Here is a 144,179-nt window from a genome sequence, read left to right on the forward strand (position 1 = left end):
TATTTGAGCATAAGCTTTCATGAGCTACAGCTCACTTCATCGGAAGCATGCTGTAGAAAATAGTGGGGAAATTTTAAATACACAGAGAACATGAAACAATGGGTGTTAACATACACACTGTAACGAGAGTGATCAGGTAAAGCATCTGATGAAGTGAGCTGTAGCTCACGAAAGCTTATGCTCAAATAAATTTGTTAGTCTCTAAGGTGCCACAAGTACTCCTTTTTGCAAATACAGACTAACACGGCTGCTACTCTGAAACCTAAATAATGCAGGTTCAATGTTGACAACTATCTGAACGTAGGGTTTCCTAAAGGTTCTCATAGCATCCTTTTGTCAAGCAATTAAAACATGTGTCAGTCCTGCAAATGCTTATTCACAAGCTTAACATAAAGTATCCGAGTAATACCATTTACTTCCGTGGGACAACTTGTGCTCAGAGTTAAGAGCAAATTCATGTGTGTTTGTAGGATTGGGGCCTCAGCCATTCACAGTTTGAAGGGGTGCTGTCAGGTCAAGTTTGGTCCCAAATTTAGATTTTTTTAAACAAGCTTTTCCAAACTTAAGACTGACAGGAAAATGCTTCCATTAATGTAAAAAACTAAAAAATACCAAACCTTCACTTGCAGTATTCATAACCAAAGCAAATCTGACTACTCTATTTTCCTTGTCTGAGCCAAGAATCAAAGAACCATAGAATATTAGGGTTGGAAGAGACCTCAGGAGGTTATCTAGTCCAACCCCCTGCTCAAAGCAGGACCAGCACCAACTAAATCATCCCAGCCAAGGCTTTGTCAACCCGAACCTTAAAAACCTCTAAGGATGGAGATTCCACCACCTCCCTAGGTAACCCATTCCAGTGCTTCACCACCCTCCTAGTGAAATAGTGTTTCCTAATATCCAACCTAGACCTCCCCCACTGCAACTTGAGACCATTGCTCCTTGTTCTGTCATCTGCCACCACTGAGAACAGCTGAGCTCCATCCTCTTTGGAACCCCCCTTCAGGTAGTTGAAGGCTGCTATCAAATCCCCCCTCACTCTTTTCTTCTGCAGACAAAATAACCGCAGTTCCCTCAGCCTCTCCTTGTAAGTCATGTGACCCAGCCCCCTAATCATTTTCGTTGCCCTCTGCTGGGCTCTCTCCAATTTGTCCACATCCCTTCTGTAGTGGGGGGGACCAAAACTGGATGCAATACTTCAGGTGTGGCCTCACCAGTGCCAAACAGAGGGGAATAATCACGCCCCTCGATCTGCTGACAATGCTCCTACTAATACAGCCCAATATGCCGTTGGCCTTCTTGGCAATGAGGGCACATTGCTGACTCATCCAGCTTCTCGTCCACTGTAATCCCCAAATCCTTTTCTACAGAACTGCTGCTTAGCCAGTCAGTCCCTAGTCTGTTGCGGTGCATGGGATTCTTCCTTCCTAAGTGCAGGACTCTGCACTTGTCCTTGTTGAACCTCATCAGATTTCTTTTGGCCCAATCCTCCAATTTGTCTAGGTCTCTCTGGACCCTATCCTTACCCTCCAGCGTATCTACCTCTCCTCCCAGTTTAGTGTCATCTGTGAACATGCTGAGGGTGCAATTAATTCCATCATTCAGATTGAGAAAGATGTTGAACAAAACCAGCCCCAGGACTGACCCCTGGGGCACTCCACTTGATACTGGATGCCAACTAGACATCGAGCCGTTGATCACTACCTGTTGAGCCTGACAATCTAGCCAGCTTTCTATCCACCTTATAGTCCATTCATCCAATCCATACTTTTTTAACTTGCTGGCAAGAATACTGTGGGAGACCGTATCAAAAGCTTTGCTAAAGTCAAGATATATCGCATCCACTGCTTTCCCCATATCCACAGAGCCAATTATCTCATCATAGAAGGCAATCAGGTTGCTCAGGCATGATTTGCCCTTGGTGAATCTATGTTGACTGTTTCTGGTCACTTTCTTCTCCTCCAAGTGCTTCAAAATGGATTCATTGAAGACCTGCTCCATGATTTTGCTGAGGACTGAAGTGAGGCTGACCGGTCTGTAGTTCCCCGGGTTCTCTTTCTTCCCTTTTTTAAATATGGGCACTATATTTGCCTTTTTCCAATCGTCCGGGACTGCCCCCGCTCGCCACGAATTTTCAAAGATAATGGCCAATGGCTCTGCAATCACATCAGCCAACACCCTCAGCACCCTTAGATGCATTAGATCGGGACCCATGGACTTGTGCACATCCAGCTTTTCTAAATAGTCCTTAACTTGTTCTTTCATCACCTAGGGCTGCTCACCTCCTCCCCACACTGTGTTGCCCAGTGCAGCAGTCTGGGAACTGACCTTGTCTGTGAAGACCAAGGCAAAAAAGCATTGAGTACTTCAGCTTTTTCCACATCATCAGTCACTATGTTGCCTCCCCCATTCAGTAAGGGTCCCACACTTGCCATGACCTTCTTCTCGTTGCTAACATACCTGTAGAAACCCTTCTTGTTACTCTTCACATCCCTTGCTAGCTGCAACCCCAATTGTGCCTTGGCCTTCCTGATTACACCCCTGAATGCTCTAGCAATATTTTTATACTCCTCCCTAGTCTTCTGTCCAAATTTCCACTTCTTGTAAGCTTCGTTTTTGAGCTTAAGCTCACCGAAGATTTCACTGTTAAGCCAAGCTGGTCGCCTGCCATATTTGCTATTCTTTCTGCACTTTGGGATGTTGTACAAAAAAGAGAAATGCAAAAAATAAACAGCATAAACAGTTAAAAGTAAATTCAGTGTTAACAGTTCTTTTTAAAAATAATCTAACGGTGTCACCACCAACAGCTTAGAAAAAAACAAAGTGATGTTTAACCTGACCATGTCCTTAGCTAACACGGCCATACACTGTAGTCTGATACCATGGGCTCTGCTGCCATCTAGTGGTACCATATAATTATTTATATAAATGAATAATTAGCATATACTTCTGTTTTCTGCATGGGTGACAATTTTCTCATGACAAGTATTTGTTGCCACCTTACATGCTCATTTAAATCTAGAAAATAAATGAATGTTAGAAAGAAATACTATCTGAAACCACAGAAGGGTGCACAACAGAAGGAGGCATGGCTGGAACAATCTGTGCTCTGTTTATTCTAGGCTACTGGGCAATTACTTGCCTCTGGGACAAAACCGGCCCCCAGCTGCCCAGAATCCAGGAGGTTCAAAGGTGGCATAAAAATACCATCTCTACCCTTAGGGATAAACCAAGGTCAATTCTGCCACAACCCAAAATCAGGGCCTTAAATCTGAAAATTTATTAGGCTTCAAAGTGATTGGTGTATTGTTTAGACACAGGATGAAATGGGAAAACCAAACAAAAGAAGTCAAAAAACTTTTAATCAAAATTTTGCAAGTTCATAACACCACTTTAAGTGTCAATGAAGAACAGGGGCAAATTCTCAGAAAATAAGAAATAAGTTTTATTAAAATAATTTTTTTTAAATAAAAATGTATCACCAGCACCGATGGATATCACTTTTAAAATTCAAATTTCAAAATGAAACAAATTGCTTTCTTAAGACAATTAAAGTGAAATATGCAAGGAAATTAACATTGGTATAAAAGACAGTAAACTTCCCATAGGTCTAAAAAGTAACATCGTAACACAAAGAATACATCTCATAAGGAAACATCTGCAAACTCTCCTGTTTTCAAACTCGTCTACATATACAGCTTTGATCCTACTTCAAGAGCTTTGAGTCACTCTTCACAGCTTCTGTAGTCATAGTCTGAATCATACAATAGTAAAACAAGTATTTAGATATGTAAACAAGTAAAATATTTAAATAAACAAGTAAAACAGTTTAATATCTCCATAAATAAGTGAACAAGTAAAATATTTAAATAAGTTAAAGGACAGAAACTGACCCCTCCATTTTCAATACTAACGGCACAAATGGATGCCCTGTTCCTGAGAGTAAGTTTGTGCAAGTGGACTGCTGTGCCTGAATGGAGTCATCTCCAGATTGGGAGCCTAACGTTAACCCAACAGAATCCTTCCTATGAAAGCCTGTCATTGGGAGGATTATTCTCTGCTGCAAATGTAAGCCTTACAGTGTGCAAAGCTATTTAACACAGCCCTTAGTGCAAGAACACTTTTGGTACTAACTCCTATGTGGAGCATGCCTTATATGATCCTAAGCACAAATGCATATTTATAGGACAAATGCCTATGTTAGTAACCCTTGAGATGTGAGACAATGAAGTGCAACCAGTGGACGCAATCCAGCTCTCCTTGAAGTCGACTGAAAAACTCCTACAGATTTCAATGACAGCAGGAGAGGGCATATTCTTTTCAACAAGTGTTGAGGTATTACAGACCTCCCACTCTGAAACAGGAAAGACAAATTTCAGTGTAAATCACACAAAGAAACCACAGTATTAAAGCATATGTAGCTGTTAAGTTTCTCCTAGATAATACGAGCTTTAATGGGAGCAACTGGCTAGAGGGAAACCAGTGTCTTCCTTAAAATCAAAATCTCAAATGAAAAAGGGTTTAGATTCAGTTCAGAGCTGGAAATCATTTGGACACTGTAATAGGTAGGTGTCTACTGTTAAATATTTTTGTTTTGCTCTATGTCAGCTATTGGAACATTCTGCCCACAGTCACTGTAGCATTCTACACATTTGGAACATCTTCCTCTCTTTGAACTGCAACTCGCAATGAAGAAGAGAAGTGGGCTAATGAATCAGTTATTTTTGTAGAGAAAGACATGCTAAAAAGTAGTCAAAGTTCATCTACCCCTTAAGAAAAAGATTATCTGGCATGCTTTTAACAGCCATTTCACACCAATACTGTCTGTACTCCAAAAAGTGGGAAAAGTTGATCCATTAAGTACTAACATATTTTCTCTATGTACATCTCCTCCTTATTTAAAAAGAAAAAGAAAAAAAAGATTAAGGTCATACAATGTTTTAAACTGCATGTGAAATTCACTTTTATCTCTGCGATGCAGTCTTTTCATAATCCCTACAGGAAAATATTTAAAGGTTACTTCTAACTTTCTTACAGGTCTTTGAAACAAATTTAAAGGTACCCAGTTTGTTTCACAACTAAAAATCTATTTGGAGTCTCCTGCAAATAGTTCAAACTATTAATCTCATATGAGCGAAGATTCAAGTACATATGAAATTGTCTAGTTGTTCAATTCTTAAAAATATACATTTTGTAGGAGGCATTTGCATGGATAGTTTTTAATGCTAGACTTCGCTAAAGATTTAATTTTTCATCTACATTTTGTGCTTTTTTGTTGTTGATATATCAGATTTTTCTTTTCCTTCTTCTATAACTCTCTGCAGAGGTGTCTTTTAAATGAATCCTCTTTTACTCTTCATCCCAAGAGACAGTTTTTAGAAAGTCAGAAGGGATAAGTCCTCTCTGTCCGTTTAACTCCCCATAGTAGAGTCCATCATCATCCACAGACCCAAATACTGTGATGATGTCTCCAGCACTAAATGTCAGCTCACTTTCCACATCTACATTTAATGAGTTCTCCCTTGGATTATAGTCAAAGACAGCCACCATTGTCTTAGAAGTAAGCTGTTCAGCCTTGCTATCCTGCCAGCTATGTTCTGTGCGAGACTTATTGTTATTCTGTGTATCCACCTCAACTAAGTTAATCACAGATTTTTCATCAGTAATGGAACCTTGTTTTAACAGGTGCTGTTTCGTTTCATTACTCTCCACCTGCACTTCAGACACCATATTATAGGGAATATACCCTACCCTTCCTGCATATTCACCTCTGTAAAAGCCATCAGCATCTTTATCACCAACCACCTTTAGAATCTGCCCCTTTTTAAATGGGAGCTCCTCTTCAGCTGCATCAAGATTAGGTGACATCAATATGGGATCATAGTCAAAAAGGGCCACAAATATCCTTACTGAATCATCATTAACTATTTCCTCTGAGACGAAGCTTCTCAGAGGGCCTGTTTTGGAAAATGAAGATGTCCCTGCTTGGCCTATTCTTAAAGCCTTGCTCATTTTTCTGTTTTGAGCCCACTGCATGGGAAACTCTGGAAGCTCCGGTAGCCTGGAATCATTACCAACCACCTTTATTCTATTCTCTTCCTGCGTGTCTAAATCCAGGTCCTCTTCTTCCTCTTCCAAAATATCTGAAAGATCAGAACTGTGGCTGTGGTCACCAACAGGATTCAATTGCCAGTTTTCTGTTCTTGATATTTGGTCTTCCTGTATTTCACCTCTAGACATCGCTAGGCTGGGGACTTCTTTGAATAATCCTTTCATCTGTTTCTTCTCAGTGGAAATATCTGGGACTTCCTGAACACAGATATCATGTATACCTATGTCTCTGTAACTGTCCTCCTCCAATTCAAGCTGACTAGAACACAGCTCAGGCACAGAACTCAAGCAGCTCTCATCATATCCCTCAATATCTCCAGTGGTTGAATCTTTCACAGATTTGTCGTCAGAGTGCACATAGTGGGTGATCATAGACATTTTCATGTCGCTAGTGTCTGTTTGATTTTCAAGCACAGCTTTTTTAGTAACAAAGAGCTTTTTTATCCTCTTTCTCTGGCTGTCTTCAGCAAGTTCTTTTAACGGTGACATCCTGGAATTGACTGATTCTTCACACCATCTAGTTGGAAAGACAAGGCCTGAATGTTGCACACTGACTGCTGTCTGCTGATAAGACTTTAAACATTTATCGTCTTTATCTCTTGCTACATTATCACCAATGTTGCACATTGCAAGCTCATGTATCAAGGAAGAACTCTGAGAGGAGAACAACTGGGGTGGAGGGATGCTTGCTGGCAGAGAAGCTACTGAGTCTCTGCAGTTGGAGGTGAAGTGAATGGTGAATTTGTTATCTTGACTGGCCATGAACATCTCTGAAGAGGGTGAAGATATGCAATGTGTCAAAGGGATTTTCACATGTTGAGAGTCTATGAATTCCCCATAGGGTAGTCCAGAGGTCAGGCTGGTAGACATAGACTTTGATGATGAAGAACAACTGGGAACATTTAACATGGCTGAGGGAATCAGAGCTGGCACAGAATCAACTGACTCTCCACTGGGGGAGACAGTTCTCACAGAAACCTTCTGAGACCCTTGTAGCATGTCTAACTGGGACAGTTCTACTATGGCACTGCCAGCTGTTGGAGATATAACTTCTGTTACTCTTTGTCCATTGACATACACAGCATAACCAGTAACACGTACCCCATTGGATGATCCTGCTGCATCAATTGTCACTGGTAGCCAGCTGATAACTAGAATGTCCGCTGAGGGATCAGGCTGTACTTGGACATCAAGTGGAGCATCAGGTGGTCCTGCTGATGGAGTTATGAACTTAATCATTGCTGATTTCTGTTCCCATTTCTCTTGAGGCAAATCCCATACTGTCCTCTGAAGCTGTGTTTCCACTTTTGCATTGTATTGAGTGCTGGGTTGCAGGTTATGGAAAGTGTACCAGTAGATCCCTGCCTTTGTCACATCACACTCCTTCTCATTAAGGTACACTGCATGAGTGTAGTTGCTACTGCTTGGTAACCAGGTGACCTCCGCTGAAGTGGCAGTGATGCTCCTAAGTTTCAGAAGTGCTGGTGCTATATGGAAACCTTGCCCTACAAGGAAGGTACATTGCATCTTATCTGAGTTTCCCTTCTCTGTCACACTTTGTACTGAGATCCGAAAAGCCTTAATCTTTAAATCCAGATTCTCAATTGCTGTTTGAGTCTGACAACCAGACCTCACATTTTGGCAAAGTTCTGTATCTACATAAATGTTATAGCTCTGCACATCTCCCCAGCCAGCTGGCATGAGTGGTGACTCCCAGCCTATAACAACACTTCTTGCAAACTGTTTGATTAGAGTCAAATTTCTTGGATAAGGCACCGCTGTATGATCAGGCATTTCCATGTCTCCTTCTAGTCTACTGGGCAATAGATTGACACTGATTTCTTCATCATGGCAATCACTCTTTTCTCCACTACTAGCACTTCTGCTGAGGAAACTCATTTCATGATCTGAAGTATGGGAGAGGTCACTTGTCTTTGGAGGCACAAAGGTCATGAGGTCATCATCTGAAACTTCTTCTATCAAATTAGAGGGAACCAGCCCTCTTCTGCCATCCATCAGCTCTCCTTCAAAGAAGCCATCCTCATCCATCTCTCCATAGATGTAAATGTATTCTCCAGCTGTCAGTGGAAGCTCTGCCTCAGGGTTCTTATTAGGACCATCAAAAGGGTCATAGCTGTATCGAGCTAAAAACACTTGAAGTTTTGCGGGACCTTGTCTCTCAGACTCCAAGATTAGGGAAAATTTGTCTGTCTCCAATTCATCCACCTCACTTGCACTATCCCCCTCTGGAGTGGGGCACGACTTAGGACTGTACTGTGTGGATTCTGATTTTGAGGAGTTTGACTGGAACTCCAGTTTCTTGGTTTGCTTCTTAGAAGCAGCAGGAGTGGATACAAAGTCTATGTCACTAATATTTTTACTGCACTGAAGAGCATGGCAATCTTCTGAGGAACAGCACGTAGCATGTGGCAAGTTTGAAGTCACAAGGTCAGAATTTTTTATTTGTAATTGTTCGAGTTCCTGAGACAGAAGATTAAAATGTTCAGTTTGACTGTGATACTGATTCTCCAATTCCCTCACCTGGTCTTCTAATAGCTGTACTACCTCTTCATGTTCCCTTTTTGCTTCTACCTGGGCCTGCTGCAAATATTTGACCTCCTCTTCTTTCTTCTGCAGTGCTAACAGTGTTTCCTCATGGTCAACCTCCAGCTGTTGCCTTCTCTCTGCCATTTCTTTCATGTCCTTCAGTACATGCTCTAGATCCTCCACCTTGGTTTGAAGTCCTTTGGTCAACTGGACAGCAGAATTCCGCTCCTCTGTCACTCCCATTAGTTTCACCTTCAGGTCAGCATTTTCAGATTCAACCTTTTCTGTCCATTTAGTTTTCCCACTGAGTTGAGCGTTTTCCTCAGCCACTTTGGCATTTTCAGTCAGCACCTCCTGAAGCTGCATTTCCAACTCTTCACATTTTTTCTGCTTTTTCTCCATTTCTTGTTCAAGGTTTTCACACTGCTTACTTTTCTTACTAAGCTCTACTTCCAAATGCTGTATTTGATTTTTGCTGTCTGGGTCTGTTTTCAAAGGGATGTTTTCATATTCCTCAGACACATTTCCCGAAGGTAATACTACTGGCTTAATATCCTTTGCCAAAGTGATTGATCCTGGTGGTGTCTGTTTTGGCAAAGATGAACCATCTAAGCTTGCATCAATGTTTGGTGCAAGTGTTTCCTGTATTAGGCACATGGTAACAGCTGGAGAAGAACTGTCTGGACCCATTTTGGAGGACTGTAGAGACTCTTTCAAGTTCTTCAACGTGATCTGTCTCTGTAATCGTAACACTTCTTTCTGAGACTCCCGCAACAAACGATCAAAGTCACTTAAATTGAGCCAGCATGAGCCCTCCTTGCCTGTGACCAGTTTGGCCTGCAGCTCCCAACACTCTCTCTGCAAGGCTTCTATTTGTTTATCTTTGGCTAGAAGGATGCTAGCTTGTTCACTCAGGTCTTTAGCCCGCTGCCGGGCAAATGCTTTCTTGCACAGTTCCACACTGGAGCCTTTGAGGGAAAGTGGTATTGGGGCATTGACCACCTTGAGGTTGGACTCCTGGAGTTTCCTGGCTCTCTCTTCCAATCGCTTGGCAATGATGGCCAGATCTGCATTTTTCTTCTTGAGCCGCTTCACCTTCTCCTGCATCTCGGGGAAACTGCTCCTCCTCAGAAGGCCGTTCTCTTCCTTAAGGGCCGTGCATCGCCGCTCTAGATCCTCCAGGGCACTTAGCAGGTCGGTGTTCTGCTTCACCAGCTGGCTGTAATTGTTGCCAGACAGCCACTCCTGCTGCTGCCCCACTGCCAGGGTGCCACCCTCTCCTGCAGACCCCCAGCTGCCCATCTTCCCTTCAGGAGGCGAGTCCAAGCACTCCAGGGGCTGCTCCTGGCTGGTGGGCTTCAGAGGGAGCTCCTTGGCAGCTCCTTCCTGGGGGTTGGCAGCTTGTTCTAAGGCCTTTTGGGCCGGCTGCTGCCCCCGACAGGGGCTCTGCGGGGGGCTCCCCTCCAGCGGGGCCTGGTGCGCTGCGTGCGAAGACTCGGGTTTGGCTAGGCTGCTGTCCAGCGAGCGCGACCTGGAGGCTCCCCCATCCGGGGAGACGGCGGCGATGAGGCTTTCCAAGGAGCGGGGCCTCGGCCCTTCCAGGAGGCTCCTGCTGAGGCGGGGCTGCGGGCCGTGCCTGGGCCTGTGCGGGGAGCCGGCGGGCTGCTGCTCGCCCTCGAAGCGCTCCAGAATGTACTTGAGGAAGAGGCTCCGCTCCAGCTCCAGCTCGGCCCTGAGGTGGCGGATGCGGGCGGCCTGGTCGCCATCGGTCTCCCAGCGCAGCTTGCCCAGCACCTCCTGCAGTTTGCCGCGGCATTCGCTGCTCAGCCCCGCGGGGCCGCCCCGGGTGCTGCCGTAGCCCCGGCTCACCAGCTCCTCGGCCAGCTGCCGCTGCAGGTCCCGGGCCTGCCGCACGGCGGCGTCCCGCTCCCGCTGGAGCAGCTCCTGGGCCTGGCGCAGCTCGGCGTCCTTCCAGCGGAGGAGCTGGCGGATCTCGGCCTCCCGCTCCCGCAGGCTCAGCTCCCGCAGCTGGTGCAGCTCTCGGGCCCGCTGCTGCTCCCACTTGGAGCGGAGCTGGTCGGCCAGCAGCTGCCGGTCGCGCTCGGCCGTCTCCCGCAGCTCGCGGGCCTCGGCGGCGAAGCGGCGCCGGCTCTCCTGCGAGCGCAGCCGCTCCCCGTCCAGCTCGGCCCGCAGCGCCTCCAGCTCCCGCTTGTGCTCGTCGTGCTGGGCCTGGCTGCCGGCGGGCGGCGCCGGGGCCTTGCGGGGAGACAGCCGGCCCCCCGGGGGCGGGCCCCCGCCCGGGCTGTCTCGGGTCATGGCCCAGGGGAGGCGCGGCGGCGAAGCGAGGAGCGCGGGCTGGCGGGGAACGGCCGCCAACCGCCGCCGGCACGCGCGCGCGCGCGGGGCCCCTTCAGCGCTGGGCTCGGGCCCCTCGGGCAAGGCCCTAACTCCCCGCTTCCCTAGCGGGGCAGCCGCCTCCTCGCGGCCCCCTCCCTCCCGCTGACCCGGCCTTGCCCCAGCCCCTGGAGCCGGTGTGAACAGTCAGCGTCTTGGCAGTCCTCAGAGGTCGCCTGGGTGTGCGCTGGGTAAGCCCGCTCCCCATATCCCCAGCCCGTGCCTGGATTTCTCCTGTGTCGGATTAACCCGGACTGCATGCACAAAGAAGCATAAAGCATTCTTCACCAAATCAAGATTATCTTCCAAACGTGAGAGGCTGCTCTTCTTCCCACTTATGCAACAACCCCCCCCCCCCCCCCCCACTGCCAAAACAGAGCAAGTCAAAGGTGCCATCTGCTAAAACTCCAGAGGAGTTGTTGCGTTGCATTCAGAGCAGGGGTTGTCAAAAGTTTTAATGGCATGGCCCACTTGGTAACACAAGAAGTATCTCCTTGGCAGCCTTCCTGTTCCTTATAGGAATCACCTTTTCTCCCATTTACCATCACGGCCATGTTTTGTCACCAAAACTGCCATTTGTTGATCCAAACAGTGAGTGTGTACACACTGCGAGGCAACTTTTATTGGGGAAAATGCCTGGTTTTGGAGACAAAATACATCCACCCTCATGAGAGATTTACATCTTTTTCCTCTATTTTTTTGTCAACAAAGTGCAAGTGTAGACCCCACGCTTCATTTCATCACTTTAATTGGTCTCCAGGAGGTGTCCCACAATGCCCATCCTGACCACTCTGGTCAGCTGTTTGAACTCCACTGTCTTGTAGTCAGGTAAACAACCATCCGCACCTCCCCTTTAGAAGCCCTGGGAATTTTTGAAATTCCATTTCTTGTTTGCTCGGGGTGGAGAGGTCTCATTGCAGCTTCCCAGATGACCATGGCAGGATATCGCAGCAAACGCTCTCCCGCTTGTACCACTGCAGAGCTGTTGGATCTGCTCAGTATATGGGGAGAGGAGGCTATGCAGTCCCAGCTGCGCTTGAGCCATAGGAATTGGGATACCTATGGGCAGATTTCACGAGGCTTGTGTGAAAAGGCTATGATCGGGACACGCTGCAGTGAAGCATGAAGATAAAGGAGCTGAAGCAGGCGTACCATAACACAACGGAGGCAAACCTTCCCTCAGGTGCTTCACTTAAGACCCGCTGGTTCTATAAGGAGCTGGATGCCATCCTTGGTGATGACCCCACCTCCATCACCAAGAGTCCCATGGATACTTCAGAGGGCACAGAGGTGGCGGAAAGAGGACCTAACCCCGAGGACAAAGTTAGCTTCTTGTGCAATAAAAGCAAACTTTTATAATGGTAAATCATCTTTATTTTTTTTCTTCAAGGTGAGATTGCAGGCACTGCCAATACATGCACAGGCATTTAAATCACTTTATTACAGGAATATAAGGCCCCAAATGTCACCATTGCCCCATAGAAAAACTGCATGTAAGGTAACATTGAAGCAACTCAGACAGAAATATGTTACTGGTGGTCATTGCCTCAAAGCCTCCCTGATTTGAATAGCTCTCCTCTGGGCTCCTCTGACAGCCCTGGTTTCTGGCTGCTCAAAATCAGCAGTCAAGCGGTTTGTCTCAGCACTCCACGTCTGAGCAAACCTTTCACCCTTAGCTTCACAGAGATTATGCAACGTACAGCATGCAGATATGATCATAGAAATATTATCCTCAGTGAGGTCCAACCTGCCATAAAGGCATCGCCAGCGTGCCTTTAATCTGCCAAAGGCACATTCAACTGCCATCTGGCACCTACTGAGCCTGTTGTTGAACTGCTCCTTACTGCTGTCCAGGTGTCCCATATAAGGTTTCATGAGCCACAGCTGTAAGGGGTATGCAGGGTCCCCCAGGATCACTATGAGCATTTCAACACCCCCCCACACACTGTAATCTTCCAGTTAGGAAAGAAAATCCCCACTTGCAGCTTTCTGTACAGGCTGTTGTTCCTGAACATGTGTGTGTCATGCACCTTCCCAGACCACCCCGCGTTGATGTCAGTGAAATGCCCACGGTGATCCACAAGTGCCTGCAACATCATGGAGAAGTACCCCTTCCTACTGATGTACTCCATCGCAAGGTGATCTGGTGCCAAAATTGGAATATGTGTGCCATCTATTGCCGTTCCACGGTTAGGGAAACCCATTTCTGCAAAGCCGTCCACTATTTCACGCACATTTCCCAGAGTCACAGTCCTTCGTAGCAGGATGCGATTTATTGCCCTGCACACTTGCGGTCAACTTCCCCACTCTAAATTGATTGGTAGCAGTCTGGAGTTGCTAGCTTCCACACAGTTGCTAGCTTCTCTGCCGAGAGGGCAGTTCTCAATCTGGTGTCCTTGCGCTGCAGGTCCAGGGCGAGCTCCGCACACAGTTCCAGGAAGGTGGCTTTCTGCATCCGAAAGTCCTGTAGCCACTGCTCGCTATCTCACATCTACATGATGATACGATCCTACCATTCAGTGCTTGTTTTACAAGCCCCAAAGCGACGGCTTACCCTATGCACCTGCTCTGTGAATGCCAAAAGCAATCTAAAGTTGCTCCTATCCATATCACGCAACATGTCGGGCACCTGCAAGTCTTCTTCAGGTAGGAACTTCATGATTAACTGCACTGCCATCTGCGATGTCTTCATGACAGTTAACAGAGCATAGGACAGCAGTGTGAGATCCATCCCTTCTCACAAAGATGCCAGGGTGCACAGCAAAGAAGGGCTGTTGAAAAAATGCTGCAAAAGAAAGCCGGAAGCCCATGGAGTACTGGGTCAGAAAGCAGTGCATCATGGGACATTTAGCACTGTCCCCAGATGCACCACGTTCCACTCTGTCATCCCACAATATCTAGCGACAGAAGGACTGTGGGATAGATACCCACAGGGCATTGCTCACACCTTCGATGATGGTGCCCCCACTGTGGATGCGGTCTGCCGACAGAGGGAATAAGTGTGAACACAAAATTGAGATTTTTATTATGTCGACTTACGGGTGTGGACGTCACTTTTGTCGACACAAATTGGTAGTGTAGACATGGCCTTAAATTCCCTGTTGCAAATGCAGCAATTTTGTTCGGAAAATATTTGTGTACTTTTTTTGCTGTCTTTATGCCAGGCATCTGGAAGTATTACAGATTTCCACTCTTTTGCACTGAAGGATCTGAATTCATGTACAGGCAGTTGGAAACAAGGACAAGAGCAACTATGTCACCAGCCAGTGAAAACTCCTCAGAGCAACAGTGCTCAGAGGACCACATTTGGGAACTGCTGTTTAAAAATGCCCCATTCTTTGTCCCCTCATTAATCAGGATGTATTGCTTTTGAGAAAGTCATTCACACACGCCATCATTGTTCAAAACAAGGTAATGGCAGCAGCTACGAGAACTTCCTCTGCATTAGCAAAGTGATCGTGGCTGACAATGTTTATCAATAGGTCACTGAACTAGTACTGAAAATGGTTTAAGCGCTCATATAGTAGGGACACTTGGTTCTGAAAGTCTCTGTCAGTTTTTGTAATGATGCTGAAAACAGTCAAACCATTTGTAACATTGGTTCAGGAGGACTCATTATTGACAGTGACCCTGATCTTGCCAAGACTTATGGATGGGTTTAAGCGTACGAGTGGTCCAATGAGCTCAATGAGAATACTCACAAGTGTAAAGTTAAGCATATGGGTAAATCTGTGACTGATCAGGGCCTTAGATGGTTGGTAATGGGTTGCTTTCGTAGTGCAAATAAACTTTTAAAGTAAGGTGTAGCAATAGAAGAGAGACAGTAAGATGAGTGACCCTTCTCATTCCCAGCAGAACACAAGGAAGGGAACAGTGGGGATCCATGTTTCAGATCTGTAGCTACCCTTTAGGGTCCATCTGGGTGGGGAACCATATTGCTTGAACGGTTTGGCCTGATTCAGACAAACTCAGTTGAAATACAGTTTGTCTAAGCTACTGTGGATGGAGTTGGCAAAGACATTTTTAAAAATAGATCCTTGGCTACAACTGAAAAATGCACAGCACAGCTCAGGGAAGAAGAGTGCTAAGGTGACATTAAGCCACACTCTCATTCTTGGGATGTCTGTGCATCAGTCCAATCTCCTGTCATAAGTTTATGCTGCCTGCAGATGGCTCCAAATAGTCACCACAGCAGCTAGCGCAGAAATGCCCCAGCTACAGGGAGAGTGAAGAAATGCTTCTACCAGCTCTGTGCCACCATTCAGCTGATTCTCCTGAAGCAGCCTGAAATTGGGAGAATGTGGGCCTGAAGATCTGAGCCTAGCTCTCTAGAATACAGTCTGTGCTATGCTAGATCATGTTTTCAAATAGTCTGGTTGGCTAAACCATGTTAAAATATTTTGCTTAATTTACTTTAAATAAAGTTTAAATATGATTTCTATCAAATGTAAAATCCCACTGTAGATGGGGCCAAATGATGATGTCAACTTCATGTGAGTTAGAGTCAGAGAAAAGAGAGTAGAAGGAACTGATGGAGGTTGACATGGGTCTAGCCAGTGGGATTCCTTTCAATTGACTGATAAAAATGAAAAAATTATGGGACATTTGTTGATTGGGTTTTCTTTCTGTTTCCCATTTTTTGTAGTTTATTATTAATATTTCTTGTTCATCTACTTTGTAATTTTATTATCTTACGTGTAAGAGTTTCTTTTGATTTATTGTTTATATTCTTATCTTATGATTGATGGTGGACCAAATTCAGATTTGGCACAACATGCTGCTTTTGGAATAGGTTCTGTTGTGTATAAATCTTAGTTTTGGAAAGAAAAATAAATATTAAATAGCAAAAGACAAACATAAAACCTCCAATAGAGGGCACTGGTACACATAGTCACAAACTAGTTGCTCACAAAATAGATGGCACCTGTAGCATATGCTCAAATTAGGCCTCATCTCCAGAATATAAAGCAATTGCTAGAATTGAGATTATGTATACACCTGCTATGGCATACTGCATTCATATGATTAGAACTAAAGTATAATCAAACTTCCATCAGAGAGGAACAGGAACTAAAGAACATGCACAATATGTAGAGAATAACATTAGCTATAAATGTCAAGTATCGGGGGTAGCTGTGTTAGCCTGTATCCACAAAAACAACAAGGAGTCCGGTGGCACCTTAAAGACTAACAGACTTATTTGAGCATAGGCTTTCGTGGGTAAAAACCTCACTTCTTCAGATGCATGGAGTGAAAGTTACAGATGCAGACATAAATATACTGACACATGAAGAGAGGGGAGTTACCTCACAAGTGGAGAACCAGTGTTGACAGGGCCAATTTGATCAGGGTGGATGTAGTTCACTCCCAACAACAGATGAGGAGGTGTCAATTCCAGGAGAGGCAAAGCTGCTTCTGTAATGAGCCAGCCACTCCCAGTCCCTATTCAAGCCCAAATTAATGGTGTTAAATTTGCAAATGAATTTTAGTTCTGATGTTTCTCTTTGAAGTCTGTTTCTGAAGTTTTTTTGTTCAAGTACAGTTACTTTCAAATCTGTTATAGAAGGTCCAGGAAGACTGAAGTGTTCTCCCACTGGCTTTTTGTATTACCATTCCTGATGTCCGATTTGTGTCTATTTATTCTTTTATGTAGGGACTGTCCAGTTTGGCCAGTGTACACGGCAGAGGGGCATTGCTGGCACATGATGGCATATATGACATTAGTAGACATGCAGGTGAATGGGCCTCTGATGGTGTGGCTGATGTGGTTGGGTCCTCTGATGGTGTCACTAGAGTAGATATGGGGACAGAGTAGGCAACAAGGTTTGCTACAGGGATTGGTTCCTGGGTTAGTGTTTCTGTGGTGTGCTGTGTAGTTGCTGGTGAGTATTTGCTTCAGGTTGGGGGGCTGTCTGTTAGCCATAAAGTTATCTATTTTAAGATATAATTAAATAGCTTGCAAGAAATGTCATGCTACTTTTTAGAACCATCAAACCCCATAGCTTATTCAGATATGGATGTACTCTTGGCCTCTGTTCAGTTCAGTAGATCCTGTTGTTTCATTATATCTACGTATCGTGCCTACCACAATAGACCCCAATCCCTGATTGGGGCAACTAGACACTGATGCAATACAAATTTAAAAATTTATTTTTATATATATCTATATCTATATAAAGTAAAGCTTCATAGCACATTGATTTTAATACTTTGTACAAGTTTGCATCACCAAAGCTTTGTATTCTGTACACTAGTTTTCTGTGTCAGCCAACAATTTTTAAACATGGTTTCTGCAAAAAATGTCATGTCAGCCAGTGTAAATTGAGTATATCTTTGTTAAATCTCTCTCACTTTCTCTCTATATATATATTTGAAAATGTCCTCAAAACCTAGTCTTGTGAATTGTACATATATGTATATATATATACACAAAACAATTCACAAGACTAGGTTTTGAGGACATTTTTCAAAAATGTTTTCAACAAAGTTACGCTTCATTCACCTTATCCAACATAACAGTATTTGAAGAAATGGTGTTTTAACTTGTTTCCTAGCTTTGGGGAAACTCTGTATATGTGGATCCCAAGTAATGTATTAGCTGAAATCTTGCTAGCTCTTAGAGCAACAGTACTCAATCTTCGACTGCTGGTCTGTGAAGAACAGGCTGGTCACCTGGTGCTGGCTTTCCTTGTTTCCAGCTGGTAAATCACATTAAAAGGAAGCTAAAAATATATTTCATATTTTCAAATATTGTTTTTCCATGGAAGCAATGACTGCAGTTGTGACACGGGTGTTATGTGACCATGAATGGAAGGGGAGGCGACTGCTGTGAATGGGAGGAATAGTGGTCCGTGAGTCAATCTCTCCATTAAGACATGGCCCATATTATCTAAAAGCGTGAGAAACCTCTGTATTAGGGGTTTTGTGCATCTGTTCATGTTAGTGTTATGCACACAATAATACCAATTAAGTCAACACATCCAGCTTTTTTCTCAGGATGGAGAGCTTTGTGAACTTTTTTTTCTGGAGGGAGTGGGGCTGGGAGGCTGTATTTACTTTTTTCATGAATGTTTTAAGAAATGTTCCATAATGTAGAAAGCATCTGCCTAAAACAGAATTAATATGACAATGTACATTACCCAAATCACAGAAGGCAAGACAGAGGGAGAAAAAACAAGTTTATAAATTTGTATTAAATCCTCAAATGAGAGAGTAAGAGTCACAATAACCACCTCAATACATAATTCATTGCTTAAAAATGCTTACTATTAGAAAACAACTCAAGAGATAAGGCAACACATATAAAAACAGCATTTGTCAGCAAATTTATGGGAATGTAGGGTGAAGAATTTCAAATGAAAAAAGTTAAAGTTTGTCTTCATTCTTTTATCCATTTTATTCTTTTAACAGTTGCAATTGAGAGGCATATAAAATGGTTTGGGACATGGAAAATGGATTTTTGTAAATGTTTTATCCTATTATTAGTCGTTATTGGAAGTGAATGTCACAGTACTAGATTAGAGATAGACCCTTTAACTGAATTTCTATCTAAGCATATACAAATTCTACAAGTAAACATAATAAAGGATTTCTTTCTCTCTGCTCCACCTGCCTACCCTCACCCTGGGTCAGCATGGGTTTTTGTGGGTTTTTTTGTTATTATGAGAAAGCTTAATCAAAGATATGGGTTTTACATTTGTCTAATGAGTCTGTGAGATATGTCTAATATCATATCCTCTGGGACTGAGTTGCTATTGTGGGCTAGTGGCTGAGAAAACTTTATTTCCTCTCAAGGATGAGTTATCTATCCTATCATCTCCCCATGATTTTTGAGCGCAAAGAGGCCGTTAAGGTAGTTTTGGGCAGGCCCTTTGAGGATTTGGAAGATAAGGATTGAAACCTGTGCTCTGGACAGTATTCATTGTCAAGTAAACTCAATCATACATTTGAATTTCTTGGAGGTGTTTTCTCTTGTTTTTGTTTAAGTCATAAGTTTCATTCTTGGGTATAGCGTATTGCAGTAGTCAAGTCTGAAGGTCACAAAAGCAGGGATCACATTAGCCAAATGCAGAACATGCTGCGAATTCAGTACAGTTGGGGGTCCTGGTCTTGTTGGATCATATTAAAGAAGTTCTGTATTAAAATCACAAATGAGTTTGATTCCCCAGAGTTTAAATTCCAGGGTATTACTAATTAAGAGGTCTCTTGGTTTTTGGTACTGTTTCTCTCCCTCTATGTGTGAAACTTGCAAGCTGCTAATTGTGTTAGTACATTCTAAGACAGAGTCTGTTCTCAAAGCAATTCACAGAGAGAGAGACTCAAAGCAATACTCTAACAACAGAAACAGCACCCAGAGACTCCCCGCCCTTTTGTTGTATTAACAATTGTGATTAAAATAGAGATAGAGGATGCATGTGGATGGATGCTTGGTGTGGATAATAACTGAATGATCAGGGAGGTGCCAGCCTAAGAATCCAGTGTCCATCGGCTGAAGAAGGCGTCAATTGGAAATAACCAGAGGACCCCCCCCGGAGGGCAGACTGGAATCCACCCAACAGCCTCAAGGATGGGAGAACCAAAGAACAAGATAACATCTTGGAGCCGTCAGGAATGTGCTATCTGCTGATTGATTCAGCAACAGCATGATGAAGCAATTCCCATAGACTGGCATAGGAAGAAATTCCTATAAAAATAGACTCTAAAAAGTGAGAACTTTGGGGTCTGATTCTGCAAACCAACTTCCAGGAGCATCAGATGAGCATCTGACAAGGCCCTGCTCCCTCCTCATGTCCAGGCCACCTGGCCAGTGGCTTGGCATGAGCAACTCTAAGGCTGGTAACTATGATAACAACCTTGCAGAACCTGCGTGTGTGGGTGTGTATGTGTGTGTGTGTGTGTTTGTATGAAAATGTGTGAATAAATATGAGATTGAATGGAATGTTATAGCTATAACTAACTGCTTACTATGATTCTTTCTGTATTCACAATAAATGTGGTATTTTGCCTTTTTCCCTTTAATAAGATCCTGCTGGTTTTTATTTTATTGGTATAACAGTCTCACTCCATGTGGAAGAATGGTGGTACAGGCTCTGGAGGTAAAGGAGCAGTTCCCTGGTGGACGAAACCCCTGCCACATCGTTGAGATGATACAGCAGCATTTCATGACTGACAATAACAAATGTCATAGAGAGATGCAGCAGCATGGTCACTGTTACATAGCCCTTGTCCATGGACAAGAGATCATCCACCAGTGTGATCACCACTGTATCTGTTGTGTTCAGTCTGAAACCTGATTTGAGGGGTATGCAGGATATTGGTAGTTGGTAGGTGGAATGTACACAGTTCTTTGCAAGCTTCTCAATCATCTGGCTAGAAAAGGGATTTAGGGATTCAGGTGGTTATTTGGGAAGTCAACTGCAATGAACAATGGTTTCTTAAGAATGGATGGACTATAGCTTTTCCTCTACAAAAGAAGTGTTGACTATCTCCATTAGTAAGGGTCACAGATACTGTTTGGACTCTATTTTACCAGCCATGGAGGGCATGGATCAGAATTGCAGATGATGGCTTAGTTTTCATGTAGTGCTTTTAGGACTTCATGTTGAAGAAGAAGATGGTGGATTTCTTTTTCCAGCAACAGGTGGGGACCTGAGCATCTATATGTTGGAAAAACTGAAGTTTAAAGAATAGGGATTTATGGTGTCTTTGAAGGACTATAGCTCTGGTGTGATTAAGAGTTTTGGCAGAGAAGAAATGAAGATAATGTTTGAAACAGTTCATGTGTCACATATTTACAGGACTGGAAGACACATAAGTGCTATTCTCCCCAGTCAGTATGGTATCAGATTTGGATATTTCAGGTTTCAGTACAGTAAGACTTCAACTAGTCCTTGTTAATCAAATATCAATGTTCTTAAACCTTTAGTACAAACATCCAACTTCAGTAGTACACCAGGATCTTTTATCAGAGAGACTCTGCAGCTTTTCCATCTCATCTGCCTTTTCTCCTTTCTTTCCTGAGCAATAGTCAGCTTTCTCCCACTGTGTACCTGCTAGGCACAGCTGCAACTGCTCTATGCATACAGTTACCTCTCTGAGTCACCCTGCTCCTTTTGCTTAACCTCTCTGTGTGCTTCATTTTCCCCATCAGCAAAATGGATATAATAATCCCTAAATGCCTAATATTAGAATAAAGTAATCATAACACTTAACATTTATATAGCATTTTAACCGTCAAAGCATTTTACAAACTAATTATTTCTCACAACACCCCGATGAGGTAGGTATTAAATTAGTTGCCAGGGGTTGTAGCATGATTTAACTCATTACCTAATGTTAGTAAAGTTCTTTGAGTTCTTGGAACAAAAAGCACCACAGAAAGGCAAAATATTTGATTAAATAATAATTATTATTTGATGGATTCATTCTATGCCACTCAAAGGAATTTATTATGTATGTTTTAATGAGACTTTAAAAATCTCTCATAACAGTTTGAAATTTCACCCTTTCAAATTACCTGAGTTTGACAGGACTCTACAAGTTTGTTGTAAGACTTAAAGCTTTTCAGGAAAGAGGAACAGCATTTCCTAAAGAGTCAGATTTGCCAAGTCTCAGTCACTTGGGGACATGTCCAATGCAGAGAGGAACTAAGGGGCACAAATACAAACAGAATGGAGTTGGGTAGTACTCCCAGAGACGATTGTGCCAACAATGTGCATTAGAAAGTCTACTGAAAATTGAGAAGCCAGCCAGGGAGAGATGAAGTTGGGGAGCAACCATGTTTGGAGACCTGGGAAAAGGCTATAAAGCACATCACATTGTTGTGTTGGTTAGTATTAGCTATACTATTCCACAGATTTCATTCTTTCTGGAGAAAGTAGGAATGCACAGCTTCAGCGGGGAAGCCAGCGGGATGATGGCACCTGAACTAGCTGTACTAGTGTATTTTGTGGTGGGGCTACTCAGCGCATCTTGTCTGATATCAGTGGGGCATATGATAGTTTCAAATGACTTCCTGGTCTATGCTGGAACTGCAGGCCCCCCACTCCTGTAAGGGTTCCTCCAAAGAGGGAGTATTAGTGGCTCAGAGAATCAGGTGGATTTATTCAGTAACATTTCCTCTTTCCACAGATGCTTCCATGGAAGATGGTGCACAGTAAATAAAATACAACCCAGCAGCAGTAGTAATTGTAAAAAACGGATAATACTAAACCGCCCAACCCAAACAACATAAAGGGAAGGGGCTTTTAAAACTGTCTTAAAGCTAGTGCCAAAGAAAGGTGTGTACAGCGCCCTCCCCAGTTTTCCCTCCCTTCAGGCCAGAAGTGTGAATGCTGGGCTCTTCCTCTGCCCCACCTCAGGGCTTTCCAAGAGGGCTGGACGAAGGGTCCCCTCCCCTCTTTCGCCCTGTGCCCCAAGAGCGCTGTGTGTGCAGATCTCTGCTCGTACACACACGCACACAGGGGCCCCCAGGAGCATTGAGAGGGAGCCCCCCAAAGGGGTCCAGGGGTCCCTCTCTCAGAAGGGTGGCCTGTGCAGTCCCTGTGCCCCCCCTCCCAAGAGTGTGCAGCTCGCACTCGTAGCGTGTGCCTGGGAGGGGGGGTTCACATTTCCCTGCGGGCCTCCGGGGAGGGGGGACCCCTCGCTCCTGCCCCCGGGGTACAGGCCCCCTAGGAGGGGACGGGGTGTGTTCCCCCCCCTTGCCCAGAGCTGCAGGCTCTCCACGGGAGAGGCGCGGGGAGCCTCGAGCATCCCCTTGCCCCTGGGCGGGGTCTGGTCTCCTGCCCCCCGAGGTGGGGGGAGTGAGGGAGGGGGCCCCCCCGGCGCGGAGACAGGGGCCGCTCCCCCCCTCCCTCCGTTCCAGGAAGCGCCGGGCTTTAGCCGCCCAGCCCGCAGCCGCTATGCATTGTGGGGCAGCAGAAGCAGATCCAAGATGGCGGCCAGCAGGAGGCTGATGAAGGTAACATCCAGCCCCGCGCCGGGGAAGGACCGAGTGGGGGGCGGCTTGGGGAAGGTGCGCTTCCGCCCCGGGCCCCTTCCGTGCCGGGGGGGGCAGGCAGCGACCCCCCCCCAACTCGGGGCGCGCGGGGAACTCTCCCCTCCCCCCCGCGGCAGCCCGCGGGACGAGGAGACCGGAACGGGAACAGCCGGCATCTAGGCCGCGCCTCGGCGGGGCCTCGCTCCACCCGCTCTGCCCGGGGCCGGGCTCCAGGGCGCCCCACAGCCCCCGCGGCTGCCTGGCCCCGTGTGGGGAGCCAGCGAAGGGCGCTCGAGGGGCCCGGGCCGGGCCCCTCCCTGAGGGGGCTCCTGCCGTGACTAAGCAAAGAGGAAGGGCGGGGGCTTTCTCCCCCCGGGCTCCCCGGGATGGCGGCGATTCGCCCGAGCTGGCTGCAGTGCTGCCCGAGCGCCCCGCAGCCCCCGGCGGGCAGGAGCCCCGGCCTGCCGGGACCACGAGGATAGGACGGGGTGGGACGGACGGACGGAGGGTTCCCCCCCTCCCAGGCTTATTTTAAGTTGAGTTTTGTCCGGCATTTGTGTGCTTTTAACGTTAATCTGCCCCGCGCGTGAGGGAGACGTGGCTGGTTTATCCCGTTGACATTATAGGCCTGGGTTCAGAAGTCACTTCGCTCAGTTTGCCTTAAACACAAACGCATTTGCGTTTCCAAACCTCTGTTCCTTCTGACGTATGTATAATAGTGTAAAGCGCGGCCGCCGCCTGTGGTGGCTGGTTTTTACTTAAGACTGGTTTTATTTAGTAGTTTTATTCTATTCAGTTGTTCAGTTTTGTATCTTTATTATTTGTTCTCTTGCAATAGCTCTCACAATGTGTAAGATGCTTTTCCGATGCCTAGGAAGACAGTCACTGCCCCCAGAAGTTTACAGTCTTATGTCGTGGATGACATCGTTATCATCAATTCAGATTGCATACTACTCAGGGCAGGGATCTGCCACACTTTCTGTTTAGCACCTAGTGGGACTGCAACAACTATAATTATCTCTGTACGTGGTATTAATACAAACACACCTTGATCTTTGCACTTAGGTGTTCATAACCTGAGTTAGATAGATGATATAGTTTAACCACATGATACATAGATGCAAGGACTAAACTGAATGTTGTTCAATGTTCTTCATTTTTCCCATATCTTGTACTTGATGGAAGAGAAGTTTGGTTCCACTTCCATTAGTTTTGTTCTTTTAAGTCTGGATCCTGAAACTGGCTTCAGGCCGGTGGAGCCCTGCCCAGAGCCTCACTGAGGTCAATGGGGTTCCACCCGGACATAGGGTTCTATCCTTGTCGAGCCGGATGCTGGATTGGGGTGTGAAACTTGAGTTATACATTCAAAAATGCCCACGGATTATAAGGACAAAGAGAATTGTGATAGTTTAATATTGATTTCATTTAAGATTAGCTTTGCTATTTAAATTTGTTCTGAGTGTAGATTGTAATTTAAACAGTAGAACACCTTCGATGCAGAGTCATGCACACAAGATAACATCCATGTCAGCGAGGAACATAAACTGCTCCTGAGGAGCTTGATGAGGCTGAACTAACTTAGGTTTTTGTTTATTTTTTAATATATTTTATTTTTAATAATATATCTTAACTGCTACCACATATGAAGCTGTTGTTGCAAATATGTCAGAATAAGAACTCGCTCCATTTCACATGGTGAACAAGAGTAGTTATTTTATGTTTTAATAACCTTAGCTCTTCTGTTTTATTTGAAATTGAATTTCATATTCAGTCATATATACCTTCTTAAAATTTGTGAAAAGTAAAAAATGTGCATAAATACTCCTAGTACGTTTCTAAACAGGAGCAAAAATAATATAATCTTAAAAGTCTGGAGGGCTGCAGAGGCAATAGTTAATATTGCTAAGTATCTACCAAAGCTAGTTATCATTCTGCTACGTTTTATGGTGTTATTGCTGCAGTATGTTTACAGAGACAGTATATAGGTGATAGTTTTTTGAAGCATTTGATTCTTCTGTCTGCACTTAGACATATCTCTTCTAGAAAAAATTTGTGGCCAGACCTTGATTGATTTTGAGAGCGTGGAGAATCTATTACTTGATTTTACTTTCATTTTTGTTTCGTGTTCATGAATCGTGGTAATCAGAAACTTTTCCCCATGAGTTCAGCAGCTGCAAAATGCCCTTAACAGTTCAGAAATTTCCTTCTTATACACCACAATTAGTAGATATTATTACCCACTCCCATCACCCCACCCCCAGTTTCAGGATTTTGGACTGTAGTACAGTTCCACAGTACCACAAACTGCATCCGTAAGTGTTCCATTGCTGAACAGATTCTGTTTTTTGTTTTTTCTTTTTAAATAGTGATGATAATTGGATGTTTTCTCAGTTATTTAAATTATACTTTTTTAAAAAGCTTAGGGTCATAAAATGTAATGAATGCTCAAAACCTCAAAGGAAATCCAATTTTAGCTCTGTATTTTCACACTTGTTAATAATAATAATAATTAATAATAATTTTAAAATCTCTTAACTTTCTTACAGATCTTTGAACTAAATATAGTTTGTTTTATAACTGAAAATAAATTTGGAACCTCCTGCAGATTGTTCAAAATATAACATTCATGTGAACAGGGATGTAAATGAATTAAAATAAAACAATTTCTGAAGTATGGAGTTGTTTGGAACCATTGACATGGATCATGGTTATTTATTTATATTACACCAACAACAAGAGGCTGCACTTGAGATCAGAGTCCTGTTGTGGTAGGTGATAGTGCTTGCTGTGAAGAGAGACAAGACAAAGTGTGGGAGATCGTAGTATCATCCCCACTTTACGGGTGAAAACTGATCTCTCTCTTTAAATTGAGAGAGCCATTCTTTATATTTAGTCTTGGCAGAATTCAATTTTTATTTTTTGTAATTTCAATGGATAATATTGATGTTTATTTTTGAGCGTTTTTTAGATTTTTATCAATTAATTTTTTTACGTTTTTGTGAAATTATGGGTCATAAGCACTTTTCTCTATCATTTTAAATGTTCAGTTGCAGGAAGCTATGGGGAATCAGAAGATTATTTAATGACAGTAGACACTGAGATTCAAAAAATTCAAGCTTTATAACTTAAAATACAAATTGTCAATATGTCAAAATATACAAAGTAAATATCCTTAAGTCAACAAATCATAGCTGTTTTTACTAGTCCTCTCGTTAGTCCATTCGTAACAAGTCTAATTCAAAAATCTAAATCCCTGGGTTTTGACTCTGTTCTCAAGTAGCATTTTTCTTTCTTTGCCTGGCTATACATTTTAGTTATTATTGATTGAAGTATGTTTTGTTTTGTGACAGTGAAATTGATATTTACCAATAAAAATCAAATATTTCTAAAATTATATTTAATAACTTTCGAATCTTAATATGACATACTAAAATTTACACAAATGCAATTGTATGGTTACAATCATAAACATTCAAAACAGGGAGGGGGCGTTGTGGTGGTGTCTAGGGGCCTGAGCCCCGTTGTGCTAGGCCCTGTACAAACAGCAAATAGTGGCGTTTCGTCACAAACTCTCATTCATCTGAATAGTCTAATTGAAGTCATTGGGGGCTACTTGCATGAGCATTTTACAGGATCAGGCCCCAAGTTTATCATAACAAACGCAGTTAGTGGATTAAGCCCCGAGTACATCAAAGACCCAGTTTTAATCTATAAGCCACTGTGACAGCTGAGCTCTTCTAGGACAGTGCAGATCTCAAAGCATGTGAGAGCTGGTGACAAAGCATTCTCTGTCGAAAGGATCCAGCTATGGAACAGTCTTTCAGAAGGGAAGTGGTGAATCTGGAGTCTGTCTTAGGAAACCCTGTAAGGACTTCCCTTCTGAGAGAGCTTTTACACCGTAGCTGACACTCACAATTCAAAGACCCTGTTTATTTCCAAACTGTTACTAACCCTTATTCACCAACACCACAAAAACCCTACCCCAAGCAGAGTTTTGATCCCAGAAAGGGAGGAGTGCCAGAGACTCCATGGTGTCCATAATAAAGGATTTTGTTGATGCTATTGATTTTATGCGGAAGTCACTTGGATACCACAGTGATAGGCAACAGTATAAAATCCTACGGTAGGTGGATGGAGAGATGACACTAGCTGGTGGTACAGTTAAAGATGAGAGGGAGGCTTATATGAGAAAGGTGGTGAAGTTACTTGTCTTTGTAGGTATACATCATGTTAATATAAAATACCATGTATGGAACTTGTACTTTTATTAAATTGGGTTGGGACTACTGTATATAGAGATATATATTTAAAAACATAATTAGTAGTCCAGAAGACACTCTTGGACAGTATCTGACACTCCTTCCTCAGGTAAAGCTCCTGTTGAAGTCCCAACTATAATATGACCAAGTAAAGGTTTCTATTAGGTCTATAATATTTCCACTTCTGGGGGTTTTTAGTTTTTAAAAAAGTATAATTAATAGTCTGTTAATGTAAGCTTTTGTTTTTATGTTTTAAGGAAGTGAGGAATGGCAAAGGAAGATTATTTTAATCTTTTCTTTGTGTACTCCCATATTTGCATAGCAAACATTTATGAAGCAATGAACTCCACGGTGAAATAAATCTCAGAACCACACCCATGTAATTAATGTTGATGGCATGTATTTACATTATGCCTTAGTGTTGTAAACAGTATAATAACGCCAAATTTATTGAGAATTTTGTATTTTTAATCAGATTTTTTTCAGTTTATAGCTTTCATACTTTGTATGTGTAGGTTTTTAATTGTTCTGGCCTTTACTCCTCAGTAACAACTAGTCAGGAGAAACATAAACTTTATCTGTTTTCGTGTTGGTGTTTTTTAAAAAAAGCGTACACATTTTACAGCAGGAGTGAGAACAGTACGGTTTTATAACTCAAAAATGGGTGACGATATTTTACTCAAAATTCACTTTTGAGCAGAGATCAAACGTAGAAACTTTCTGCTGGAAAGAAGAATTATTCAGAAAATAAAGAATATGTGAAAACACAAAATTGTAATGTTTCAATGGAACCTTAACTACAGCTTTTATGAAAACTAAATATTCTCATGATTTTTTTTATTTAAATTTAAAGTTTTTTTAAAAAAAACAAACACTGCCCTGCAGTACCAGAGAACCAGAAATTGAAATAGATCAACTTCTTACCACTGGCTAAGAGACATATTCATCATAAAAACACTTATGTTTAGAAATTGTTTACCTACTCTTGTTCATAAATAAAAGATTACAGAATATTTTTTCTCTATTCGGTTTATTTACTTTGTGCCTGATGCAAAGCTTATTGGAGTCAATGAGAGTCTTTCCACCGATTTCAATGGGCTTTGGGTTTAAACCCTTTGCGTATAGTCAGTTTCCCTGTTTTCCCTGTGTAGACAATCATTGAGGCAGGCCCCAGTCTTGGGATGGTTCATATGCGCAAGAGTTTGCAGGATTGGGACCAAAGTTGGTTTTCCTTGTTTGTGTGGCTTTTTCAGAAAGCAGCAGGAACATTTTTTTTTTTTTTTTTTTAGCCTGTTTATAAAATCACAAACTGGCAGAGGGACTCGGGTGCAAGTGCAGTACTTGAAATTACTTTTAACTCTTTTTTAACTGACTAGATTTCAAGTTATTTTTCTTTTCTTTTACTTTTTGCTTGATTTTTAATTTTTAATTTATGCTTTCAAACAGCATAAATGGTGAAAAGTACTTTTTTCATTTTCAGTACTGTAACATACGTAAGGAAAAATACTAAATGCTTTTTGTGATCTGGTCCCTTCAGTGCTGTACCTGAAGATTAAATATTACCTATCAAACAGTATATTCTCCATGTTATATACTGTACTGTGTTTTTTATCTGAACTTGTCGAAACACTTTACTTACTTGAAGTCCCAACACATCCCTTTAAAATAAGTAGATGTCTCCATGTTATAAAAGGGAAACCTAGTTCAGCAATGTCACACGCAGGGTCAGTGGCAGAACTGGAATTAGGAGTGTGCACTCCCACTTCTGTGTTCTAGCTATTAGTACACTCTCTCAGAGGCAATAATTTACATTATTTAAAACAACATTAAAGGGGGTGGGAGAGAATGGGAATTGAGCTATTCGCTACATTTCTAACCTTAAGGTTTCTTTTTGAAAAAAATGCATGTTTGGTCTCAGTCTCTCACTTCCAAAAGACCTTTTTGTCCTGTCAGAGTCAGTGTGATCTTAAGGTGAAATTAGTCATTTTTCTGTCTCTGAACATGGTACTACTACCTTTTACCAGCCTGTTGCCTGTGGACATTCAGCAGAATCATATTTTCTTTCTTTCTTTGACAAAAGTATGTTTTTATTCATTAGCTATGTTGCCTTTGCTGTGCTAATATTTTATTATGAATTGTGTATCCCCAACAAAAGTAACTAAATTTCTGTTACAAAATCTTTATTCCTGGCATTGCATCATCCAGAAAGAACACAATTTGATTTGCAGCTTCCTGGTTGAATTTGCAGGGGGGGCAGTAAGCAAAAAGCCACTTCTAAACTGAATAAGTTTAATATGGAAGTTACTGATTTGCAATAAATATGGAACCTCACAGTGCTACTTTCAGACAGTCATTTTTGAGTATAAAGTGAAACTTGAAGCAGCCACACAAGGGACTAACAAAAAATGTTTGTCTAATGGAGATGATGATCTAGTAAAGGCAGAGTAGGATTGTACTCAAGGACTTGATTCTCCACAGTCTTGCACCTTGTGTAGTCATGCCTGTTTAAAATATATGTATTATATTCTAGTCTGAGATGGCAACTTTTTATACCTACTTTGTACTTCCTTTGCATAAGTAGAAATTGCTACAGTAGGTGAAAGGTGGTGGAGAATCAGGCTCAGATATTTGGAGATACTTGATGGGCTGGGAGTCTCTTGAATGGGTTTCACTATTATATGTCATTTCAAATGGAAGCGTTGCAGAGCCAGTAGGGTTACTGGAGAAAAACTTAATTCTGTCAACTTTGAATGAAGGATTTTAAGGGAACCAGAGAGAGGCTTGCTGGTTCATTTGAAACTTTCTTTGGTTACATACAAACCTTAATAATTTTGTGGTGATCACAGTTAACTTCTGCACTGTATTTATTGTATTTCTTAAATCAACCACATTACAGACATGTCAAGTTTTTAAAACAAACGTGAGAGTTTACCTCTTTAAATTAACATCTTTTTTTTTTTCATTTTTTCAAAGCTTACCACATTTAAATGCGTTAATTATTTAGAGGGAGACAGACACTGATCAATTGATAGTTAACTTGTCTTTATATAACTACTTCATCCTTCATCTGCTTTTATATGTATTAGATTGTAAGCTCTCTGGTCAGGGACCATATCTTCCTGTTTTTTTTGTATAACACCTAGTACAGTGTGACCGTGATCTTAAATGGGGGGCCATTTGAGAGAAACTAATATAAATTATACATATTATATAAACATCTATCAAGAGTTAGATAATGTCTAAAATAACCAATTTTTCTATCCATCTGTGTTTTGTGGGAGAAGGCATCAGTCATGAATATGTTCTGTTTTAATGTGTGATGGTTGATCTGTATCTGTAACTTGCCCGTTTCATGATATCCCATAAGTTATTTTTGGTTTAGAATGGGCTTCATTGTTTAAAATTGTGGGTTATGAAAAAGGGTAGTTCAATGTGACTGCACAACAGTGCTATATGCAAAAAAAAGAAATGAACCAGTTGAAAACGCAACTGAATTAGTTACGTACCTTCCTGAGTTTCTCAGAAAAACACCACAATCTTCTGTGCTTTTGAACTGAGACCTTTTGTACTTTCAGTGTCCAAAACCAAATACCTAGCATAGTACTAGATTCATAGTTAAAATGGACATATGATGCCTCCTTATTGCTGCTGCTAATAAAGGTTATCTTCCACTGAACAGCATGGTTTAGGTTTAGCATATCCCTATGAATGGCAATCCATGGGACTCTTGATGTGTGTGTCTTCATGCTCTAAAGCATAATCTAATCACAAAAACCCCTATTTCTGTAATATTGAAAAAGTTGGGGCATATTTAATGGCACTGGAGCCAGGGGACCAGACTAATTAGTCATTTCTAGTGTCTCGAAAACAAGTCTGAACCTTATGTTCTGGACATGCTCCTTAGCTGTGCTTATGTCTATTCTGACATACAACATACACAATAGAAAATGAACCTTTAAGTATGTGAGTTTGGACTTTGGTCTTCCGGTTGAACTTACATTTAATCATGCCATAGTAACACTCTAGTTCTAAAAGAATAAGAGAGTAGTTTTTTTGTTTCACTGCGAGTGCCCTTTGCAAACTACTGATGTATTTATTAATAAAGGAAATAGACGTAGTGTTTGTTCTCCTTGACCTAAACTCTCTCAAAATATTGTGTACACTTGTATGTAATTGGCTTTTTTTTTTCACTGAAAACTAGTTAATAACATTTTGGCTCACAAGGCTTGTCATTCCCTCAGAAATAATTTCTGAAGGAAGGGATAATATAGTTTCTTAGCTCATGCAGTTAGTTAACTATATTGCAATTCCTGAAGGTAGGTAAGTAAGTACCCAAATGGCTGTAATATTGCTGTTAACTTTTTGTTTTTCAGCCTTAACTTGGATCTTTGTCTGCATGATGGAGGTGCACTGGATTGGTTTTAAAACCAATCTAATTAGACTGGTACATACCTCTGTGTGGATACTTATTTTGGTTTAAAGTGGGCATATTTCAGTTTAGTTTAAATCTTAAACCGAAATAAGTGTCCACACGGTAGTTTGTATAAGTTTAATTAGTTTGGTTTAAAATAATACCTTTAAACGAGCGTAGCTTTCTCCCATAGACAAGTCCTAACACATCTGTTACTTGTATTTGTAGCTGACAAGTTGATACAATATTCTCAATCCACAAATTCTTTGAGAATAAGCTTTTTAAACAAATGAATCTGATATACAGGTGAGTGTAACAAAAGTGTAAATAAAATATATAGCTATGATGCAATATTATTAACCATGCTTTTGTTGTAGCTCCATGGCATATCCCTTAATTCAGCAAATAAAGATTTTGATTCCCTGCCTTAGATAACCCCGATTCTTTATAGGTGTAGGAATTCCATTTGTTTTATTAATTATGTGGCTTGTCACTTCTGAAACCACAAACTCATTTAATATAAAACAAAGGAACCCATTTTCATTTCTAAGTTTCTTGAAAAAAAATAAATGAACATGCTGCTTATTACTGTTATTAATGTATACTTACACTCTGCTTGCTTTTCAGGAGCTTGAAGAAATCCGCAAATGTGGAATGAAAAACTTCCGTAATATCCAGGTTGATGAAGCTAATTTATTGACTTGGCAAGGGCTTATTGTTCCTGTGAGTATAGAACACTTATATTGTGCTTAAAAGCAATCCACAGACCATTTGTACCTGGTGATGACTTGTGCTGAGGGGGGGGAAAAAACTCTTGCAAATCGATAGTTTATTAGTACTGTAGGTGGCCATTACATAATTGTTGCACCCTGACAAATGAGTGATTATTTGCTATTATAAAACATTACTTTGGTTATTCTGGTTATGTTTGAAGAAGAAAAGATCCAGTGAATGGTTGAATGAAAATATACCTGTTATTTACTGGTTATAAAAATAACTAGGCTTTGCAGGATTCAGTTTTAATTTATAACTTGGTAAATGCTGATTTCAGATGACACACTGAAATTGACAAAAAAGAAAATAAATTGGTAACAGTCACTTTGCCTGCAGCAATCAAGTGTCACTGGCCCTCCGGCAATTCAGGGAGTACTCTGGAGTCCTGTTGTCAGGGGAGTGAGTGGATCCAGCTGCAGAGGGCTCCCTGCGCTTCACCTGATACCACAGTGGGGATGGAGTCGAGGCCCCTGGCTGGGACTGCAAGGGGAAGGACGATGAGCCTCCAGCTGTGGGGGAGGCCAACCCACTGCTGAATGGCTCCTGCAACAGTTCAGGGAGCTCTCTGCATCCTCACTAGCACGGACCTGCATTCTCTCTCACCAGCTGAGAATACCAGGAGACTGCAACCTTCCCTGCACCTTGCACCTGTAGGGATTAGGTACCACCAGTGCTGTAGCCATGTAGGGAGCCCACTGAAACTTTGCTGTCACAGCCCCACTCCCTTACTTGTGTGTCAGCAGAGTTGCGGAGGGCTCTCTAGACAGCTGCAGCACCAGTGAAACCCAATCCTTGCAGGCATTAGGGTGCGGGGGAGGCTGCGATTATCCTGGCCCATTGGAGCAGAGATCCCTGGCCAGGACTGCAAAGAAGGACCACAAGTCTCTGGCTGTGCCAGACACCACCCTGTAGTTGAAGAGTTCCTGTCTGGGGATGGCTCACACATTCCTGGCTGGAGACGCCTAATCACTGCAGGCACGAGATGCAGGGAAAGCTGTGGTCCTGGCCCGGCAGACTCGAGACCCTTGGCCAGGACTGTGAGGAGAAGTCAGTATTGTCCCCAGCCGTGGAGGAGGCTACTCCACTGCTGAATGGCTCCATCATTGGGCAAGAGCCATTTAGCAGTGGGGTGGCCTCCCCCACAGCCAGGGACTCATCTTTGTCCTCCTCCTTCCTCCTCACAGTCCTGGATGGGGATCTCTCCTGTGCCCCGCCAGGACCCCAGCCTTCCCTGCACCTTGTGCTTGCAGGGATCCAGTGTCACCGGCCCTGCAGCTCCATGGTTACAGCCCCACTTGTTCATTCACCAGCCCAGAACATGGGAGCCATCCCCAAGCAGGAGCAGTTCAGCAGTGGGGTGGCCAGCTTCATGACCCAGGGCTAATCCTTACCCCTGGCCAGGTCTGAAGGAGATCTCTACTGGGCCAGGATGACTGCAGCATCCCCTGTACCTGGTGTCTTGGGCCCCTCAGCTGCACAGGAAACCCCCTGCAACCCTGCTGTTAGTGCTGCCCTAACCCCAGCCCTACCCCCACCCCACCCCCAACAGCAAAAATCACAATAGTTCAAAATAGGAAAAAAACAATTTTTTTTTTTTAAAAAGGTTTTCAACAGTAAAAATTAGAAAAAATTGAATTCTGACTGCACTAAATGTAACCTAGGTTTGTACGTGATACATAATGAAATTTTTAGAAGTCTGTAGGAAGGATGGAGCTTTTGAGATAAAGCTGCGTAGACTATAAAACAAACACTGTTGTAAGGTGATTTGAGCATTTAAGTTGCTTAACAATCACTTATTGTCAACTTAGTTGCGGGTGGGGAGAGAGAGAGATGTAGGCACGCTACTATTTTCCGGGTATCTGTTTATGTGGAGGTAGCCCATAATTCACAGCTCACGCAGTAACATGTAAAGAATCTTGTGCTTTGAAACAGCTAGACTAAGCAAATACAAAAGCTTTGTGTATGTTGGCACTTAGATCATGTTAGTGAATCCATTTTTACTATTTTTAAATGGTTCCTGCTAATTTGGTGTAAACATAGTTTGCCTGGCCATTAAGACTTGGTGATAAGAGTATTAAAACAGTTATGGTTGTATCATAGTAGCCAGGCAAACCGTATTTACCCTCATTTTAGCAGGAATAATTTTGAAATTGTTTTAAAACAGCTCTGCTAGAATACTTTGTTTATGCCAGAGAAGGTGGGCCTAAACCAACAGGTCTTAAACTGGTGCAGGCAGTACAAAAATAACTGGAGTCCAAGGTGTGCTGTGGTATCATAGCTGACTATCCACATGGTTTAAAACTGTTGACTCAAGATAATGGAGAAAAGGATGGAAATACATAGGAAAACATGTGCAATTAATTCCATTTGATAGCCTTTCCAAAAAAATTTAGTCTCACTACTTGAAAATGCTCAGTGCGAAAGAATTTGGCCTGGATTTTCAGGATTGGGTATTTAAGTTAGGCTCAAATTGCTAGGTTTTTAAAATCTAAGCACCCCTTGGAAAACAGGTCACTTATGTATGCACTTAAGTACCTAAATCCTTGCCTAACTTTAGGCATCCATTTTTAAAAACCTTGCCCGTGGTTTTGTATTTTTGAAAGAGGAGTGTTAATAGGCAACTTTGGGGCTTGTCTACATGGTGGGGAAATGTATTATATGGGCGTATGATTTCTAAAATGCACTAAGGTGCTGTGCACTAATTGGTCTGTGTAGAACCTGCTGGTGTGCTTTAACAGCATGCTGTTTATATTATGTGAAAACTCACTAGGGAACCTGTAGTATGCACCAGCAGGATCCACGGGGTATATTGATACGTTAGAGCGCTTTAGAAATCACACCTCTGTAGACTGTATTACCCCACTGTTTAGACAAACCCTAAAAGTAAATTACTACTATACTAGTCAAATAGAGAGGGATTTGTTGGAAAGGGGAAGGGAGGAATCCAATGTATTGGATTGTCTGGTTGAAGTCATATGGATTTTCACCTTCTTTATTTTGGGCATTTTCCACTACCAAGTTCCGTGCTCACTTTCCTGAATGAACAGCTGCATCTAGTCTGTGGAAAGGAGAGTTGGGCTACTTGGACATCAATACTGCCTTTTGGTTGGATGCAGTAGAAAGCTGGAGAGAAATATAATCTGCATGTGATCTTAAAGACTTTCAACATCAGCTCTGCAGCGCTTCTGGCTTTGTTAGTTGAAAGCCACTCCTGAACGTGGATCATGCGTGCTACATCAAGATTCTTGCTGATCCTTTGGATTTGAAACACTGTAGAACGACTGATGCAAATAATCCCTTTGAGTCTTTAGTGCCTCTTTTGTGAATAAAGTGAGCAGGATTTGACCGTTAGAGGAGATTTCTATTAAGTAATATATTTTTAATAAAACACTGTTTATGGTTCTTGTACAGCATTTTACTGCTTTGGCATTCTTCCAAAAGCTGAGAGTGTACTTTTCTTTTTAAAGAAAAACATTTTATGGTGATCTATTTCTTAAAAAATAAATCAAAAAAAAAAAAACCCAAAACCCTCAAAATGTTTGATCTTAAAAAAATTAACAGAAAATATGTAGCTTTAAAAATGAGGTGTTCGTTTAAAACAAAGATTTCTGCTCATCAACACTTGAACTTTGCCGAGAAAAGTATTCCAAATTCATGACATCACAAACACCAAAAACAGCATTGGGAGCTGCATCCCAAGGACCGCTTTAGGTTTTTGTTATGTGCTTTTGCAGGAGAAACGGAACTTTGAGCTCCTGTTTTGGCATTATTATGAGGAAATTATTTTAAAATAACGTTTTGTCGCTGAATCTACATGTATTAAGGATCTTATGTTTTTGTACATATTTAAAAAGCACCTTGGGTCATTATTTAAAGGGAGGACTTAATACAAATAATAATCCTCTCCTTTCTTTGCTTCACTGGTCTAGAATTGTCTGATATTCAGCTGTCACATTGAGTAAACTTTTTTTTTTAAATCAGCAGACATAATCTGGGTACAGATGAAAGCTTTTTGATGTTAAATTTGCTTTTGAAGTACCAGGTATATGTATTTTTTAAAAGTGCTGACAAGGATTTTTTAAAAACAACAAATTATCAGTATTTCAACTAGCTTTGGCTAGTTATTGATTGTCCAGTTCTATATTTTTAATCTCCCTTCTGGCCAACCCCTCTCCACAGCTTTTGTAAAAGTGATGCTTGATGTACAATTGAGAAATTATCTGGCATATGCGGTAGGCAGGCTTATTGAGTGATATTTTGTGTAGTGCTCAGTTAAGGTTGTTGTGGAGGATACAGTTCTAGAAGTAGCTCAGCCTGCTATATTTGTCTCTAAAACATTGTTTAAAGGAATAAGCAGTCACCCGGTTATGAAACAAGTCAAAGACAGCTTGTTATCTTGGGTTTTTCCTCTACAGATTTGTGTCAGATTTTTTGTATATTGCTTATTTTACATGATTTATAACAGGTCATTAATTTAAAAAAAAACCTTGCAGGATAAGGTGGTTTCGTATTCTATACATTGAAACAAATTTATGCATGTCATTGAATTTCTATACTATATTTGTTTCAGTTTCAAAATATGAAATATAAAAGAACATCAGACTCCTTGTGCCCTTGTAAAATACATTTATTGATTTATCATAAACTGAATCTTCCTTTTAAATACTGGTCACAATGGATGGCCTTTTGGGGAGTGAAAGGTGTAGCGCAAACATTCAAAGTGAGCATTACAGTCATTCATGTTCAAGTATAAGTGATGAACAACCCTTTGCATGTAATCTTGTAATTCAGCTTCTTGAGTCAGATCCTTACCTCTGCTCTGACCTCTTGTGCTGGGAATAAGGGTTATAGCTGTATAAAGTAGCTGTAAAAGCCCAGGATCTGGCCAGCACAGGATCTGTGAAAGATTTGTAAGCCCTGACTCGACAGTGTATCTGGGCCAGGGTGAAGCCTCAGTATGAAGTGTTGCAGAGATTCCAGGCAGCAGTACGGCTCATAGGGCACGCTGTTGTAAGTTAAACAGGCTTCCAAGGCTGACTAAATTATGCCAGGGTCACTTGAGAAAACTGGATGGATGTAAAGTGGTTTAAAGGCATCTTCACCACCCCACATCCTAGCTTTTGAGTTCTTTTCTGTCTTCGAGGACAACACAGAATCTCTCCCCATAGGTTTAATACTATTTTCCTTTCCCTGTAGAGTGTTGTTCTTTCCCTAAAGATGCTAATACTGGAGAGCTCATTTTTAATTTCTAAAATGGTTTTGATTAAAGGGATTGGACTGACTGGCTGCTAGGTGGGGGAAGTTAAACCGTACACTAAGTAAAAACTCACTTCCAGCTATTCTGAATCTCCCTTTCCCCAATATCCTGAGTAGTTTTTCATGCTGGAATTATTGTTTGCAGTATAAAATGTTATATTTTGATAAACTCTAAAAATATCAATAGTTGATTTTTCTTCTGGGTTTCTCAAAATAATTTTTGAAACTAGGACTACTGTGTCTAGCTGCAGTTGCTGTCAGTTTCTGAGCATTGTCTTGTTCAGTTTCACTCTCCCTACTTTCATAGTCCTCTTATTGTACTCCTCCCAATATGATCTGATGAAAAGCACCTGAAACTGCACATGAATTCAGTGTTCTCATCAGCAGATGCAGTAAAAAAATGAATGATCAGCAGATTTTATGCAGTCAGCTAAAGCAAAAAGGTTCTCTCAGAACATAGAGGGAAACCTGACAAGTCAGATTGCTCTGTTTGTACCACCATGTTGGGAGAAATGAAATAACTAGGTTTAGAGACAGAAACTGAAAACTTGAGGAAGAAAATGGGTATCTAAGAAAGGACTCGAAAACCTTTGTGAAATTGGGAATAACTAACAGTTGTGAGATTGGAGGCCTCTTTATCAATGTCACAAAGTTCTGCTTTCACCAAGTAGAAATGTCAGCCACCCCTCAGTGCTGCCATAACATGCATGGCTTTTTTTCTCCTTTCAAGGTAAATACAAATACTGACAAAACACTATTACCCCTTTGCAAAAGAATATTATGCTTTTGATATTTTCTGGCACATAAACCTAAATCTAGACATGTAAATGGACTTGAAGGCCTATACAGACAACAGGTGTATCTTAAACATGGACCATTCAAAAGACTGAGCACACAGTCCCTTCCCGTGTATCTCTTCTGATGTCTTAAATCCCGTAATGTTCTGTCTTTTCATTTGCAGGACAATCCTCCATATGATAAGGGAGCCTTCAGAATCGAAATCAACTTTCCAGCAGAGTATCCATTCAAACCTCCTAAGATTACATTTAAAACAAAGATCTATCACCCTAACATCGATGAAAAGGGGCAGGTTTGTCTGCCAGTAATTAGTGCTGAAAACTGGAAGCCAGCAACCAAAACTGACCAAGGTAAGACACTGTGTATGGTGAACTTAATCTCAAGTAACTGTGTTGGTTAAAGCCAAGGGATGCTTGGTATTATCCCAAGGTATCTGTTGTCTGTAGGTTTGTGCAATGGAGTACCACCTCTGGGAATGTAGTGAATCAGTGGTGGTTGATCTTCAGTGATATGTTAGGATAATGCCATGACTTAGCATGTGTTGCTGTGGAGCTCCATCACTGATGATCAGAGCGTCAGGTTTGAAATACCTGGAAACCATAGAACGACAGATTCAAATCCTAACAAAGATGGCTCCTCTCTTAGTTCTTAAAAGATGATAAATTGAGTACTCTGAGACTTAGGTGGAGGTCTCTTGGATAAGACCTTAAACATTTTAGGGTACGGTTGGGTTTGAGGGACTTTTCTATTTCCATTTATTGTCAGGCTGAGAATTTGTCTCCGTTTGATGCTGGCTGGCTGAGCTAATTGGTTTATATATTGGTATTGAATGCTGCTGGGTGACTATTGTAAGTATAACTATTGTTAGGGAGCTCCTTTTTTGTATGGGCTTTTTTTAGTGTTATAAACCCAAATTAATAATAGAGAGATTCTATATTTCATCAGAGCTTTAGTGACCACGAAGAGCTTTTTTTTATGTAGGAGGCAGAGTCTGTGCAGGTATCCTTGACCAAAAATTTCCCTTCTCCTAGTCCCCATCTGTCAGTTTCTTGCCGTGAACTATGTGTTGACAATAAACAAATACTATAGTTAATATGGATGTCCATGAAAACCCTTACATCTCTGACCTCCCCTTTTCACTTCCATATACTCATAACTTCCTAATACTATGTCTGATCTCAGCCCAGAGAAGGATTTAGGAAACTAATTGAAGTATTTTTGCCCACCAGTAACTTAAATAGCCAAATAAAAACCACCAAATCTATCACATGGTGAGTCCTCCAGGAGGAATAGCCCTTTAGCCAAATTTGGGGGAAAATTTAAGTTGGGACTGTGCATCTGCTAAAAACTTAAAATGGTGCTTCAGAGTGTGTCTGGTACAGAAGAGTAAAAGGAGAACTATATAGTCTCTCTACTTGGCCTAACACCTGGGCTTTGCTTAGCAGCTTCAGCTGATACTAATAATTGAAAATAGCAAAATCCTCTTTTTAAAATAAACAAGGGGAAAAATAAAACTGCCTTAAAATCAGGAATCTGGAGAAATCCTGGGTGAAAAAACATTGCTGATTTTTGCTGCATTTTGCAAGTTTATGCTGTGTTTAAAAATTCAGTTTCTCTCTTGCAATGGCAGAGTCTTCACAATGTGAATTCACTGCTTGTTGCCCCAGCCTTGCATAAAACTGTCTGCAACCAAATATTGCCAGTCTGGCTGACATGCACATTCCTCTTACCGTAAGACTAGAAGGGACCTCGATCATCTAGTCCAGTCCCCTGCACTCTTCCTCATCCCCATGCTGTGCTGCAAGATATGACTTTTAAAGTCTGCAGGAACCAAAGGGAAAAATGCAGCGTCACTCAATGCAGTATCATGATAGCTTTAAACACACAAATGTCAGGAAAAAGGAAAGTTTAGGGGTCTCAACTCATCACACCTTTCATATACCAAATGCACCTCTTAAGGCTATACTACATTTTAAGGTTACAGCCACTTAATATTAAAAAGATACATGTGCATTGTGATTGCATTACTGTTAACTCATCTTAATACTATTTTAGGGCCTGACTTGTGTGTGTTAAATATTGCTGTAATATTTTTTTCATTTAATTATGTAATGTCTGTGAAAGAGGAGCTGTGGCATACTCTAGTGTTGATATTTGGCTTAGTATGGTGGCAGCTCTCAGATGCAGCTGTCTCATAAGTCAATTGTGTTGATATTGGCTGATTTCACTACTTTATTTAAACAACTCTAGTTTAAGATAAGCACATGTAAGCCAGCCCCTACCTTAGAAGTAGAGGAATAGGTTATCCTACTGGGATCCAAGTTTTGGTCTCGAGCTATGTTCCTCGCTCCCAGATGGGTGAGTAATGTGAATGCAATACATTAGACCCTCTGGCAGAAGCACCTGAATGTAGTATTCTAGTTACCATTTTGGTGAACTCTGAAATGATGTGATAAATGCCCAAGTGATGAACAGAGTCCAAATCCTCATCTGCTGAGACACTGTTGTGGAGTTGAGCATGGGGAAATATGAGTGCATTTAAAGTTGGGAAGTATGGAGAAGGAAGATGATATGCCTGCAGGAGAACAGTAATTTGTAGCCTGATTTGAGGCCATTCCAAACTCTCAAAAACATGTCCAAACAGTTATCCTCCCACAAGATTATAATATGGTTCATCTTTATAGCATTAATGAGACTGAACTGTGTGTTAACCATGCCCCTTGAATTTTGCTACAGACTTTGCAACATGTTACAAAAGTCTGTAGCGCATTTCAGTGCTGTAGTAGAGACTATAGTAGAGACTTCCCTCTTCTACAAGTACTATATTTATCAAGCAACTGTGGTGTTGAGGGAGGGAAACTTCCTTCAAATGATTTTTATACCCGAACATTCCAGAGAGCTGCTTTCCATTCCATATGACAGCTGGTTACCAGTGTGGAAAATATTAAGTTAATAAAGTTTTGGCATAGTTGCCTGAAAAGCAGGGGAGCAATGCTGTATATTGTTTGAGACCCTGAAATCTGACTGGATTGGGGTATGATGAATGAACGTCAGACAGTGAACTCCTGTTTTTTTCTACACACCTATTTTCTGTAGATCTAAGATACTTATCGCAGATAACCTAGCTTCCATTTGTGCATATTCCTTTCAATGACTGCACACCGTGTAGTACAGTATGAGAATTTGTGATTGCTGCAGCCTGTCAATTTAGCTAATTAGTTCCTAATGGCCAAAGGAACATAAAAAACAAAGTAGCTTTAGATTTCACAGCAGTTTGCCAAGTCCATAATTTGAGTGCTGAGTCTAGTTTAGGTTAATGTGGTTAAGACAGACATTTCTCATGAAGAACATTGACGTTTTTAGAGCATGGTCATGAATATTGGGGTGAGAATCACTCTGAAGTATTACCAGTTTGTTCATCCAGTATATCTTCACCAGCAGGTATATTTGGCAATTCATGTTGGAGTAATGGTAGAAATTGTTTCAGGAAATGAGAGAATATCCAATTTATTGTATTCATTTTAGACCAGGTTGTTTGTAACAATGGTAGTTTCTTCCATATACAGCTAAATAAAATATGTTTCATCAGTCGCGCCAGTTACTTGCCAGAAAATCTGGAATGCAGTTTGAGCTGTATGGGATTTGTCTATTAGTTTTCTAGTGTCAACTTCCAGTTTTTCCCTTCTTGAGATGAATTATGAATTCAGAATCACTACCAACCTAAAATTTTGAACTGCGTGCGGTTGCTATGTACTTGTTCGTACAATGTATTGGTCTGTCTTTGGAAAGCATACAGATTTATAGGGACATTCTTTAACACCATTTAAACTCTTATTTTTAGTGCATCACTCTTACATTTTGGCTATTTAAAAATTAAATGTTCAAGTCACTGACAGTACTTGTGCTTCTTTTGACAGTAATCCAGTCCCTCATAGCACTGGTGAATGACCCACAGCCCGAGCACCCCCTTCGGGCTGACCTAGCTGAAGAATACTCTAAGGACCGTAAAAAATTCTGTAAGAACGCTGAAGAGTTTACAAAGAAATATGGTGAAAAGCGACCAGTGGACTAAAATCTGACACAATTGATGTCAGCAACGTGTGTTAGAAGATCCGGAGCAGTGCATTTCAGACACACCACAAAGCAGGACTCTATGGAAAATTGACAAGTGCCACCTTTTGGTGTTAACTTGTGGCTGTTACTAACTTTCTACAGTTTTCTTAATCAAAAGTGGTCTAGGTAACCTGTAAAGAAAGGATTAAACATTTAAGATGTTCTAGTTCTGCTTTCTTTGTTTAAAAATCACTGCTTCAGTATACTTTAAAGGATGCTGTTTCTTTTTCTTGTCAGAATTTATCAAAAATATCTTAGACTTATATTCTGCCCTTAAAATTCAAAAGGTTGTGGCTATTTCTTATTTTCCCTTGCAGTTCCCACTATCTTGCGTTCATTTAATTTTTCATTTAATTTTCTTCCCCCAAACTGATGTCTTAGAAAACATATATTCCTGTCCTGACAGAAAATGGTTGAATGTTTGGTAGTTCTGTTTACTTTTCTCTTTAGATGTTGCACTGTTCTTTGTGGAACTTAGGTTGCAAGTTCCCCTTAACTTCAGTTTGTAACATAATAAACAAAAACAACCCCCCCACAAAAACAATCAGAAACAAAGCCTAGGTCTTATGTAAATCTGGCTGATGTTACCACAATAATGTTTATTAAATGGGGAAACCCAAGTTTTGTGTGCGTGATTGAATTAAAATATGACTTATGTGCTGGTTTTGGAAAACTGAAAAAAAAAATTCTCTAGCAAATGAATAGTGGAATGTGATTATGAAGTTCTTTCACTTTAATTCTTAATATCTATGCAGACTAGCTAGGAAAAAATTGCACAGAACAGCATTTCAACCACTTTAGAAGAGTTTCAGAAATTGGGGACCAATAGGTACCAAAGTAACAAACTGTGTTTGAATTAAAAATCAATACTTTTTGGAAATGTTAATTTTGAAATTAAAAGCTAAATCTGATACCACGGCTAATCATTTGAGTACATCTTTCCATCAAAATGTATTATGAAACCATCTGTATTTTTTGGGATGGCAAACCCCTCCCCCCCAATTATTGTATGATTCTTTTTTTGAAAATGATATGAGAATAGCATTAAGCAATAAACTAATAACTAGAATACATTTCACTAGTACTGTTCATAAATATCTGTAAGAAATAATATACTATGCTTGAGTTAGATGATTCAATGAGTATTTAAAGTAACACTCCTTCCTATCTTATTTTTACCTGAATAAGTTATTTTCCCTTCAATCCAAGGCATGCCTGCTCAGAAAAAAGGACTGTTCAGGACTCAGTACCCTTTATAATCTGTTTTTCATATTTTTTAACTGCCTGTTTTTCCCCCCTAAATCTAAAGTGAGGTCATAGCCACACAAACCGCCTTCTCTTCCCAATCATTAGAATTTTGATATCTTATTGAACAAGCAGGTTGATTTCCAGAAATTAGGAGTGCATATCATTTTGATGTGCAGGAAGCTGTATTAGTAAATTCTTCACACCCAGATGGTTATTTGTACTCCTACGATCAGCATTAGTACAGCCTCTGTCTTTGCAATGTTTCAGGACTTTTGTGTGTGTAGGGAGCAGTAGAGACCCTTTAGGTTTTAATGTCTTGTATGTTTCCGGTCTTTTCTGCCCAGCCCTTTTTATCTAGATCCAGCTTTGATTCAGAATTTAGCATAAAGAATGACAGCCCAGTACCTTTGTTGAAAAGTAAAACATTTTAAAAGTGAGGGACCTTAAGAACTTTCATGTTTAAGTATTCTTAGACAGATTCTTTGGCAGGTAAATAAAGTTAAACCGTGGTCACCTTATTTAAGGAAACTTGCATTTCCTAAGTGTTTTCAGGCTTGGTGAGAGCACTGTCTATTACCAGATTTTCTCATCTTTGTGTCTTCATTTGCAGAAAGTTCGTACTGATTTTGTTTCATTCACGCTCACTGATTCATAATAAAAAAAAAAAAAGCCAAATTATCTGTCAAACTGAAGTGTGTGTAACTTCTGCAACAGATACCTAAATGGCCCACTGTTTTTTCTCTCCTCTTGATCACGTCTGTTAGCATGGAAATTTGCCATTGCCCAAATTATCCTTTCATATTTATAAAAACTGTAGCACCTGTTTGTCACTCTTGTTTCTATATAAAAGTGAATATACCTTCTGATTGTAAACCTCTCAGGATAAATGCTGCATACATGTGAATTGGTGCCATTAGATACCACTGAAAGGGAACTGAAGAGGTTGGATAATTCCAGGAACTGCAGTTCAAATTCACATCAGCCTAGAGCAAGGTCGTGCCTATTATCTAATTTTATGTGTAGGGGTTAGGTGGAAAAAAATATTAATCTCAGTTCTCTTCTTGCTTTCTTTATAGTCCAGTACCCAAACCACAAGATGTGAAACACAAGTAGTAGCTTTTACTTATAGGTGACTCTCTTTGCAAAAGATACAGACCAAATAAGTATGTGTACTGTATGGTTGAAGTGGGAGTAGACAAATGAAGAGTACTAAGCCAGTCCTGTGTTAACTCAGGAATTCAAGCTCTTGTCCTATCTGGTTCTCTAAGCCATGCTCAGTTCTAAACATCCAGTTTAAAACCCCAAACTACAGCATCCTGGTGAAACGATACACCCAAGAGTATTGGTGTAGGCTTTCTGCAATTCCATTCTGCTATCTGTAATAAAAAGGCTCTCAAAGGCTTTGTGGCATGATTTATTTTTAGAGGGACTGAATTTTGAAAATATCTGTATACAAGGAAAGCTTATCGTTGGTTTGTTGAGTATTCTTCTTGTGAACTTCATATCTCTCAAGACTTTCTCAGAGCACTTTATCATTTCCCTATTTACATAAAAATAGTTCAGCTAAAAGTCCATGTACTTAAAATGAGGAGTTCTTTACTCACACTTCCACCTGAAAGTGCTTTCAATTCATTTGACTGTTAAAATCCTGTTTTTGTCCTATGTATTTAAAAAGATGGACATTTACAAAATTATCTAATATTCACAGTACAGAACTGAATCGGTTAAGGCCACTCATGCTGATTTCACAGTGTTCAGTGCAGGTGAAGGCAGCAGAAAATGAGCACAAACAGTAGAAAAGAGAAGATGTTCTGATGATTGTGTGATCAAAGAAAATTCATAGTAAGTACTCATGAGAATAAATCAAAGGTTAAAAATTATGTAATAAAACAAGGTAATGTGTAAAAATCTGCGATCCAGTATTAGATAATCCACAGTCCCTCCAGGCATATTACTGCACATGAAAAACATATAATCAAACACTAGATGGCACTCATACTTCTAACAGCACTTTTACAATCTCATTCTTTCATGGCTGAGTGCAACGCTTCCAGTCCTTGTTCTTTTATTCTACTTTATCACAATCAGTAACCTGGAAACTTTACCACTAAATGTAAAGACTGGTATTAATGTAAAGTTGTTTGACATATCAAGCACTTCCAGAAATTGGTTTCTTTTGTAATTTTGCCTCACCCACATTGTACACCATGTACATATTACAATACAGATTGTAAATCGGGAATTAATATTGTGGTATAATCTAAATTTATGGAATTGCCCTGAAAGGTGCTTGATATAGCAATCTTAATAGTGCATTAATGTTAGTTTTGTTTGGGTTTTTTCCCCTTACCCAAAGAAAGTTCCTAGTTGGTTAGGAACCCGAGGCCAACTAGGTCCTGTTAATCATGGGAAAAAATTATGGCCTCTGAGCACACAGCCCTGGTATGACTGGGCAGTTGTAGACTTTGATTTTTCTACAGTTTATGCTTCAAACAGTTAAGACTTTATAAAAATAAACACATTGTGCTAAAATGAGGTTTGCGTTGTCTAAAAGGGGAAAAATTCTGGTCAGGCTGGGATGAAGTGCATTTTTCCATCTCTTTATAAATCCAAGATGGCGGAACAACACTGACACATTAAACTACACTTTGGATTCACTAAGCTTAGAAAAATCTCATACCTCAAGGAGAAAAGGAGTACTTGTGGCACCAGAGACTAACCAATTTATTTGAGCATAAGCTTTCGTGAGCTACTGCTCACTTCGTCGGATGCATGTAGCTCATGAAAGCTCATGCTCAAATAAATTTGTTAGACTCTAAGGTGCCACAAGTCCTCCTTTTCTTTTTGTGAATACAGACTAACACGGCTGTTACTCTGAAACATACCTCAAGGAGGATTTTTCAGAAAGTACTAGATGAATGAAAACTGACCTGTAGTAGACTGTAGCAAATGGTGCCAGGAACTGGAGAAATTAGAAAGCACTGATGATAATCAGAGTTTTGTTTTGCCCTTCTCATTGTCATTACTCCCTCTAGACCTTAGACTATCTTCATGTTTACAGTAAGTGGCCATCACAGGAACTAGCTCATGAAAGGGAAGAGTATGTTGTATTGACAGGCGATGGTAGGATTTTTACAGGTAACATTCTTCATGAACTATCAATGGTTGCTGTTCTTGTAAAGTCATCTAAAAAGCCTGTCTGGAAGTGCTGTCATTAAAATGACTTTCTTTCGACTGCGTAATGCCTAGAGCCTACTTAAATAGAACAGTAACTCTGCATCCAGCTACTTGTGTGGAGTATGATTGAAGGCAGCAGAAGGCTAATAGCATGAGTTGATTACTTTTAGTGAAAAAAAAATAAAAGGCCTGCAGTGACCATTCCTTTTCTGTAGGCATGAGTAAAGCTGCAACAGTAAAAAAATGAAAGAAAAATACAGTAATTTCTGACTATTTAACTACTTTAAAAAGGGGAATGCTCAAAGCTACTAGGCTGACAAAAAATCAGCCTCCCCGGGCCAGCTAAGTCTGGGCTATGTATCTTTTTGCAACTAATCGCTGCCACCTCATACACACAAAATCTTCCAAAAGTTGATGTGTGATTGTCAGCCGTGTGTGGATCTGCTATTGCAGCATCTGCAGGAACTGACTAATTGTTAGTCTGTCAGTTGGGCCTTGGCTTTCAAGTTAAATTTTGGGGTGGAGCGTGAATATGTTACACACAGGAAATCCATCGCTTTCCAATCAGCTGGGGTGTTTTACAACTCTGATGACAATGAGAGAGATACAGGCTGGGATATTGCCGCTAGGTGCTTTGGAGAGTCCAGGTATTTCAAATTACTGTAAATATAGGCTGCTGCCAGTCCATTCACAGTTCCCTTCTGCGTTAACGAGAGGTATATGATCAGCGACATATCCCCCACCCACCCCCCGCCACAAGCTATATTTAGCTTCTCTTGCTTAAAGATCTTTAAATGCACAAAGTTGAATGTTCCTTGTTTTGTAATAGCTTTGCAACTCTGGATTCATTAATGTTTGGAGTTCATGCAAGCGTTCCCATGACTGTGAAAAATCATCCGGTCCTTCTCCACAGCCGCCAACAGGTGGAATAGTGGGGTACCCTGGATGTACCATCAGTTCAATTGTGACTGTTCTGCTTTGCTGATGTTGAGGTGAAAATTGAGTCATCAGAGAGTTTTCCTTGGTGGCAGAAGCCGCCACGGCAGTATCAATGGCGCTCTGAATGTTGCTGACAGACATGCTTTTGCCCATGGTGCTCAAACCGATATAAATGTCAGCCCACCTGTTGGGGGGAGGATACAAAAATTAATATGAACAAAAGGCATGAAACTTAGCTGTAGCCTTAGACTCTCAAAAAAAAAGTTACTTTCACATGATCTTTTGTTAGTGTAAATATTTAACACAAAATAAAATCAAATACAACTACCACTGAACAGGATAACTCCTCCTTTCATTATTAGCATACGCCAACACAGAGCACCGGCATTTTACACATCAGTTTTTGAACAAAGGCTCCATTCCTGCAGGCTGTTCGGTGTGGGAGGACCCTGCTCCCACAGACAGCCCCGATGAAGTCAACCCTAGTCCCACTGTTTTAGTTGGAGAATGTTTAAATATGTCATGGTACGGCTCTTGCTGGGGCCCTGTGGCTGTAGACCCACCTTAGAATGTGGGGAGGAAGGGTGGTGACCGTGCAGGATATTGTTTACTACTAGACATGAAAATAGTGTGTTTTTATTGAAAGTTTCATTTTTTTAAAATGAGTAAATCACAGTTTCAGGTTATAGTTACCTCTAATAGCTTAAATTTGACTCTAAAATGGGAAACCTTGCTAACAGATCTGCCCCCCTGTGCATAGCAGAGACATGCTTGCTTACTTTAGGGACAAAATTACAGGGTTTTACTACAGTTAGTACTGAAGAGCCAACAAACCCAAGAGGCAGGGAGCCAGAGGCAATGCATTCTTATGCATTCGCAACAGAATTGTTGACTATGTTCCAGCTGCAGGGCCAAACTCTTGTTTCACTTGTGCAATCCCCAATGGGTTCGATGTGTGTAAGGGAGTGCAGAATTAGAACACAATGAAGTTCCCAGGTATAACTGAGGACAGAACTTGGCCTAGGAAGGCCACTTGTCTGGTGTTAAACTGGACAGTCCTCTTTTTCAAAGGTTTGTCCCCTGTCTGGTACTGGGACAAAACTGGATGTGGTTTTGTTCGGTATTGGCTGAGGGATTCTGCTCCGCCCCCTCCAGCTCTTAAAAATAGCACCCCTGTGTGGCATGACCTTGAATGCACCATTTGTACAAGATTATGCTGATGGGGCCAGGGCAGCAAGCTCTTAAAGATGGAGCCTCCTCTGTGTGGTGTGACCTCACGCACTGGACACATGAGGTCATGCCAGCAGGGGTGGGCCCATGCTGCTCCCGGAAGCACCAGAATGTCGTGTGAGTGGCTGCTTTAATCTGTATTACTGCGAATGGTGCATAAGCAGGCAAGACCCCAATGTGACTTTCAGATTTCAGGCTGAGTTTGCAGGACTGACAGCAACTCAGTCTTTTTAATTGTAAACTGATGAAATTTGACAAAACCACCATTACTACACAATAAACATAGGGTCATACCAATTATACAAAGTCATGGCTGGAGCACTTTAAGAAGTCTGGTTTGAACGGCCTGCACAGATGCTAGAGATCAGTTTCATGGGTCTCGCTCTGCTTCCCTTTGGCTTCAGCCATTTTGTCTCCCTCCACCTCTCTGCTATAGTTTTTTTTGCATGTGTTTGTTGTATCACAGTTTGTCCCTTTGGCCAACAGGAGCCTAGATGGAGAAGTGGAAGTAAAACAGACATGAACAAACAGAAGTCAGAGAGACAAGGGGGGTGAGGTCATATCTTTTATTGGATCAACCTCTGTTGGTGAGAGAGAGGTCACACAGAGCTCTTCTTCAGGTCCTGAAGCTGAAAGCGTGTTTCTCTCATCAACAGGGGGCTAGTCCAATGAAAGATATGACCTCACCCACCTTGTCTCTCTCCTATCCTAGGACTGACATGGCTATAGCACTGCAAACAGAAGTTGGTATTTACACTTTCCCTCATGACAGGTTTCAGAGGAACAGCCGTGTTAGTCTGTATTCGCAAAAAGAAAAGGAGGACTTGTGGCACCTTAGAGACTAACCAATTTATTTGAGCATGAGCTTTCGTGAGCTACAGCTCACTTCATCAGAACACTTTCCCTCATGTCTCAGTAGGAGACTGCAGTGCCGCATGTCTACCACCACTTGGTGCTGTGGGAGGCTATAAATCAGCAGCAGCTGCAGGCCAATTACCTGATTCAAGATGGTATTTCCTATAAGTTAACCTAGTGTTTATCTCTGTGCCCTTGAGTCCAAAGGACACACAAACCATGACAGAAACTGTCCCTTTGAGGTAGGAGAATGCCTGCTCTCTCTTTCTGTAATGTTCTGCGTGGGAAGATGAAGAACATCAAGACCAGGTAAAATCTGAGTTCTTTAATGTATATATGTGATGGGTGTGTCTGTCTTACCTTATTCCATGTCTTGTAAACACATCTACTGTGTCAAGGGAATCTTTTTCCACTCCCAGATAAAAGTCCATTAGAGGTGGCTCTATCCACGCACAGCTGTGAAGGCCTGGTTCTATTGGCACACGTGTATACTTGATCCCATACTCTTCTAACACCTGGGCAAACACACGTCTAACCTCTACAAGAAAAGCCAGAGAGAATTTACAGGTAGAAATTAGGTAACTAGGAAATCGGCTCCCCTTTTCCTTTCAATTGAAAAATATAATTCCACATAGCCTTTCTCCCCCTTAAAGGGTCTTCACCTGTGGGGCGTCCCAAGACCTTCTCCCTTTACCTCCCTCCCACCCACAAAGCACAGGGTCCAAAGAATCCCATCAGCACCTGGTAAAATTACTCCACAGCCGGAGCTCTGCTACTGGCCCTGCACACGGGATGCCAGCTGTAGGCCCTGTGCCAAGGGCTCTGCTCCTGGCCCCATGCCCACTCCCAGACTTTTACCCCTGTCTGGGTCTCCCACTCCCAGAGACATGGCACTGCTCCCGGTCCTAGCTGCAGGGCAGAGGGAGGCCCGGACAGGGGTAAAGGGACTGGCTTTCAGCATCCCCACTATTAAAAGGGTTCCAGTGCACTGGCTGTGCCCCACTGATCCCATTTGTAAAATGGAAACAAAGATACTCCCCCACCTTCATAAAGCGCACTGAGATCTCTGGATCGAAAGTGCTCCACAAATACAAAGCATTATTGGCATTAGGGGCTGTTTGTACTTGAAGACATCATCAGCTTTAATATGATCTGCTAACATGGGATTTTGCAGTGGAGGCTCTTCAGGATGGATACATCCTGAGCTACTGTGACTCACATACATCCTGACCCTGGTAATAGAAGCTGGCTCTGAGTGCACCTTTATGCGTCAATTTCACCGAGTTGCTCTAAAATCACCAGCTTCCAGTGAAGTTTTCTTTTGCTGCAATGAGCTGATTGACCTAGAATGAGGCTCTGTCTCTATCTGAGGCTCTGTCTCTATCTGAATCTCTGCTGACGGGTGAAAGGTGACTCCAGTCAGGCCCTGTGATTCTGAGACTTGCTGGAAGAGTGGGGCCTGAACTGCTCTGAAGCTGGGGCTTCAAATTCCTCATCCTAGAAATAGCAGCTCTGTGGCCCACTGCCAGATCTCCCAATGTACACCTTAAAGTGAGGCTCAGCTGATCAATTACTGTTGTCCTGGGAGACTGTCAGAAGCGGAAACCTCTCCAGTCTTGTCAGCAGCTATACTCCATTTACTGCTCCCTGAAGCCAGCACCACAGCTATGGTGGATAAACAGCTTGGCTGAAACCTCCCAAAGTGCATGATATACTTCTGGGTGTTTGCATGCGAAGCTCGGGTGTTAGCACTTCAGGAGCTTTGGCACCTCCTACTGCTGCACAAAATCTAGTGTGATCAGTACAACCACTTCTCTCACCAGGCCTGGGCCGCTTGGAAGCGTAATTTGATCAGTTCTTCCTATTATAATTAAATCTTATCTTTATTGCTCTTTGTTATTATAATTAAGTATTAACAGGCAGCATTTGAGTTGTTCTGTTGGAAGGGAAGCCAGGGAAATCTCCACCCTCCGCTCAGAAGCTTGAATTTCCCTGGGTGTTTTCAGCATCTATTATCCAGACGTGTCTGGGAAACATGCAGCATAAAATGTCTTCCCGACTCCTCTCTGACTGGACTGACCACCTGCCTCTTTGAACACAGACCTCTGCACTGCATGTATGTGACAGGAAGGGGCATAGGATGGTATAGCACAGCTTCCTTCCTCCCACCCACAAATCTCTCCCCGATCCTTCTCCACCCGCTTGCTCCCCTCTGTGCCCAGCAGAGAGGGAGAAACGTAGGAGCCCTAAATGTATTGTGTGCAATTCCTGCTACTTAATTATAAGAAATGTGCTGCGGAGATCAGAAAGCTGCAGTGAATGGCAGCAAAACAACTGCTGGTTTGGGCAGGGAGTCAGAATGATTCATAGATTCAGAGCATTTAAGGCCAGAAGGGACCCTCATGATCAGCTAGTCAGATCTCCTGCATAGCAGAGGCCAGAGAGCCTTGCCATTTAAGGAGAGCCCAGCACAGATATCCGGGGGGAGAAGGGAACATGTTCAAAGGCACAAAATGTAGTCAGTCACCTAACTGCCATTTGTATTTCTGTACATCCTGCCCCATCCCTCCCCCCAAAGGATTAAAGGGTCTCTTCTTCTCATGTCATGATGCCTTTAAGCACAATCATCTCAAATGTCTGACGCTAATAAAATGCGGGGGAAAGAAACACCCAGTTATTGACAAAATTAAAACAATTTTAAGAACAAAAACCTCCCCCAACAGCATTTTAACACTCTGACTTTCAGAATGGCCAGTCAGCTGCCCGTCCCCCGCTTGACTCCAACTGTGACAGGGGCAGGGAATTAGTAGAGGAAAACCCTGCTCTGAACTGTCAGCCCTGGAAGGGAAGCTGCCATTCTAGGACCGTGAAGATCCTCAATGTTAGAGGCAGTGAAAGGGAAGTTAAATGGCAGCTGATTCAGGCACAGGAAGGATAATTTCCTCTCGTGCTGGCTGGTGACATTTCATGCTATAGTTCCTGACCAAATACCTTTGTGTGAAGGATCATTCAGCAAATCGAGAGTGGGGGTGGCGTGGGGGGTGTTCCCTCAAAGCAGAATTATCCTTAATTCTGGGGGGCTGGGAGGAATATCACCACCGCCCTACCTGGGAGAACATGAACATGCTGGTGTCCGTCCATGTGATGAGGGACATGACCTGTCAATTCACGAAAGAGGTCAACTTGTGCCGTTAGCTCCTGTTTCACCTAAATAATGAAGACAGCAGGCAGTGGGAGGGGGGGGGGAGAGGGAGAGTTGTCACTAGTGCAGAGAATAGGAGATGTCTGGTACAAGGTATTCACTGGAGTACACCCCGCCCCATCCACGACACCGTCCATTATTACTCTTGTAGGGCCTGCTCCTCGGAGGTGCTGAGCACCCTCAACTGTCAGCAAAGCCAACCCTGGACTCTACTCTGTAATTGCCAAAGGCCCTGGGTTCCCATTAGCTTTCTAGGATCAGGCCCCTAGAGCATGGTCTGTGTGCACGGGGCTATACATGGAGAGTGAGATTGTCAAAGCCACCTAAGGGAGCTGGATTTCCAGTTCCCATTAAAGTGAATGGGAAATAGGCATTCAGCTCTGACAATCTGAGCCCAACATCCCTGTATGCTCTTTGAAGCAGGCACTGCCGACTTTTCAGTCTGTGCAACGGGGCTGTCCTGGCCAGGGCCTTCAGGCACCACTGCCAGGTTCGCAGGGAAGCCTCTCCTTGAATGTGGTTATCCGTGGCTGAATGCGCAGCTCTTCACAAACAACAGGGAAGTGAAGGCTCTTGGCTTTCGCCAGCCCTTGTGTGGGTGATTCCTACCCTGACCCACCTATACACCTTAGCACAAGTTACTATGCTCCTGGGCCTCTCCTGAAGATCCACCCAGAGATGTTAAATTGTGTGGTGGCTTTGTGTTCTAGAAGAGTCACTGGGGACAAGATTGAAGCCACAAAACTTCTCTGACTTGCTACCAAAATCCTGTTGGAACACAGATGAAAACCTCTTGCACCAACCCAATGGGTTTAACATACTCTGAATCTTCAAGTTGATAACTATCAGAAGCAAACGGTTTTTCTTCAGGCAAATTAATCCTAATAAGTGCTTCTATTGCATTTCCCATGCAATGATTTCAGGACACCTTATAAACAATAATTCCTGTAAAACCCCATCCACTTAGGTAAGCGGTTATAACATAGCCGCATGTGGGGAAACCGAGGCACAGAAAAGCACTGTGACTTGCCTATAGTCACAAGGCAGATCTAGGAGTAGAACCCAGAGCGCCTGCCTGCCAGGCTCCTGCTCCAACTACAAGACAATAGTCTCCAACACAGGCCATGTTAATTCTGGAGCTCACCCTGAGCTCTGACCTCGAGAAGCTTTCCACATGATCTATGGATGAGTAATAAAGCAAAATGATTCTAGGGAAAGTTATGTCAATAGAAAGTGTTTGGGTAGCGTCAGCTGCTTTTTCTCCCACCTCTGACATTTTCAGGAGACCTTTTGCTAGAACTGTCCTGAATCCCATCTTTCCGTGGAAGAATCCGTCTTTGTTCAGCAGGGAGGAGTTCTTCTTGAGTGCCTTGCTGACAGGAGAGCCCTCGGACAGGTTGGCGTGCAGACCTATTGGAATGTTATGCCTAGAATATGAACAAAAGGCTGGTTAAGTTTCACCTTCCTGTAGCCAGTGGGCAAAATCCTAGTTAAGGAGCTGGATTTATGTGGAGGGGTTTCAGAGTCTCTTTTCATCATGAAATTTAGAGTTGCTTCTCCTCTGGAAAGCGAGGCAGAGCAAGATGCTGAACAAGAGTAGATCCTCTCCAGGGATCACTCCTGTGTTGTCTGCTGGGAGACAATCTAATAGGTCCCTTCCACCTCAAATGTCTTTGATTCTGTGCGACACAATGGCAGGAACAGAAGCAATGAAACATCATGGGCCAAACTCTGCCCTGCTGTAACTCCATTGTAGTGAATTTGGCCCTCATCACCCTGCTTCTGACAGCAGTTCATTGGTATTTTCATAGACAATGCATCTAGAGATGGAGTTTATTACATTAAAAATATGTTGTTTACGGGATATTCCAGGTTTGCCTGACAGCTTATTTTTAAGATGCCCTTTGATAAAATCCAGTTATAGACAGCACATAAGACCTATACAGTAGATATTATGGTAACAGTGCAAGCTACGAATGTATGGTAAGAAACCCCAGCGTTTAAGGGCAACTCAGTTCAACAGGCTGAATTTATGATCACAGACAGTGCCCAGGTCTTCTGTTTATGTACAAAAACAATTGCTGACTGAACAACATGGATGGTGTTGTACGAATTAGCACTTCTCTCTATTAGAGAAGGATGGTAACAGCAGAGAGTTGGCAGAGGATAAATGCAAAGCCTACACTTAAATAACAGCAAGGGTCTGTCTTAATAACTGGATTAAAAATTAACAAAAGCCAGCAGATCTCTTAAAATGTAATTTACTGAAATGCTTTGCATAGCAATTACACTTTCTTGCTCAGTGTTTATTATGGTTTCCCCTACAATGAATATAGGAACCACAAGTGCTCAGATATGTTGTTTGTTTCTCTGTTGCCTCTGGAAATGCTTCTGTGTTGGCCTAATTCTGCTTTGAAACGCCTCCCAGAGCTATTCCTGGGTCTCCTGTAGACCCACGAAGGGGCGGAGGACTAATATAGCGCCTTTCTCACTAGCTCTGCTGCAACACGGCTGCCGTGTTCGAGCACTACCAGCCTCTGAGTGGCCGCTTTGAGGGACTTTGCCACTGCACCTTCATACTTTAAAACGGTCGGGTTTGCAACCATTTAAATCCCACCTTTCATGTGACCTTTACACGTAGGTGCTGCAAAGGGCAGTAGGAACTCTCGGGCATGATGGATTCCAGAACAAAGCTGGCAAAAGTTAACTTATTATTTCAAAACTCCACATGCCAGCCAGCCCCACTCCTGGGTTCCCCAGTGTGTCCTGCCTTCCATAAGCCCCACTTTTAAACTACTTGGGGCAGCAGTACTGGTGTCAGCTACATTGGGTGCCCTAGTGTGGACAGGGCTCCGGCTCCAGCAGCTGTTTCCAGCCACATGCTCTGAGCACATTTACCTGACATGGTGCTAAAAACAGCTGCTGGAGCCAGAGAACCTTCTCCACAAGGGCCCCAATTCAGTTAATACCAATGCAGCTGAACCTACCTGGGAACTTCGTTACCATTCCCTGGTGTAGCGATGCGTATGGGGTTTGATCTTTCCCCGTGACAGGGCACTCGATGGGGCTGGAATACTTACAGTGGATATTCTGTATGGTTTGCCATGTGGGAGTTTTCTAGTTGTCGGGGAGGGAAAGCCTGAAGAAAGGCTCTAGAGCAGTGGTCCTCAAAGCTGGTCTGCCGCTTATTCAGGGAAAGCCCCTGGTGCATCAGACCGGTTTGTTTACCTGCCGCATCCACAGGTTCGGCCGATAGCGGCTCCCACTGGCCATGGTTCACTGCTCCAGGCCAATAGGGGCTGTGGGAAGTGGTGCGGGCCAAGGGACATGCTGGCCGCCCTTCCCGCAGCCCCCATTGGCCTGGAGCAGCGAACCGCGGCCAGTGGGAGCCACGATGGGCTGAACCTGCGGACGCGGCAGGTAAACAAACCGGTCTGGCGTGCCAGGGGCTTTCCCTAAACAAGAGGTGGACCAGCTTTGAGAACCACTGCTCTAGAGGCCACAGGATCCATAGGGAATACAAAGGACAGTCCCCTGGATCGTGGGGAATCCATGAGCACATCCTGCTCCCAACTCTGTTGCTTCTTGGCTTCCCTTCCCCTCAGCAGATATGCTGAAGTCACAAGGTTAAGAGAGCTGGGCTTGTTTTCATGGTAAAAGGAGGCTTTGAGGTAACTTCAGAGCATGTTCCAAAACTTTGGCTAAGATCAGTTGAACATCTGGTAAGTCCTCTATTGAGGAGCTAAATTCTGCTCTGGCAAAGGGATTGACCCTCTGCTCTTGTAGATCTCTAACTCTATAGTCCTCTGAGGGGTATGGATAACATGTCCTCTTCCTGTCCTACCTGTGTGTGTTTTCTTTGGGATACCATAAGCCATTTAATGCTGAGTCCCTGCATGTATTCAGCAACAGATGCTCTGCAGTGGATGGTGTTCCTAACAATTCCAACGCTGGGGACAGATACTCTCCCACATTTATTAAACTGGACGCAAAACACAAGCAAAAGTAGCATTTTGGCAGTGATCTGCACTGCCGCAAGGGAGACAGGGTTCTGTTCCTGACCCCAGGCACGCTTCATCCAGGTCAGTGGGGTACAGGTGTATGGAGGGAACAACACCAGGGAGGGAACACTGACCCAGTGGGCACTGAAGTCTATAGGAGCGGCCTCCAATGGGCATTACTTCTACAGGCTGCAGTGCTTCTCAGCACTGAACAGGAACCTCTCCAGCCACTGATGAGCTATACAAACGGAAAAGGATGGTGAAAGCTAAGATATGTGGGGAGGATCCCCAAGACTCACGTCCATTAGGAACAGGGAGGGACAATCGGTTTGAGCATTGGCCTGCTAAACCCAGGGTTGTGAGTTCAATCCTTGAGGGGGCCATTCAGGGATCGGGGCAAAAACTGGGGATTGGTCCTGCTTTGAGCAGGGGGTTGGACTAGATGACCTCCTGAGGTCCCTTCCAACCCTGATACTCTAGGATTCTATGAACCCTGACCCTTCCTTAGAAGAAAGCTTCCAGCCTGAGGCAGATAACGTCTCACACCTACAAAGTAGCAATACTGTACTCTTGCATGGCTCTTTACAAAGGAGGGGAGGGATTGTTATCCTCACTGCACTGATTGACACACAGAGACAATAACTTGTCCAACTAACCCTAACCCACCCACCCCCCGTGTAGACCAGGGCTTGGTCTCTAAATCGATTTTACCCAAGGTGTTAAGCAACAATCACAATTCTATGATCAGTTGACTGAGACCTGCAACTGTATGTTTACAAGATTGTCTTGATAATCTCTGAGTAATAGAGAGAGAGGCAACAGCTGTGCAGCATCAGGGTTTAACTAAATTGTGATAAACAAAGCCAAAAAAACACAATTTCTGTGAACTCAGACACACACCATGACAAATAACCAATGGGGCTATCCACAGGAATCAGGCAAGGAGGATTTAGTAGTTTGATTGTAATCTGCTTGGGGCAGATTTCTAATCTGTTTTGTGTTCTGTACCACACTGAGCATATTGTCAGCACTCAATAATGGGACAGCATCCAGCTTCTCCTGAGTGAAGGGTAACTGTCAAAGCCAGCCCACTGGCTGTGTTCTCAAAAACCACAATCCAAATCAGGAGTAGAGAGAGGAGAATGCACTCTTGTGGGAAATGCAAACAAGGGAGGGGAATAAACCAGGTAAATGAATCATTGGAATAGTTTCCTTTTCAAGGATCTGTTGTTTCTCAGTGTGAGTACTCTAAGCAAATGTTCCTGCTGAAACAATTGACCTACCGCAATCACAGTAAATGCTGAGTTCAGAATATAGTTGAGTATCTCTGGTTACTGGGAGCTTCATGCATAACTGCATTAAACTTGTTGTTAACAGATCCATCAGCTTCCTGAACAGTCCTGACCAGCCATATGCTGGGCCCAGTGCAAAACTTGGGATTCATTCTTTGAGACCAGTATCTTCAGTTGTTTTGAACTCCTAGCTGGGAATCTTGAAGGGATCTTCCTAGGCCCTTACACAGAGCTCTTGCTTTAAGCTGTATGTCATCGAATAGCAGTGCTGCTGGGTGAATTCTATTCTTTTCCTTTATAAGTAAATGGATCTCTGTTTGCATCCTGTTTATATCCCTACCTTGGAAACTACCAGCTGGCTGGGCTTGTCAGCTTGTATTAAAAGTGGTGACATGATGAAGATAGAAATATCTGCATACAGATGTCACGTTCATAAATATCAGTGTCTGACACCAGGGAAAGCAATGCTATGCCATGCAATGCTTACAAGAACTTGTGCCAGCAGAGCACCTCCGGATTTCAGCTTGCCAAATAGATTCATAGATATTAAGGTCAGAAGGGACCATTTTGATCATCTAGTCCGACCTCCTGCACAACGCAGGCCACAGAATCTCTCTCACCAACCCACTCCTGCAAAAAACCTCTCACCTATGTCTGAGCTATTGAAGTCTTCAAATCGTGGTTTAAAGACTTCAAGGAGCAGAGAATCCTCCAGCAAGTGACCCGTGCCCCATGCTACAGAGGAAGGTGAAAAACCTCCAGGGCCTCTTCCAATCTGCCCTGGAGGAAAATTCCTTCCCAACCCCAAATATGGCCATCAGCTAAACCCTGAGCATATGGGCAAGATTCACCAGCCAGATACCCAGGAAAGAATTTTCTGTAGTAACTCAGATCCCACCCCATCTAACACATTTACACAAAAAAGTTTGTTGCATAAGAGTTAGTCACTCTGACAAACACTCCCTCTGACAAACTTCAAGAGCTGGTCAAAGAACACATCTAATTGTCATGCATCTTGTTCTTGTTTTTCTTCCCATTATTTCTGATTCCAAGGCCTTATATACAGAGACAAGGCTTCTTAGGTCTGATCTACATTAAAAACTTTTGTTGGTATAGTAATGTTGGTTAGGGGTATAGTTTTATTAGGACACTTTTATATTGGCAAAAGCCCTCAAGCAGATGCAAAAGAAGTCCTTTTGCCGTATAGGTAACTTCATGTTAGGGGGAGGTTTAGATTGGATATTAGGAAAAACTTTTTCACTAGGAGGGTGGTGAAACACTGGAATGCGTTACCTAGGGAGGTGGTAGAATCTCCTTCCTTAGAGGTTTTTAAGGTCAGGCTTGACAAAGCCCTGGCTGGGATGATTTAACTGGGAATTGGTCCTGCTTTGAGCAGGGGGTTGGACTAGATGACCTTCTGGGGTCCCTTCCAACCCTGATATTCTATGATTCTATGTGGGGCGCTTGTATAAGCTATGCTGGTAAAAGCACTCTTTTGTTGGAGTAATCAGATACCAATTACCTGAATGAAATAAACTACAGCAGTAAAAGTACACTTTTGCTGGTATAAGCTGCGCTTACAGTAGGAGGGTTTGCTGGAATAGCTATCCCAATAAACCCTATCTAGGGGAAGGTCACTGGCGGGCCCTCAAGGCAAGCCAGGCTCAGCCTTCTCTGTCACATGGTAGCTAGCCCCTGGCTGATAGTGATGTGGCCATTTAATGATCATTAGTGATCCCAGCTGCAGGGAATCATGAACTGCTACTTACACAGAGCTAGGAGTTCAGTGGGGAGAGGGTGGATTGCAGAGCAGGGTCCAGCACCTGTGGGGGTAGAAGCTCTGAGCTAGGGCTTAACCAGGGACAAAGATAGGTAGAAGGGCCCCAGGGGGTAGGTTAGGCTCCTGTGTGGGAAGTCCTGAGCTAGGTCTGACAAGAGTAGGGAGATGTCTAGGGGAACCTGCCAGGCAGGCAGTGAGGGAAAACCCTGCTCAGACCAGAAGTAACGAAGGAAGAACTCCGCAGGAGTAGGTCAGGCTCCTGGGAGGGAGACCTGAGGAAGGGCCCATAGAAACACTGCAATGGAGCCTGAGGGCAGAAGAATTATTATTTGGATATTTAGCTTGGACTATCAGTTGGACCTTGTGCTACCCGAGAAGGGGACTGAACTTTATGACTTGGCCAGAGGGCTGAGCCACAAGAGACCTGGTGAGAGGCAGACAGCTTCCAGGAGGCACTGGAGACAAGGGCCCCTTCCAGCATTGCACCCTGATGCAAGAGGGTGCTCCAGAGGCTGAGTACAATAACTCGCAGGCAGACAAGGCCTTATACTGTGCAGCCCCCCCTTCATTCAATGGTTGGGTCATCACAACTCACTGAGGAAGTGAGGGCGATGCAGTTTAGCAGTCAGATGAGAGTGTGGAGGGAGCAGCAGAAATACTTCCAGATTAGGTGAATGTCAAGCAGGAGGATCAGAATGAAGTCACTGTTTACACACACGTTTTGCAATTAGCACTGATGGGAAAGGAAGTGAAAATGGAGGGCAATTACATGTGGTTTGGTTCGAATTTTTCTTCTAAATGTACCCAGATGCGGTAGAGTTTGTGCAACCAACATTCTACATCTGAGCTATAAAAACAAATGAGAGTAGGGAAGACTATCAACTTCCATTTCACAATGTTTCATTTTTTTCATCAAATGTTTTGGTTTAAGCAGCACATAAGAGATAAGGGACACTGATGTTCAGTCACCACTGAACTGACAAAAGAATGAAGAAAATACTGTGGAAAGCATTTAAAAGGCCCTTCTATCTCCAGCAAAGATAAGATGTTGGAATCTATCTATGAAGGGCAATAAAATAACCGTAGCAGGTCTAAGTCTCCATTCCTACGAAATGCTGGTGATACTGGTGCAGTTGCAATTCAGGGTGATCAATAAATCTTTTTACGAGTGTCCCACAACGAGCTAAGGGAAAGAAGATATTAAAGTTGTTTTTTCAAGTCTTGCAACATCCTGGCCTTGTTCTGATCACCCACAAACCTGCTGCAACACACAGCTGGTCCTACTGAATCAGCAGAGGGGGCAGGGAATTCCCCTTAAGTGTACCTCAGTTCCTTAGATATTTTTATGTCTCACTGGGTGATTGATACACTGAAACCTGCACTCAGGGCCGTTTCCAATAAGCAAGCCTTGTCTTCAGAGGTATCTTTAAAACATCCCCAAGCTTTCCAGCGTGAACTAAGTTGACCTTCAGTGAAAGTCCTGTGTACATCAGGCAACCAAGTTTTGTTGGCCCATTGGGTGGCTGTCTTAAGCCAGGCTTCTTTGTGCTTTTTTTAATATAACTTTGCAAGAACACCCAATAACCTACTGTGGCTGTGAAGGTGTCTTCAGCTGGGGCATGATGGAAGGTGCCACATTAGACTGGGAGCCAAGATTCAGAGCAGGATATAATGAGGGGCCTAACAAGGGGAAAAGATGTTTCAAACTTTGTATGTGTTGACTCCCAGGGGCATTCAGGTTATATATTTCTTTTCAGACTACTAGACCAGCATCTTATTTCTTTGAGGTTGTATTTATTCAGCTTTTTAAAACCTGCAAACATGGCTGCAGACTAGTGTCTTGTGAGCTATGGAACAAAGAAGAGCAGTACAAAGTAAGCCAAGCAGCACTGAAAACTGACAAGCTAAGTGTTGTGAGACAAAACCTGAACACAACCCCAACAGTGGTATAAAACCCCACATATGCAAAGGAATTTCCCATGTGCAAACCAAGACTTTAATCAGAAAAATACAAATGAAAATTGGGAATTGTTTAAGAACACTTTACTAGATGCCCCAAAGCCACAATCCCACAATTGAGGAAGAAGGCTATACTGATTAAAAAAAACAACCTGGTTTAGAGGAGATGTGAAAGCAGCTATAAAAATGCAACAACTGGAAGAAAGGGGAAGTTGACAGTAATTAATATAAATCAGAAACTAGGAATTTTAGAAAACTGATAAGGGAAGCAAAGGGACACAAGGAGAGATGTATGGCCAGCAGAGTTAAGGACAATAAGCAGGTTTTTTTTAAGCATATGAGGAACAAAAAGAATCCTAACAATGGTATTGGTCCATTACTAGATAGAAATGATAGAATTATCATTAATAATGCTGAAAATGCAGAAGTGTTCAATAAATATTTGTTCTGTATTTAGGGGAAAAACAGATGACGTAGTCATATCATATGATAACATTATTTCCATTCTACTAGTATGTCAAAGGATGTTAAACAGCAGCTACTAAAGTTAGACATTTTTAAATCAACGAGTTGAAATAAACTTGCATCCAAGAGTTTTAAAGAGCTCGCTCAGGAGCTCACTGGACTGTCCGGGCTGATATTCAATAAGTCTTGGAACACCAGAGAAGTTCCAGAAAACTGGAGGAAAGCTAATGTTGTGCAGTACTTTAAAAGGGTAAATGGGATGACCAGAATAATTGTAGGCCTGTCAGTCTGACCTCAATCCCAGGCAAAATTATGGAGCAGCTGACATGGGACTCAATTAATAAATAAAGGAGGGTAATATAATTAATGCTGATCAACATGGGTTTATAGAAAACAGATCCCGTCTAACTAACATGATCTTTTTCTTTTTTGTAAGACTACAAGTTTTGTTGAGAAAGGTAATAGTGTTGATGTAACAGACTTACAGACTAATATAAGGTATTTGACTTTGATACCATATGACATTCTGATTAAAAAACTAGAAAGATATACATTTAACATGGCACACATTAAATGCATTAAAAGCTGGCTAATTAGTGGGTCTCAAAATGTAATTGTAAATAGGAAATCATCATCATTAAACAGGTGTATTTCTAGTGGGGTCCTGCAAGGATCATGGTTCTTGTACCTACACTAGTTAACATTTTTATTAATGATTTGGAAGAAAACATCAAATCATCACTGATAAAGTTTGCAGATGACACAAAAATTGGGAACGTGGTAAATAATGAAGAGGCCAGGTCACGGATAGAGAGTGATCTGGATCAGTTACTAAAATGTGCACAAGCTAACAGTCTGTGTTTAATTACATCTAAATGTAAATGTATACATCTTGGAACAAAGAATGTAGGCCTTATATACATGATGAGGGACTCAAGCAGTGAATCTGAAAAAGATTTGGGGGATGGCGTAGATAATCAACTGACCATCGGTTCCCAAGGCAACATTGTGGCCAAAACGGCTAATGCAGTCCTTGGATGCACAAACAGGGGAATCTCACATAGGACTAGGGAGGTTATTTTACCTCTGTATTTGGCACTGGGTGACCGCTGTTGGAATACTGTGTCCAGTTCTGGTGTCCCCAGTTCAAGAACAATGTTGAAAAATTGAAGAGGGTTCAGAGTAAAGCCACGAGACTGATTAAGGGATTAGAAAAAATGCCTTATAGTGACAGACTCAAGGAGCTCCATTGATTTAGTTTAACAAAGAGAAGGCGAAGAGGTGATGTGATTACAGTGTATAAGTACCTACATGGGGAATAAATATTTAATAATGGGCTCTTCAGTCTAGCAGAGAAAGACAGAACATGATCTGATGGCTGAAAGTTGAAGCTAGAGAAATTCAGACTGGAAATAAGGTGTACATATTTAACACAGACAATAATTAATCATTGGAACACTTTACCAAGGGTTGTGGTGGACTCTCCATCACTGACAATTTTTAAATCAAGATTGGATGTTTTTCTAAAAGATATCCTATAGGAATTATTTTGGGGAAGTTCCATGGCCTGTGTTAGACAGGAGGTCAGACTAGATGATCACAACAGTCCCTTGTGGCCTTGGAATGGATAATCCCAGCCAGAGATTCAGTGAAAGTGAGGGTAGGATCTGCAAAGCAATGCTGTGAGGGATGGGAAACCTGATATTTGCCAAGTTGTCCATCTCAACACTGCACAATTCTGACTGCAAAGGCGCTGCAAGTTAACATTACCCAGGGCAGCCCTGCCTTGTGCATGGGACTAATTATGTGCTGGCTGTTTGGCTCACAAAGGCTGCAGGTGCTTGGGGGAAAACACAAGTCATCTGTCCCCATTGTGGATGGCCTGGGACAGAGACTGTCTAAATACTTCCATACTCAGAACTACCGATGGCTGAAGCAGCTCCTCTTGTCAAAGTGCAGGGTATAGCAGTTTCCCGGAGACGCCACTGACAGCTCCCGCTTCTCTGCAGCGGGGTTTCACCCATGCTCACTGATCCTTACAACACTAAGGAATGTGTGCAGATCCATGCGCATCTAAGAGCAACACTTCACTACAGACTTTTGCAGATGCTGAATACCTGCACAGAGACTTCCCCCAAAGTTTTCTGAGGCAGGAGGCCATGCAGTACAGCTCCGCAGCAAATAAGGCTGAATGCTGGTATTCCTTGCATGGGGGCTCAGGGACTATATGAGTGGCTGGAGAACAGCCAGACAGGGGACACTGTGGGAAGGCAAAGATCTACATCCGGATGTTGAAAGCTGGCGGGGGAGTTGGTATTTTTATTTTTTTGCTGCTGTTTGCCACACTCTACAGTCTCTTGTTTTGCTTTATAGTAGCTAATTTCTGCTGAGGGGCCCAACCACAGCATAAGGCAACCTATGGTGTTCCAAAGGAGGCCTAGCAAAGTGGTGGTGAAGTGAAGTCTAGGATGACACACACTTCACCATCACCGGGCTTGTCTGAACAAATACTTAGTTTGCAGCAAGCTGGGGTGTGAATCTGCTGTGCGTGAAGTTTCATGTGAACCCTGCTGACGCTCACTAATAGTTCCCTAGTGTACTTTGATCTACTCCTGTGTCAAACCACAATAGATCAAAGTGCACTACGGAGCTCTTATTGCATGGCTGCGGACACACAGTCTGCAGCAGGATACATTCACACCTCAGCTAGCCATGACCTAAGTATTCATTTAGACAAATCCATAGTGTGGCACAAAAAGAAACTAATTCCCATCAGAAGGGTTTTTACTCCTACCATTTCAGTGCAGGATGGGATGCTTAAGAAGTGGCGTCATTCTGAAAGGAGATATCTGAGAGAGAGAAGAGCCCTCATTTATTTGTATTCATAGTTAAGCTTTGCCTGCATCTGATAAATTTGAGGCCAGTTACTTTAAGGCTCCTCTAAATCCAAAGCTAATTTCAAAATGGATAAGTGCCTCACCAATATTGTTGCCCATTCTCAGGCTGAAAACCTCACTATGGAATTCAGGTTGCAAATATTTGCCAGTTACTTCATGGGCTGGGATGGAACCCAGGAAAGAATGTTGTAGTTTTCTCCCCAAAAGCCAGAGCATTGAAAAGCCACAAAATTCATAGTAAAGCTTAAACTTCAAAATCTCCAAACACGAGAGAGTCACTCAGACAATAGGGATTTCCTGCACCTGGCATTGTGGGATGTCAAAATTTTGGTGCAGGATTTACTAAGGACTTTAAGAAGGTCACAGCCTCAAGGTTGTTTAAAATCAGATTTCTGACAGAAAGCTGGCTTGAGCCTTTATATTAGAGCTGCTAGTATCTCAATCGGCAGAGACAGATAAAAGGGTTCATTTACATAATCAGATGCTACATTTATTGTGGCAACAAGCAAAAACGCTACCTGAATTTGGCTCTCCTCTGCGAGTTAACACTTTGGAGCCTTATAAACAATAAGATCCTACAAACATCTATGCATATGAATAACATTGCATTAGATAGGTTTCAGAGTAGCAGCTGTGTTAGTCTGTATCCACAAAAAGAAAAGGAGTACTTGTGGCACCTTAGAGACTAACAAATTTATTTGAGCATAAGCTTTTGTGAGCTACAGCTCACTTTATCTTATGCATTCCTGATAGATTTCCACTCCATACGGCTAAATGCAGTGCCTTGCATAATGACAGGTTTCAGAGTAGCAGCCGTGTTAGTCTGTATTCGCAAAAAGAAAAGGAGGACTTGTGGCACCTTAGAGACTAACAAATTTATTTGAGCATAAGCTTTTGTGAGCTACAGGCATCCGATGAAGTGAGCTGTAGCTCATGAAAGGTTATGCTCAAATAAATTTGTTAGTCTCTAAGGTGCCACAAATCCTCCTTTTCTTATTGCATTAGATGGGACTACCAAAGCTGCTTAAAGTTACTCATATGTGTAAGTGTTTGCAAGACCTGGGCTACAGTTATTCCGTATTAAAATGTTTCCCAGGCCACCCAGCTTGTTTTCCCAGAAGTGATTTAAATCAATTTCACACGTTTAGAATCCAAAACAATCCCTGTTTGTGCTAATAAAATAAGGGAGGGGAAAGGAGGGCTGTAGTTTGTACTGGCAAATGGCCCTCCAACCCTGCTCTAGAACACTTAGTCAGCTGACAGTATAAATGCTGTGACCTGGATTTAGTCATGCCTTTTAAAACTGCACTCACATGGTCTACTTTCTGAATACAGAAGTATAAGTAATCAGAAACTAGGCCAGGTGGAGTCTATATTTAAAAACCTGCCGGAGAGTAGGGCTGGAAAGTACAGTTATATATAGTAGACTATTACCAGAGTGCCAGGGTTTAAAGCTTTTCATGATATAGCTGTATCTTGGGAAAGTGTTCACTTAACCTCACTGTTTTACATGATTTTTTTGATTTACTAATAAGCAGGCCTCTAGGTTACATTTCCCCCTGACACTTCCTTCTGCCTGATCTGCTCTCCTGTCAGCAGTAGCATATAATTTCTAACAACAGACAAACCTACCACTAATAATTGGTCTCTTGTAGGCAGAGAGGCGATGGACTGAAGGGGCCTGGAGGCCTTTCCCTTAGAGAAAGTCCCTAGCTCAGGGTTGATGTATGATAGTGGGAAACCTGCCCTGGTGCCACCTATGATCTGTTGCTAGAAGATCAGTCTGTAGGGCTGCCAATTGGACCCCTTCTCTGATGGCCAAATTCACTGAAGACATTCTTGTCTTTAAAATATGACTACAGTTATACACACCATGCAAAACACACATGCCACACTCCAAGCATATCCAAACCTCTTCCAAAGGCGGCTTTGGATGTGCACTGAGAACTAGCATGAAGTTCCCAATATAAAGTTGTCACCCGTGAACAACTGGAGTTGGGAAATGGGACACAAGGTTTCAGAGTCCCAGCAGAGCCCGCTTTTTAGTCTACACAGTGCTTTCAAGGTCCAGCTCACCGAGTTGCTCACTGTTTCAGGAAGTACTTCTCTTTCCAAGTGCTAACCCAGTCTGGAGCTGCGGTATAAGCTGGCTTTTACCTTCTAAATGAGTTACAAGTAATATTTCATATTAAAGGATTTGCTGGGTTAGTCCAGGAGCCCTGAACATACCGTGTGATGTGATACAGAGCCAAGTGTGACAGCATCTCTTAAAGAGCCCCTGCAGTAATCAGGAATATATAAAATAAGTTAGGTACCTGACACCCCAAACTTCTTTTTGTGTGTGTGTTTTTTATTAATGGTTTTACAAAACCTAATATGAGTAAAATGCTTTCATGACTATTAAAAACTATGGTTTTTTGGTTGGAATTGCACAGGTTTGCAACCCAAACATTGCAAAATTGTACTAGTGTCTGAGAACCAGAGAGAGTGAAACCCGCTAGTTTATTTTCAGTGGCCAAGCTGAGTGAAATGCAAAAAGTAAACAAACAGCATAAATAGTAAAAATAAGTGAGATGTTTAAAATTCATTCAGTTCTAATAATCTAGGGTGTAAGCAGTTCAGTAAGGACATTTGCTTTTTAAAGCGTGGTGGTGTCCCTTGAAGTGCTCTGGAAAGCAAGAGACCAACAAACCCAGACTGTGCCAATGAAAGAAATAACTATCAGTATAATCTCCATTCCACCCCCCATACATGTGAGGGGGGAAAAATGTGCAAAGTAGTGGCTAAGAGAAATCAGAACCATTTAGGATACATCTACACTGCAATTAAAAACAACTCAGGCTTGTGGGGCTCGGGCTACGGGGCTGTTTAATTGCAGTGCAGCTGTTCAAGTTCTGGCTGAAGCCCAGGCTCTGGGATCCCAGGAGAGGGAGGTCATGGAGTTCAAGCTCCAGCCTGAGCCCAAACATCTACACTGCAATGCAACAGTCCCTTAGCATGAGCCTGAGTCAGCTGACCCGGGGCAGCCGCAGGTGTTGAACTGCAGTGTGGACGTACCCTTAGAGTAACGTTTGCAGATGAGTATACTTTGTTTGACTATGTTAATAAAGCAGTGTTGCAGCTGAGTCAGTCCCAGTATATTAGAGACAAGGTGGGTCAGGTTGGTAATATCTCTTATTAGATCAACTTCTGTTGGTGAATGTGCATAACACCTTCAAAAGATGAGCCTGAGAGCTTAAATTCATAACTGTGCTAGACACTAAAAATCATGGACTGGATAGACACTGAATGTATGGCTCATTACAACAATCTGTAATCCACTAACCCTCCCTTGTCCTACAACTGCAGTCAAATTACTGCCCACTTGACCTTGAATGGACTCTTGCAACGTGTTAACTTCTTATGTAACAAGATGTTACAACTAAATAGAAGGTGTGACACTCTGAGTACCTTCCCAGACCTGAAGAACAGCTCTGTGTAAGCTTGAAAACTTCTCTTCACCAACAGAAGTTGGACTAACAATTTATATTACCTCACCCACCTTGTCTCTCTATGCTCTAGCTCTAGTTTTCCTGCCCAAGTCTGGGAAAGTGGAGTTTTTCCATTTGGCTATAAATGTTATGAATTCACTGAACGTCACAGTCTGGGCTCTGCTCGTACGGCCTGCAGAGGCTGCTCGTGAAGGGGACCAAAGTAAGTAGCTTACCTTCTCGCCAGTTGTGCTGCATCTGGTGCAGCGCTGCCATTGACCAGAAGGGAAACATTGGAAACTGCTCCAGCCAGGAAACACTCCACGATTCCTTGGTTCCTCTTTGGGCAGTAGCCAAAGTCATCTCCGGTTACAATTAACTTCACTCTGGCCTGAAGCATCCTTAGGGGTCAGCCCTGACAGGAAATCAAAGGAGACAAAATCAAAGCAATGAACGCTGCAGCACATTAAAAGGCTACAGGAAAAGGCAGGATCAGTATATATGAATGAGAAAGAGAGAGAGAGAGAGAGAGAGAATAGAGAAATGAATCAAAAAGTGACTCCGCCTCCTGCCAGATCTGCTGCTCCACCTTAGCTGTTTACAATGGTAATGACGAATATACTGGCAGGGCTAGTTTCATTTCACTGTAATTGTGGCTCTCACTCACAGTACTCTGCCCCTCCCTCAGTGCCAAGATCAGCCTCCTTCACTTTTCTATTCAGGGAAGGAAGGAATGTCATGCTATATTACCCAGCTGGATTAAGAGTAGTTTTTTCCAGTTTAACAGGTCACTGATTTACCTAATGATTTAAATGACTGATGGTACATCAAGGTTCAGAACCCTCTGGTTTCTGGACTCCATCATATTGAGCAGCTAGCTTACAGTATCTGAAGAGAAGAAACATCAGGAATGCAGAGCTCAGACAATCCTAGAAGAAACTAAACCATTAGTCTATGTTAAAAGATGGACTTCTTCCAATAGCCAAATCTCAATAAAAGTCCAGTACGAAGAAGGTACATGCTGGTTCCTGGTTCTGCATAGGCTGTCTGAATTCTGCAGCTATTCCACAGAAGCAGCTTACATTCTCCCACATCAGGGTTTCAAAAAGGCATCACATTTGGTATTTTTTCAAGTAAAACAGTGGACAAGGGAAAGAGGTTAGAGTCTTAATTTCCTCACACTGCCTCTCCCTTTCCAATTTGCACGCCTCCTCTTTTGAAGAATAAGCAAGATTCCTTCACATCGGTATTTGCACGTTCCTGTCACACAGATCTGAGGCTCATTTAACTGTTGAGCATACGGTGTTTGTTCGGCATTGGACACCCAGGAAGCTAGAGCTTTCCTGCTTCACCAGAAAAAGCTCTGAGAGCACAGCGCCCCTTGGGAAGTCAATCAGACCCTCTTTTTTTTTGCACCCCGGCTATTGTTCTTCCTTTCGTCTTTCCAGTTAGAAGCGGTTCATCGTCTGTCCTTCTTCTTCTGAGCTGGGACTCCAGCAGCAGTAAGGAAGCTGCTGTGCATGCGCTGAGAACAAGCAGGAAGTGTGGCACAGTGCCTCCAACAGAGAGAAGTGAGCTATTTATATACTCCACACAGTGTTTGCTTATGGAGAGGGTAAGAGACCTAGAATTCATAACAGCAGCCCAAAATCAATAGGGCAGAAAGCAACTGGCTGAAGCAAGAGCGTGCTTGTCTCGTTTTCTAAGTGATTTTTCAGTATAATCCATCTGCTTTATTCACAGGGCCATGCTGCCTTTGCTCGTAGATCATATAAAAATATAGCCACAAACCACCCCCAATTGGAGCTAAGATGACCAGAGAGCAAGTGTTAAAAATCGGGATGGGAGTGGGGAGTAATAGGTGCCTATATAAGAAAAAGCCTCAAATATTGGGACTGTCCCTATAAAATCGGGACATCTGCTCACCCTAATTGGAGCACTTAACTCTGTCTGCTACAATATTTCATGACAAGGATTCCTAAAGGCAGGGTCGTTGCGATCCCATTTGTGGAATGACAGCAACTGCCCTGATCCCCCTGAAACAACCAGGAGCAGGGGAGGTCGCCTCCTGGGGCAAGGATGGGACGCCCTGAAGAAGACAGACAGGCACCAAAAAGCCCTTGGTCAATCAGTGATGGGAGGGCTTCTGACCCCTGCAAGCTGCTGTTAGACCCCCTAAGGTCCTGGGGTGAAGGTGTGGCCCTCATGATTTCCTGGCTCGTCCCTGACTTAAGCCGCCTGTTGCCGGAAGGCTCCCCAGCCCCGCGACTCCACGGCACAACCCGGGAGCCGGGCTCTCTGCCAGCTGCCCCAGGGATGCCCCGCACTAAGCAAAGGGGGGCCCCCACCCTGCAGGGGGGCTCCCGCTCCCCGGAGCGCCGCCCCCGGCCCCGGCCCCGGCCCCGGCCCCGACAGCCAGCGCCGGGCCCTTCAGCTAGAGTCCAACACGCTGCGGCGTCCACAGGGGCCAGCCCCGAGCTGCGGCCGCCTCCCTCCCCTTGAACGCCGGAGGCCGGCGGCTGCTCCCTCCCGCTCGCCCCCCGGGCGCGGGGGGGGCCCCCGGACTCACCCATCATGAAGCGCCCGCCCAGCCCCTGGCGGCAGCAGCTGCTGCTGCGGCCTCCACCACACGCTCCCGAGCCAGGCGCCCCGGCCGCGCCGCACAGAGCCGCTGGGGCTCGCGTGGTGAAGGCGGGCGGCGGCTCGGATGTCGAGGGGCCTGCTGCAGCTGGGGCACCCACGGCTCAGCAGGCCGTAAAAAGAGGGATGGACCCGGTGCACTGGAGTGATTGGCAGGCGGCGCTTAATTTGTGCCAGGGCCGAGCCCCGGCACCTCTAGGGCTTGGCAGGTCATAGCCCCCGCACCTCTGGGCTTGCTGAATGGGGGGGGGAATGTTCGAGCCCCATCGCATCTTTCCTTGCAAATTAAGCTTTGGATGCTTGCGGGGCGGGGGGGTCTGATATGGCGCCACTGTTGTATGCGCAGTCGTTGTAGCCCAGTGTGTGCCAGGATATTAGAGTGACAAGGTGGGTGAGGTCATACCTTTTTGTGGACCAACTTCTGTTGGTGAGGGAGACAAGCTGTCAAGCCACAGGCAGAACTCACAGCACAGGTGAAGGGATTGTTTCGCATCAGTAGTTAGCAGAGATTATTAGGGACCATTCCAGGTAGAGGGGCCAGTTAATACCTCCATCCATTTCATCCTCACCCGTAACAGTTTTACAATCAACAGCAAACACTTTATCCAAACCATGGCCATAGACATAGGAACTAAGATGGCTTCCCAATATGCCAGCCTCTTCCCGGGCCACCTTGAAGAAGAATTTCTAAACAAATGCACCATATAACCAGTGATATATCTGAGATACATCAATGATATTTTCATCCTCTGGACAGACAACTTAAACTCCCTCATAGATTTCCACTTCAACAACCAACTCACATCCATTAAACTCTCTCTGGAGCACTCCCACACTAACATCAACTTCCTGGACACCACAATCAGCTTCAACAATGGAACCCTACAGACAACTATATACAAGAAACCCACAGATCACCACACCTACCTTCATAGATGCACTAACTGCCCCGAACACACCAAGAAATCTGTTATCCACAGCCATATCACAAAATATGCTCTGAGGAGAAAGTCCAAGATATACCTTAACACACTTAAAACCACTTTCACCATACAAGGACACTCCACCAGAGAAGTAGATTGCATCATGGAATAGGCCACCCAAATACCCTAAGAAAACCTGCTTCAATACAGAAATAAAACCCCCTCTGCCTACATACCCCTAGTTGTTGCCTACCACCTCACACTGGAACCCCTACAGGATATCATCAAACACCTACAACCCTTACTTGATGGGGACCCCATCCTGAAAGAAATCTTTGCTGAACCCCTGTTTCTGTCCTTGAGACAACCCCCCAATTTCTCCAAGCTCATCATCAGAAGCAAGCTCCCGACAGATCAGGACACAACTCAGAGCAGCACCAGACCCTGGCAGAACAACAGATGCAAAACCTGCAGACATATTGCCACTCCTACAATGATCCACACCCCCAAACAAAACACCTTTCAAGATCCATGGGTCCTAAACATGCCTATCACAACATGTGGTATACCTCTTCCAGTGCACTAAATGCCCCAATAACAACTATGTGGGTGAAACCAGACAATCACTATGCTCTTGAATGAACACACACAGGAAAATGATAAAACACAAAAACACCGTATCACCTGTGCGTGAACATTTTTCACAAAGCGATTTCTGTATATCTGACCTGTCAGTCCTCATCCTCAGAGGAAACTGGCACAACACTTTCAAAAGATGAGCCTGGGAGCTTAATTTCATGACTGTGCCAGACATAAAAAATCATGGACTGAACAGAGACACTGGATTTTATTAAGATGATGTTTAAAAAAAGTGAATAGTACAAAGTTGAAGCATAAAAGTTTCTTGTTATCAGGAAATAACGTACAGATTATCAAGGGGTGCGAAGTTCAGTTTAGGATCGGATGGCGTAAGGAATACATAATCTGTTGTTGGATCATATTAAAGAAGTTCTGTATTAAAATCACAAATGAGTTTGATTCCCCATAGTTTAAATTCCAGGGTATTACTAATTAAGAGGTCTCTTGGTTTTTGGTACTGTTTCTCTCCCTCTATGTGTGAAACTTGCAAGCTGCTAATTGTGTTAGTACATTCTAAGACAGAGTCTATTCTCAAAGCAATTCTTTGTAACAACAACTACTCACACGGAGAGAGACTCAAAGCAATACTCTGTAACAACAGAAACAGCACCCAGAGACTCCCCGACCTTTTGTTGTATTCATCTCGCTTTGTTAACAATTGTGATTAAAATAGAGATAGAGGATGTATGTGGATGGATGCTTGGTGTGGATAATAACTGAATGATCAGTTTGGTGCCAGCCTAAGAATACAGTGTCCATCAGCTGAAGAAGGCGTCAAGTGGAAATAACCAGAGGACCCCCGGAGGGCAGACTGGAATCCACCCAACAGCCTCAAGAATGGGAGAACCAAAGAACAAGATAACATCTGGCAGCACGGAGCCGTCAGGAATGTGCCATCTGCTGATTGATTCAGCAACAGCATGATGAAGCAATTCCCATAGACTGGCATAGGAAGAAATTCCTATAAAAATGGACTCTAGAAAGTGAGAACTTTGGGGTCTGATTCTGCAAACCAACTTCCAGGAGCGTCAGATGAGCATCTGACAAGGCCCTGCTCCCTCCTCATGTCCAGGCCACCTGGCCAGTGGCTTGGCATGAGCAACTCTAAGGCTGGTAACTATGATAACAACCTTGAAGTACCTGTGTGTGTGTGTGTATGAATGAATGTGTGAATAAATATGAGATTGAATGGAATGTTATAGCTATAACTAACTGCTTACTATGATTCTTTCTGTATTCACAATAAATGTGGCATTTTGCCTTTTCCCCTTTAATAAGATCCTGCTGGTTTTTATTTTATTGGTATAACACTGTAATATTCCTGATTGGGGGTAAAAGGTTGATGGGTCAAACTACAGACATTGAGATATGAGGGTATGTTGTTCATATAATGGCTATGTTCAGGTGTGGCATATAATGAGTGGATACAGTGATGAGGATGGATTTACCCCCTCATTTGATGAGATTTAATGTTCAGTGAGTTTATGGTTTCAGTTCATATGGTCCAATGTACAAAGTCTCTCAGTCCCTTTCTCGTAGTCGCAGCACAATGTCGCTCCGGCTCACACCTCCTGGTACTGTCGGTGGCCGGTGACGTGTTTGATGTAGATGTCCCTGGACCATCGGATCATGTCCGAGACCATGAGGTGCCGCATGAGCCGTGCATAGAGTTGACTGATCCTGCAGGTACGCAGCACACGCTTGTTGCAGGGGTCCCAGGCACCCAGGGCTCCAACGATCAGGGCATCTATCTGTACCTCATAGCCCTTCACTCTCAGGATGTCGACTACAACAACATATAACCCACTAACCCCCTCTTTTTGTCCTGTGACAGCAAAGGTATTAACAGGCCACTCTACCTTGAATGGTCTCTTACAATATGTGTGAACTACTTTTCCTTAACAATCTGTTCCACCTTGGATTTTGTTTTGACCTGGGGAGTTCCTTTCCCACACCTGAAGTAGAGCTCTTCATGGCTGGAAAGCTTGTCTCTCTCTCTCACCATTGGAAGTTGGTCCAATAAAAGATATTTTATTTACCTTGTGACTGTTGGTGGGCATTTCCATAGAGCTCATTGCCATAGTACCTGAGAATGCCAGGTGTCCTTATTTATACCAAAAGGGCGGGGTGTTCCTAACCCAGCACCATGGTACGAGAGGGCAAGAAGATGGGATGGTATTATTACCAAACTTTACTCCTGAAACTAGAAAACACAGGCACCTCTCCTGCTTTCCTGCTTTGTTATAAATGCAAAACTCAGTTTACATTTATGCAAAGATGCACTAAAATGCTGGATGTTTCCACGGACCTTGGTCTAATTTTTTTTTCCACAGCTGAACCTAGGGCTGATTTATGGTTTCACATCAGTTTGCATCGTTGTACACTTTGTCACAAAACTAGTTGAAATGCTCTGGTTTCAGCTGAGTTTTGTGTTGCATTCTCAGGTTAATGAGAACCTGAATCCCATCAGTAGAAAATGCATGTTATTCAGAATGAAAGAAAACCCCATTGGATCAACTACTCTGGGCTTCCTAGAGAAAATCCAACTGTCCAAACTGTTCAACAATAAAGCAGGTAGGTCCCCAAATGCTGTGCTGATTGAGGCCTCACTCCTCGCCATCTGCTAAACTCTACAGGTCCACTAAGATCCATGAAACTGAAGCTCTTGTGAGCTAAATCAACCAACCAATTACCAAGAAAACCGGAGTTATCTGAATCCTCACATTTACAAAGGTCTTAGGTGTCCTGTGAGACATTCATAAAACTGAGGTTCTACTGTATTTAATATTTTCTGTATGACCTTGGTGTATATTTCCCCCTGTTGCACCCCAACATGCCCCGATGGATTCAAATACAAAACTATTCCCAAACACAGCCTTACCATGCCTGGGAAGCACTTAGATACTACAGTAATGAGTGGTATAGAAAACCCTGACATAGACAGATAGGTAGAATATCCTTCTCTCCCAGACAAAATGCCCACAACACTCACCATACAAAGAGATGATTCCCTTTCTCAGACCTACTGGTGAGGTTAGATTTGTACCTGCAGCTGTAAATGGCATGACTAGTGCAATCACACAAGATGTTTTCTTTTGTTTCCCCAGTGTAAAATTAATCAAAATCTTTTTTCACTGGCACCATTTGGTTCATGAATTGCCAGGGTAGCTGCTCAGTCCTGTTTTTTACTTACCTTTGTCTGTTTGCAGCTCTGAGTTTAGGTGTTGATCTAGAGCTGAAATCCAATCCAATTGACCTTGACCAGGAAGTGCCTAAGATTCTTATCCTGGGATGAGGAGGGGCATTGGGTGGAATAGATAAGTCGTCTGGGAGGACATAGTTTAGATCACAAGCTTCACAATTTAGTATTGGATTCAGGCCTATCTCTTATGTTGCATGTAAAATCCTGTTTCTCTGGGCTTTTAACTGCTTCTTTTCCTTAATACAGGGAGAAAAAAGGTTTAATAGATTGTGTGAATAGTCCCAAAAATGTATTATCAATGTTCTCAACTATGAAGGTAGAGGACCAAGTTTCATCAATGTTCAGTGAGCCTCATCTCAGTTGTTAGGATTGTCCCTAAATGTTCAGACTACGGCTGTACTCTTCTTGCATAGGCCAGAAGAAGAAGTAGCATGGTTAAGTAGAGTAGCTGGTGTTGGACTAGGGCAGGGATTCTCAAACTGGAGGTCAGGACCCCTTAGGGGGTCGGGAGGTTATTACATGGGTGATTGCGAGCTGTCAGCCTCCACCCCAAACCCTGCTTTGCCTCCAGCATTTAGAATGGTGTTAAATATATTTTAAAAGTGTTTTTAATTTATAAGGGGGGGTCACACTCAGAGGGTTGCTATGTGAAAGGGGTCACCAGTACAAAAGCGTGAGAACCACTGGACTAGAGAGAGGCTAACTGAAGTACTCCATTGTTTTGTGTGGGATCCTGTTAAAATTGCCTGTATTTAGACAAATCCCTTTTGGTAGGTTTCTCCAGGAACCAAAAGCCTTTTCTTGATTCTGTGAAATCCTAGGATAAGAAATCCAAATCTCAGGGAGTTCCTTGCAGATGCTGATGTTGTTTAGAGTCATTAGCCCGACAAAGGAGACTGAATATGTACACAACTCTCAGAGAGAAAGAGATGAGACATGGACACCCCCAGAAAACAGTCATTCATTTTTGGGAGAGGGCAAAAGTTAAACATTAGTCACTGGAAAATGGTTTCCAAAAGGAATGTATTGTCTGAGCGAGCTTCCCACAAAGGAAATGACCATCTTGTCCAGACCCGGAGCACCCATGGAGTCTTATGAGGAAAGTTTTTAAAAACTGGGCATGTTTAATCTTGAGAAAAGAAGACTGCGGGAGGGGGAGGGACTATTTAATGCAGTCTTCAAATATGTAAGGGCTGTTATAAAGAGGAAGGTGATCAATTGTTCTCCATATCCACAGGACGTAGGACAAGAAGTAATGGGCTTAATCTGCTGCAAGGGAGATTTAGGTTAGGTATTAGGAAAATCTTTCTAACTCTAAGGGTAGTTAAGCACTGGAACAGGCTTCCAAGGCAGGCTGTGGAATCGCTGCATTGGAGGTTTTTAAGAACAGGTTGAACAAACACCTGTCAGGGATGGTCTAGGTTTACTTGGTCCAGCCTCAGCACAAAGGGTTGGACTTGATAATCCCTTGAGGTCCCTTCCAGCCCTACATTTCTATGATTCTATCAGATGACCTGAAACAAGTAACTGCTAGCTGTTATATATGGGCACCTTGAGGAGGGGAACTGAGCTCTGATCACAGTGGAGGCAAAGCTAGGATTAGGTAACAGCTCGGGAAAAAGGTTTTAGACAGAAGTTTTCTTCCTCAGTCAGTGCCACAGAAGGGCTAGCAGGAGCCATTATGGACAAAGAAGAGCAAAGAAGGTTACTAGGCATGTTGTACTAACACAGGTTTTATTCTTTTACTAAATTAGGCCCCAATCCTGCAAAGACTTACAGGCAGGCTTAACTGGAATAACTCACATGCTTAAAGCTAAGCACATGTTACACCTTTGCAGAATCAGGGCTGCAGGAGGCAGAGCTACACCTTAAGAGACATTTACAGTTTGCCATTTTGCCCCCTTTTGGCATCTTTTTTTTCTCTCTCTCTCAGCAAATTGAGGACATTTCTGAATCCCTTCCATGCTGCCACACCCCACCCCAAAATCACTTGCTGAGCTGATCCCAAGGCTACTACACTAGCAAGGACTTTTATATATTGCATGTATTTAACCAAGCACAAGTTCTTTACTCCATTGTGCTGGGCACTAGCCTCAAAGAGGCCAGTTCTACTCTAGAAACTTTTGCCAGTATAGCGATGTCAGTTAGGGGTCTGATTTATTTTAGGGCAGTCCTATAGCAGCAAAAGCCCTAGAGTAGACTGAGTTATACTGGCATAGAATTGTTTGTGCTACTATAGTTTATTTCAGTCAAGGAACTGGTATAAGGTATACCAGCAAAAGCATTTTCCCCAATATAAACTGTCTACACTAGGGCTTTGTCTACACTACAGACCATACAGTGGCACTGATTGAGGAAGAAAATTGCTACTATAAGGTTTCCCATGTAGCTGCTCTATGCTGGCGGGAGAGAGCTCTCCCGCCAGCATAATTAAACCACCCCTACTGAGCGGTGGAAGCTATGTCGGCAGAAGAGCATCTCCCACCAACATAGCGCTGTCCACTGGTGTTTTTGTCAGTGAAACTTATGTCGGTCAGGGGGGTTGTTTCTTCACACCCCTGACAAAAGTTTTACAGACAAAAGCTAGTGTAGACAAAGCTTAGGAGAGTTTGCCGATTGTAGCTATACTGGCAAAACTTTCCTAGTGTAGATCTGGCCTGAGCAACTGCATATTAATGTTACCCCTGCCCTTCTTGCCCCATGCTCTTCTTGCTGTCTTGGGATCTGATCCAGATTCCATCAAAGTTATTGGAAAGATTCCTATTGACTTCAGTGGCTTTGGATCAGGTCCTTCTTATCCTCCCTCCCTGCATAGTGTCATGTCTGAAAGTCCGGATCCTTCAAAGACTTATACACGTACCTATCATGAACCCCTTGTGAGTTGTTGCACTGAAGTCAATGGGACTACTCACATGCTTAAAGTTAAGCATGTGTTGAATCTGTGACATGGCTTGTAAGCTCCTTTGTTCTTTTATCTGTATTGGGAGGCACCTGGTACATACCTGAGCACTGTCAAATAATAAATAACCTGTTCAGCTTTAGTGACAGAGAAATTGTGAGTGATGATAGGAAATTGATTGCTATCAGTTTTACTTGGAAGGTGCTCAGACACAACATTGCTAGGCAGTAGATTAAAACCTTAAGATTAGACTGAGAGACCTACATTTTAAAATGCATAAAGAACTGGAGTGACTATAAGCCAAGCATGTGATACAGCTAGAAATATATTTTTTAAAAGCACTTTTACTCCAAGCTGCTCTCAGAGAGCATTCTTTGTATAGTGTAAGTTAGTAGACTATCCATTACGCTTGGTGTATTATTCCTATCACTATTTAATTGTGTGCTGACTAATGATCAACAAGATGGCAATTTGCCATCAATAAGTAATGAAATGTTTAATATGTTTTTATTATTGTGAAAAATTAGTCTTTTAAGTCTTTAATCATGCTGCTGGCTCTAGTATCTATTGGTTTGTCAAAAGATAAACAGGAATATATTACTCCCAAGTACTCTGAGGCTTTTAATTACAAGCAATCAGAGTAAAACAAGCTGCAGCAAGTAGGGGGACTAGGTATTTGTGAGCGAACAGTGACATGGGGCCCAATTTTCAAACTCGGACACGTAAGTTAGGACACCCAGTTTTGCATATGGGTGCACAGATCTGCACTCAAATAGTCATTGGTTAAAGCACAGGATTGGGAATCAGGAAATCTGAGTTCCAATCGCAGCTGTCACAGATTTACTGAGAGACACTGGAGAAGTCACTTAAACTTCTTGTTGCTCAGTTTCTCAATCTGTTGCATGGGGATAGTAATAATCACCTCCCTCACAGGACAGCTGGGAGGCTTATTCCTTAATATTTGTGAAGTGTTTTGAGAGCCTCAGATGGAAGGAACTATAGACATGTTGTTCTTTCAGATGCCAGTGTGAGTGCCCAGATGGAGAACTGAGTCCCCTAACAAAGCCCAAGTTTAAAAATTGGTCTCCTCATTTTAGACACACTCAGAACAGGTATTTCTAGGGACTTTAACTCAGGTCTTTGTGAATGTTAAGTTTTAGAACTTGGAGCACCAGGCTGTCCATCAAAGTGACCATGTCTGAGATATCTTCATTACCAAGCTTCTCGAATTCCAATGTTTTTGGCCTTTGTCTGTGACCTGTCTCTATATGGCAACATGATTGCCATAGTCCGTATCCTAATACCCAGACCATCTATTTGCTGTCTCCATGTGAGTTTCCAAAATAGCAAGTTTTGGAAAAATACCCAATCTTCATTTTCCAGGGTGGATCAAATAGTAGTGAGTCTGGTTTTGTGAGTTAACTCCCTCAAGCGTTTCCTGGCAGGCAGAGTTTCTTGGCTGGGAAGATTATGGCAGAAGCGACAAGTGCCTGGTTGTTTTCTCTCTTGATGTTTGATGGGTGAATCATTTCGGAAGTATAAATGAGTCCTCTCCAGTTCTCCTTTAAGTGCGTAGTAGAGGCCTGTCTCTCCTTCCTCCTCCCCTCATAACCAGCCCTCTGTCTCTGCCCACACCTGCCCCTTGCACACTTCTCCCCTCCCCACAACCACCTGGCTTGGCTGTTCTTCCCTTCCCCACACAGCTGATCCTCTCAAAAACATAATATTCCACATTGCATTTACACTGAAAGGGCTCCCCTAGCCAAGGACAGGACTGGTGGTGGTGGGAATATACAAGCTCTCTGTCCCACACGGGTTGTAAGGACCTAATCTTACATGCAGCCAGGACTATCACGTCTATTGAATACAGAGGCCTCAAGTTCGTCTTTGACTAATAAACTCATTTATGTGGACCAGCTACAAAGCCTTTGGCCCAAATGCAGCAGTGCTGCATAATGTGGTGTAACGTACAGACCCCTTTTCATTCCCTCAGACTGCCTTAGCTCAACTTACACACACTCTGCTGAGGTGGGAAGGAGCAAACTTGGTGAACTTACATGCTGAGGAGGTAGAAGAAAGTGTAAATTTTAGAACCTTCCACTGTACTTTAAATAACAGTAGCTTCTTCTGGCTTCTTCCAGCTTCTCAGCATGTAAATTACGAGTGTCCTCAAACATTGGTAGAGTGGGAGTAAGTAGAGCTAGGGGAAGTGTAGCCTAACTTACACCATCTTACACACTTTTTCTGAATTTGACCCTCTGTGCAAACATCTGCTGATGGAGGGCTGGAAACCTCTCTGCTCTCTCCAACCAAGCTGAGAAATCTCTGTGAGAAAAACTGTATTTCCTGTGAGCTAACATTTTGCATATGGGTGCACAGATCTGCACTCAAATAGTTCAGGAGAGGGAGAATAAAAGCAAGTGATCTGTCTGGTTTGTGGTCAGGACAAACAGGGGTCTCAGAAGCATAAAGGTACAGGGGACAATCAGTAGCTCACAAGACAGGATGGATGGTCCAGTAGTTAGGGCACTAGCCTAGGACTTGGGAGTTCTGGGTCAAGTCCCTGCAGTGCGACAGACTTCCTGTGTGACCTTGGGCAAGTTACTTAGCTTCTCTGTGCCTCATTTCCTGTCTGTAAAATGGGGATCAATAGCACTGCCCTATTGCACATGGGTACTGTGATGCTAAATGATTGTGAGATACTCACATGCTATAGTAATAAGAGCTATAAGTACATGAACTAGATAGGCAGAAGAGCTATATATAGTTTGATTTCCAATTGGAGTCCAAATCTGTCCAAGAAAATCTAATTACACGCGTCCTCCCAACTTTGTTTTGGGGAACGCTCAAAAACATTCATGTCCAGTTTTCTTGTTTATTTGTGCGTTATTGCTGTGAGGTCTGGCTGTTGCTAGCTTACCCTCCAATAACTGTGAATTGTCTGCATCACAATATTGTAACAAATTGCAAGCAATCTGCAAGCTAGCATTAATTTGAAGAAGAAATTTGTGACTGAATGTGAACAACAAATATGCTCAAGAATTTTGTGATGTGTTTGGATGATTCACAAGCGGGGGGGGGGGGAGAAAGGTGAAATTCATTGCATAAATAATTCTATGTGAATTATTTGCCTCTTTCTACCTAACATGCAGCCGAGCAGTTTTAATTTCTTCCAGTAGATGGCAGTAGTGCACATAAATACTAGTCAGTTCAGCACAGGACTATTTTTCTAGAAATAGGTTTCAGAGTAACAGCCCTGTTAGTCTGTATTCACAAAAAGAAAAGGAGTACTTGTGGCACCTTAACTGGTTAGTCTCTAAGGTGCCACAAGTACTCCTTTTCTTTTTTCTAGAAATACTTCAAGGGCACTTACTCAAGAATTCAACTAATTCTCCTATGATATTATGAGACTTGTGGAAATCCAGATGTTTTGGTGTGATCACAGATCAATCATAAACATAGCAATGAATAAAGTTCCTGGGCTTTCAGTTCATTTCTTTAACCAAACTTTTATCAAAGCTTAGTATGCCTATTATTTAGGGCTGTGAATTAATCGCAGTTAACTCACATGATTAATTCAAAAAAATTAATCGCGGTTAAAAAAATTAATCACGATTAATCACAGTTTTAATCGCATTGTTAAACCATAGAAAACCAATTCAAATTTATTAAGTATTTTTGGATGTTTTTCTATATTTTCTAATATATTGATTTCAATTACAATACAGAATACAACTGCTCACTCTATATTATGATTTTTTATTACAAATATTTGCACTGAAAAAATTATAAACAAAAGAAACAGTATTTTTCAATTCACCTCATACAAGTACTGTAGTGCAATCTCTTTATCGTGAGAGTGCAATTTACAAATGTAGATTTTTGTTGTTGTTACATAACTACACTCAAAAACAAAACAATATAAAACTTTAGAGCTTACTAGTCCATTCAGTCCAATTTCTTGTTCAGCCAATCACTAAGATAAACAAGTTTGTTTATATTTATGGGAGATAATGCTGCCCACTTCTTATTTACAATGTCACCAGAAAGTGAGAACAGGTGTTCACATGGGACTTTTATAGCTGGCATTGCAAGGTATTTATGTGCCAGATATGCTAAACATTTGTATGCCCCTTCATGCTTCGGCCACCATTCAAGAGGGCATGCTTCCAGGCTGATGACACTCATTAAAAAAATAATGCGTTAATTAAATTTGTGACTGAACTCCTTGCGGGGAAATTGTATGTCTCTGGCTCTATTTTACCCATATTCTGCCATATATTTCATGTTACAGTAGTCTCAGATGATGACTCTGCACATGTTGTTCATTTTAAGAACACTTTTGCTGCCGATTTGACAAAACACAAAGAAGGTACAAATGTGAGATTTCTAAAGATAGCTATAGCACTTGACCCAAGGTTTAAGAATCTGATTAGCCTTCCAAAATCTGAGAGGGATGAGGTGTGGAGCATGCTTTCAGAAGTCTTAAAAGAGCAACACTCTAATGCGGAAACTACTGAACCCAAACCACCAAAAAAGAAAACCAACTTTCTGCTGGTGGGCATCTGACTCAGATGATGAATATGAACATGCGTCGGTCTACACTTCTTTGGATTGTTATCGAGCAGAACCCAACATCAGCATGGACACATGTCCTCTGGAATGGTGGTTGAAGCATGAAGGGACATATGAAACATTAGCGCACCTGGCACATAAATATCTTGCGTCGCCGGCTACAACAGTGCCATGAGAACACCTGTTCTCACTTTCTGATGACATTGTGAACAAGAAGTGGGCAGCATTATCTCCTGAAAATGTAAACAAACTTGTTTGTCTGAGCGATTGGCTGAACAAGAAATAGGACTGAGTGGACTTGTAGGCTCTAAAGTTTTACATTGTTTTGTTTTTGAATGCAGGGTTTTTTTGTACATAATTCTACATTTGTAAGTCTAACTTTCATGATAAAGAGATTGCACTACAGTACTTAGAATCATAGAATATCAGGATTGGAAGGGACCTCAGGAGGTCATCTAGTCCAACCCCCTGCTTAAAGCAGGACCAATCTCCCATTTTTATTCCAGACCCCTAAACAGCCCTCTCAAGGATTGAACTCACAACCCTGGGTTTAGCAGGCCAATGCTCAAACCACTGAGCTATCCCTCCCCCTTGTATTAAGTGAATTGAAAAATACTATTTCTTGTGGTTTTTACAGTGCAAATATTTGTAATAAATATAAAGTGAGCACTGTACACTTTGTATTCTGTGTTATAGTTGAAATCAATATATTTGAAAATGTAGAAAACATCCAAAAATATTTAAATAAATGGCATTCTATTGTTGTTTAACAGTGCGATTAATTGCGATTAATTTTTTTAAATTATTATTAAATTACCATTATACAAAGATAGTGTTTCTGTAGACTTAGGTTGGAACATTTTTGTAACACAGTCAAAATGCAATAGGGAAGTTGTTTTATTGTTAATAAATAGCACTATTCGTAACAAGTATGTGGTTCATAAAAAGAAAAGCAGTGCTTGTGGCATCTTAGAGACTGACAAATTTATTTGAGCATAAGCTTTCGTGAGCTACAGCTCACTTCATCAGATGCATTCAGTGGAAAATACAGTGGGGAGATTTATATACATAGAGAACATGAAACAATGGGTGTTACCATACACACTGTAAGGAGAGTGATCACTTAAGGTGAGCTATTACCAGCAGGAGAGCGGGGGTGGGAGGGAACCTTTTGTAGTGATAATCAAGGTGGGCCATGTCAACGTTCTTGTCAACAGCCGGAAATGGCCCACCTTGATTATCACTACACCCCCTCCTGCTGGTAATAGCTCACCTTAAGTGATCACTGTCCTTACAGTTTCAGAGTAACAGCCGTGTTAGTCTGTATTCGCAAAAAGAAAAGGAGGACTTGTAGCACCTTAGAGACTAACCAATTTATTTGAGCATGAGCTTTCGTGAGCTACAGCTCACTTCATCGGATGCATACCATGGAAACTGCAGCAGACTTTATACATACACACATATTCTCTGTGTGTATATAAAGTCTGCTGCAGTTTCCACAGTATGCATCTGATGAAGTGAGCTGTAGCTCACAAAAGCTCATGCTCATATAAATTGGTTAGTCTCTAAGGTGCCACAAGTACTCCTTTTCTTTTTGTCCTTACGGTGTGTATGGTAACACCCATTGTTTCATGTTCTCTATGTATATAAATCTCCCCACTGTATTTTCTACTGAATGCATCCGATTAAGTGAGCTGTAGCTCATGAAAGCTTATGCTCAAATAAATTGGTTAGTCTCTAAGGTGCCACAAGTACTCCTTTTCTTTTTGCGAATACAGACTAACAGGGCTGCTACTCTGAAACCTGTCAAGTATGTGGTTGAGGCACATTCTTTCCATAGTTTTGTTTTACATATAACTGAGGAGAGCTGCATAGGCAGGACTTTCAGGTTTGCACGGTCACAGATAAGCGGCTCTGAGACTGATGAGGAATGCAACAATGTTGGTAAGGGAAACTGACAGCTCACGTTCCCATTTCTTAATAACATTGTCACTGCTGATTGCCAATTTGCCTGATAGGTATGGCTACAGACTGGCCAATGGCCTAAGTAGGTAGTATAACTTTTTCAGAAAGCCTCAGGGGTCAAAGGCTTCTGGTGCTTCAAAGGCATCCAGCCCACACTAGTGTTGTAGAGCATGTTTAAGTTGAAGGTATTGTTATTCCTTCTTTGGGGGCTTGGGGCCAGTTGGAACCTCTCTAAAGCGAGGCAAGAACATGAAGGAATCATTTTCAATTATGGAGTGAACGTTCAAAATCCCTTTTTTTAATCCAATGGGGCCACAGAATGGGTCTATGGGCAATTGAAATGTTGTAGTGACCCCAGACTGAAGACTCTGAATATAATAAGGGATGGCTTTTAAATTTAACGCAACCAGATACTAGGCTTACCTATAGCCACAATTGTGACCAATTTCTCCCTAGGGAAATAATAGAAGTCTGAGTTTAGAACTGATTCTAATAGTGGTGGGGCTACAATTTCCTCCCACACACACAGGCAGGGTCCCAGAGCTTGGTCTCCAGCCCATGTCAGGAACTCTACACAGCAATGATCAGCTCCACAGCCCGAGCTCCACGAGCTGGAGTTGAGTGGCAGGGGCCAGCCTTGGGTTTTTCTTTCCTGTGTAGACATACCCTTAGTGTCCCATAAGATTGCTTGGGAGACTGTGGGGTTGTTATTGGTGTCAAAGAAAAAATTTATTTCTTCCTCCACAAACTTCTTAAATTGTAAAAAGAAAAGAAGTACTTGTGGCACCTTAGAGACTAACCAATTTATTTGAGCATGAGCTTTCATGAGCTACAGCTCACTTCATCGGATGCATTCAGTGGAAAATACAGTGGGGAGATTTATATACATAGAGAACATGAAACAATGGGTGTTACCATACACACTGTAACCAGAGTGATCACTTAGGTGAGCTATTACCAGCAGGAGAGCGGGAGGGGAGGGGGGGGACCTTTTGTAGTGATAATCAAGGTGGGCCATTTCCAGCAGTTGACAAGAACATCTGAGGAACAATGGGGGGGGTGGATAAACATGGGGAAATAGTTTTACTTTGTGTAATGACCCATCCACTACCAGTCTCTATTCAAGCCTAAGTTAATTGTATCCAGTTTGCAAATTAATTCCAATTCAGCAGTCTCTCCTTGGAGTATGTTTTTGAAGTTTTTTTGTTGAAGTATTGCCACTTTTAGGTCTGTAATCGAGTGACCAGAGAGATTGAAGTGTTCTCAAACTGGTTTTTGAATGTTATAATTCTTGACATCTGATTTGTGTCTATTTATTCTTTTACGTAGAGACTGTCCGGTTTGGCCAATGTACATGGCAGAGGGGCATTGCTGGCACATGATGGCATATATCACATTGGTGGACGTGCAGGTGAACGAGCCTCTGACAGTGTGGCCGATGTGATTAGGCCCTGTGATGGTGTCCCCTGAACAGATATGTGGGCACAGTTGGCAATGGGCTTTGTTGCGAGGATAGGTTCCTGGGTTAGTGGTTCTGTTGTGTGGTGTGTGGTTGCTGGTGAGTATTTGCTGCAGGTTGGGGGGCTGTCTGTAAGCAAGGACTGGCCTGTCTCCCAAGATCTGTGACAGTGATGGGTCGTCCTTCAGGATAGGTTGTAGATCCTTGATGATGCATTGGAGAGGTTTTAGTTGGGGGCTGATGGTGATGGGGGCTAGTGGCGTTCTGTTATTTTCTTTGTTGGGCCTGTCCTGTATTAGGTGACTTCTGGGTACTCTTCTGGCTCTGTCAATCTGTTTCTTCACTTCAGCAGGTGGGTACTGTAGTTGTAAGAATGCTTGATAGAGATCTTGTAGGTGTTTGTCTCTGTCTGAGGGGTTGGAGCAAATGCGGTTGTATCGTAGAGCTTGGCTGTAGACAATGGATTGTGTGGTGTGGTCTGGATGAAAGCTGGAGGCATGTAGGTAAGTATAGTGGTCAGTAGGTTTCCGGTATAGGGTGGTGTTTATGTGACCATCGCTTATTAGCACCGTAATGTCCAGGAAGTGGATCTCTTGTGTGGACTGGTCCAGGCTGAGGTTGATGGTGGAATGGAAATTGTTGAAATCATGGTGGAATTCCTCAAGGGCTTCTTTTTCATGGGTCCAGATGATGAAGATGTCATCAATATAGCACAAGTAGAGTAGGGGCATTAGGGGACGAGAGCTGAGGAAGCATTGTTCTAAGTCAGCCATAAAAATGTTGGCATATTGTGGGGCCATGCGGGTACCCATAGCAGTGCCGCTGATTTGAAGGTATACATTGTCTCCAAATGTGAAATAGTTATGTGTGAGGACAAAGTCACAAAGTTCAGCCACCAGGTTAGCCATGACATTATTGGGGATACTGTTCCTGATGGCTTGTAGTCCATCTTTGTGTGGAATGTTGGTGTAGAGGGCTTCTACATCCATCGTGGCCAGGATGGTGTTTTCAGGAAGATCACGGATGGATTGTAGTTTCCTCAGGAAGTCAGTGGTGTCTCGAAGATAGCTGGGAGTTCTGGTAGCGTAGGGCCTGAGGAGGGAGTCTACATAGCCAGACAATCCTGCTGTCAGGGTGCCAATGCCTGAGATGATGGGGTGTCCAGGGTTTCCAGGTTTACGGATCTTGGGTAGCAGACAGAATAGCCCAGGTCAGGGTTCCAAGGGTGTGTCTGTGCAGATTTGTTCTGCTTTTTCAGGGAGTTTCTTGAGCAAACGGTGTAGTTTCTTTTGGTAACCCTCAGTGGGATCAGAGGGTAATGGCTTGTAGAAAGTGGTGTTGGAGAGCTGCCTAGCAGCCTGTTGTTCATATTCCGACCTATTCATGATGACGACAGCACCTTCTTTGTCAGCCTTTTTGATTATGATGTCAGAGTTGTTTCTGAGGCTGTGGATGGCATTGTGTTCTGCATGGCTGAGGTTATGGGGCAAGTAATGCTGCTTTTCCACAATTTCAGCCCGTGCACGTCGGCGGAAGCACTCTATGTAGAAGTCCAGTCTGTTGTTTCGACCTTCAGGAGGAGTCCACCCAGAATCCTTCTTTTTGTAGTCTTGGTAGGAAGCTCTCTGTGGGTTAGTATGTTGTTCAGAGGCGTGTTGGAAATAGTCCTTGAGTCGGAGGCGTTGAAAATAGGATTCTAGGTCACCACAGAACCGTATCATATTCGTGGGGGTGGAGGGACAGAAGGAGAGGCTCCGAGATAGGACAGATTCTTCTGCTGGGGCTAAGAGTGTAGTTGGATAGATTAACAATATTGCTGGGTGGGTTAAGGGAACCACTGTTGTGGCCCCTTGTGGCATGTAGTAGTTTAGATAGTTTAGTGTCCTTTTTCTTTTGTAGAGAAGCAAAGTGTGTGTTGTAAGTGGCTTGTCTAGTTTTTGTAAAGTCCAGCCACGAGGAAGTTTGTGTGGAAGGTTGGTTTTTTATGAGAGTATCCAGTTTTGAGAGCTCATTCTTAATCTTTCCCTGTTTGCTGTAGAGGATGTTGATCAGATGGTTCCGCAGTTTCTTTGAGAGTGTGTGGCACAAGCTGTCAGCATAGTCTGTGTGGTATGTAGATTGTAATGGATTTTTTACCTTCAGTCCTTTCGGTACGATGTCCATCTGTTTGCATTTGGAAAGGAAGATGATGTCTGTCTGTATCTGTATGAGTTTTTTCATGAAGTGGATAGATTTCCACTCCATATAGCTAAATTCAGTGCCTTGCATAATGACAGGTTTCAGAGTAGCAGCCGTGTTAGTCTGTATTCGCATAAAGAACAGGACTACTTGTGGCACCTTAGAGACTAACCAATTTATTTGAGCATAAGCTTTCATGAGCTGCAGTTCACTTTATCGGATGCATTCAGTGGAAAATACATTCTTAAATTGTGTGTCTAGTAGTAAAGAGGAATTAAACCTCCATCTTCTGGTAGCCCTTTGTTTTATAGGAGCTGAGAGCTGCAACACCACAGGTGTGTGATCAGAGATCATAATCACTTTTATTTCGTTGTTAATAACAAAGCACACCAAGCCACCCATTACCAAAAAACCATGAGCATGTGAAAGCGTGGAGGGGAAAAAAGGTGTCGTATCTACCTATATCGTGCTGCAGACTTAAAATCCAATTCCTCCATCTGGGCAATAATGGTCTGCATAGCAGATGATTGGGATCTTTGAGGTCTGCTTGATCCGTCCAAAAGCAGGTTTAATAATTTGTTGAAGCCCCATGCTACGAATCAAATTTTGTAGGGAGGAGACGATTAGTCTTGAAAACAATAGATTGAAAAAGGAAGGCTCCTCTTTGCTGGGGGCAAGAGGGTTACAAGAGTGCATATAACATTGGAGATACAAACTTTAATCATTAAGAATTGTCCCTTCATATGTTTATCAGTTGATAGGATTTGTGTGGTCAGTTTTGTATTGAATGGACACTCCACTGGACTTGGCTGAGTAATTACTAAAAACGCCATCACCAATCCAGACTTTTTTAGAGCTTGTCAGTCTCTGATTCAAGGAAGGGGGATTTCTGGGAGGAGTATTATATCAGCTTTCAACTTTCTTAACTGAGACCATTTTTCTTCCTCTTTAAAATGTTACCAATTTCTTTTATGTTCCAAGTGTTATGGGCTTGGTGAAACCTTGTTATGATTTGAGTTAAAACCCTATTGAGATTGGTTGGGGTGAACTCATCCTTCAATTACTGTAACTGGAAGCAGAAGCCCCCACATAAAACAAAAGATATGTGTAAACCCACCCAGCAGCTTTTGGCTTAGTATTGTTTTGCGTTGGTGCTGGGGAAGAAAAATGTACAGAAACTGGGAATGGACAAGAATACAGAGAGCAAATGGCATGAGAGCCAAGCAGGAGTCTGCACGCACAGTGTTACTCTGGAAAAAGCTAGAGAGAGCGCTTTTGGGTCTGTTCGTGGCTAACAGGCTTGGGGTTGTAAGCTAAGAAACTGCCCCTTTTGGTTCCTCCAACATTCAGAGGAAGACTTTATACATTCCTTGTAAATAAGTAAGATTGCATCCAAGACAATACCAAACTCCATCAATCTGAAGGAGCTAAGGAATTGGCAATCCCACTAGATCTTAAAAATAGCTGGGAAGGCTATAAAATAGGTCAGTCCCTTCTCCTTGGCCAGCTTCCTTGAGGTATTGAACAGGGCTCCTTTTTTCAACTACGGCCCACTGTAGCTGGAAACTATCATTATTTTATGCCTCATCCAATCCAGGTTTCCTTTTTCTCAGGCTTTTTAAAGGATGGATTCTTTCACATGGTATTTTAGGAATTTTAATATAAATGCCTTGGACTTGGCATGAGCTGTAGGTTTAGGAGCTAGGGAGCAGTGGGCTCTTTCTACGTCTGCCTCTGTATCCAGGCATGTATATAAAGAAAGGATCTCAAGATGTATGTGTAAAGAAAGGATCTCATCTCTGTATGTGTAAAGAAAGGATCTCAAGAGGGTCTTACACAAAAATTCCACTGGCCTCCCTTTCTCTACATCCTCAGAGAACCCAACCACCTTCAAATGATTTATTCTGGCCTGGCCTTCCACGTCGTTGATTTTAACTTGTAGCTTTCAGATCAGACATCGTTGTCAGTCTGGAGTGATCCTGATAGAGCCCATATTGGCTTCTAAGGTGGAGCTTCTAGTTTCTGCCTCTTCAGTCCTGGAGGATTGCCCCTGCAAACTTTCTTAGTGTGCTGCAGTTGTAGCTTTAATTACAAAAGAGAGATCCTCTGATATTTTCCTTAGCAGGATCTGTTCCCTGGATATCTGCTTCAGCATTTTGTAGATTTGATCCAGGCCTGTTGGGACCTCCTCTTCAAGCTCTGCCAGACTGCCTGGTACAGAGCTGTCAGAGAACCTCTGCTTCTTCACACTTTGTGGGGAGTCCAAGTAGAGAGAGGGGTTTAAAATGGATCTGTTTGCTACTATGATGTTAAAAAGCAGGATGAACCATCCAGAAATAAAAGCTGTGGCCTTACTATAGCGGATGACGGCAGATGTTAGTGGGGCCAAGCAAGAGCTCCAAATCTAGGCAGACATTTTTCCCTGCTAGGTCCCAGAAGTCCCCAGTGTGTCATCTTTAATAAAGACCTCACAATTGGAATGTTAGCTAACACTTGTGTTGAGTATGCATGAGTCAGAAGAGAATTCAGCTCACAGTCTTAGAGCTGGGCTGGCTCTGCAGGGATGACAGAAACAAAAAGCAGTCACAACTTATTCTAGTCACTATAGTCAGTTGATTTGACTCCAAATACTCAGAAGCAGCAGACCTGTGGAGTAAGAAGATAATTTCAATGGCAGTTAGGCACCTTGATACCTTTAAGGATCTGGGCTTTAGGGTCTGATCCAAAGACGACTGAAGTCAACGGAAAGACTCCCACTGACTCAAAAGGTCTTTCGATCAGGTTTTTAAACATGTGCGTAACTTTAAGCAACCTATTGAGCTCATGGAATTAAGTTGAAGTCACTGAACTCAATAGGATTATTTGCATGCCTAAAGTTGCTCATGAGCGTAAGTGTTTTCCTGGCTCAGGGGCTAGCTCACTTTCCCCAGAGATCAGTTAAACTCCTGATTAACAATAGCACTGTTAAGGGTTTCCTGCATTTTGGAAGGTCATTTGCCCAACCATTAATGCTTCCAGCAAGCTGGGAAATCTCTTTGTCTGTACATGTTAACATTAAAATGCATTTTGTTTTTCTGTTCCCTCAGCTGCTGTCAGTTAATGTTCATTTGAGATGATAGTGGTTGCTAAATGAGACAGGATCTTTTCCCTAGAATAAAATTTACTTGAAATTAGTGTGTTTCATAAAATATGAAAGACATTTTAATGAGATGATACAAGAACTGTTTTTAAAATGATAGAATATATAATTTTCTTTTCTGACCCAGTCTCACCGGTTTACGGAATATATTTAATGACAGTTTAATGGCTTCCATAAGGATGTTGGATTTTAAACCTCTTTATCTCTCTTATTTTTAATTCCAACAGCTTTGGATGCAAAGCCTCTTTTGGCAATGTCAGATCATCTGTCATTATCAAGCGCTGTGATGGAACCCAAATAGAACAGAGTAGAATTATTAAAAAAACATAATTACTCCGGGAACCGAGGGCCAGGTACATTGGGACCATGTTTCATACAATTTGACAGGAAAGGTGAATTGCAATCTTTAGTGCAGCAGTTTTCAACCTGTGGTCTGCGGACCCCTGGAAGTCCACAGAATATGTCTAAGGGGTTCGTGAAAGGTTGTCATTACCCTACAACAGTGGTTTTCAACCTGTGGTCCCCAGACCCCTGGGGCTCCCTAGACTATGTCTAAGATTTCCAAAGGGGTCCGCATCGCCACATGACATTTTTTCGGGGTCCACAAAAAGGTTGAAAACCACTGCTTTAGTGAGCTAGAAGAGCACATTTCCCCATTCCTAGGGAGTGCTTCTTGAAACGAATGCATAAATTAATCACATCAGATAGATCAAAGAATTATGGCATCCCTAGAGCTCCAGCCTGCATGAGATGGTGCCTGGGCCTGAGTTCTGGCCACATGGATCCAGCTTTTGCTGCACTAGCATATACCAGTCTGAGCTCCACAGTCACATGCTGACAGTCCTGTGTGCCCCATGCTGTATATGAGGGTTGTTTTCAAAGGGGTGCTTTTACACATTCAGATGCCCCTTAAAGGGCATGGAAAGTAAAGGGTTCTGGACCTAGGCCCACTACCATTGGAGTAAATGGCAAAACTACTATTAACTTTCATTAAAGCAGGATCGAGTGTTTTACTGGATGAGGGTGATAATTTTGTGCTCACCATACATAAAAGTAACAATCTTAAAGCAACTGTGGTATACAAGCCAGCTTAGCTGGTAGCTTACCCAGGATGGGTGGGTTAGTGGGATTTTGACAGGAGAAGTAGCCCCCAACCACTCCTTTCTTCTTTGCCTTTCCTCATCTTTCCTCCCTCTGCTGCTCTAATCCAGCACTGTCCTTAAGCCTTTCTGCAGATCACTCATAAGTGGAGATAATGCAACCCCAGAGGCAAGTTACACCTTAAAAAGCTTTCTTGTTTCCCCTGCCTGTTCCTCCATTTCTCACTGTGTCACTTTCTTTGGCTGGGAGGGTACTTACATCAGGGGTAGGTCACAGCCCTGACTTCTTCCTTCTCTCCTCTCTTCTGATCCCCCCGCCATCTCCCATCTTGATCTTCTTTTCAGCCTTCACCTGGCCCCTTCCTTTCCCCGACTTTTCTCTTCCCTCTCCCTCTGCTTCCACGCTGGGAATATCCTATCTTGTGATAGGATTGTGACATCAGAGGCAGTTCCCCCCTGTTCCTCTCCTTCTCCATTTCTCTTCCCCCTCTTCCTTGTTTCTCTCTCTCTCTCTCTCTCCTCCTTTTCTAGAATTGTCACAGCAGAGGGAAGTCACAATCTGGAACAGCTCATGGTTGAATTGTGGCATGGTAATTAGAGGCCACCAATTCACCTCCTATGCCCACCCAATCCTTTCTCTTTGGTGGGACTGCTCAAAAGGAGGCCAGTTGTCACACACTGTTTTGTGATAAAGGCAGTTGTCTCCAAGGAACTGGCTTGCAACCATGAAGTCCTTTCACATAGGCCTCCATAACAAACATGTCTTCAAGTCCTTGTGTGGGTCATTATATGGTAATGACTTTTGGTCCCTAACAAATCAAACCTAATTTGAAACAGCATCTGAGAGGTGAAAGGCTCCATGTTCCCTGAGCCATCCACTTTCCTCAGGTTCACTTCCTCGTCTCACATGGTGGGGGCCCCCTAATTTCAACTGGAAAAGGGTCAGGCCCTATATCATTTATCTTTGGGCATATTTACAAACTTTTAATGCACAACTGTGCATCCTTTCATTTTATGCAGAATATTCTTTATGATTTCTGGAGAGTATTAAAGAGAGATGATTGTTAGGATCAGTGAAATGAGAGCTTTGAACTGCTTTTTCACCAGCTAGGTCATGCTATGTAAATGAATGGAATCCTCTATGCAAATGCATGGAATCTTTTGCACAAACAAATAGAATCTCCTGCATAACAATCACTGGGGAAGACTGCTTGGAAGAGAGGCTGGGGCTGTGATGTGCTTAACTCTCTGGCTTCCATCTGAACCTTTCAAGTCAGGTTTTTCCCTCATGGTTGCAAGGTCTCGTCCACTGAAACTCTGCTGACTTCAAAATTAGGCACTTTCCATATTCAGATCTTATGGCATTGGAAGAAATCATAAGAAACCAAAGTCCTGGATTCCACACTCTCTAATTGTCCGGATAGTTCAGCCTTTATTAAAGTAGCTGTAAGTATTAAACACAGTTGGAAGGCTGTTTGCCAGAAGCTGGGAATGGGCAACAAGAGATGGATCTCTTGATGATTATCTGTTCTGTTCATTCCCTCGGAAGTACCTGGCAAAGGCCACTGTCAGAAGACAGGATACTGGGCTAGATGGACCTTTGGTCTGATCCAGTATGGCCATTTTTATGTTCTTATCTGGTTATCTTCTGGTAAGAAATGCCCTAGAAAAATTAGATATTTGATGGCATTTTGATGTTTTTAATATGCTATAAGGGGCTAAATTCTGCCCTCAGTTACACTGGGGTAAATCCAGAATGGCTCCAATTATTCTGACACTGTTTTATTGCCCTTGTGACAAATTCATCTGATCTAGAAATGTGCTTGGATTTTCTTTTAGACTTTCTCCTGAGGTACTTCTAAGGCTTTTGGGTGGGATGAGTGTGCAGAGGGAGATGGCAGGGGGTATTTGACAGATGGTGTGAAATCCTGGCCCCACTGCAGACAATAGCAAACTGACTTAAATAGGGTCAGGATTTCACCAGTGCTGTGTCTCTCTCATCCCTCGAGAGCCCTTCTGTGTGGAAAACTCTTTCCAGAGCCTTGTGCAGCTGCAGCAGGAGGAGGAAGAAGAGGGAGCTGCAGGCAGGAGAGGACGGAGAGTCGCTGTCCTTTCAGCACCATGGTGGGCCGCTACTACTCAGGCTATCTGGCAGATGATGAAGATCTTCAAGGAGCCCAGGTAAGAATCAGAGAAAGAGAAAACATCCCCTTAGCTTGCATTTCTAGGGACACATCCTGCCATCTGTCTACACAATGGGGGTTGTGGGGGCACACTGGAATCAGGATTTCATTATTTAAACTAATAACACTGCAGACAGCAGTGACTCTGGGCCTCCTGGGCCTGCACCATTTGCCTACCTGAAGTCACCCCAATAACCTTTTATTTCCAATCCCACGGGAAAGATTTCTGGTCCCTCCCATCTACCCCGTACATCCATTCCCACCCCACAGATTTCATCTTTGTCCCCCCACCGCCATAATACTCCCAAGTATCCTTCATACACACCCCCTGCTCCCCATACACCTCACCAGCCACTCCCCCCACACATGCACCCTGCCACACCCCAACACACTCACATACACAACATTCTCACCACCCCACATGTGCACGTCATCCTTTCCTGCCAGTTTACACACTCACCCACATCAATCCCCACCACCACTTGCACTGCCCACCCTTGCACACCTTATCCTCAAAAACACACCGCTGATGCCCCCGCCCTCTCACACACCATCCAGACGTACCTCAGTACCTCCCAGCGGACCCCATCTTCACACTTCACACCAGTACCACATACATGCTCCTTGCTCCCTCCCCCTGCCACCCTGCACACACCAGAGACAGCCTGACTTGTCCTTTGGGCCTGGTTCTCAACTCCCTGAGACTGGTGTAGATCAATTGTAACTCCAGTGAAGTGGTGTGAAAAAGGGAGGAGAATCAGGCCTATATTTTGCCCATGATATTTCTGTTCTGCTTGCTGTAGGTAAAACATATGTTTTGGACAGGGGAGCAGTGTGGGAGGAGAGAGACAACAAGTAGCTTTTGTAAAGAACAGGCTGCTTATTACAGCTCATCAGAATGTCTATATTAATGCTTCCTCAGATGAGTGAGATGGTTTCCTCTTCTGGACTTATATAAACTTTCAACAAACCCCATTAATGCATCAGTTTCGACACTTGGCCTTTCTATACCTGCAACCAGTTTCAGGGTCACATTCACAGTTGTTCACCAGAAATAACATTTAACCTTCTTTCCTTGCAAAGTGAATATTAGAATCACAAAAGTTAGAGCTGGCAAAGCAAGGTGTCAAGCACACGACAAGCAATCTGAGTTCTCTGGTCCCAGCTCTGCTACTGACTCACTGTATGAGCTAAGTCACTTAACCACTCTGTGCCTCAGTTTCCTCATTTGTAAAATCGGGGTGATAAAACATTCCTCTTTCATGGGCTATTGTGAGATTACATTCACTAATACTTGTAAAATCTAGAGATCACAGATGGAAAGCACCAGAAAAGTGCAAAGTATTCTTAAATGATTATTCTCTTATTAATCAAAGACTTACTAACTAATCTAGTCCTTCCTCCTGCACATGCAGGCTTATTCCATAATTAGTGTAATTTCTCGGGCTTTACTATTGAGTTACAATAGTGACTTCACAGTTAAGACTGCAAAAGCCAATCTCGTTTTTCACAGTCTCAGGCAATGGGGCTTCAGATCTTTCCAGTCTCCTCATTAATGACACTCCCTGCTTTGCTTAGTTACAGACAGACAAATCATCAAACAAGCCAACTGTCACCCAAGTGAGAAAAACATATGACTGGAAAGCCCTGCTGAGACCGGCTTCTCCCTGTGGATGCCAGAATCCAACCGTATCACCAGATGTTATGGCTTTTAGCGCATTTGAGAGTGACAATAAACTGGAGAAAAAAGGGAAGCAGGATGATCCCTTCTCTAATATCCAGGGGGCTGCACAGGATTTCTCCAACTTTGTGGACTTCTTGATGGACATGGATGCCTTGGACAGCCTCCAGCAAACCATGGAAGAGGCAATCCAGAAAATAAGGGAAGTAATAGTGGAGGATGATTTCAAAGAGGATGTCAGTTCTAGTCCAGAAAGTGAGTCTTGGACTATCTCCTGTCGAAAGCAGTGTGATTGTTTCAGCTCAAGTCATTATCTCTCCACATCCAGCTCAGAGGAAGACTGTAAAGAATGTTTCAAAAGCAAAGCCGGGCATAAGCTGGGCAGTGAAACCAAACTCCAGAATCAGTGCATGCTGGATAAATTTGTAGCTCAAGCCACAAAGAAAGAGACAAGGAGGGGGACGGAGGAAGTGGCTGGGATATTCCACACAAAGGTATTTCTACTCCTCTCTTCTAATTCTCTGGGCACTAGGGCTCTTTCCTGAAAGATTAAAGTAGGAAAGAAAGTACTCCCAATTTTTATTTGACACTGCTTTTATAGACTATCACAGACATACACAAGCAGCAAAATTCTGCCCTTGCCAGGAGGTGCCTCAGTGGCAGGGGAAGAGATAGGGTTCTGTGCCTGCTATTTACTCAGAGCACGAGCCATTCTGCAAGAGTGTGACGAAATGGCTCAGGGCAGGCAGCTTCCAAGCACATACTTTTCCTCCTTTTCATACACACCTGGGGTAGCACATGCCAAAGAGCATGCACACTCACCAGCTGGGGACTTGGCCATGCCACCTACTCACCAGATCATGTCCCAGGAGGCCTGTGCTGCGGGTTGCCCGTGCAGACAAACTCCCCCACCCTAGTGCTCTGCAGCATGCTAGCTGCTTTGTAGAGGTAGGAGGTAAGAGGTTTCTTATGCCCTGTTCCGCCACCCCCAAGCTAGGTTACTCATGCAGCACTGCACTGGATTTGACCCATAATCTATCACATGCCTAATCCATATGTATGCATAACTTTCTGGGTATCTAATTTGCCCTTTGCATGCACCAGTGCCGTGAACACACATGCAACTGCACTCACTGCACATAAAAATTATGGGGGCAAATGCACACATGTTTTTGTGTACACATGCAGTTGTGAATACTTGCCATAAAAGCCAAGCAATTCCAAGTTCCAGCTAAAATTTCATCCTGAACTTCCTCCTTTGGGCTTCATGTTAGTCTACCACAAAGGAATTCAGGGAGTATGTGTCCCCGTGTCTGAAGGGCATTGCATTATCTAGGCACAATATGGTGAGTTAAGAATGGCATAGCCATCTCTAGAATTAAACACAATGTAGAAGAATCCAGCTATTAAAAGAGACATGAATTCTCTGCACCAAAGCTGTGCATTGAAGATACAGGGAAACCACCAAAGGAACTACCAAAAATAATTGCAGACTAGAGATCTAACAAATGAAGGTATAGAATTGTGATAGAAACTTTAGAAATATTTTACTGTCGTTGCTGAAGGGGTGGAGCTGTTTGGAGTGGATGAATTCTGGGTTCTGTTCCAGGTGTTGAGGGGAGTGTATTCTAGTCACCTCAGACCCATCTGCCCCTGTCCCACCAAAACCTGACCACTTTTGACCCTAGTCCCTGCAGCCCCATCTTGTCCCAGTTCCTCCCACACACATCCTTGACTCTTCATGCTTGTCTTCCTCCTCCATGCCACAGTGCCATCTCTCAGTCCCAGCCCACTCTCCCTCAGATCCTCAACACAGTGCCCCCCATCACTATACCAGGCCTGGCTCCTCACCCCTCTGTATTCCAGTCAGGCTATTTCCTCCTCCTTCTCCTTGCTGCCTGGGTGACAGCAGGGGGACCACTGAGACCACAAGAGAGAGAGTCTCCCTGCTCTCAGTTCCTATGCCCAACATTACAGCAGCCCCTGGCTCCCCCGAGGAGCAACTGCCAGGAGAGTCCTGCTCAGCTCCTGCATCCCTGTGCAAATGGATTGTTTGCAAAATTTAGCTGCCAGACTCTTAACAAGTCTCTGCTTCAGTTATGCAAAGTGGGATTTTCAGAGGCTCATAACTTGGCCAAATTTGGGTGTATTTTCACAGAGATGGCAAAAAGCACGTCCCTGACACCAAAGTCCCCCTTCCCTGGCCAAACTTCAAGTTCCTCCTCCAAAGCATGAAGGTGCTATAACTTGTCAATGAAACAGCTGTATTAATTTTCTAATTGGGCAAAATTTTCTAATTTTCTAAAATTTTCTAATGGGCAAAACAGCACGTTTTTTCCTTATCTCATTCTAAGAAACGGCTGAATCTTTTTTGTTGAAATCTTCTAAAAACAACTCATCCTGAGGCAGACACCAACCATGGAAAATTTCAGCCTGAATGGTGAAAGTCTGGCAAAATTATAAACCACTGAAAACAGGATCTTATAACAGAAAACGTTGGGCAATCTTACCCACTTTGCTTTCCAGCTCCCAGCCTCATTAAGCACATTGTGTACTGCCTATTGCACCACAGAAGGCTCCCTCGGCCTGGCCTGTGCTGCACAGTCATGGAAGGGACTGTCATCTGCACTACAGATGTGGGCTGCCGCTCATCTCCTGAGCTGGCTTGGGGACCCTTCCTTTGCTCAAACCTGTTGTGGAACTGCAGAGTTCCCCTGGATGGTTGTTCCACTGCTTTTCCCTTCACCACAGTATGCACTTTGAGTAGTCCCAATGAAGCTAACTGGTGCTATAAACTAGAAAATGGGGACATAAATTGGAAATGGGCCAAGAAAGTGGTGTTTGGGTCTGGATCTGATTTACTCTAAAGGTTCAGGTGTGGGCAGCATTGCTAGCCCAACAGTTCAGAAACCATGAATCATGTACCTAAAAATCACATATAATTAATTTGGGATTCTTTTTATTTGCCTTCTGGTTTCTCTAGAGTGCACTTGGGTCACATGTTCAGGCTTTTTTTCTACAATCATCATGCTACAAAATTACTTATTTAAAAATATGAAATCTCAGCTTCTCCTATATTCACATGACTCCAGAAGCTGGGGCTTCAAGCATAATACCAAATATTGCAAGATTTGTGATAAAATTGCAAAAGGTGGCAACAGAGCATGAGGCCGAATGAAAGCTGCAGTACAGGCTTGGATTTTATTGTACTGCAATCTTGCAATTTTAAACCTAAATGCTGGAAGTCTCATGAGAGCAGCTGTTCTCAGAAGAACAATTCCACCCCTACATGCAGCCAGTTCATGGGAATGTTCTCAGAAGAGTTGTGTTGCATTCAAACAGAAAATAGGTCTCTCTGGTTTTTGATACATCCCAGAACCAATATTTGAAAAGGACAGGTTCAGATACAAGGATTAAACTCCAGTCTTTGCTGAATTTCACAGGGTTTAGATTCAAGGACACAGCTCTCAAATCCGAAATGGGATTTGTCTATTGAAAACTTACCGCTTTTCCTTCCTTTGCTACAATGTCCTAATGCTTCCTTTTGCTTTTATCCATTACATTATTTACTCTTTTCAGATCTTCACCTTCTTTTTGTTCTGTTACAGAGTGTTACAGAAAAAGCATCTGATTATTATTTCCGTCAAGAACACTTTCACATTTGGGCACAACTGGCAGACTCTTCTGTTGGCCTCCATAAACAAAGAGCCACATCAGATTTTTTCTCTAAGATTAAGAAGAAAGATAAGTCTCAGTCTGAAAAAGACTCATCTTTTGATATTAAACACATTGAAAAAGAAATCACAAATGTCCTGAAACAACCCACTCCATCTGATACTGACTATCCTGGTCAGCAGCCATTTGAAACACTTGATTTCTTAGAAGAAAATAAATTAGTCTCTGCTCTTCAAGATATTGTAAATCAAGCCATTCTAGAAATATTGAATGCAACAAAGAAAGATGGATCCCCTTTATTTAACATGGCCGATGACTCTGGCATTACTGGTGATGATTTGAATGTAACAAACCTCTATGAAAAAGGTTCTTCGCCTGGAAATATAGATGAGTCGACTCAAACAGCTTCAGAAAATGCAGAGGAGGGAAAGACAAAGGAAGAAAAGACAGAAGAGGGAAAGGAACCTAAGACAAGAGAGAAGACATTAAAAGAATCTACACAAAAATCAAAACATGGACCACAGTCACTTCATAAGTCCAAGCCAAAATCACCACCCGAGAAACCTCCATCCAAACCAAAATATGTGCCACCCCCACTCCCTAAATCCAAGCCTAGGGCAGCAGATGAGGCACCTCCACCCAAATCAAAATATGTACCTCCCCCACTCCCTAAATCCAAGCCTAGGCCACCAGCTGAGAAACCTCCACCCAAACCAAAATATGTGCCACCCCCACTTCCTAAGCCTAAACCAAAGAAACCAGCAATGGTAGAAGACGAACTTCCATTTTCCCAGGTACCTTTGCTTTTTTAGCTCAACCAGAATTATTTATAATCATATATCTGTGGAATACTTGAGTATTGTTATCATTCCATCGTGCTTGGTGCTATTTCTACCTACTTCATAGTGTATGAGGTCGATTTAAGAATCAGGGATGAATTAACTCATTTTGCCTAATTTCATGCCCACTTGAACAGCATGGACTCAAAACACAGATTCAGTCATTATAGGACTGTGTTCAATTTAGGAGAGCTCACAGTGGTCACTATGCAGCCCTTGTACTTCAGACACGCAGGAGCAGAGCTGTGTGAAAAACGGATTTTTTTTCAGTTTGCTGGCAGTTCTGAAAAATTGAAAAAAACATTATTTGGTGTCAACCCAAAACCAAAACTTGTTGGAATTTTCAGCAAATCAAAAAGTCGAAAACATTTTAATTTGGAATTGAACAAAACTCAACCCCAAACTAAATATTTTGTTTAGATTTCAGGCTTCTTTTTTTTTTTTTTTTAATAAAAGCAAGGGAAATTTGGAAAGAAAGGACTGGATTCTCAATCGGACTTTGGAGCCATTCACAAAATTGAGGAAATGGTGTTAGTGGTGGCCTCCGCCCCTTTAACCTTATAACCCAGTGCTCAGAGCACTCACTTGAGATGTGGGAGAGTGAGTTTCTAATTCCCATTCTGGATCAGGGACTTTGGTAAATGAGATCAGAACCTGGTCCAGGGGAAGGGCGAGAGGCTGCATCAGTGTAAATGAAGGGAGGAGTTGGCCTCTGGTGGTGATTGTGGCGACTTTTACTGTCACATAGGGTTTAATATTCAATGGCTAATTTTCCAGTATGAAAATGTTAAACTAGGGCCCTGATTCTGCAAGGAAATGCATGTGGGAAGACTCCTGAGTCTTTGCGGTGACTTTGGTGGGACTCGGTATAGGTGCAGGGTCCACCTGGGTGGAGTATCTTGCAGGATCAGGGCCTAAATATGCATTTAAGGCTAAATCTTAGTCTCAATGAAGTCAACTGGAGTTTTACTCTATATCAGGGATTCCCAAACTGTGGTAGGTGGTCTTTTGGAAGTGGTACACTGTAACAGTGTGATCTGTCCCCCCTAAAAAGTGGTGAGGCTCAGGCCAGACAACCTTTATTCAATCACATGACCCCTTTAAGGAAAAAGGTTTTTAAGGGAGCAGCAGACTAGCTGGGGAACAGAACCAGGTGTTAATCATAGAATACCAGGGTTGAAAGGGACCTCAGGAGGTCATCTAGTCCAACGCCCTGCTCAAAGCAGGACCAATCCCCAATTTTTGCCCCAGATCCCTAAATGGCCCCCTCAAGGATTGAACTCACAACCCTGGGTTTAGCAGGCCAATGCTCAAACCACTGAGCTATCCCTCCCCCCACCTTAATCCTGTAGCTATCACCTTAACATGATAAAACCTAGATGTTAGATGACTCCCAGGAGGAGACAGAGGGCAGGCCACTTGGAGAGGAGCTTTACACAGGAGCATCAAGTCAGAAGACAGATTCCCTGGGATGGGACCTAGAAACAGAAGGGAGACTGGCAGGCTAGGGAAGCCTGCCTTAATCACACCACAGCCTCACAGAGGAGGACTGTGGGGGCCCCAAAGGGAAGAAATGAATGAGACCAAGAGAGGCTTCATGGAATAGGGCTCGAACCTGGATACTGGTGGGATTAGGAAACCTGCTTGAATCACAGCACAACCCCATGGAGGAGGGCTATGGAATCCCTTAACCAAGAGGAAAGAATTGTGAGGACAGGAGGAGGAGACATGTAGGAAAGACAATCCAGACAGAATCCAGGGACTGCGCACACACACAGCACCAGAGCTCCCCTGCTGGAACCACTAACATAAGTCTAACCTCATTAGAGCTAGCCAAGAAATGGTATTCATATCTCATGACATTTTTCGTGGTTTCAAAAAATTTCCTATTCCACCTCAGGACAAAACTGAGATCTTTCAAATTCTCTCTTTCTGTCTCACACAAAGACACTCACTTAAAACTAACAGACGTATTGGAGCATAAGCTTCCATGGGTGAATACCCACTTTATCGAACATGCATTTGACAAAGTGGGTATTCACCACGGAAGCCTATGCTCCAATACGTCTGTTAGTCTATAAGATGCCACAGGACTCTTTGCCGCTTTTACAGATCCAGACTAACACGGCTACCCCTCTGATACTTCACTTAAAACTGTCCCACAACAACAAAGTGAGAAACCCCTACCTTCCCTCAGATTAGACAATAGCCTGTGAACAGGGCATTCACCTATGATGTAGGCTGGTCTGAATCAGCCAGGTTCAAGTACCTGGTCTGAATCAGCCAGACCAGGGATTTATACCTGTATCTTCCACACGCAAGGTGAGTCCCCTGGCCACAGACTATTCAGGGAGTGGGTCTTTCTCAATATCTTCAGGTGGAATTGTTCAACATGGTATAAATCAAATACGCAGTAGAGCAAGGACTTGAACTTGGGCCTTCTACATTTCAAGTGAGCGCCCCTGCCACCAGGTTATCATGGGGTTGGTCTTGCTCTCTCTCTGGTTTTGACCAGAAATTCTATCCTGGATTTGCTAAATCTTTCCCAGCAAGTTTTGTTGAAACTGGTATACTCCCATGAAAAGTTTCAATTTTGACAAACTGGCATTTTCTTATGAATAATGGTTTTGTCAGAAAATTCCCTACCTGCTTTAAATCTGATGGCCTCTAACTCTTCCACCCAGACTCCCTCAGGCAAACTCTCTTCTCTTCTAATTTGCCCCAGACAGATCTCCACCAGCCAAATTCAAAACTTATTTTACTGTGAATCTATAAATACCTATATTAAGCCTATTAAGGCTTCAATATAAGTGCAAAAAAAGGAGACATTTACATGTGGTAGGTACTTCAAACATCAATGTTTTTAAGGAAGTGTACATATACCAATAGAATTTGGGAACCACTGCACTAGAGTTCAACTGGACTAAGATTTGGCTATGATTTAGAATTAATATTCATACACCACCGTTAAGTCAGAATGTCCAAACCTGTCTATATTTTAATTTAATTAATGTTCATTTACAGCTGATTTTACTCCATTCCCCTCCTCTTCCTCATAGTCTCTCCTACATACAATGCAAACCCATTAACATTTGCATCTGAGCTGAACTTGGAGTCCATGATTTTTGAAATTAGGTCAAATAAGTTTGTCTGTCCCTACCACAAACAGCTTTTATATCACATTCTTACAAGAATTAGAAAATATAAAAGGGTTTGTAAAGTCAAAAGAGATTGGGAGGGGGAAGGCAGAAGGAGGGTAATCCCTAACAAACAGTAAAATAATGGGACCAAACATATGAACACTTTGACTAAATGGTAGGAGTAATGGTTTCATCTGGAATCCAAGTGACAGGCTCATCACAATAAAACTACTTCACAACTGCAGATGAAATGACAATGTCTGAAAACAAATTCTTAGTCATTTTCTAATGTAAATATGTGAAGGAAAGTGCCCTAAGAAGGTATGTAGCATATCACATTCATGCAGATCACAACGAGCCAAATTTTTAAAGGTGCCCTCACTCCCATTGAAATCAGCGGGAGGTAGGTGCCTCGGCACTTGTGAAAATCTCACTAGGTGTCCATCTGCATCTTTAGGGGCTTAAATACCTTTAAAAATCTGGCCCAAAATATTGCATTCCCCCACCTTCAAATAACGAAAAGGAAATCAGATAAAAACAGCAATCAAAACCGACATTTGGATGATTCCCTTCACATTGGATCTGCTGCAAAACATGCACAGCTGACAGAACAAATGCTATTTGCAGTTAGGCTGGTGTAAATCCAGGATAACTCTACTGATTTCAATTTACACCTAACAGAGAGTGGAACTTGGCCCAAAGGGCTTGATTCTGCTCTCAAATGGGTATAAATCAAGAATAGCTCCATAGAAATCCTTGGAGATATCCTAGTGAGTGGTTGCAGAGTTGGGACCCATAGCTTTAAAACACTGGTAACTTACTAAATTTTACATTTAAAATGTTGGTATTAAATAGACTTTTTAATGAATAACCTTTTTTCCTGTTTTGCCCACTGAAATTTTGGATAGTCTACTGGTCATTTTCTTTCAAGACATCAGTTTCACAGCCAGATTTTTAATAAAGATCAATCAGGTGGACACTTGAAAGGCAAGCTTTCCAGAAGACAAGAGGAGATTGTTGACTTTCTTGTTGAAAATGCAGCCAAACATGTATTGTACAAGTATAACTATGAAAAGTCACTGTCAGAGAAACTTGGATTTATTTCAGTTCCTGTAACAAAGGTACTCCTTGAGATAATGTTTGGCTTTAAAAAATTAAAGGGCAGCGGCATAAGGCTATCATCACAGATTGATTGGGCTGAGGTATATCAGCAAGTACATGCAAAAAGACCCACTAAACCCCAAAAGCTTCATTCAAAGAGTTGTGACAAAAAAAACGCTCATTCCAAACCAAAAGTAATCACTGGCAAGGTAAAAGTAATTGAGAAGCCCAATGAACAAAACATCTCTGCTCTGCCAGAAATAACTGAAATAGTTCCTCTAAAATTCTCTGATGATATACCACAGAGTGGAGAGGATTTGCAAGGTCTGGATTCTGTTGAAGACTTAAGACAAATGTCATTTTCTAGAAAGTCTATCATTCCCATTGATAGCCAGAGAAAATTATCTGCTGTTTTACTGGACACTGAGGGCCAGAATTCTATAGAATCTTCTAGGCAATCCTTGTCATCTCGAAGGACTAGCATCACCAGTGAGAGCAACAGAAAATCACCAACACTTTTACCAGACACTGAACTCCAGAACTCTGTAGAACCTCTATGGGAAGCCTCATCTTCTAGAAGGACTAGCATCACCAGGGACAGCAGCCGAAAATCGTCAACTGTTTTACTGGACACTGAAGGCCAGAATTCTGTAGAACCTCTAAGGCAAGCCTCATCTTCTCGAAGGACTAGCATCATGGAGGGGAGCAACAGAAAATCATCGACTATTTTACTGGACACTGAAGGCCAGAATTCTGTAGAATCTCTAAGGCAATCCTCATTTTCTCAAAGGACTAGCATCACAGGGGACAGCAGCCGAAAATCATCAACTGTTCTCCCCAAAATTTGAAACCCTACCAGTTTAAAATAAAACAAATATATTTGTATTTTATTGTCAAATTTCTTCTATTTATTGACATGTATTGCTAACACACCTGAATACCTATTATCGGCCCTCACTCCAAAAAAGTTTGTCTGTTGGGGGCAGGGAGCTATACATTTCCAAAAATTCTTTGCAATCTACCGTTTCTTTTCACTACATCTAGCTCTCCTTGGGTGATTGACTGCTATTATGATTATTACTTATTATTTATTATTTGTAGTACTGCAGTGGTTAGAGCCCCAGCTGAGATCAGGGCCCCATTGTGCTAAATGAAGTGAGATAATAAAATTACTCAATCTGGAGAAGCATCATTATAACCAGTTTATCAATGTGGGGGGAAAAGAAGGTGGCAAATAAAAATAGGTGTAGTGAGTCACAGAACAGTTAGGGGGGTAATTTCCTTATCCCCACTGTAATTTCTCTGATTTCAGTGGAATGACTCCTAATTTACACCCACTGACCTCAACAGGCTTTGGATCAGGCCCTAAGTAAAGTCAGAATCAGGCTCTGAATGTCTTGCCTCAGATTAGCAGCAATCTGAGGACTAGAACCCAAGAGTCCTATCACATTCTTCATACCCAAGCACTTGTATATGAAGTGTCACGAGTCCAGCTAAATCGGTAAAATTTGCTGTGTAGATCAAACCTGAGAGCTGCCTGCCATGTTAGCCTCATTGTTAATTAGTGCTTTTGTCATGCACACTAAACAGAAAGCTCAAAGCTTTGTTTCACAACGACCATTAAAATAGAAAGGGAAATCCTCTCATAAAATACAGTGCTTTGTGCCAGAATACTCCTCTCAAGATATACCCCGTATGTCATGGGTCCCAGTCCTGCACTTCTAATCCATGACTGATTTCTACTGCAAAGTCAATTACGGCCTGATTTTCATGGGTGCTCAGTAGCCACAAGTACAGTGGAAAGGAAGTTGTGAGTGCTCAGTATCTCTAAAAATCAAGACTACAACCTTAAGTGTCGTTAAGTGACTAAGGGCCTAAGGCATTCTAGCTGTTTGCTAAATTCTGGTCTGGTCTGTTATACTGGTTCAGTTTCACTGAGTTTTTTGTTTCATATGCATAAAGAGAAATTATAATGTTCCCCTCCAAGAAGCATATATCTCAATCCCAGCCCCATCATATCATTTCAGGGGACAGTTTACCTGCATCTCACAGCAGCCTACTAAAAACAACAACCGCTCCTAAAGCAATAATGTGGCTGTTAATTGCCATAGTTGTTTGGCACTAATGGGGTTCTTTGTTGGCAACCGTTCTAACCCAATTATGTTTCTAAAGTACAACTGAAAAGCATTGTAGGGAGCACCGTGTAAACTGTACTAAATGCACTGGGAGTTAGTGACCTCCCAGAAAGACAAACAGGTGCCAGCTAAAGCCCCATATGATTGATTTTCCATGGCTAAAACGGCAACCACAGACATCTGTTTCGCCCTGTTTAAAAAACAATAACAAAAGTGAGCTGTTGTCTTAGAAGAAGAGGAAAGCCTCTTAGAAGAAACAGAAATAAGGTATTCAAGTGTCAAACAATGCACCATATTCATTTGCATTCTTCTGGATCAGACACAAACACCAAGCAATAGAAAATGATTTTCTGATGAACAGAAATGGACATGGTGTGGGGAGTGGGGGTACAGTTGTGGTTGAGGGAGATTTAGGACTGAAGCTTAATTTAATACAGGCAATTTGAACACACATGAACCAAAAGTCAGAGACACTTCCCTACATATGTAATAGGTTAATATCAACAAGCCAAATAACAAACCTTTGAGTGAGCAAATGAATGAGTTACCTCATGTGGGGAGCAAAGGGCTTGACAGATTCAGCACTGGTGGAAAATTGAGTCAGCTGAATATCTCATAAAGAAAAGGAGGACTTGTGGCACCTTAGAGACTAACCAATTTATTTGAGCATAAGCTTTCCTGAGCTATAGCTCACTTCATCGGATGCATTCAGTGGAAAATACAGTGAGGAGATTTATATACACACAGAACATGAAAAAACGGGTGTTATCATACACACTGTAAGGAGAGTGATCACATTCATAAACCAGTCGGAGAACACTTCAATCTCTCTGGTCACTTGATCTCTGACCTAAAAGTCGCAATATTACAACAAAAAGACTTCAAAAACAGACTCCAATGAGAGACTGCTGAATTGGAATTAATTTGCAAACTGGATACAATTAATTTAGGCTTGAATAGAGACTTTGAGTGGATGAGTCATTACACAAAGTAAAACTGTTTCCCCATGTTTATCCCCCCCCATGTTTATTCCCCCGTTCCTCAGACGTTCTTGTTAACTGCTGGAAATGGCCCACTTTGATTATCACTACAAAAGGTTTTCTTTCCCCGCGGGAACCCCCCCCCCCACTCTCCTGCTGGTAATAGCTCATCTTAAGTGACCACTCTCCTTACAGTGTGTATGATAACACCCATTTTTTCATGTTCTGTGTGTATATAAATCTCCTCACTGTATTTTCCACTGAATGCATCCAATGAAGTGAGCTGTAGCTCACGAAAGCTTATGCTCAAATAAATTGGTTAGTCTCTAAGGTGCCACAAGTACTCCTTTTCTTTTTGCGAATACAGACTAACACGGCTGCCACTCTGAAACCTGAGTATCTCATGACTCTCTCACTAGCGCAAAGCGGTGATGTGCTGCCCAAACTATCCAGGTCAGGATAACTCCGAGCAGAGCTCCACTTCTGTGCTGTTTCACTCATCCAATTCCATTCCTACTTACCTCCTTGGGGCTTGGAGGGTTGGAGACTTTTTGCTCAGTCCCAAGAAAATTATGTTGCCTTCATAGGAGCATTAAATTAGTAGCTTGGCATCCTCACACCATGCAACAATGAACATGGTATGTTGTACAGGCCCTGTATCAACTGTCAGATGCATACCTAAGAAAGCCCACATAATAGTTCCCTCAGTGTCACCTCTTGACCCAGGTGCTCCTGTAGATAAAGTGATGAGAAACTCATTCTTCTTCTATCCAGAACCATGTAAGGAAAGAAAATTTGCTTCAGTCTGCAGAACTGCACTAGGAGGGAAAAAGGATCCATTCATTGTCTCAGTCACTTTCTATACACATATGATTGATTTTCCATGGCTAAAACGGCAACCTTTCTCTTACAGTTTTTATAATTTAATAATTGCTTTATGTTACAATAACTTCATAGTAGCACTTGGGACAAAAAAGTGACCTTTCTGCTCCGAAAGCACAGGCACACAATCACTTGAGCTGAATGAAAGTCATTATTAGCAGTTAGCAATATGTTGGCTATGCCACATGGTTGAGAAGCTGATTTTATCCAGTACAGGGGCAGTGGTACACACGCATACCAACCAATCCATTACGATATTTTGGCTTTTCTTTTCAGCCCTTTGTTAAATGTGGCATAGTGAACGACGAGAGCTATGTGTCAGAGAGGCTCACTGAACTTCTTGGAACCGTTATTTCCAGGATGCCATGTTATTTAATAACCCAGTCTCATTGCCAGGGCATTTGAGGGCCCCTTTTTCGCCTTATCATTTAGGGCTGGTCAAAAACTTTCCATTGACATTTTTGTAACTGAAAATTGGGGTTTCAACTAAACAAATATTTTAGCAGAACCTGCCTGCTGTCCTCAAAAAATCCTCTTTAGTTTTGTGTTGGTTTTTTTGTCTGTAAACTGAAAATTGTCCAGTTTGGGGGGAGAGGTTGTTTTATTTTTTGAAAGGTAGGGATTTTCAGTGGATAAAAAAAGTCAGATCAACTCTACTCATGGTGTTGCATCACAGTATGCTGATGTTCCCATGAACGGGGAGTGATGCTGAGGCGGTGTCACCGCCTTGCCTTGAGGCATGCTGATGCTTTGCGTGATGGGTGGGTGCCAGGGGAAAGTGGCAAGGCACAGGGGTAACACACTGATGTTTCAGGGTGTGTTGGCTGCATGGCACCACAAGGGATGACAATTGGGCCTCTTGTTGCTGCCAATCCCTATAGCAGAGACTGTCCATAAAGTAACCCCACGTATCTAAGGTCCACCCCACCTGCGAGCTCCCACCTCCCCCAGGCAGCCAGGCCCCACTGACTAATTCCCTTCAACTCCAACTTTTAGTTTCCCTCTGGGTCCGTTCCCTGCGAGGTGCCACGCCGCCTCTTCTGATTGGTCGTCTCGGCATCGTCCGTAGCCCAATAGGCTCCTCCTTCGTGGACGCTTTGCGCGGTCCGCAGGTGGCGGCCCAATGCGGAGGCGATGTTGGAAGAGAGGCGGGCGGGGATTGGCAGGCTGCGGTGCTGGCGTCGTATGATTGGCCGGGATGCGGAAGCGGGGTGCCGGTGGCTTGCGGAAGCGGGTTGGTTGGTTGGCTGGCTGGCTGTGTGTGGAGCCGCCGGGCGTCGGGGCCGCCGGGCTGACGAGAGATGCGGCGCCGCTGCCTCCTGCTGCTCCTGGCGCTGCTGTGCGAGCCGGGCCGCGGGAGCGGGCCCGGGCCGGGCGCTGTTACCTGCGGGTCGGTGCTGAAGCTGCTCAACACCCGCCACAACGTGCGGCTGCACTCGCATGAGGTCAAGTACGGATCGGGTGAGGAGCGGGGCCGGAGAGCGGGGGCGGCCTGAGGGGGAGGCGGGGGAGGGGCCCGGCGGGGGAGGGGCCCGGCGCGCCGGGCTGAGGAAGGGGCCGGAGGGTGGGTAGCGCGGGAGAACTCGGAGGCGGGGACTGCAGGAGGGCGATGGGGATGCCGGCGAGGTGTCCGGGGTGGGCTAAGGGCCAGGGCCCCGCCCTGGGACGGGGCGCGACCCAGCGGCCCGGAGTCGGCTGCCCGGGGTGAGAGGGGAGCCCTGGCGGGGCCCTGCCCGCGGGGCTGACGGGCTGGCCCAGGCGCGCCCCGCAGCTGCCGAGGGGCGCGGGTGGAGCCCCGTGGGGAGGAGCTGGCCGAGGCGGCGGGGAGCGGGCGGAGGCGCGCTGCCCTTCGCGGGGCAGGAGATGTGGGGAGGGAGGCTGGCGCCTGAAGAAGTCTGCTGCCAGGCCAGTGCTGCTCAGTGGGCTCGCATAAGAGCGAAGGAAGAGGGTGGAAGGAAGGGCCGCTCCCAGGGTTAAATGCCTCTGGCACAAAGCCCCGGGGGGGCGGGGGGAGAAAATGCAAAAGTCTCCTGTTAGTATCTCACGGGTTTCGTTTTTCGCATGGAGAGGCACATCACCAGCTAAGTGCTCACATGCAGCACACTTACCACGGAGCGTTCCTCTTTCCTCAGCAGCAGTAAGCAAATATCCAGGACTGAGCCACGCAGAACAGTTAGGGGGCATCCACAAGGGGGTCTGGACCCATAGGCAACAGAGGCTTTAATTTAAAAATGCTTAATTTAATGAGCCATATTCTGTTTCTACATCTTCAGAACCTGATCTCCTAAGGCAGGGAGGGGTTCTCAGCCTTTTTCTTTCTGAGGCCCCCTCAACATGCGATTAAAAACTCCACGGCCCACCTGTGCCACTGGCTTTCTGCATATAAAAGCCAGGGTTGGGGTTATGGGATAGAGAGCAGAGCAATTGCCTGCGGCCTCGTGCCATGCCCCTCCCCCCCACCAACCAAAACAAAAAACAATATTGCTCCAGCTTTGGCTTCAACCCCATGCGGTGGGGCTTTGGCTTTCTACCCTGGGCTCCAGCAAGTCTAATGCTGGCCATGCTTGGCAGCCCCCCTGAAACCTCCTTGGGGGCCTGGACCCCTGATTGAGAACCACTGTTCTAAGGTGCAGAGTACCTGTAACTCCCATTGAAGTCAATAGGGGAGCTGTTAGGGCACAACACCTATGAAAATCCTGGCATCCCCTGGTAATATTTGTGTATTAGTGTCTCTTCTGCTTCTCAACAGTTCAGTATATATATTTTTTTCTGGGTTTGCATCACAGGTGAGGATGTTGATCTAGAAGCTGTACTAGTGACAGGAGTGGTGTAAAAATAGGGTGAGAAGGGAAATTAGTCTTGTAACCCTCCTTTGCTCTTCCCCTCCAATTATTAGTCTGAATGGATTGATGCTCTTTAGTAGTAAAGTATTTTTGATTCCCTGAACTGGTGAAAGGTGGGTTAGGTCAACCACCATTTTTAAATTATTTTCAAACAGGAAGTGGACAGCAATCGGTGACTGGAGTTGAAGCTTCAGATGATGCTAACAGTTACTGGCGGATTCGAGGGAAAAATGACGACACTTGCCAACGAGGAACACCAGTGAAGTGTGGGCAAGCAATACGACTTACCCATGTTAACACAGGAAAAAACTTACACACCCATCACTTCCCGTCACCGCTGTCCAATAATCAGGTAAGATGGTGGAGCCCTCAAAGCTTGTGCTTTATAAATTTCTCTTGTATATGGAAAAAGTGTCTAAAATGGCCTAATTTGGAGCAGTCATGGTCCAGGGGTTTGGATGCTAGCCAGCGACTCGTGAGACCTACTCTACCTCAGACTTTTTGCATGAGCTTGGGCAAGTCACTTGGGGTATATCTACACATAGTTGGAAGGGTGCATCCCAGTGCAGGTAGACAGACACACACTCGTTCAGCTCAAGCTAGCAAATTTAAAAATAGCAATGTGGCTGCAGTGGCTTGGGCTACCTGCTTGAGTACGTATCCAGGGGTCAGGCAGAATTTTATTCAGGCAGCTAGCCCAAGCCACCACCTACGCCGCTCTTTAGCCATGCTACTAATTTTAGTGCACTAGCTTGAGTAGAGGTACCACGTGTCTGTCTAATCATGCTGGGAAGCACCCTCCCAACTGCTGTGTAGACATACCCTAAGTCTCTCTCTGTCCTTATTTTGCTCTCTGCCCACCCCATCAAAAGAACCCTTTGCTTCCACAGTCACACTTATACACTTCATCTTTGTATTTCTCTGAAGATCAACGTTTCCCCTTCTTAGTCCTCCCGGCTCCCTCCCTCTTCATTTAGCAAGTACTTCTGCAAAATTTGAAAATACTTTTTAAAGTAAATTTCTTATTTAGCTGTTGTGGGTTTCCATAAGTACTCACTGGAGTCTTCCTTCCTGAGAGGAAGCATCGTATGGTGGATAGGACATTAGATTGGGATACGTGAGACCTGGGTTCTATTTCTGACTTGGTCACAGACCTATTGTGCGATCGTGGCAAGTTACATGGTCTCCCACCATTTGTCTTGTCTGCTTAGCTTCTAAGCTCTTTGAGAAGGGTCTGCCTTTTTACTATGTGTTTGTACAGTGCCTCACACAATGGGGTCTCTAGGCATTACTGCGATATAAGTAGTAATAAAATAAATGACTGAGAGGAAATGTTTCAAACGAATGACTTACCAGTAAATACCTGATGGATACCATACTATCTTGCTGAGAGGAAGGAAGGTGAGCCCTGTATCTGAGGAGTATTTTGTTCTTTAGTTTTCAAGGGTTTTTTTCCTCAAAAGGATTGTCCTCCCGTTTCCCTTGTTTTATTTTTGTTCATAATGCCTTTATTTTTAGCACTTTACCTCTGGACTATAGAGGGGGCAAATTATCCCATCTGGGTTAGATCCATTGCCACAAAAGCAATACAACATCACTTTTTGTTTCCTACCTACCCTTGTCTTTACAATTCCCCCTACTGGCTGAGTGATTGGTGTCTTAAGTATCTTTGGTGTTCCCTTATTTCTAATTCAGGAAGTAAGTGCCTTTGGTGATGATGGTGAAGGAGATGACTTGGATATATGGACCGTACAGTGCAGTGGGACACACTGGGAGCGGGAGGATGCAGTGCGTTTCAAGCACATAGGAACTGACGTATTCCTTTCAATAACGGGAGAACAATATGGCCACCCAATCAGAGGCCAACGGGAAGTTCATGGCATGACTTCTCCTAATCATCACAACTACTGGATGGCAATGGAAGGAGTTTTCATTAAACCCAGCATGGACCCTGCAAAACACGATGAGCTATGAATGGTTAAAGGACTTTAATGTATCTGTTAATCCAGGAGTAGGAGCTGCCAATCCTGGGTCTCTTGTAAATACTGTCTTGTCTGTGTAACTGACTCTCTGTACAACAGAAGGGCATTAGGATATTCTAGGAAAGCAACACTTCTGTGGGGAACTGCAATTTCATGGATCACATATTGAAACTTGTTTGGCAAAGTACTGTTTGAATTTTCTAATTCAATTGGTGGAAAAGGCTTGTGTTTCTATTAGTTTTCACTGTAATTCCCTTTGCTTATTACTTTCTTCCCTTCTACCCAGTCTAAAAGGAAGTGACAGATTTGAACTAAAGCATCTTTCTGATCAATCCCAGATATAATGCAAATTTATATTTTATGTTCCTTTTGCAGTTATAATTAAAATTTTGGAAACTCGTCTCTGCTGTTTAGTGAAAGAACATTACTAAATGACAAGATGGAATAGATCTAGAATGGGGAAAATATTTCTCAAACATGGCATCATGTAGAGGTAATGGAATCAACAAACCAATCTTCCAGAAAAAATTTGCAGTTCACTTGAAAATTGCTTCTAATGTTTGTAATGGGTTTCAACGTGTGCTGTATCTGCATTTAAAGACATCCCACTGGAAAATGTAAATATTGTGTATGGTGGGGTAAGGAGACAGTTAGTTATTTTTCACTCTGGATGTGTGGTGTTTTGTTTTTGTTTTTAAGAATTTGCATTTTTGGTAGTGGTACTGCTACTACTTAAGTGGGTAAGATTGTTCTGAGAACTGTTACAGAAAGTTACTATTTATAGAATTCTGTTCATTAAACAAATTTCTTTATATAGTCTGAAGGAGCAATTGCATTTGAACTTTAATTTTTTCATTTTATTTAGTTTTTGTACTCACACATCACTTTGAAAGATCACTAGAAGAAACCAGATGAATTAAGAATAGGGCTATGTGTTCATGATTGTTCAGATTCAGAAAAAAGAGCAAACCTCAGCTAATGTATTTTTGAGAGACACTAGGGAAACGTGGTCTAGATAAAATTACTATAAGGTGGGTGCACAACTGGTTGAATGACTGTACAAAGAGTAGTTATCAATGATTTGCTATTAGATTGGGCGATGTATCTATTGGGATCCTGCAGGAGTCAGTCCTGGGTCTGGTACTACTAAATATTTTCACTGATAACCTGGATAATGGAGTGGAAAGTATACTTAGAAAATTTGTGGATGACACCAACCTGGAAGGGGTTGCAAGCACTTTGGAGGACAGGATTAGAATTCAAAACAACTTTGACAAATTAAAGAATTAGTCTGAAATCAAAAAGATGAAATTCAGTAAAGATAAAGTGCTAAATACTTCACACAGAATGAAGAAATGGGGAATAACTGGCTAGGTGGTAGTACTGCTGAAAAAGATCTGGAGGTTATAGTGGATCACAAATTGAAGATGAGTCAACAATGTGAAGTTACAAAAATGGCTCATATCATTCTTTGATTTATTAACAGGAGTGTTGTATGTAAGAGACTGGAGCTAATTCTGCTCTGCTGGGCACTGGTGAGGCTTCAGCTGAAGTACTGTGTCCAATTCTGGGTGCCATACTTGAGGAAAGATTTGGACAAACTGGAGAGAGTCCAGAGGAGAGCAACAAAAATGATAAAAAGCTTTGAAAACTTGACCTATGACAAAAGGTTTAAAAAACTGGGCACGTTTAGTCTTGAGAAAAGAAGACTGTGGGGGGCCTGATTACAGTCTTCAGGTATGTTGACTTATAAAGAGGACTGATCAACTGTTCTCCAGGTCACTGAAGGTAGGACAAGTAGTAATGGGCTTAGTCTTCAGCAAGGGAGACTTAGGTTAGATATTAAGAAAAACTTCCTAATGGTAAGGGTAGTTAAGCTCTGAATAGGCTTCCAAGGAAGGTGGAATCCCCATCACAGGAGGTTTTGTAAGAACAGGCTGGACCTGTCAGGGATGGCCTAGGTTTACTTGGCCCTGCCTCTTCAGGGGGTTGGACTTGATGACTTCTTGAGGTCCCTTCAAGCTCTCATGTCTATGATTCTGAGTATTGGTCAGGAACTCTGTGCCCTTGAAAAAGTCATTTAATATCTCTGTGCCTCTTTCTCCCCACCTGTAAAAAGGGAATAACACTCACCTGTCATAATGGGGTCTGAGGAAGGTTAAGTAATGTTTGTAAAGTATTTTTAAGATGCAAATTGCTATAGAAGTTACTTGCTCTATTTGCTTTATACAAAAATTGTCCTCATTTTGCTCAGCACAGCAGGTTGGGCAAAAGGTAACAAAATTAGGAGCACTGGTCTCCCTGAATAGACTGTTAGTTCAGTGACTCCAATTGTAATTAAACAATCAATTACTGAAGCAAGAAATTGGTTTGGGCTATTGCGTTTACTCCCTTTACTGCTACTGTCACAACTGTTACAAATGTGAAGCATGCAGGGACTATACCACTACTTGGCTCAAACACAGCCCATTGCAATTAAATGTGGTGGCAAGTGCTTAATATCATGTGATCATTTATGCAGTTAAGCCTCACAGAGAGGCTTCAGTTTTTCCTTCAAGAGATAGAGTTGTTTGCAATGAGCTAGTTTGCCAGTGCAAGAATTCTACTGTTGCCAAGTCTTTTTGCAGCACTTACTTGTTTTTCCTACTTACAAAAAGAGGTGAGTGAGACTGTTCTCTGTTTCTGTAGAAATTTGCTGAACATTGCAATTCAGAAGTTGCAAGTACTTTAGTTGGAGACTGGGTGCACAGACTTTGTCACTGACTTTTTATTTGAGATGTAATCAGTTAACTAGTAGTCAAACATTTTAGCAAATGTACAAGAACTAGGGGCCAGCTGTCACTAAAGTTAATGAGTCTTTCCACTGAGTTCAGTAGGAATTGGATCAGGCTGAAGGATCAGTGTTTGTATTGTCCATTATAGTACAGCTGAACTCATTTTACTAATACTTAGTTTTAAAATGAAGATCGATAAATGGTAGACACAAATGTATAATTACACAAATATTTCTTCTAAATGCTGTAATACAAGCTGCTTCTTTCCTTCCTTCTTCTATGAAAGACCATTCCCCTGAAGCCAGCATTATAAATAACTTCAAGAGGGGTGGCAGCATGTACTAGATAGTTGGCATTGCACCTTCTTATCTGTACTGTTGCCAGGAGCCAAGGACCTTTATGTACAAAGCCAGAGGCTTTGGTGAAGGGGGTGGGAGGTTAGACATTTGCACTCATTGTCCTGTGGAAGATTTTGAGTTTGCTGGAAAAGAGGGGCAGCGCATTGTGCCTGTGGACGTGAGCAGGCTCGTTCGCCAGTGGATTGACCGACCAACTGTTCGTAACCCTGCAGTCTCTCTTTCGCAGGTAGGGCCTGGACATTTAGCACTCCCATTACCATAACTGAGTAGGAGCTTGCTGGACTTGGCCGTTTTTTCTTGCCCTTATGACTACTGGTACAATGAGTCAAGCTAGACTGGAAGCAGAGATGAAAGAGAGAAAACTGAGAGTAGGGCTATAAGTACTCAAGTACTTTTGTTTCTGTGTATGTAGGTGTAAAAGCCTACCCAAGAACCTAGGGAGATCTACCCTACCACTCCTCATTCCCTACAACATTTGAGTCTTTAGCACAGAGAGTCAATGTATGAAGTACTTATCCCTCAGCAAGTTGATCTTTAATTTTGCAGTACAGCTTGACTTCCACAACAAGCGTATCCTTCCCTGTTCTTGAGATGGCTGTTTCTAGAGCCAAGAAGAACAGGAGATGCTTATTTTGGTTAGGAAGGACACAAGTCATTTTTGTCTTCTGTTGACTTATTTTTCCCTTTCACGTTAACAAAGATTTGAATTAGTTTTAAAACACTTCAGGCCCCAGTCCAGCAAATTTGTGGTCAGTTTAATGAGGCTATTCAGAAATGTAAAACTACTGACATGGGCAAGTGTCTGCAGGATTAGAGCCATATACAATAATGTTAGTTTGCTTTGGATGTTCAGAGATCATTAACAATAGTGAGAAAACACCTGCTAGGTATACTAACCAGGAGACTGACTAGACAATCTATTTTTCTATGTTTATGGTTTCCATGTTTAAAACACCTTAAATACACAAATCATTTCCTTGATAGTGAAACTGGCATATCATGCAATTATTTATTTCCAGTTTGTGGGTTTAACAAAAATCCTTGTGACATTTTTGACAAACAATTGTTTTGTGTGTACGGCAGTCATTCTGCATTTGGATGAGATTCAAAAATCCATACTGCTAAGTACTATTTCTTATATGTAAGAGAAATTGATTTCCAGGTAACCTAGTAAAGTAAGGGGTCTTTAGCCTCCTTTATATTCCATTATTTGTTTTTGAAGATAATACAAATTTAAACTGATTTCATATCTATTAAATCACAGATTTCTGCTGTTGCATTTTAAAGCCCTTCTCCATCATTCTTGTAGTATGCACACTTCTTTCTCTGATGTGATATTGACATTTTCTCAATGCTCCGTGTAGCAAGTTTAACGCTAATGAAGACATCCTCCCCCCGCTCCCCCCCCCCAAATGTCTTGACAAATTAAGAAATAAGACATCTGGAAACTTGAGATTAATTTATTTTCTGATTCTAAATGAATTGATGATGTAATTTAAATGCTTCAATAATCTTTTATCCAACAGGAATATTTGTGTCACGATGGATTTATCCTTCATTTCTTCTCATACCTGCAGTCATACTGCTGAATGTCTTGTAGATCAGTGGCTCTTAATCTTTCCAGACTACTGTACCCCTTTCAGAAGTCTAATTTCTCTTGAGTACCCCCCAAGTTTCACCTCACTTAAACTACTTGCTTACAAAATCAGACATAAAAATACAAAGGTGTCATAGCATTGAAAAAGTGCTTGCTTCCTCATTTTTACCATATAATTATAAAAGAAATCAACTGGAATATAAATATTGTACTTGCATTTCAGTGTATATTATATATAGAGAAGTATAAATAAGTCTCTGAAATTTTAATTTTGTACTGACTTTGCTAGTGCTTTTTATATAGCCATTGTAAAACTAGAAAAATAACTAGATGAGTTAATGTCCCCCTTGGAAGACCTCTGTGTACCACCAGGGGTACAGTCACTTTTGGTTGAGAACCACTGTTATAGATTGTCCTAGCTGTAAAATACAGCCAGGCTTGGATTGTCAAGGTCTAGCGTGGACCCAAATCAATTTAATAAATACCAGTTTCAAAAGCCTTGAATGCATATGGGAAATCATAGAATCATAGAATATCAGGGTTGGAAGGGACCCCAGAAGGTCATCTAGTCCAACCCCCTGCTCAAAGCAGGACCAATTCCCAGTTAAATCATCCCAGCCAGGGCTTTGTCAAGCCTGACCTTAAAAAATGTGTATGGAAAATGAGGTGCTACGGTTGTAGAAACTGATGGCTTGTAACAGTGATGGCACATTTTCCTGTATGTGTGAAGCCCTCTGGAGATAGATGTTTACCGTATTATTCTTCAGTATCCCCAATGCCAAGTATTAAAAATCATGAGATTTTTAAAAAATAACTAAATTTGGGGCATTTTTTATTTACCTGTGGAGCCCTTAGCATTCACATTTTCCTCCACACCAGTGAAGGCTGGCAGTTTATGGGGAGAATGGGCAGAGGGGGAGAGGGAGCTGAGATTCTCATGTACTTGCCTACTTCAGGAGCTGGGGCTTTATGAAACACGAGTGAAACTTATGATGAAAATGGTAAGATTTGGGACACTATTTAGTTGGTCCCTGTTGTTTTCTTAGGGCACCAATATTGTTTTTTACAATATTTGTCACTGAAGGGAACTAATCTCTGCAGGTAACCTTAAATCATAAACTCAGCAATTGGGGCCTGTGACTTTAGTAGACTAACTTATATAAATAACTGGGAAAGGTGGACAAAGAACCTTGAGAACAGCAGTGTTGAAATGGGTCAATTTCTCTTCCAAAATGTCCAATTTTAATTCAAAATAGTGGACTAGAACAACCTTTGAAAAACAGAATTGGGGATAACTTTGTTAAATACTTAAGTGATATGAGGACTATTGGTTTATAAAATCTAATTACTGTAGTTTTAAATAACTACAGCCTGTACCATCAAAGTATCTGCTTAATGCTGAATTAATTCCACACACTTGTAGCTCAGTCTGAAATGTATCCTGTATCAAATATTTGATGCCCTTGTTTTAATTTTTAGGGGTAAATGTGTATGGAAAATGCTATTTTCTTTCCCTTTCAACTTCACAGCTCTATTTAACTGATCAATATGTGTACATTTGCCACGTCAGGAGCTATAGAGGTCTCATCTGTAGTGACTGATATACTGAAAGGGGACCAATAAGGTCATGGTGGTTTCTTTAAAATGTCAGAAGAAACTATGAGTTCTTGCTTCTCTATTCTGAATGTCAGTGCAGAGGAATTATTCCTGAACCATCATGTTATTTCACCCATTACATTTGGGCATCCACTGAGTGAGCGAGCAAAGCACATTTTAAAATGTGCAATTAAAAAAAAAAAAAGTTGACACAACCCTGTAATTGCAATGCTGACTTGACAGTACTTCTGACTCGGTTAGTCCTGTGGAAACCCCCTATTTGTCTTCTGCCTGCTCCTTTCCTTCAGCAATGGAATCAACAGCTGTAGCTACAGATGGACCATGTTTGACAGCTGTCCTGCACAGAAGCCAAGCTGTAGAATATCTTTTCCAGCAGCAGCATCTTGTTGGACGTCCGATTCCTTGGCTGGTACATTTGCGGAGGGTTTTTCTGGTTGGGTTCCCTGCTGGCAGCTGGGAAATTAGCCACGAGCCTGTCAAGGGTTGAAGAATGCAGGGTTGCCTGATCATTTTTCCCTTCTGTATCTCACTTTCTATTTCTTACCTTTGAATTTATGTACTCTGTTCAAGCATAACTTCCTTCTCTAATCTATCTCTGGGGCACTGTTCAAAAGTCTTTGTTCATAAAAAGTGATTCAATGTGCAAATTTTGCATCCTAGTGCTCTTACGACCTGGGGCTATATAATAAGGTCCTTTCCTCAATTTTTACAATCTGTACTGTGGTAAAAATTTAGGATGAAATCATGCTGCTACAAGGAAATATCCACCTACCAGCCAGAAACTCATGAGGTTCCCTTTACACAGCTTCTCTTGAATTTTCCCATAGAGAAGAAAGCAGAGATGGACGGTGCCTGCCTGGGGAAGGTACAGACATGCCAATCTTGGGGCTGCTTTGGGGGCATAGGGCAATTTGACCATCTCTAAAGTTGTATAGTATTTGCTGTGTGCATATCTCACAGGTACTCTTATGTAATTATGAAAGGCAGACTTTGGGTCTTAAAGTAACAGTTAAAAATCAATATAACGAATACATAGATCTGGGAAAATGAAAGTCTGATTAAACTAATACATAGCCCAAGCACGTATTATTGCGCCCGTATCTGTAACAATCCTTTAGTGAGACCCTTCTAACTTATCATTAATAACACCCTTTCCTCCTACAGGTAGGAGGAAATGCCTCCCCAGAACCGCATCCACCATTTTGTAGCAACATGCTAATTTAAATATATACTAAGCATAAAACTGTAAATGAACAAGAACAAATGGATATAAGAATGCCCATACTGCGTCAGACCAAAGGTCCATCTAGCCCAGTTATCCGGTCTTCCGACAGTGGCCAATGCCAGGTGCCCCAGAGGGAATGAACAGAACAGGTAATCATCATGTGATCCATTCCCTGTCGCCCATTTCCAGCTTCTGGCAAACAGAGGCTAGGAACACCATCCATGCCCATCCTGGCTAACAACCATTGATGGACCTATCCTCCATGAATTTACAGTAAAAGCTGTTTTATCCGGCATGTTGGAGGAACAAGGGGGTGCCTGTAAGTGAAAAACGCCAGTTAACTAAGAGGGAGGGAGTCTGGGTATGGGAGGGGCAGCAGGGAGGAGGTACAGGGTGCTGGATCAGGGGGCCGCTCACCTTGGATGGCTCCCAGCAAGCAATGACCTGTGCCAGCTGCTCCTAGGCAGAGGCGTGGCTCTGTGCTCTGCCTCCAGCTGCAGGTGCTGCCCCCACAGCTCCCATTGGCTGTGATTCCCAGCCAATGGGAGCTGTGGAGCTAGCACTCAGGGATGAACCCTAGTTCTTGTGTTATGAGAAGGAATAAATAACACTTCCTTATTTACTTTCTCCATACCAGTTATGATTTTATAGACCTCAATCGTATCGCCCGTTAGTCATCTCTTTTCCAACCTGAAAAGTCCCAGTCTTATTAATCTCTCCTCCTACAGAAGCCGTTCCATACCCCTCATCATTTTTGTTGCCCTTTTCTGAACCTTTTCCAATACCAATATATCTTTTTTTTGAGAGGGGGTGACCACATCCCAGTATTCAAGATGTGGGTGTACCATGGATTTATAGAGAGGCAAGATGATCTTTTCTGTCTTATTATCTATCCCTTTCTTAATGATTCCCAACATCCTGTTCACTTGTTTGACTGCTGCTGCACATTGAACTATCCACAATGACTCCAAGATCTCTTTCCTGAGTGGCAACAGCTAATTTAGACCCTACATTTTATATGTATAGCTGCGATTATGTTTTCCAATGTGCAGTACTTTGCATTTATCAACGTTGAATTTCATCTGCCATTTTTATTGCCCAGGCACCCAGTTTTGAGAGATCCTTTTATAGCTCTTCACAGTCATCTTTGGACTTAACTATCTTGAGTAGTTTTGTATCATCTGAAAATTTTGCCACCTCACTGTTTACCCCTTTTTCCAGATCATTTATGAATATGTTGAATAGGACTGACTGGTCCCAGTACAGACCCTTGGGCCACACTACTATTTACCCCTCTCCATTTATTCCTACTTTTTGTATTTTATCTTTTAACCAGTTACCAATCCATAAGAGAACCTTCCCTCTTATCCCGTGACAGCTTATAAACTGGCCATCAACAAATTTAGGCTTGAAATTAGATGAAGGTTTATAATAAACAAAGGAGTGAAGTTCTAGAGCAGCCTTTCACAGGGAGCATTGGAGGCAAAAAGCTAACTGGCTTCAAGACTGAGCTTGATAAGTTTTATGGAGGGGATGGTATGATGAGACTGCCTACAGTGGCATGTAGCAGATCTATGACTGCATGCTGCAAATATCTCCCATGGCTGGTGATGGGACACTAGACTTACAGGTACGGGGCTAGGCTCTGGCCCCTGGAAGGGGCGGGGCCTTGGGCAGAAGGGATGGGGCTGGGGGAGGTCAGAGCCAGCCCCTGCCCACCCTGTACCGGCAAGTGCCTCCTTCCCCCTCCCTGGGGTAACAGCGGCAGCCGGGGACTCTGGCAGCGTTTTAAAGGGCCCAGGGCGGTAGCAGCAGCTGGCGCCCTGGGCCCTTTAAATAGTCCCCAGAGCCCCACCACCGCTTCCCCAGGGCTCCGCAGCAGGGCTCTGGGGATGGGCTCCGGCTGCCACTACCGCCCCGGGCCCTTTAAATCGTCCCCAGAGCCCTGGGGAAGCGGCGGCGGGGCTCTGGGGACGATTTAAAGGGGCCAGGGCTCGGCCACTGCTACCACCCCAGGCCCTTTAAATCGCTGTCCCAGTCCCGCCGCCACTACCCCAGGGCTCTGGCAGCAGGGCTCTGGCAGCAATTTAAAGGGCCGGGGGCTGCAGCCACTGCTGGGAGCCGCAGGCCCTTTAAATTGCGTCTGGGGAAGCCGATCCACCCTGGTACGGCGCACCGGCTCTTGCCAATATGCCGTACCAGGGTCTACCGGCTTACTTTCACCTCTGGCTCTGAATTAGGACAGACAATTCTTTCCCAGGTGTCTGGCTGATGGGTCTTGCCCACATGCTCAGAGCCTAACTGACTGACCCCAAATATGGCAGAAATTGGCAGAGACCCTGGGGAGTTTTTCACCTTCCTCTGCAGCATGGGCCACAGGTCACTTGCAGGTTTAAACCAGTGCCAGTAGTGGATTCTTTGTAACTTCAAGTTTTTTTAAATCATTATTTGAGGACTTCAGTAATGCAGCCAGAGGTTAGGAGTCTTATTACAGGAGTGGGTGGTTGAGGTTCTGTGGCTTGCACTATGCAAGAGCTATGATGAGATGATCATGATGATCCCTTCTGACCTTAAAGTCTATGAGTCTAAATGGCATGAGGAAATAATAGAGAAGGCAATGGCAAAGCAGAAGATGGAAAGGAAAATACTAATTAGACCTGCACTCTCCAGAGCTTTTTCTCCCCGAGAGCCTCCCATCTAAATGCTACTCAGGGAAACTTCCAGAATTTTGCTTGGAAAGTAGCATTTTGCATCTTCATACCAGGCTTGCTTACTGTTTATTCAAACTCCTGTTTTCGGAAGATTTCAGATCCTTCTAAACCTTTGGGAAAATTCATTCACATAAGACCTTGGCATGGCAGAATGCTATGGAAGTGTGGAGTGCCATCTGGCAGTTTGAGGCTAATGAAACACTCCCAATTTATCAGAAGCATATGCCAGTTTAAAGTTTGCTCAATGGCTGACCTACAGTTTTGCTGTATTTAAATTAACATACAAGTGTCAGTTTTGTATCCCTTGGAGCAGAGCGTGAGCAGTGGAGGAGGGTCCTCAAGTCTGGAATCCTACCTAACAGCCCAAGTCTGACCTTCAGGACACGTAAGGCCAATACGTTTACCTAGCCTTCTCTTTCTGAAAGGGTTGATTGATAAGTGTGCATTTGTCCAAAGGGGAGTTATGGTTTCTTTAAACTGCCTAGAGATTAATAAGTGCATCTTATAGATATTAAAATATTGTTGGAAGCTTAGGGATAAGGAATAATTGTCAACACAATACACTTCAGGCTCACCCTGAAATGGGTGCTCCGATCCCATTCATTCTGTGCCCATATTCTGTCCAGTAGCAAACATCTCCCTGCCCTCCCTCCAGTTCATTTCAGCTGGGCATGGGATCACCCCCACCTCTCATCTTACACCCTGCCATGGTAAATGGAGATGAACAGGGATCCCCCTAGATTTGGTTCCTGGAATTGTGTGTTCCAGGACTGGCCGCAAAGCTCTGTAGCGGAGCGCTCATGCTTTTGGAACTTCCTTTCTTGGGCAGCTCCCCCAGATCACAGCCTAAGAGGTGTGTGTTCGGTTTAGCGTCTGCTCCAGTTTTGTTTGATTTGCTTCAATTCCTGGTAAATATGATGGATTAGACAGCCTTGGCAGCTGGTTTCTCTGCTGCTCATGGTGGGAACCATGCACTGTACCACTCTGTACCTCTTAACAATGGTTTTGTCGCCAACTCTTGGACACCCAGGCAGCTACTCTATTTACTTTGTAATAAGATGGACACCCCAAACCCCTGCCCTGCCCATCGCCGGTGGCTCCTCACAGTCGATCCTGCCGCCTTGGAGAGTGGGGGAGGCAGGACTGGACTGTAACACGCCTCTCCTACTACGTTCCCCTTGGTTCGCAAGGAGATGGAGGGGACCGAGCTTCAGACTAAGCCTGATCTGCAACCCAACGGGTGCGACTGTCTATTTTATTTGCTTTAACCCGTAGCGGCAGATTTTTAGCAGGGGAAATACGCAGCACCCCAGAGTGCCGGAGTCAGGGACGTTGAGCAGTTTCTATCACGGCCACTAGCTAGCGCTGCTCTTCTTTCTGTCTTTCTTTCTGTTTGGAGCTGTTACTGTCACGCCTCTGAGCAATGAAAAGCTCGCTTGCTGCGTGCAGAACTTCATGGGAATGTTGCAGATTTGGCAACCCAGCAGCGTAGCTTGGATTGCCTACAAATGTATGCTCTTCGGGGGGAAACAAATAACATCCACTTCCCTTGCCTTACACCTGCCAAGGCGATCAACTACTGTAATACCTCTAGCACGGCCGCGTCTTGCTTGTTAGACGGGCTCTGCCAAGCCATCTACTACTCAGCTATTTAAAAGGAAAGTTTAAAACATGAGTGCAGCCTGTGAAGCAGTGCATTAGGCGTCTCTGTTTACTGTCTTTCCGCAGGAGCCGTAAAACTCAATCAAAACTGGAGTCTGTTTGCTTAAAGTAGACGTATTTGAAGCAATTACCCCTATATTAAAATGCAAACTGGTTTCTAATTTTATGGCGGGGGGCGGGGAGGGGGATACACAAAGGGGTTACCAGAAATATGCTGGAAGGCCCGTGCTCAATGAGAGGAGAAAGCGCCCTGATAATCTGGCAAATCGTTTGCATTGGGGATCCCACCGAAAACAAGAGCTGAAATCATCATCATCATCATCATCATGTCTCTAGCCACCGCCGGATACAGGACATCGATCCACGATAATACTCACATACAGGCTCCTTTCCCCTAGCTGCAATTAGCCCGGCTGTCCAAGATCTTCCAGCCCCTGCAACAGAGCTCTCCGGCCATCCCCGAGGGCGGGCCCGCGCCATCCATCATGCACGTTCGCCTCCCCTTGCAACCTGGGTGCGAGACCGTCCATCTGTTACAGGGAAACCATCCGGCCCCTGCGCAAAATCCAGCTGCTGGTTCTGTTTCCGCGGCGCGGCGGCTCCCCGGGGCAGCCTTCATCTCCCGCCCTGCGCCTCGCAGCCCCGCACGGTGGGGCGCGAAGGCGGCTGTGTTTCTTTCTCCTTGCGCCCCTTAGCGCAGGCGGAGCTCCCGGGGACGCTGTCCTCCAGCTCCTTTCTTTGCAAACTCTCCAGGCCGCGGGGTGGCTTTCCTGGCTCTCTCAAGCCAGCCCTTTGGCCCGCTCTGCCCTTGATTTGGTGGGGAGGGGTTTGGGTTGCATAGGACCCTTCTGCAATCGCCTCGGCATCAGCCGGCAGCAGCATGCAGATCTCCTCTGCTGGGGGCTCCTCCTCAGGCCGGTAGCGGCAGGATTGCTCCCACTCTCTGCCCTCGTCCACTGGAAGCTGCTGTAATCCTGGCCCCCACCCTGCCAACTCGGCTGCCGCCCCCCTCCTCGGTCCGCTCCTCCCCGATCCTCTCTTCAGGCGCACGCCGGGCTGCTGCCAAATGACGTCTCTTTATTCAGCCTCCGCCGGCGGTCATGTCAAAACACCGGCATGGAGGTGGGGAGTAGCAGGGCCCCGATCCTCGTGTGTGGGCCCAGCCTTGAGACTCGCCTGCGAGGGGCTTCTGTCCCTCCTTGCACCACGCGCAGTGGGTGTGAGCCGTTTCTGCCTCGGCAGCGATTACAGACTCCAGCTTCTCTTCAGACATCAAAAGACACCCTCCCCCGCCCCCCGCCTCTTCTCATAAGCCCCCAACACTGATCTGTGGGGAGACCGAGGGGTCTGCGCTGTGCAGAGAAGACTCATCTCCGGGAGGCAGCCGCTGGAGGGTTTGGGGGCCGAGCAGCTCCAGCTTTGGGTAGGCTGGTTATCTATCCGGAGGAAACCCATCCTGGCTTTGAGTTCCTGGGAGACCCTGTACTGATCTTCCCTCTCTGCACCCAGCTGAGCCTCCCGGTGGTTTCCCGAAGGCTTTGGGAAGGCTGGCCACAGGGCTCACTGGGACGGGGAGATAGTGGAAAAGGAAATACAGGCCATGTCTACACAACAAAATTATGTGGACTTAAACCGTGGTGGCTGTAGTTATTAAATCGCTGGTGGCGCATGTCCTCACCAGGAGCTCTTGTATCCATGATCTTGTCCTTGCAGGGCACTGTGGGACATCTCCTGAAAGCCAGTAACAATGGATATAAGCCATGCAGTCTGTACACTGACTCTGCATCAACCTGATTACGTTGACCCTGACTCTACACCGCTGGGGGAGGTGGTGTTCCCATATCGGATAGAGAGGCACTTATGTCCGAGGGAGACAAATTTAAGTGAAGACACTTCCTCAATGCAAGGTAGTGTTGACATAAGGCTATTTATTATAGGTGGTAGTCAAGAGGTGTAAGTATTCTATATGGGATATATGGTGATCAGGGGCTTATCTGCAGGAGTCCTGTGGCCCACAAGTGATGGAGCATGAGTGAGTTACGCCTGGTGTTCCAAGCAACTATCGATGAAAACTTTGTACCACTCCGCTGTAGCTTGTAACACATAAATTAATTTATTATAAGGGCACGATATAAGACACTAATAGGTCTTATATTAGTGGTATATCTAATATCTTATATTAGTAGGTAACCGGCTTAAATAAAGCTTAATGTTTGAAGCTGAAATGCAAGAAACCTACAGGCTTATGCCTGAAAGATACCTCGCTTAGCCACTATTAGGCCTTGGGACTTAGATTAAGGTAGCTATACTATATAGATAAGCTAGCACAAGTAAATTAATAAATCTGTTGAGTTTATATTTGTTTGTATGCTCATGTTTTGAAAAATAACTGCTGAGTTTGGAAGAAAATGTCTGAGAGATCAATAGGCACCACAGGATGAGTGTTGGTAGCTGGGGTGAAATATTAGAGACTTGTAAGCTAACCATATGTTACTATGGTGATAAGATGGTGATGTCAATGTTAATAGATTTAAAAAAAATCTATCCAAGTGGCCTATCCGATGAAGAGTCCCTGATAATATCAGGGTGAGCCTCCCAAAGATGGACATGAAGGGTTCAACCCTCATGCATTTTAATGAGCTTTGGTGGGCATATGTGTAACTTATTATAAATAGGGCTTGGCAGATGGCTGGAGGTCACCGCTTCCTGGGGGTCATCCTTTCCTGACCCTCAACAGGAGCTGGCCACCTGCACTCTTCTTCAGGATTCCATATGGAGGTGTGAGTTCGAAAGAATTGGAAATACTGGTGCTAGATGCTTTTTTGTTTTTTTTCCCCTAACCATTGCAATTTATGTGACAGTTCTAGGAAAACACCAGTTAATGTGTGATAAGACTTTTCATAAAGATTGTTTCTTGCATACTCCAGGTCTCCGGCAATGATGCTAGAATACATGGTGGTGTTAGCCTTCATGCTTTAAATACTAGAGTAGCTATGGAGATCGGACTTTTCTCTGATACTAGAATTTAAAAGGGATAATCAATATTATTCAATACCATAACCAACAAAAGCCACACTACCTTGTATGTATTGTTCTTGTGATATATTTACATAGCCATAGGATAAAGCCACTTTGACCGCCTTGCCTGCCCACTAATCCATCCACTCTGGGGCTACTGATAACTCGGAGCAGTTTCAAACAACCATCATTTATTTGCACACTGTTTCCTCCCCTCCTTCAAATGTGGATTTTGTTCCCCAACTTTACGTACTCCCTCCTCAACCAGTGACCGCTTTAAAGCTATCCCACTGCCTACCATGCTGACCAGTATTGTCTCATTGTTTCCTTGGACTCCCCGATCTATTTGTCTGCATCCATCTGTTGTCTTTTATCTTATTCTTAAATTGCAAACTCCATGTGGTAGAGACAGTCGTCTTGCACTGTGTTTATACAATGGTTATACAAAGGGCCTCATTGAGTTTCTAGGCACTATGGTATTACAAATAGATAATAATAAAATATGATGTCTCGTGACCATGCAAAAGGCTGGAAAGGGTGCTGTGTTATCATTAATGTTATGGTAGCACCTAGAGCCCTAAGCCCCACTGTGCAGCAGCTAACACGAACTTACAGCTAAAAGTTGGTCCCTGCACCAAAGAGCTTACAATCTATGCAAAAGATGAGATGTCATAGATTGTTACAGTGAACAGATTCAGGGACTGCAAGATAACAGACATTTGTACCATCAAGGAATGTACACCTGTCCCAAATCCACCCAATAGAGCTCACTCACTTCTGGTCCCAGAATGTCCTGATTTCAGAGTAGCAGCCGTGTTAGTCTGTATCCTAAAAAAGAACAGGAGGACTTGTGGCACCTTAGAGACTACCAAATTTATTTGAGCATAAGCTTTCGTGAGCTACAGCTCACTTCATCGGATGCATGCAATGGAAAATACGGTGGGGAGATTTTATATACACAGAGAACATGAAACAATTGGTGTTACCATACACACTGTAACGAGAGTGATCAGGTAAGGTGAACTACTACCAGCAGGAGAGAAAAAAAACCTTTTGTAGTGATAATCAAGGTGGGCCATTTCCAGCAGTTGACAAGAACATGTGAGGAACAGTCGTGGGGGGGGAGGGGGGGAATAAACATGGGGAAATAGTTTCACTTTGTGTAATAATACATCCACTCCCAGTCTTTATTCAAGCCTAATGTAATGGTGTCCAGTTTGCAAATTAATTCCAATTCAGCAGTCTGTCATTGGAGTCTGTTTTTGAAGTTTTTTTGTTGAAGAATAGCAAGTTTTAGGTCTGTAATCGAGTGACCAGAGAGATTGAAGTGTTCTCCGACTGATTTTTGAATGGTTATAATTCTTGATGTCTGATTTGTGTCCATTTATTCTTTTACGTAGAGACTGTCCAGTTTGGCCAATGTGCATGGGAGAGGGGCATTGCTGGCACATGATGGCATAGATCATCACATTGGTAGATGTGCAGTCTCTGATAGTGTGGCTGATGTGATCAGGCCCTATGATGGTGTCCCCTGAATGTCCTGAGTTAGACTGTGTAGAAAAGCTGTTTTAAAAAAACTTTTCTGTTGTTTGTTACTCCTCTATAGCCCTGTACCGTTGGCCTCGTGCTAATTAATGCACCAGACATCACTTGGGGAAGTACACAAGAAATAGTCCCAATTCCATTTTTTTAAACCTCTAAAACATTTGTAAAATAGTTCTTCCTGTAATGTGTTCTATACAGACTATATGCAGGTGTGATGTGGCACAAAGGCTTTATCAATGCTTGTTTTGGGATGATCCATGTAACTTATGTGGCTTCACTTATGCATAATGTGCAAATCCCCAACTCCTGCAAATACTGCACAATCACATATTCCTTAAACATGGGGGGAGGAACCGGGGGGCAGTTTGTGCAATATTATGATTGCCCCGCTAAAATAAAAATCTGGAACTGCAGTATCTACAGCATGCTTAACTCAGTGAAGTTGCACGTACATAGCAATGTATCTTCCTGTTTGTCTTGCTAACGTGGTAACTTTTTACTATATTGCTCTTTGCTATCACATGTGTGCCACCAGTGGAATGGGGATGGAAAGGAAGCTATTGTTCACCTGGAGACAGTTTTCTGTAAAGTTGTGTTACAGCCATTAAAGCAGATGTGCTGCTGCCTTGTACCTTAGCTTTCATTTAAAAAAAAAAAAAAAAAAAGTTCTAAACTACTGGATAATGCAGGGAAAGACAGCAAAGGTCCTAAAATCCCAGGAGAGAAAGAGAGACATAATATTTTAATGCTTGCTATTTTCTCTAGCTCCTGACGCAAACGCATTGATTTGTGGCAGAATTTTTAATGTTAACAACTTGCTGAAACAGTCTCCCTGTACAAAAGGTCCCAGCAGCAACTTGACAGCAGTCTCTGTGCCCGCTGGCTCTTTACTCAGGGAAAAGGTGTATTATAATATCACCAGGGAACATGGCTTCAGTAGGCTTAAAAAAAGAAAAATCTTAGCAGGTCTTACTGCGCATGCTCAGAAGTGATGTCTCAATGGCTTATAACTTTATTACCTGTCAGTGAAGAATCCTTAGATTATGAATTCGCAAACTGGGGGTCATTGTCCCTACAAAAAGGAGTCTGGGTGGGAGGGTCACCATCGCCCCGCCCTTCCCATATTGCTAAATGAGAAGGGAATCCAGATAGATGGGAAGGGGGCTTTTCCTATGGAAAAGGTGGTAAGTGGAGTCCCTGTATGGAAAAGGTTGAGAACCACTGCCTTTGATGCCAAGCTTGAAATTTCAAAGTTCAGCTCATATAGTTATTTATCCAGGCTTTTATTTACAGAGGGGAAAGGAAGTGATCTGATTTTAAATGGGAAAATAGTATTCCCTGCTCTCATCCCCCAGACACTCATAGCTTTAAAAACATCTAAGGATTCTTGCTCAGACTGTAGAAAAAAGTCACCTTATGGGCAAAAATCAAACACTGAAAATATCAGACCAAAAGATGAACCACAAAGTTATTGGTGTGAAAACAGGGGCTTCTGACTGAAATTACGTTGCAACCTTAACTATATCGGTCACTATATTGCAAGTGTGTGTGGTGAGAGAGAGAGAGAGAGAGAGAGAATATCAGGACTGCCCTTGGTTACAGAGTTTCTGAAAGCTGTGCTGATTGAAACTGGCCAGGAAAAACCACAGGTGTACACTGACTTCTCTGGAAGAAGAGAGTTTACATCAGTGAGTCTCGAACTTTTTTACTGGCGACCCCTTTCACATCGCAAGCCTCTGAGTGCTACCCCCCCCCCAAGAAGTTAAGCACACTGTTTAATATATTAAACACCATCATAAATGCTGGAGGCAAGCAGGGTTTGGGGTGGAGGTTGACAGCTTGCAACCCCCCATGTAATGACCTCGTGACCCCCTGAGGGCGGGGGTTGAGAACCCCCGGTTTACACCGAGCTGTGTACCCCCCCTTCAACTGTGTTGTGGGGGGGACTACAGGGAAAGAGGCTATTGGACTAAAGGGGAAATTGGCACATGAGGGGTATGAGTGTGGTTGAGGGTGACAGTGCATTGTGGGGGCAACATGGCAAGAAATGTGCAGGTAAAAGATCCTTGAGTCATCCTCAGCTTGTCCCTTCAAGTCACTTGTGCCCCTTCTTATTCTGCGTTATCCTTCCTTCCAACACCCCTTGTGCAAATGCAGGACTATCCTATGATCTATGCTTAGTCTGTGCTTAGATTCACACTAAAATTGAATTGGGGTGTAAGATCCTGTACGAGCAGAAAGCAGCTGGTGCTGAAGATGATCCCTTCATAGGATAGAAAGCTGCATGAAGCAACCCTACTAAGGATATTGTTGGGTGTGGCACTGTGTTAAAAGGTGTTTCTGAAGAAACAATTGAAAAAAGCTCTTGCCATCTTCATGCAATTATTCCTCTCACCTTAATTCACACACAGGTTGTTCACCCTAGAATTTTCAGTACAAGGAAAGTGCCTGGTAGTGTTACATCAGACTTTTCCTTAGTCTAACATAGGAAGAAACCAAAGGAAAATGACTCATTGTTTCACTGGTAAATAAACAATTTAATTTGAGGGGCGAGGGGACTTTATATATGCCTTGAATGATCTAACATCCTTTAGGAAGGATGGTCATGAGGTTAAGTTACTGGAAGTCCTATTGAGAGAGTTGGCTTTGATTCCCAGCTCTGCCACAGATTCTTTGATTTACTCAAGATCACAAAATCTCCCTTTACTTCATGTTTCCCTCCCATCTGGAAAATGGGAATAATAATCTTTCCTTTATCTGTTTTGGCTGTTTAGCCTGTTACCTCTTTGGGGCAGCGACTGACTATTATTGAGTGTGCAGCGTCTAGCACAATGGGACCCCCGTCTGAGTTAGAGCCTATTGTCAAACACTTTTTTTTACTAATTGCTCAGGGTCTAGCAATAGCTGGGAAAGACAGCGGTGGGATCGCACACAGGGCTCTGGGGAGTGGGGGTGCTGCTTTTGTCTCTGAACTGCTTGCTTTAGTTTTTTGTTTCTTACCTATAGCTGCTTATGAGAGTCTTTGAGGAAGCAGCAAATCCTTGACCCTAACAGTCGTGTTTAAGTTTTAGGCTCTATATGACTGTGTCTGGGAAACAATCTATCAGGAATTAACAAAAATAAAAATAAAAAGTGGTACAAAGGGAAATGTGTGTTCAAACACTCTCAGGCTGTTTACATTAGTGTTTATTTCCTACCTGGGCAGCTACACAGGTGATAGTGAGGGTGGATGCTCTAGTGTAGATCAGCTGCTGGCTTTTTGACCTTCATATCATCTAAGAGTGCTTAGAGCAGGTAGATATTGTGATTACAATGTTTGTAGCCACCCATGTGCAGTCTATACTGGAATTCCCACTGGTGGGAGGAAACTGAGGGGTGCCTAATGTAGACAAGGCCACAGATGGGAGTTCCTGTATGGGAAGAAGCCTTTCTCATGGCTGGAGAGAGATTGGACAGTCAAACGATGCATATAGAGCCAGGAGAGGGTCATGTCTACTTATAGGCAACCTGTCGGTTTCACAGCCTTAAACTCTCCAGGGCGAAGACTGTCGTTTCCAGAGAGTGGTGTGTGTTCAGCCCCTAGCACACGTGACCACTGATCCCTGACTGGGGTCTCAAGACTTTAAGGATTTAGAATCACTAGTTATGTTTTTTTTCTCCTGACTCTAAACAGAGGATAAACCTACACATCTCAACATACAGTGTGCTAAAATGATCAAGAAAATACACACACGGATAATGAGTTTATTTGCAAGGTGTCAATCCTGGCCCTCATGCAGGTGGTTTTTTCTCCCCTCCCCCCCTCCCCCCCCCGCCACTTACTCTAATGGGACCAGGACTCTAGGCCAGGTATTTTATTCATTGTCCTATACCCCACTACCATCCCCTCTACTGGGAGAGGAATCAAAGCAATCAGATTTTTGTTCCACGTGAGAGACTCACAATAGCACATTGATTTGTTTGTGGAAACCCCAAATGGCAGTGAAAGAGTCTCTGAACCTGATGCCCTCTCACAGCTATTTGTCCAGCACCCAGTGCTTTACCAGCAAGAGTTCCTGGACAGAATATCAGAGAAACCGTAGATTCTGTAATGGATAATTTTCTGAGTTATTTCTAGATTGCCGAGCATCAATAGATTTCAATTTTGTTTCTGCAGATCAAGAAAAGTTTATGTATTTGAGGGTTTCAGGCTAATTTTAGACAGAAGTCTGGGAAACAGAGGGCATGAAAATAGCCTGAGCAATATTAATTGGACAAAATGTTGTCTCCTGGTAGGTACCCCTTCTATTTTATATTGCACACTTGGGCTCATCAAAATAGCATTTCCTTAGCCTAGAAATTGGCTTTATCCAAAAAAACCCACCTTTTGTGACACTGTTCCACCTCTTCTAACCTCCTCTCCTGCCTGTGGGAGGTAAGCTGTGTCAAACACGAACAAGGGATAAACTCAGTGGAATTGGCAAATTGGAGGGGTCTGATTTGAAACACCTTTATCTCCATAAGAAACAGAATTTCCACCCCACCGCCCCTCTCCCTCCTGAATCCCTAGCGCTCACTGGAGGGAGTGTAGGGGAGTTCCTTCCAGACTGACTCCCTTGGATTCACACTCCTTCCCCTTCATCAGTTTCCCACTGGGTAGAGCTGTAGAAACAACAGTATGGACACAAATATACTGTCAGTCTAGTTATCAAGAGAGGGGGTCCCTTCAATCAAGGGCCACTACCCTGAAGACTCTCAGAAATCAGCGCTTGAGTTTTACTAACAACCGTCAGGATCAGTGGCTGCTGTGATTCCCCATCCCGCACATAGTGGCAAAGATGAGACTCAAACACTAATGGCGCTTCAAAATGATCCCTTGGGCTCAAAGCCACTTCCTGCCAAAGGATCCCTTGCAGATTCATGATCTCTGGGTCATGTTCTGCTCAGTCAGGTCAGGTGACTTGTAGATTGGTGATACAAAAGCTCAAGATCACGTTAGAGGAAATTTCTTGCACTCTTTTCCTAACATGCACGTTTGTGTAAATACCATTGCCTAGACCTCACTACCCCCAACCCCCCCCCCCCCGAAAGTGCATCTCTGCATTCAAGCTTCCCCTAAGAAAGCACCATCTTCCTGCCAAAGGGAGCAGGGAAGTGATTTCCATCCCCTGGCTGGAGACCTGCAGCCACCCCAGCAGTCCCTACCCTAAATAATCCTGCTACTGCATGGCAGGGTCTCATCATGGCCATGGGATGCCTAACCATCTGTAAGGAGATGCGCTTTGCCATGTGCCAATCATCAACCTGCCTTGGTGGATTAGGTGCTCAGCTGATCCTGACTTTAAGGATGGTCTCATAACTTGATCTAGGCATGAGTGAGAAACTGTTTAGGTTTCCCCCCTTTCAGCCCAAAATGTGACTCTCCCACTTCTTTCTTAAACATTCCCATTCACTAATGGCACGCATGGGTGGTTTGGTTGGCTTCTGACAACAGGAGAAAAACTTGACTGGAGAGCCTGAAATAATGGAGACACCAGCCCTGTCAGATTGTTTATTCCTACCTCTAAATACAAAGTATATTTGGGGCTTTGAAGGTGAGATTCTCTAAGTAAAAAATCTGCAGGGAATGTTGTTTTAGTTCAGCCTTGTCTAGTTAACCACTCTTATGTATAACTACAAAACACTTGTTGCACATAAAGGTGGCTTCCAGTTTAGTTTCTAGACCCAGCTGCTGAGGGATCCATTTCTTTTGGATCTAGAAACATTTTTTTTCTGCCACTCTTAGCCCCTTCAATCAGTAAAAGCTCCCAAGGACAATCTCTTTTGTTAGATTCTTTTTCCCCCTAAAAGTTTGGGAGATGATTTAAAGGAAACCCCAAATTTTAAAATCCCCTCTGAGTTTTATCCCTATTGCTTGTGTAGAGGAGGAGAGAGGAACTGATCACCAGTATTTTAAAGTTGTTCTTAGCTCAATGAAAGTAATAGTTTCTTGTTCCTTTAGTATTTATCAGCTTGTCTGTACTGTGATCTGTGATGGGTGGGCTTTTCTTATGAAGCAGAACTCCCCATTGATTTTAACTCAGAGCTCAGCATACAGACTGTTGGCAATCAGCTGATGAACATAGGAGAGAGGCTGAGGATTGTCATTCATTTCAAGGTAAATTCTATTATTTGATAGAAGTTTTTAATTCAATATTGGTTTATTACAGCCTTACAAAATGGGCATGAGAACGGCCACTAGCGGTGATATAGGCCAATTTACATCTTCTTGATCTAGTTAGGTCAGATGAGTCTAAAGAGAAAAATCTGATACTTTACTCATCTATTAAAAAAAATACTCGCCCCTCACCCCAAGGTAAGAGGGCAAGTAGGATTCTACTCATCTGGTTTGTAGTTTGAGGGCAGCGTGCTTGGTGCTCCGCAGAGCATGGATGAAAACGATGCCCCAAGGAACTTAAATTCTAAATTAGACAAATCTCTTGACACAACAAATGCCCAGCCCCAGTTCTGCTAGGGTTCCAAAGGGCAAATCCTTGTTCTGGGCAGCCTTCCCTGGCAGCCCATCATAGAAAGGAGCCTTTATTTAAAGGTGTGCTAGCTTTGAGATTTTACCTCCAGCTGGTCACCCACACAGATACTAGAGATTGGCTTGATACAAGGATCTGGCAGATAGCGACAAGCCCTGAATGTGGAAGCTTTCCACGCAAGGGAGGACTCTGTATTCTCAGAGCACTTTCTGAATCAGGCTCCTGATGACCTGGGGTGGGTGGATTGTGGGGGGAGGGGGCTCAAATCTCAGAGCAGGGCAGTTTTGCTAACACATGCTGCTCCCTTTGGGGGACTCGGGTGGAAGGATTAGTGGAAGGGAAGTGTGGTGTTTTAAGGAGGGATCAAAGTAACAGCCGTGTTAGTCTGTATTCGCAAAAAGAAAAGGAGTACTTGTGGCACCTTAGAGACTAACCAATTTATTTGAGCATGAGCTTTCGTGAGCTACAGCTCACTTCATCGGATGCATACCGTGGAAACTGCAGCAGACTTTATATATACACAGAGAATATGAAACAATACCTCCTCCCACCCCACTGTCCTGCTGGTAATAGCTTATCTAAAGTGATCATCAGGTGGGCCATTTCCAGCACAAATCCAGGTTTGTGCTGGAAATGGCCCACCTGATGATCACTTTAGATAAGCTATTACCAGCAGGACAGTGGGGTGGGAGGAGGTATTGTTTCATATTCTCTGTGTATATATAAAGTCTGCTGCAGTTTCCACGGTATGCATCCGATGAAGTGAGCTGTAGCTCACGAAAGCTCATGCTCAAATAAATTGGTTAGTCTCTAAGGTGCCACAAGTACTCCTTTTCTTTTTAAGGAGGGATGTGACTGAAGACAGAATGGAGGAGACTGAGGGTCGGGTTTCCAAGTGAAAGGGGCATAGGTGGGAGGGGTAGGGGCGAGATGCAAAGGGAAGAGGATGGTTTTTGTTAATATGAACAATGCTTCTATATTTCCTCCATCTTGTTTTCTAGTAAATAATCAAATATAACATACAGCTGGGATGGGCTCCAGCCCTTCTCATGCACTCATCTGCTTCATTAGCACTTCTTTTGTCACAAATTGCTAGCCCATATCCTGCCTTGGTTCCACGCTGGGTAAAATCCATGGGAGTTCTGCATGTGGTTCAATGGCAGGATATGGCCCTGAAAGGCAGCAGACTAACCTTCCTGCTGGGAAGTAACAGTAAAAATGGCAGTCTTCATTGAGACCCACCAACGCCATTCTCAGTAAGAGACAGTTGACAACAGTGACGGGTATTCCTAGAAGGACATTCTTATTGTGAATGTTTGTTAGTAAATGGCCTGTGAGCTACCTAGGCGTATTAGACCTAATCACTGGAGTTTTCCTTTAAAGCCGGGGCTGGATTTATGTTGATCATTTTAAAACAAATCTAGTAGAAATATTTAGCAGAAGAATGTGTAAAACCCAAACCCAAAATGGTATTATGTAACCAACACACAGGACTGAAGCGACCTTTGTGTAAACTAACTGGAAAGCCTGCTGTTTGCTTTCCATGCCTCTGTTGTGTGGTGGTCAGCTGAAGGCAGTCACCCTGTTTGCTATTCTGATTACTAGCCTAAAAGGAAAGACCTATAGGCCCAAGTCATCCCACAACTAAAAAAAAGAATTAAATATGGCTCACCAGGCTAAAGGAGCCTCCCCAAGTCATGGTAAGGTGTGGGAGCCCCATGGCAGGCTGCCAAATAGTGCAAATTCCCCAGTGAACAAACATTAAAAAAAAAAAAAAAATCAAGGATCCAGCATCACAAAATGTACTTTGTTCATTTATTTTGGCAAGGGCAGCACCGCCGTCATTATTTATGACACTTTGTCGTGGACCGTCAATGCGGCGCAGCACTGTGCTGCAAAGGGGCAGACGTTTCAGTGTGAACCCCTTGGGAAAGGGGTAGGAGTGGGAGAGGTTCCCTTACCAGGAGCAGAGCTTGTGGACAGGGTGGAAATGGCAGGCGGCTGTATCTCCGTGATCCAGAACAGTTTGTAAGAACCAACTTTTGACTCCGTTATCAATATTGATTTGCAATGGCCCTTAATTCAGAATGGGCCAGGGTGCTTGGAGCACGTTTTTTCCATGACTATTTGTTAAGCCTTGACCAGACAGCGATTCTCCTTCTCAGCAATTCACCGCAGTGGAAGTAATTGCTCCTCTTTCTTCTTGCATTTGTCCTTTCCTGTTTCATTCACCAATTGAAAAATGGCCAAAGAGCAACCCCCACCAATTCACGTCCCCTTTTCCCTGATTGACTCAGCAGCTCCTGGGACCGAGAGAGGAAAGGGGCCTCCAGGTCACAACCTCTGCAATCTTCAAAGCCCCTGCCGCTTCCAGCAGCTGTCACAGCTCTCACTGACCATATCCCCAGGTCAGCAAAAAAATAAACACTGGGGCCCAGCAGGTCCCCTTCTCATGCAAACTGGCCATTCCCCTCCCCCATTCTGTGCATAGCTGACACTTGGGAGACCCCTCGATTCCACCCAGTTATGCAGAGCAAAATGCCCCAGCAAATCAAAGCACAGGGGGCTTCCTGGGCAGGCCGAGTGGGAAAGAGAAAAGCAGCTTCCTGTGCTATCCATGCCCACCCACATGCTGCTGCAGCCATTTTGTATGTGTGCAAAGCCTGAAGGTGAAGCTAGGGAGAGAGCTGACTTCTCCCTGGGAGATAGACTACAGGGAAGGATCCATCTTTAAGATCTGCCTGTGTGTGAGAGAGAGGAGAGTATCCCAAAGAAATAGGAAATGAAGCATGGACTGTAAAAGCGTTTTCATTAGGATTAGATTGCATCCCTCCTGCACAGCCAGTCTGCCTTCTGCGCTAATCTTCCGCTGCAAAAAGTCATGATGAAGCAGAAATCGTGCCAGAGAGAAGTGCAGGTTCAATAGGCCAGCGTGGAAATGTCCTTTAGTAAAGGAAATACCCTTTTCAGTCCCTCCTCCCTGCCCCCCAGACAAATCCATTTCACCAAAGTCACCCATAATCAAAGGGCTATTTCCTGGACTGCCCAGCCCTGCTCACACATGCAGCGAATGCTGTTCTGATCTAGTTCATTTGTATAGCCTCCTGCAACCCCCCCCCCTTTCTCCCCTACCCACAAACACCCCATTAGTCTATTCCCCACTTCACACCTCTTCCCCCACCCACTCTTCACTATCTCTGCCTGCCCCAGTCCCACCCCCAATGACAACCTGAACTGCAACAACCAGAGGAGCCTTACTTTTTATTATTATTATTTATTATTATTTTTTAAATCCACATAGTGCTGCTGAATATTAGTAAGTTTCTAGCAACCTGAAATAAAACCAACCAGGCATAAAAGACAGAAAAATAAATGAGTGAAATTACTTTATTTTGTTGGACTTGTGCTTTAACCTCTCCCTCTCCTCCCCCTGTCGGGTAGAGGCATTTAGGATTCTGGATTTCTCTCAGAAGCCTGTGCTTCCTCTCCCATTGATACCAACTGTGCTGAGGTGTCTTCTGTTCTGTTCACTATCCAGGCATGTCTGATTTCAGTGCCTGAGTGGCTCTGCTCAACTCGCCTCTTCCCCGCCAGAGCGAATGAGCAGAAACTGATTCATAGTCCCCAGATCTCCACTGCTTTATGGCTGAAAACAAAGTTCCAGAATGAAAGGCCTCCTTTTTAAGGTGGTGGAGGAGGTGAGCGACCTAATTCTTAGCCGAGGGGCCTCCTGCCCCAGCTCCCCACCCCTGCAGGCTGTCACTGGAGGAAGGCTGGTCCCTGGCAGACCGACGCCCTTTCATTATTGCACTGCTAGCTACAAGTTTGACAGTAGTGCAACAGGGAAAGAGTGGCAGCCTGCCTGGTGGTTCCCAGTGCAGGCCGGGGCTCAGGCTTGGAACGAGGAGTGGGGGGATTCCTTCCTTTTTTTTGGTAATGACACAAGATGCTTTCCATGTCTCTCCCCCTCCCCCCCAAAATAAAAAACAAAACAAAAAACAGAAGGAGGGGGGTAAAGCAAGGGCAGCAAATGGAATCAGATGTGAAATTAGATCTGCCCCTTTATAATGGGGATCTCCCACCCACTGAAAAACTCCCCTCTCCCAAACCCAGCCTGGCTTCCCCAGAGCTGTGTCATTGGATCAAAGCTGTTGTTGCAACCTTGCGGAGAAGGCTCAGCCCTGAGCTGCCGTTGTAAGGAGGGGCGCAGCGCTCCCAAGGCGGCTTCAGCCCTGCTGCTGGAGGGAATTGATTAGAAACTTCCCTGGCGGAGGGCTGCTCTGCAGTTTTCTAATCCGGTCTGAAGTCCCCTCCCTCTATGCCCTTTTCCTGGGCCTCAAAGGTCCCACAAGAGAGCGAGGGGACCACCTGAAAATACTGGTACAGGCCACCCACTCAGTCATTTCAGGCTTCTGTCAACCCCTCCTCCTTCAGCTGATAATTTACAAAGAGGAATAAGAGATTTAACACCCCTCTCTCCCACCACTTTCCCACATATCTTACCCTACAGCTCGCAGAAAGAGCCTTTATTAATCAGATAACGGTTCAGAGCTATTGCCTGCGTGTTCTGAGGGCCCAGCCTTCAAACAACAATTAGATGGAGGGGCTGGGGCCATCTACGAGAACCACCCCATCAGCTATTTACACGTAGCGTAAACTAAATCACAGCTCCATAAACTGCTGCCTGTGTCTCCAGGCGCTACTGGATCAAACTTAATTTGCTAATCCGCGAAGTTAGATTTGTTTTGAAGGTTATTGGGATTATAGCTTCAACTGCTATATAAACTCCTGCTTCACAGAACTGTGCCGGTTTTCAACCTAAGTGCAGGATACAAAAAGTGCATGTTGCTAAGTATATCCTCCCATTCCTTGATTGGTGTTTACAGCATTATGTAAAATCTGCACCCTTCAAACATCTCCGGTCCCAGACTATTTTAAAATGTTAGCGATGTTGGGTTACTCCAGTTTCACTGTTCAAGTACAACTGTTCGTGCTTATAATACCAGGCTGTTTCAGTACCCCGCCTAATAACATCAAAAATATACCAATTACTCACAACTTGAGTCATCGCATTAGCATCTATGCACAATTATTTGTCACAGGAGCATTTATGTTCACAATAGCTTCTCTGCACAATCAATTGCCTAGCTAACAATGTTCATAATTTACATAAACTTTTGCCTTAACTTGACCAGCACGCTGCTTTCCTCTTTCCTGTGAAGAATACCCTCCAAAGAAAAGACCCTATAAGCAATATTGCACTACTACCCTGATCACAAAAGCAGAGGCAATATTGATAGGGTCTCTTCCTTAAGGTTAGGAAGCTGGATTGTGCTTCCTGCAGCAGGTGACTGGATCTCCATTACAGGTCTGCAAATGTGGAAGGGGTAAAAAAGTTAGAAAATAAAGCATCCCTACAAAATAGAGCATTCCTGTAAATAATTATTCACCTTTGAAAGGGGAATAAAAAAGGTGAGTGAGTGTAAGAAACACTTATTGAGTGCATGAGTGTTTTGGAAAATAGAATGTCGTTGGTCCCCCTCCCTCCATGACAAATATTTAATTCCAGCATGGATGTTACCCAGATTTGTATACTTTTTCCTGGAGAGGGTGCATAATCTTCCTAAATCCAGATTTCGCTCCTCTATCTAAAACACCAGATCAATTAGCCTACAGTAGAGGCTGGGAAGGTCTACTGTTTATTTTATTACTAGCTAGTTGTATTTTGAACCTATAGTAACATGCTTCAGGTCCTTGTAGAATTTCCTTTCTAGGGCTTTACTGTGTACACAGGCCAAGGTTTTAAAATATCTCTCCGCGTCCTGCATTGGAAACAACAGCATTAAACAC

General features: G+C 43.3%; 4 protein-coding genes across 10 annotated transcripts; 2 read left to right on the forward strand and 2 right to left on the reverse strand.

Annotated features, from left to right (window-relative positions):
- Positions 1-3,491: 3,491 nt before the first annotated feature.
- LOC140898602 (peripheral-type benzodiazepine receptor-associated protein 1) lies at positions 3,492-11,169 on the reverse strand. 3 transcript variants are annotated; one of them, XM_073312635.1, is made up of 2 exons: positions 5,769-11,169; positions 3,492-3,754 (listed from the first exon to the last, which is right to left on the reverse strand). In XM_073312635.1, exons 1-2 carry the CDS (start codon positions 10,972-10,974, stop codon positions 3,726-3,728), a joined length of 5,235 nt encoding a protein of 1,744 aa, XP_073168736.1. In that variant the 5' UTR covers positions 10,975-11,169; the 3' UTR covers positions 3,492-3,725. The 3 variants fall into 3 exon arrangements, with proteins under 3 accessions (XP_073168736.1, XP_073168735.1, XP_073168734.1); XM_073312634.1 differs by having other exon boundaries at positions 3,492-4,354; XM_073312633.1 differs by lacking the exon at positions 3,492-3,754 and having other exon boundaries at positions 4,268-11,163.
- An 11,756-nt stretch (positions 11,170-22,925) lies between these two features.
- Positions 22,926-45,289, forward strand: UBE2L3 (ubiquitin conjugating enzyme E2 L3). Of its 3 annotated transcripts, none has more exons than XM_073313523.2 (4): positions 22,926-23,011; positions 32,327-32,422; positions 38,691-38,877; positions 42,445-45,289. In XM_073313523.2, exons 1-4 carry the CDS (start codon positions 22,985-22,987, stop codon positions 42,597-42,599), a joined length of 465 nt encoding a protein of 154 aa, XP_073169624.1. In that variant the 5' UTR covers positions 22,926-22,984; the 3' UTR covers positions 42,600-45,289. The 3 variants fall into 3 exon arrangements, with proteins under 3 accessions (XP_073169624.1, XP_073169625.1, XP_073169623.1); XM_073313524.2 differs by lacking the exon at positions 22,926-23,011 and adding an exon at positions 23,254-23,564; XM_073313522.2 differs by lacking the exon at positions 22,926-23,011 and adding an exon at positions 23,792-24,051.
- YDJC (YdjC chitooligosaccharide deacetylase homolog) lies at positions 45,285-72,013 on the reverse strand. 3 transcript variants are annotated; one of them, XR_012155139.1, is made up of 7 exons: positions 71,725-72,013; positions 69,392-69,570; positions 54,559-54,718; positions 53,197-53,296; positions 50,450-50,627; positions 49,529-49,724; positions 48,119-48,188 (listed from the first exon to the last, which is right to left on the reverse strand). XR_012155139.1 is itself a non-coding variant. In XM_073313519.1 (6 exons), the coding sequence occupies exons 2-6, from the start codon at positions 69,553-69,555 to the stop codon at positions 47,846-47,848; spliced, it is 945 nt and encodes a 314-aa protein (XP_073169620.1). In that variant the 5' UTR covers positions 69,556-69,570; positions 71,725-72,013; the 3' UTR covers positions 45,285-47,845. The 3 variants fall into 3 exon arrangements, 2 of the variants coding, with proteins under 2 accessions (XP_073169620.1, XP_078705125.1); XM_073313519.1 differs by lacking the exon at positions 49,529-49,724 and having other exon boundaries at positions 45,285-48,188; XM_078848999.1 differs by lacking the exons at positions 49,529-49,724; positions 71,725-72,013 and adding an exon at positions 69,956-70,075 and having other exon boundaries at positions 45,285-48,188.
- A 39,680-nt stretch (positions 72,014-111,693) lies between these two features.
- On the forward strand, positions 111,694-117,726 carry SDF2L1 (stromal cell derived factor 2 like 1). Its single transcript, XM_073312863.2, has 3 exons — positions 111,694-111,951; positions 113,489-113,685; positions 115,029-117,726. The coding sequence occupies exons 1-3, from the start codon at positions 111,792-111,794 to the stop codon at positions 115,305-115,307; spliced, it is 636 nt and encodes a 211-aa protein (XP_073168964.1). The 5' UTR covers positions 111,694-111,791; the 3' UTR covers positions 115,308-117,726.
- Positions 117,727-144,179: the final 26,453 nt, after the last annotated feature.

Source organism: Lepidochelys kempii, chromosome 15, assembly GCF_965140285.1.
Source record: "Lepidochelys kempii isolate rLepKem1 chromosome 15, rLepKem1.hap1, whole genome shotgun sequence".
NCBI lineage: Eukaryota > Metazoa > Chordata > Testudines > Cheloniidae > Lepidochelys > Lepidochelys kempii.

Bases quoted from the DNA above. Each gene is read 5' to 3' on its own strand.
- SDF2L1 (XM_073312863.2), top strand. From the start codon at position 111,792: ATGCGGCGCCGCTGCCTCCTGCTGCTCCTGGCGCTGCTGTGCGAGCCG. The intron at 111,952-113,488 runs GTGAGGAGCGGG...ATTTTCAAACAG, and splicing joins TGAGGTCAAGTACGGATCGG to GAAGTGGACAGCAATCGGTG. The intron at 113,686-115,028 runs GTAAGATGGTGG...TTTCTAATTCAG, and splicing joins CACCGCTGTCCAATAATCAG to GAAGTAAGTGCCTTTGGTGA.
- LOC140898602 (XM_073312633.1), bottom strand. From the start codon at position 10,974: ATGACCCGAGACAGCCCGGGCGGGGGCCCGCCCCCGGGGGGCCGGCTG.
- UBE2L3 (XM_073313522.2), top strand. From the start codon at position 23,896: ATGCCTAGGAAGACAGTCACTGCCCCCAGAAGTTTACAGTCTTATGTC. The intron at 24,052-32,326 runs GTACGTGGTATT...CTTGCTTTTCAG, and splicing joins CAACAACTATAATTATCTCT to GAGCTTGAAGAAATCCGCAA. The intron at 38,878-42,444 runs GTAAGACACTGT...TTCTTTTGACAG, and splicing joins AGCAACCAAAACTGACCAAG to TAATCCAGTCCCTCATAGCA.
- YDJC (XM_073313519.1), bottom strand. From the start codon at position 69,555: ATGCTTCAGGCCAGAGTGAAGTTAATTGTAACCGGAGATGACTTTGGC. The intron at 54,719-69,391 runs GTAAGCTACTTA...TTCATATTCTAG, and splicing joins GCAGCACAACTGGCGAGAAG to GCATAACATTCCAATAGGTC. The intron at 53,297-54,558 runs GTGGGAGAAAAA...TTCATTATTTAG, and splicing joins GTCTCCTGAAAATGTCAGAG to GTGAAACAGGAGCTAACGGC.